This window comes from Hemiscyllium ocellatum, chromosome 23 (assembly GCF_020745735.1).
Source record: "Hemiscyllium ocellatum isolate sHemOce1 chromosome 23, sHemOce1.pat.X.cur, whole genome shotgun sequence".
Taxonomy (NCBI): Eukaryota; Metazoa; Chordata; class Chondrichthyes; order Orectolobiformes; family Hemiscylliidae; genus Hemiscyllium; species Hemiscyllium ocellatum.
Window position 1 is genome coordinate 61,941,878 of NC_083423.1, and position 144,179 is coordinate 62,086,056.

Sequence of the window (144,179 nt, forward strand, 5' to 3'; positions counted from 1 at the left end):
CTGCCTTGAATTCAATACCAGCACAAAATGGAATGAAAGAACTTGCTTTTCGGAGACAAAGGCTATTCGAATATGGGGAAAGGCCAGGGAAGTATTTAACATATCTGACTCGGAAAAAGCGTGCTCTCCAATCCATTACTACAATCAGAGACAGCGCCGGGGTCCTTACGTATGATGCAAAAAAAGTTTAATGGGGCTTTTCAGTGCTTTCACTTTGAATGTATCGGTCTGAAGGTTGCGAGGACAGGATGGGTAAAATGGAGACCTTTTTTAAGAACCTTGTCCTCCCAGGGGTAACCTTGGAACAGGCCGCTCTCCTAATGGCCCCTTGACAGTTCGGGAAATGTAGGAGGCAGCAAGGCAACTTCAGAGTGTGAAAGTGCCTGGCCTTGATGGTCTTCCGGTGAGCTTTATTCGGAGTTTATAGGGATTCTGTCAGGGCCGATGTTAGAGATGTCCAATCACCCCTATATGCATGAATGCTCATCACCATTTTTGAGAGAAGCTAATATTTCCTTAATTCTTAAGACGGGGAAGGTTCCTGAGGATTGTGCCTCATACAGGCCCATCTCCCTATTAAATTCAGATTGTGAGATTTTGTCCATGAGCCTGGCGCTGAGATTGGAAATAGTGTTGCCTCATATTATTAAAAAGGACCAAACAGGCTTTGTAAAGTGCCGTAGGTTCTTTCATAATATTAGTTTCAGGGGTTGGTGATTTCCCTAGGTGGAGAGAAAGCATTCGATTGGGTGGAATGGACGTATTTTTTTATGTCTTAGAACAGTTTGGGTTGGGTGAAGTCTTAACGAGGTGGATGGAGGTTTTATATCACCAAAGGGGTGAAGTCTGGGAATTTTACGATTGGTCAGGTTAGTTGGCAAGGCTGCCCCCACTCACCATTGTTGTTGACGTTGGTGATAGAGCCGCTGGCAGAGGTCATTCGTCAGAACGTCCACATAACCGCTCCGGAAGTGGGATCGAGGGCGCACAAGATTACACTATAGGTGGATGATGTCTTTCTGTTTTATCGAACCCGATGACCTTCGTACCTCATTCGATACAATGTATCAATTCATTTGGGGCTATTTCAGGATATAAGATTGACTTTGCAAAATCGGAGGATATGCCTTGAGGAACCTTAAGGATGTGCCAGAAGTTGAAGGTAGTTCCCTTCAAGTAGTCACGGGCAGAGTTCCGGTACCTAGGCATTTTTATTACCCCCAAGTTTGATCTGTTGTTCCAGACTAAATTGGTTCACTTGCTCGACAATATCAGGCGAGATCTTCAGAGATTTGAGGCTCTTCCAATTTCATGGCCGAGCCGAATATCTCTCATTAAGATGAATGTTCTTCCTCGTTTGCTTTATATAATGTGTATGCTCCCTATATTTTTCCCAGGTCAATGATGTGGAAACTTATGGGGCGGTTTGGTTCCTCTGTCCGGTATCATGGGCGGCCCTTCATCAAACTTACTAACTTGCAGTTGCCACGTGGAGGGGGAGGAGATGATTCCCAGACATCAGAAGGTATCAATGAAGGTCCCTGCTGTCCTGCGTCTGCGAATGGATAGGTAACGATCCAAACTCAATCTGGCTGGATATTGAGGCCTCCGAAGCAAAGTGCCCGCTTATTTATTTGTTCATCATGGATAAGATGGGGACAGTTTTGGAGAACTTCTGGAACACCATTGTCATTATTACAGCCAGGGCTTGGAGGGCAATGCATCAGAATGATCTATGACTTCGCCATTTACACCTATTGCTAATAAAATTGCTAATAAATATATTTACCAAAATAAAGGGAAGATCTTGCCGGAGTTATGCTGAAAGATATTTGAATTTTGGAGAGACTAGAATATGTCACTTGCCAGTGATATTAGGAGCAGAAAGGTAGTACAGAAAAAATCAACCTGGCCAAACATCTGTTTGGGGAGACAGCACATCTGATATGTGGATCATTGGGATTCCCGGGTGAGTAGGACTTACACATGGAGGACAGGATGGACCTGAACTGGCAGCAATCTCCGACATGTGGATCATTGGAATTCCCGAGTCGGTAGGATATACACAAGAAAGATGGATAGACCTGAACTGGCAGCAATCTCCAATATGTGGATCATTGGGATTCCCGGGTCGGTAGGATATACACAAGATTCTAGATTAGAGTGGTGCTGGAAAAGCACAGCAGTTCAGGCAGCATCCGACGAGCAGAAAAATCTACGTTTCAGGCAAAAGCCCTTCATCAGGAATAGAGGCAGAGTGCCTGCGGGGTAGAGAGATAAATGAGAGGAGGGTGCGGTTGGGGGGAAAGAATCAGAGAGTACAATAGTTGAATGGGGGTGATAAAACAGAGAGGAGGGTGGGGGAAGGTGGCAAAGCGTACAATAGGTGAATGGGAATTGGGATGGAGGTGATAGGTCAAAGAGGAGGGTGGGGCAAGGTAGAAAAGAGTACAATGGGTGAATGGGGTGGGGATGAAGGTCAAAGAGGAAGGTGGAATGGATAGGTGGAAAGAAAGCTAGGCAGATAGAACAAGTCATGGGGACAGTGCTGAGCTGGAAGTTTGGATCTGTGGTGAGGTGGGGGAAAGGGAAATGAGGAAACTGTTGAAGTCCACACTGAAGCCCTGGGATTGAAGTGTTCCGAGGTGGAAGATGAGGCATTCTTCTTCCAGGCGTCAGGTGGTGAGGGAGCGGCGGTGAAGGAGGCCGAGGACCTCCATGTCTTCAGCTGAGTGGGAGGGGGAGTTGAAATGTTTGGCCACAGGGTGGTGTGGTTGATTGATGTGGGTGTCCCAAAGATGCTCCCTGAAGTGTTCTGCGAGGAGGGGTCCAGTCTTCCCAAAGTAGAGGAAACCGCATCAGGAGCAACAGATACAATAAATTATATTGGTGGATGTGCAGGTAAAACTGTGATGGATGTGGAAAGCTCCTTTGGGGACTTGGATGGAGGTGAGGGCGCAGGTGTGGGCGCAGGTTTTGCAATTCTTGCGGTGGCAGGGGAAGGTGCCAGGGTTGTTGGGGGGGTGTGGACATGACCACGTAGTCAAGGAGGGAATGGTCTTTGCGAAAGATGGAAAGGGGTGGGAAGAGAAATATATCCCTGGTGGTGGGGTCCGTTTGTAGGTGGTGGAAATGTCGTCGAATGATTCGGTTTATGTGAAGGTTAGTAGGGTGGAAGGTGAGCACCAGGGTTCTGTCCTTTTTACAGTTGGAGGGGTGGGGTCTCAGGGCAGAGGTGTGGGATGTGGACGAGATGCATTGGAGGGCATTTTAACCACGTGGGAAGGGAAATTGCAGTCTCTAAAGAAGGAGGCCATTTGGTGTGTTCTGTGGTGGAACTAGTCCTGCTAGGAGCTGATGCGGCAGAGGCGGAGGAACTGGGAATACGGGATGGCATTTTTGCAGGAAGTAGGGTGGGAAGAGGTGTAATCCAGGTAGCTGTGGGAGTCGGTTTGTTTGCACCACTCTAATCTAGAATCTGTTTTCCAGCATCTGCAGTCCTTGTATTTACCTCGGATCTACACAAGAAGAATGGGATGGGCCTGAACTGGCAGCAATTTCCTGGCAGGCAGGTTTGCTATTGTAACTCAGGAGGTTTTAAATTAGTGTGGTTTGGGGGAGGGGGAAGAAGGGGGAAGGGAGAGAAGACCAGAACAGATGTTCGACAATACAGTGACTAAGGAGGATTTAGAGGCTAAAACCAGTGCAGCTGAGACCAGCAACACAGAAGCAGAGGGCACTGAACACAATGGACTTGCAACCTGAAGTGTGATTAGTTTCATATGAGGAATCTAGCAGGTCAGAAATTGGAGCTTGGGTGAGTACATATAATGACCATGTCCATATTACAGAGATTTCTTGAGCGAGGGACAAGAGAGCAATAATTCCGGTGGGTCCAGAAATAGTTGTTGAATATGCAGTGAGTGGCTGGAGACAGTTGTTTAAAGTTTCTTCATGACCAACAAATGAAGCACAAGTTGCAGAGAGGAGACAATCTAAAAATAGACCAGAGGCATTTTTTTCCAACCCACGCCAAACTGTGTGTGACAATTGAGAGGGACAGAAGAAGATCCTGTATTAATGTGGATCCGGTATTTCCAGCAAGTGGCCTCCATCTACTCCTGTGCAGGAGCTGTGAGAGGTTGATTGGAATATAGGAAACCGGACTGAGGAGCAGGTGTGGGCCATGAGGCAGTTTGTCTTGGCTCTGCCTCGCACTAACATCGTAACTGATCTGATTGTGGTCTCAGCAGTACTTCTTCTGTACGTGCACCATTTTTCTACATTCACTTCTCTCTCAAATATTCAGCAGCCACAACTTTGAACAAATGTAAGTATCCAGGCACCACAAACTTCTCGGGAAAGGAATTCCAACTTGAACAGCCCTTTTAGATTCTGTAATTCGCGCTCCAATCAATGTTGCAGGGTCAGTGTTTCCTTTTACAGTCACACTGCTCCACTGTTTTACAACAACTTTCAAAGTTTAGTGATATGGCTAATGTTAGCCTGGCTCATCTTCTACAAAAATGTGAAACACACACACACGCACACATGCACATCCACATACACACACACACACCCACACACCCCCTCACACACACACACATCATAAGAGAGAACAGAAAAATAAAAGCTTTCCAGAGATTCATAATAGTTGAACTCGTAACAAGTGAATAGATGATAGACTGTCCCAAATGTTATTCTGTCCTTTGAAGTTATTAGATTAGATTCCCTATAGTGTGGAAATAGGCCCTTCGGCCCAATACGTCCATACCGATGCTTCAAAGATGAGCCCACCCAGTGCCATTTCCCTCTGGCTAGTGCACCGAAAACGATGGGCAATTTAGCCTGGCTAATTCACCTAACCTGCACATTTTTGGACCTGTGGGAGGAAACCGGAGCTCCCAAAGGAAACCCACCCATACCCGGGGAGAATATTCAGACTCCACACAGATAGTCGCCTGAGGCTGGAATCAAACCTGGGACTTTGGTGCAGCAGTGCTAACCACTGAGCCGCTGTGTCACCCATTCTGCTCAGAGAAGTTACTTGTGATGTGATTCCTCCCCAGAATAGTTGGAGTTAGCTGAATGCCCTTTGCTTCAGATGGTAGGGAGATTCCAATGAATCTCTCATCAGAGGTTCTCCACGACTCAGCAGGTAGAAGCGAGTCAGAGATTTACTGTTGTCAGGTGGAACAAAAGAGGATAGAGGGATGAATCGGCTGCTGCTTCTCAGGCAGGGAGCATCGTTCTCCATCTCTGTGTTGAAACAAGCAATCATGTCAACTGAACACCAAACTGGACCGTGTGCGCTCGTCATGAACATTCTCTGAAATGGATAATAATGGACGATATGCAAGTGCATCATTGCTGTTGTTATACACAGTGCCTTTCATTAGCAAAAGAGAAAATTCTTCCTTTATAATTTGATGATATGTTAGTACGCATAATATCTGTGCTAAAATCAATACATTTTATTCTTAAAATTTAGTCCATAGTTTTTGTCTCACTGAGCAGCGAAAATATGCATCCAGCTGATTGTGTATGCTTCAAAAGGATTTCTCATCTAAGACCAAAACTGATAATGTTTCAAAACAAAAGGCCTTCATTCCAGGAAAGTGTGAACAAATCATTGTTGATTAGCTTCTGAAGCTTTTCTTTAAGGTTAAGGGATCAAAACTGCATATAATGTGGTCATAGCAACACCCTGTACAGATGTAGACTCGAAAAATGTGATGCTGGAAAAGCACAACAGGTCAGGCAGCACCCAACGAACAGGAAACTCGATGTTTCGGGCATATTCCTGATGAAGGATTTATACCCGTGACGCCAATTCTCCTGCTCCTCGGATGCTGCCTGATTGGCTGTGCTTTTCCAGCCTCACACTGTTCGACTCTGATCTCCAGCATCTGCACTCCTCACTTTTACCGGTACAGATGTAATAAAACATTCCTGATTAAACCTGGTACCCTTTGCCAGAAACACAATCATTCCACTTATCTTCCATATCACTTACGGCAAGTGCAGACTAGCTACATATGATTTGTGTAGCAGGGTCATGAATACCATCTGTATCTCAGAGTTCTGCAATCTCTCTCCACTTAAATTGTTTACCATTGTTTTTTCGTTCCAACCAAAATAGACAACTCACATTATGCTATATCTGGTGAAGGTTTGCTCACTAACCTCCCTTTGCCTATATCACATTGATGACACACGACCTCCATTTGATGACATACTGGATGACCAGCTTGATGTTTGAGCTAATTGGGCATTGGCATATTCAACCCATTCCTCCAGATCTTTGATACAGATGTTGATCGTTGATTATCCCATAGTGATCTCTGAGGCACTCCACCAGTTACAGCTTTGTAATGTGAAAATAAGCATTTACCTCTACTCTCTATTTCCTGTTAACAACAGCTTCCTGTGTAGCAGCTCAGATGTTTACATGGCGTCCTGTGCAGTAAAATGTACTCAATGAGCTAAAATGATTTTTTTCTATTTTCCTCGTTAAATAGGCAGAATGGTCTTCTCCGGACTCATGGTAATGATAATGACTGGCTGAAAGAGGTGGACCTTTGTCACAGTTTCGAGGGGTGAATGGATGGCACAATACATGGGGTAGTGGCAGCAGTATATCACTGTAACAGAATCGAGGGTGGTTTGAGGGAACAACACATGGTGTAGGGACAGCAGCATGTCTCTGTAACAGACACGAGGGTGGATTGAGGGAACAACAAATGGGGTAGGGGCAGTAGTTTGTCATTCGGCGCCACCAGTCAGAATTCTCATGACTGATCCGATTGTGTTTGACAATCCGTCTCCTGTCTGTTCCCAATGAATATTGACTCTCCTATCCAGCAACGATCAGTCGAGCTCAGCCTTGAATATCTTCAAAAACCGAGTCTTCACTGATCCCTGAGCATGAGGACCCTACAGATAGTACAACACTAAAGTGTAGTAGGGTGACCTTATTTCAGTGTGGGACCCGTTATTTTAAACTGTGTTAACCTAACATGAAATCGTCATCTCTTTTGAAACACAAGGACAGAATAATTAGGCATAGACATAAACCATTCAGCCCTCTGAACCTGTCCAATAGGACCACTGACTCTTTTCAATCAAATATGTATTAAGCTGATTCCGTGCTCCTGTCCCATGAAGAGAATAACTGATAGCATGACACCACACGAGCAGTAACAATACAAAATTAGGATTTTTGGCTCATCGACTCCGAATGCCATTTAATACTGGCTTAGAGATTTCTCAACATCATTCTCCTGACTACTCTCTGTTACTGTTGACATGCTTATTCATCAAAAACCTACCTATGCCTGTTTTATAAGCACTAGCATCTGTGTCTCTGTGCGTCCGTATGTGCACTTGTGTGTGTGTGTGTTCATGTGTCTGTGTATTTGTGTATTTATGTGCTGACATTGGTTCATCTGTGTATTAGCCTGTACGTTTTATGTTTGCTTGCATCTATTTGTGTGCGACTGTCTATGTTTTCGTATACCACTACTTGTTTGCGGTTCTGTCTCTGTGTATACACTGTTCGTGTCAGTATATTAGCGTGTTTACATATGTCTCTGAATATTTTTGTGTCTGTATTTCTCTGCAATGAGATATTTGTTGTTTTGGGAGGGAGAAAATTGTGAGAACAGACAGAGTGGTTAAAGTGCGAATGATCCTTCACTGAACATTGTTTTTTACTCAGTTGGAGGGACATGGATGTCACAGAATCTCCATAGGACACATCCTGGTCCTCTCCTGCTCATACCAGATTCCTGCCCACATGGCGAGGCGGGACGGGGGGGGGGGGGGGGGGTTGGTGTAGGAGGTAGGTGGGTGGAGGAGGGTTCAGATATGGTGTGCTCCATATCTGGCTTGGCCCTTTCTCTCCCATTACAGACTGTTTCTCCCAGAATGGGAGAAAAGGAGGAGGGAATGATGGTGGGAGTGTATGGCCCTGCTGTTAGTGCTGGTGTAGGTTGAGAGGGAGGGGGAATGGTGAAGTTTCCAGAGGGAGTCAGTCCACAGCGTTTTATCCATACAGTGTTATTAATGTTAGGAGTATAGTGGAGGGAGAGAGAGCGCGCGGGTTGGGGATGGGGTGGGAAAGGTGCTGAAGTCAATAGTGAGAGTGTGAGTGCGTGAGCCTTATTTGGAGATAGAGTGTGAGCCTTGTTAGGGGGTAGATGCTATAACAGGTAGTGAGTATGAGGGAGCAGAGAGAGTACGGTGACAGCTAACCTGACAGAGTGGGGAGCATATTGATGCTTGTCCTGTGATGCTGGTCATTTCTTCAGATCATGTCAGCGTCGTGGTGACCCTCCCCGAATGTCTTGTCCAAGTCTATCACTAATAACGCCACTGACCCTGTCCCTCAGATTCCACAGAATCCGTTTGGGTGGATCTTACAAATAGGAAGGAGAAGCAAGCATTGGCGTATTATGTATTTAAACTAATGTTCTTGTGCAAATTCTGTGCATTGTATGTTCTGGAAATTAGAGATGCAAATATTGTGGGTGCTGCTGTATTACTGCATGATCTCAAATTGCATCTAAACTGCGTTAACTAAGTAACTGCTAATGTTGTGAAAAATAAATTCCATAAGAGTATAACAGGTTTTTTGAAGAGCATGTTGCGACTCAAACAAGAGAGCAGGTTATTTTAGATTTGGTGTTGTGTAGTCAGAAAGACCCATTAATAACCTTGCTCTGAGGACTAGAGACGCTAAAATGTCGTTTTTTACACGGCGCCTGCATACAACATAGAATGTTTGAACATGAAGTGGTAGACACGCAATGGCTGTTAGCGTCATAGAATCATGGAGCCCTGCAGCTTGGACACAGGCCCTTGTCCATCCTACTAATTCCATTTCCCTGCCCTTGCCCCTTATTCTTCTAAATCTTTCCTATCCGCATATTTGTCTAAAAGCCTTTTGAACGTTGTTAATGTATCTGCCTCAACCAAACCGCTGTCTGCTAATTCCATATGTGTACCAACCTCTGCAGAAAAATGTTGGCGCTCAGGATCCTTTTTATTCTTTCACCTCTAACCTCATGTCCTCTAGACCATGATTCCCAAAACTGACAAAAAGGAGTGTATTCACCTTATCCATGCATCTCATGATTTTATACTTTTCTATACAATTTCCCCTCAGTTTCTTACACTCAAAGGAAAATATTCTGGCCTGTCCAAACTCTCCCTACAACTCAGACTGTCGAATAAATTTCTTCTCTCCTCTTTCCAGTTTAATCACATCCTTCCTATGGCAAAGTAAACAAAACCGAACACAATACTCCAAGTGCATGCCTCACCAGCGTCCTGTCCAACTGCAATATGACTCGCCAACTTCTGTACTCAATGTCTTGACTGATGAAGGCCAGCGTGCCAAAAACCTTTTTAACTACCGTGTCAACGTGCAACTACTTTCAGAGAACCACGAACCTGAGCTCCAAGGTCCTTCTGTTCCCATACACTCCTTCGGGGTCTAACATTCACCACGAAACTCCAACCTGGATTCGACTTTCCAAAACGAAACATCCCACATTTATCTATATTAATCTCTATTTCCCCAATTGATACAGGTTCTACTGCAATTTCTGATAACCTTTCTCACTCTTCACAGTACTGTCTATTTTATTGTCATCATTCTAATTACTAATCATGCTTTGCACATTCTCATCCAAAATCATTGATGCAGATAACAAACAGTAATATGCCCATCACCGACCCCTGAGACACTCCACTAGTCACAGGCCTCAAATCCAACAAGCATCCTTCCAGTATTAGTCTCTGCTTTCTCCCATCAAGCCAGTTGAGTATCCAATTTGCCAGATCCCTCTGAATTCCATGCCATCGAAACTTTCAGAGCACTCTATTATGTGAAATCTTACCAAAGACCTTTCTGAACTCTAGATAGACTACGTCTACCACCCTACCACCTTTTAAGATCCCTTCATCAAAAGAACGCTAATGAATTGTGAGCCATGATATCCTATGCACAAAGCAGTGCTGACTGCTCCTTATGAAACCGTGTCTTTTCAAATGCATGCATATGTTATCTCTCAGAACCTTCTCAAGCAAATTACATGTCACAGTTGTTAAGCTAACTGGTCTATAGTTCACAGGTTCTTCTTCGCAGCCCTCCTTGAACAAGGGCACAACGTTCACGACCCTCTAGTATTCTGGCACCTCCCCCGTGGACAGCGGTGATGCAAAAAGGTCAGCAAGGGCCCCCGCGAAATCTTCTCTCGCATCTTGCTGTGTTCTTGGATACACCTGTTCAGGACCAGGACACCTAGAGAAAACCTGCAATGTCTGGAAAATATGTCTATTTCTTTAAGGTAGAATCACCAAAGAAAGGGCAAGTGACTTCATAAATTTAACATAGTAAATTAAAGATTATATTAATCATAGGAAGTGAGCTCAGAAGAACTTTAGACATTGTGGCAACCAGAGAATTCTCAGAAATTTGTTTGTGTGGAGATCGCATATTCTCCCCGTTTCTGCGTGGGTTTCCTCTGGGTGCTCCGGTTTCGTCCCACAGTCCAAAGAATTAGAGGTTAGATGAATTGGCCATGCTTATTTGTGCAAAGTGTTCAGGGATGTGTAGATTAGGTGCATCAGTCGTAAAATGTAGAATTGGATGGAAATGAATCTGGGTGGTTATTCTTCGGAGCGGCAGGGTGGACTTCCTGAACCAAAAGGCCTTTTCCGCACTGTGGGCTTTTAATGATTCTGTGAAAAAAAGAACACAAAGACTACATAAATCTACAATCTGTATTGCAAAGAAAACAAAATAAAAGCAGGGTCAAATGTGGAATTTTGTAACCAGGAGAGGAGAGGTTATTGAGGAGAACAGGGAAATGGCCAAGAAGATAACCAGTTCCTTTGCATCTGTCATCAAGGAGCAAGATCCATAAAATTGCTGAGTAACACCAAATGATCACATGGAACTTGTGGAACTAAAGACAGAAAGTCAATTCATATCAGTAACAAGGTAATAGTTGAAGGCTAGCATAGTAGTATTGTAGCTGGGTTGAGCATTGCTAAATCTGATGAGCCAGCTGTACTTCATATCAAAATATTAGAACTAAATCAGCAATAGACACATTACTTGTGCTGTCGATGACTGTTTTATTTTCCTGTACATTCTGCAGAGGCTGGAACTTAGTAAATGTGTTCCAAGCACTGGAGATAAATGGAAGGGATTCAAGCATCTGCAAAGAGAAGAAGAGATAATGTGGAGAACTGCAGACCAATTAACTTGACATCTGTAGGTAAACTGATGGAACCTATTATGTAGGATCTGATATTGGATATTTAGAAATTAACAGCAACATTGGAGAGAATCAGTATGCACTGACAGAGTCTGGCAGAGTCTTCATCTTTGACAAACTTCAGAATGACTTGAACTTGTTTATTGGAAAATAGAAATGGCGTATTTTGATTTTCAGAAGGCTTTTTGTATAAGAACTCATGCAGTGAATTCATAAATAATGTGAATGGTAATTGTAGGAATATATAAAAGTGAAAAGTTAATGTCAGGTTCGCCTTCATTTAAGAGAATCAGAACATAGTCGGAAGGTCATGCTGAAGCAGTTTCACAGCTTGCTAATGAACCTGTACATAGAGTATTGAATCCCGTGTTGGTGACCCAATCTGAGAAAGGATATAATGGCCACGGAGGATGTGCAATGGACATTCTCCAGATTAATCCCTCAGATGGTGAGATTGCCTGGTGTGGAAACTCGGCCTGTGTTCTTTGCAGTTTCAAAGAATGAGAGATGATCATAGTGAAATTTAGAGAAGTCACTCAACATATGACAAGTTGGAAATAAACAGGATTTTTCTCTGGCTGTCTACTCTACATTTAAGGCAAATTATTTCAGGTAAAGGATAGACCATTTCAGACTGCAATTAGAAGGCAATTCTTCATTTGAAGGAGACTGACGAACACAGTTTCATGGAAACCTGCTGGCAGGAAAGATTAGGGAGAATCCCCAGATATTCTACAGGTACGTCAAGTGGAGCAGAATAACCAAGGAACAGGTAGGACTCATTAGTAATTTGCCAAGTTGTATCTAAATCAACTTAGTTGTAGGAGACAGAAGGTCTGCTGGTAGAAATCTGTTTGTTTGACTGGAGACCAGTATCCAATCGTGTACCACAGGGATCAGTGCTGTGTCCCATATTGTTTGTGATTCGGAGATGCCAGTGTTGGACTGGCTTGGGCAAAGTTAAAAAATTACAGAACACTAGATGATAGTCCAGCTGTTTAGTTAAGCGCGACATTTCGAAGAGCATAATCACGTGATGAAGAAACAGCGCTGCGAAAGCTCATGCCTGCAGATAAAACTGTTGGATTATAACCTGGTGTTGTGTGATTTTTAAACTTATTATTTGTAGTATTCATAAATGATGCAGCTGTGAATTTGGAGGGGGTTAGAGTGAGTGTGATAAATAAGTTTGCGTTTGACACAAAGTTTGGCTGGTTAGTTGGCAGTGAGGAGGATGGTCTCATATTACAGAAAGATACAGATGCAATGATGAAACGGGTGGATCAATGGCCGATGGAATGTAGCTCTGATAAATATGAGGTGATGTACTTTGAAAGAAGCAACCAGACAGTGGAGGACTCAATGAAGCTCAGAGAGTGCTTCTCCACATATTCCTGAATATGATTAAACAGGTTAATGCAGAAGTTGACAAAGCATAGCGACCATTAACATAGCCTTTATTCATGGAGGCACAGATTATAAGGGCTATGTGGAAATTTGGTTAGGCCAAATGGAATATTATGTGCAGGTCTGGGAGCCACACTACAGGAAGTATGTGATTGCACTGGAGAGGGTGCAGTAGAGATTCACCAGGATGTTCCCTTGGATGGAGTACTTCAGCTCGGGTGGTTTACTTTGAAGCATTGAAGGCTGAGAGGGATGTGTTTCAGAAGGAGAAGATTACCGGGGGTGCGGACAGCATGGATAGACAGCAGCTGTTCTTTTCAGTCAAAGGACGAAGAACAAGGGAGTACCATTTTAAAGTGAAGGGTTTGATGTTTATTCAGGATTTAAGGATTGGTTTTCATCCAGAGGCTGTTGGGGTCAGGAATGCACTTCCTGAGAGGGCAGTTGGCACAGGTAACCTCACAACCATTAACAAATACATGGTCGTGCCCTTGAAGTGCCATGTATTGGCCTCATATCGGAAAGTGGGACTAATGTAGATCGTGCTGTATTTATGACACTACAGAGCCAGTGCTTCTGTGATTGTATGGGTTGGACGGTCAATCATTGAGCAGCATAAGACAGGAATTGATCAGTTTCAGAAGAATGTATTAACGAGGGTTATAAAAGTGAACTTGTCTCCATGAGCTAGAACGGGGAAAGCTAAAAGTGTCTAATGTCCTGCTCCCTTCCTGATGTTTCTGTGCAGTGTGCGGGAAAGCTCTGTCATTGTTGTCACAAGCTCATAAACATTCGGAAGGCAGCATCTGTCTGGATGAAAGCTCATTGCTGGTGTTCTGTCTGGTTTTATCCTTTAAGAACTCAGAGCAATTTGATACAATTGAGTATTTTGCTTGGCCGTTTCAGAGACCATTGTAGAGTTTATCACATGTCTGTGTGTCTGGAGACAGATGTAGGCCAGACCAGGAATCACGGGAGATTCACTTCCTCAAAGTACATTGGGGAAGGAACAGATGTTTACAATGGACATTAGATTCAAGGGCAATATTAATGGCACCCGATTTTATGAATCGATATTTTGAGAATTAGATTAGATTAGATTACTTACAGTGTGGAAACAGGCCCTTCGGCCCAACACGTCCACACCCACCCGCCGAAGCGCAACCCACCCAAACCCCTACATTTACCCCTTACCTAACACTACGGGCAATTTAGCATGGCCAATTCACCTGACCCGCACATCTTTGGACTGTTGGAGGAAACCGGAGCACCCGGAGGAAACCCACGCAGACTCATGCAAATACTACAACCTTGTCTTGTACACTGATGTGCAGGGCTAGGGATATTTGTGCAGTCCTCTCCTCCTGTAAGTTGTTTAATAGTCCATCGACTTTGATGACTGGATGTGGCTTGACTGTAGAGTTTCGACCATATCAGTTTGTTTTGGGATAATTTCATTCTCTCCATCACATGGTAGTTCTGCTGTTTGTAATGTAACCAGTCAAGTGCGGTAGCTTTAGTGGGTTGTCATCAGGTTTCGATACACATGGTTCTGACTCTGGCATGTTTGGCACTGAACCATCACTCGGCTTGATGATAATGGTAGAGTGATGGATTATCCTGGGGGAAAGGTTATGGATTGTGATTGAATGCAATTCTGCTGCGGCTGCTGCTGAGACCTACAGCATCACATGACAGCCCAGTATGAGCTGCAATATCTGCAAATCAATTCTACTGACTTCTCCCCAGTTCACACCGAGACCCATTCACCCATCAGCCCTGTACTCAGTAACCTAACCTGGTTTCTGATGTGAGAGCACATCCAGTTTCATAATCTCATTCTGCTGAGGGTCTCACCCTGATGTCACACCTCCAATTTGTTACATTACTCAGATACTTTAACATATTAATCTGAATCATTTTCTTTCCAGTCATACCATCTTCCACATTTGAAGTGAATGTTTTTCCTCTGTTTTTCTCCCTGACTATTATTAAGACCTCTGTCGTGTCAGTGATGCCAGCCTTATGTCGTTTCAGAGCCAATGAAACTGTGCATTTCGCGTTTTTGTTCCCTTCCCAATGTACAGCACTTTGTGTTGGACAGGGCCTTTGAGCAGATTTAACACACATCTTTGGATAATGTTGAAAAACACAAATTGCTGAAGAAACTGAGCAGGTCCAGTGGACACTTCTTCAGAACTGAAAAGGATTAGAAACTGGGCATTTTAGTTCCTTGCTAGAGGTGGGGGGTAGGTGACAGGGAACTGAGGGTGTGACAACAGATGAACCGTGTCTCCCCGTGTCTGCGTGGGTTTCCTCCGGGTGCTCCGGTTTCCTCCCACAGTCCAAAGATGTGCGGGTCAGGTGATTTGGCCATGCTAAATTGCCCGTAGTGCTAGGTAAGGGGTAATGTAAGGGTATGGGTGGGTTGCTCTTCGGCGGGTCGGTGTGGACTTGTTGGGCCGAAGGGCCTGTTTCCACACTGTAAGTAATCTAATCTAATCTAAAAGAACAGGCTTTTAGCTGTGGTGAACGAGAACATGACATAAAATGAGTTTAAATTAAGATGAGAATGAGGATAGGGGTTCTCTCTATTGAGTGCAAGATAAAGAAAACACAACCACATAAAGCCATATGGAGGCCAGGAGGGAGAATGTTGAAGATGTAGAATTACATAGATCTGGCCTGAGATACATTTTCACTGTAGAAATCATCACAGGAATCAGACAAAGGAATTCAGGTGCTTGCCGGCTTATTGGCACTAGTAAGATTTTCATGCTGCCTTAGTATTGTAACATAAAGAAGAAAGCAAATGACAGTACGAAGTTTGGGCCCAGGGCTGTTTACCCGTCACTTTTAACATTGTTTCAAATTTACAGTGCTTAACTTGCAATGCTTGTTCTTGAAGTTAGTATCAGATGGAGAGTAGGAGGTTGAGGGGTGACATTATAGAAATTTACAAAATCAGGGGAGGAATGGTCAGGGTGAAAAGCCAAGATCTTTTCCACAGGATAGGAAAATTAAATCATTGAGCCATTGGTTTATGCTGGAAGAGGGAAGATTTAAAAGGGAGGAAGAGGGAACTTCTTTTTTTTACACAGAGGGTGATGTGTTTAAGGAATGAGCTGCCAGAGGAAGACTGCCAGATGCAGGTACAGCTCCAACATTTAAAAGACATTTGGACAAACATATAAATGCGAACCGTTTAGAGGCATGTGGGCCAATTGCAAGCTGATGGGAATAGTTTCGTTGGGAAAACCTGGCCTTAATGGACAAGTTGGAACAAAAATGTGCTTGTATGCGATAGGATTATATGAATATAGAAAGCGAAGAAATGGGAAGAAAAGATGTGATGTAAGCAAATTAGCAAGAAATATAAAAACCAGCAGCACGAGCTTTTCCATGTATGCAAGAAGAGTTCAAGAAGTGTGTGTGATCTTTGGTATAAAGGAAGTCAGGAAAGTATATTGAGGATATTTGGAGGGTGTGACTGGGGAACTGGATACAGGGAACATACAGATAATTTGCACCACTATTTTACATCGTTCCTCACAGGGGAAGGTGCTGTAAATATTTCAATGGTGTAATCAAAACGGCAATAGGAGGGAAGATATTGAGCTGTCTCTAATAAAAGGAACAAGACAATTCTCAAACAGATAAGACCAAGGGTAAACAGGTCATCAAAATTCATAACTGGTTTTAAAAGAAGTGGTCACAGAGTGGCTGGTGGCACTGTGTGAAATATTCCATAACTCTCTCGATTAAAGGAGTGTTCCAGTGAAACTGGAGACCCTCCAATGTGGCGCCTGTCTTCAAGAAACGAGCGAGACTGAAAGAAGGAACTACTTAGCCTAACCATTATTGCTGGGAATCTGTGAGAGTCTGTTATGAAGTAAGGGACATGCAGAGCATTTAGAAAAGCTTCACACAGAGTCAGCATGGTCTTGTTAAAGGCGAACTACATTTTGCCTGTAAAATCATGCAAAGGTTTTCTGGAAATCCATGAGAATGTAACAAGTGGCCTTGATAAAGGGGGACTGGCAGACATGAGGCTTTCCAGAGATTTTCCACAAGATATCATTCAATAAAGGTTCTTCGCAAGACAGAAGCTCATAATATGGTGGATAATGCATTAGCATGGGATGACACTTGGTAAACACTTAGAAATCGGAGAGTCACGCCTCATCGAACTTTATGAAAAAAAAGTATCTACTGGAGTACCACAAATATCAGTCCGATGGCAAGAGCTGCTTGCAAGAGCTGCAATCAACTCCTGGCTGCGGGAGCTGAGTGCAATATACATTTGAATTTGAGGATGACACTGACAACCATAAAGCAGGCTGTTATTAAATGGAGAGAACTCCCAAAAAAGGAGCAGTACAACGGAGTGGTGTGTTTCTGTGTATGAAACAAAACGTCAGCATGTTGATGCGGAAATATTGGTTCATTAGACTGGTCTCTGGGATGAAAGGATTGAACTATTGACTACATCAAAAATGCTGAGGCAATTATTCATTGTGGTTTAAATGAATAAGGGTGTCATTACTGAAACGGATAAGATACAGAGGGGGCTTCACAAGATCGGTATTGAGAATGTGATTCCACACCAGGGCAGAGTCTCGAAGTCAGGGATGTAGATACAGAATAAGGAATATCGATTTCAAACTGAAATGTTACGAAATGTTTTCTTCATTGGCTGGATTGGCTGGAATTTCCTAACCCCGAGAGTTGTGGAGGTTGGGTCACTGATTGTATTTACAGATGGGTGGATTGGTTTGTGACATTTCAGCGAGTTGAGGGATGCAAGGGGTTAGCAGGAAAATGGAGTTGAGCACTGGAGTAAATCCACCATGTTCTTATTGAATGACAGTGCAGGTTCCTATTTCTTACGTTCTTATTTAAGTTTTTGGAAAATAATTGATTATTTTTCCTGGAAGTCGTGATTTAAAATGTTGCATTCAGAGACAGCACAGGATTTGTCTGAGTTGACCTTGTGTGGGGAATGGGGGCTGTATTCAATGCGAATCTGGGCCTGTAACATGATCTACATCAGGAGCAGAAGTTACAGAGAGGAGAAGCCTGAAAAGAGGGATTGGGGGAGGGAGGTCACTGCCTGACCAAGCCTGGATTTTCCAATACATTTACCAAACTACACCAAACCATCGGAGTGGCCTCAATCTGCTCCTGCACAGCAGGACCAAAGGGCTGAATTGAACATCAGAACATAGGGCTGATGGACACATCTGGGCCATTCGACACTTAGACACTATTCCACCAGTGAATAAGGTCATGGTTCATCTCATTGTGTTCCCAGCTGCACTTTTCTCTGATCTCACAATGATCCCTGATTCACCTGTCTATGGAAAATCAGACAAAGTCAGCATCGATATAATATGAAGATTCAGCACTCACAATCATCTGGGTGAGAGAATTCCCACTTGAATGAATTCCCACTTCATGAATTTCTCCTCGTTCGGGTTCTGACTGAGCTTGGAGGGTGTTACTGTTTTCATTTCTAGTCCCATTCCTCCACTGCTCACCAGAAAGTTTGAACGTAACCAGGTTGGCAATATGACCGATGATAAAGGTCTAAGACTGGGTCAGGTTCAGTTATCAGAACAAGCCAATTGGATTTCCTCAGTCACCTACAAGTAATTAACAGAATTAACTGAGGAGTATGATGGATATGTAGTTAGCACTGTCGCCGCTCATCACCAAGTAGCTGGGTTCAATTCCAGCCTCAGGTGAGTTTGAACATTCTTCACGTATTTGTGTGGATTCCCTCCTAATGCTCCAGTTTGCTCCCAGAGTACAGAGATGTGCAGTTTAGAGTGGATTGGGCATGCTAGACTGCCCTTTGTTGAGAGACCATCCCCTTCATGGCAACCACAGTCAGTGTGGGGGAGTTGAACCTGCGCTGCTGGCCTCCCACTGCATCATAAACCAGCCGTCCAGCCAACTGAGTGGGAGACAGTGTAACTGTTACAGACATAAACAGGCACAGGCAAAGGGCAAGAGAAACTTTCATAACAAGGAAAATGGTACAATTCAGATAACGGTCAAGATAACAGCTGAGGATAAAAAGTTCTCTGCTCAAAATTGTATTTCATAACGGGACAAGTGTTTAGAAGTAGTGTTTGGCTGAATACAATAAAGTGAGTCAAAGTGAAATAGCCAGAATTACTAATTGTGATTGGATATAAAATAAGTGCATATTTTTGCAGGAACCCAGGAGGTTGAATGGCTGAAAGTTCCTGTACCTGAAAATGGGAATTCTTTGGAACACTACCTGGAATTCATATTAAAGTGTGTGCGTGTGTGTGAGGGAGAGAGAGAGACCGCAGGTACTGCACTGAGCTGGTTGGTGAGCTCAGACCATGCTCGGGCCTCCTCTGGGAAGAGTATGGACTCCCCATACTAGCCCATCCACTAGGACCTCTGTGCCCCTGTTGAAAATTCGTGGTGTTAGTTCCCCTTATCTGCCATGCTCGGGGTCAACTGTGCAGAGTGGCTCCAAACTGAGGAAGTACAACAGTGTGCCCATTGGCCTTTGAAAGATGGCACAAGTGTCAGTGATTATAGAATAGCCAGAGGTATCAGTGCGATGGTGAGTCCCTCCAGCCATGTTGGGTTGGAGAATTGGGGTGGCATTGAATGCGAGGAACACTATGAGATTGAGTGGGTAGTTAATGAGCTGAGTTTGATAAGATAGCATCATGAAACTAATTCAGCCTGGTACAGACAATCCCTTTGTCACACTCAATAAAAATGTCACTGAGACAAACTATTGTTAGATTCAGCCCAATGAGTCGAAGACTCTGATGAACCCACACCCAGTTACAAAGTTGCAGAACAAATGTTCATCTAAAACTCTCCCTCATCTTTATTGACGCCAATATTCCCTTCACCTATCATTCCTAGGAATACTGGCTCATGTTGCAGGATGCTGTCGAAATGTCTTCATTTCAGCATACTGAAACCTGCGATCTTACATGAAATTGTCTCTCAATCTCTCTTTTGCTTTTTTCCCCAAAATCCATTTGATTGTTGGTAGTTAAACTGATTTCCCCGCCATCTCTCTCTGGCAGTAACTAAGGAATACGGACTAGGCAATAAGGACTCTGTATCAGAGTGATCATGTAACTAGATGGTAATTCAGAGTCACGGGCTGTGACTCCAAGGCAGTATTTGAAATCCTACCACAGCCGATGACAGAGCTTAAATTCGAATGAAATTGGAATGAAACCTGATTACACTCATGGAAACCAGAAACCGTTAAGATTTATTTTCATTATTTCCCTGATAGTCTTTGCAAAAGAAACTTAACATTATTACCCAGTCTGAACTCGGTGTGACTTCAGACCCACAACAACATTGCTGGCTTCATTTTGTCTTGACAAATGGCGCGTAGTCACAGACAATTAGTGATGGACAACAAATGCTGCCCTTGCCCGTGATGCTGGCATCCCGAGAAACAACAGCATGAAAGGTGAAATAAACCAAGGAACGGTGGGTTCTAGAGAACGAAAATAAAATTCTCCAGCGTCTGAAAGTGTTGGAGAATCTCAGAAGGTATGGCAGCCTCTGTCAGGAGAAATGCAGATAACCGTTTGATTCCAGTGACCCTGTTTCACAACTGAAACTAAACTGGGAAATAATATTATTTATCCTGGTATCATGGATGATTAGGTTGGAGAGAGAGTTGGGGGCCAGGTTTAAATTGAATGGATGGAAAAATGGCCAGAAAAAGAGAGGAAAAGAAATAAAAAGTGAGCAAAGGGATTGCTGATGATGAACTGAAAAGAAAACAAAATGGCAAGTTATTCTCACATTTCCCCGTTTTCTCATATTCCTGAATAGTGCATCCATTTAGATTTGTCCCTGTTTAAAGTGAGTTAGGTTCCCTGTATCTCTCTTCTCTGAGTGTGATGATCAAATCCATTAGCAATACTAGTGCTGCCCTTGTAGTTGTTGAGATATAGAGGAAGGTAATGTTACATTGTCAACTGATTCCTTGGAGAGAGAAACTGTTAGTGTGGGAGTGTGCAGCGATGCAATGCTTTCTCAGCCAGGAAGAAAAACTCAGGAGTGGAAATAATTTTCAACACTGAGCGCGTGCACATTCCGTGTGGGGAATTGGCTTGTTCCTGTCATTGGAAAATCAGTGGGGTTTCTGTGGATGCTTATCTCGGATTTGTGTTGTCAGCTGCTGGGTCTGGTGACCCCACTCTGTACACTGCATTTACAGTGTGTCTGGGTCCATGGTAAACAAATGGAGATGAGGCTCCACAGAAGGGAAGCTCTATGAATAGGGAGGTGCAGGATAGTGCATTATTTTTCCTTCGATTTCTCGGGACATTTGTTTAAGTTGGACCAGGTGTCAGGTATGAAACCAAAATTGAGGTGGTCACTGAGGTGTGTCCCCTCCTTCAGTCTACTGTGTAGCCTCACATCAGTAACAGGACTGTGCTGATGCTCACCATTAATTAAACTGGATTAATTCTGGAACTTTCCAGGCAGGAGTGAATAACATATCCATCATCACTGGAGTGCAGTCCTCCGATATATTCACTGGCTGACAGAACCCATCTGTCCGCTGAGAGCAATATATTGTATCCATCTCCCTGAGGAAGATACAGAAAGAAACTTCCAGAAATACAGGCGAACAGAGTGACTGGTGAAAATGGGGAACAGCAGGAAATTAGAATTAATAAAAGGTACGTCTTTCAAAACCTCACTGAATTTAAGTTTGGTATATTACTGCATCTGATGAGCTACATCCCAGAGTATTGCGGAAGTGGCAGTAGAGATAGTGAAAGAATTACTGATTATTCTTCAAAGCTGGTTAGATTCTGGAGAGGATCCTCCAGACTGGAAAGCAGCGACTGTAAACCTAAATATTTCAAACAGGACGGAGAGAGCAAACAACAAACTAAACAGTGGACAGCTTGATGTAAGCTGTAAGAAAAAACATTGGAACCTTTTGTAAGGAATGTGACAACTAGACACTTGGAAAATAATGCCATGATTCCGAAGAGTCAATCTAGATTCAGGAAGGGGAAATGATCTTGATCTTTGATAAACCTGCTGGATATTGTGGAGGTTGTCCGTTGTGACATCGACAATTGAGAACCAGTGGAAATTAAGTATTTGAATTTTCAAAAGACGGTTGACATGGTTGATTAGAGGTGAGTAGAGAATGTTAGAGTCCATGGGTAGGTAGGGGTGGAATACACCGAATGTATTAAAAGTTGGATAATCGAGGGAATGGAGAGAATAGTATAATTATCTGGAGTGAAGGCTTTGGGGTATCAGAAGGATCAGTGTTTGAACAATAGCTCTTTGCAAGATATTTCAGATATGAACAACAAGTATCATCATTCACGTTTATGTTCATTAAATAGTGAGAGGTTGGGAAATGCTGTTGTTGAAACAAACCCGGATGTGCTTTTCATAAGTCACAAACATATTTTTTACACAGCAGCAAGTAAATGATATGTGGCTGGTCATGCAAAATGATTAAAGTACCAGAGTAAATATATCTTTCTCAATGATAGTGTTTTGTTGAGAGACTGTTAGATATATTGTGTACAGGTTTAATCAGCAAATGGGTTTCACCAGACTAAACTCTGGCATGATGTTACCATGAGGAGAATGGGAAGAAAATTGTGCTTAATAAAGTGTGTTAAGGTGTTTGTGAGTTTATATTTAAGAAAGTGCTGAAGAACATTGCATGTTGAAGATACAAAATTGCCTTATTAGACCAATTAAAGGAATGCCCAGGCAAATTCACATTTCCTATGTATTGGAGTGCAAATATGTCCACTGTAAACATATTGGCTGGTGCCTGTTCTAATCGAGGAGAGATCTGCACGCTACAGCATGTAGATTGTGGTTTTGAGGGTGGTGGTGGTGCGAGGTTCAGCCGGTTACAGTATTGCAAATAGACAACACAGCAGAATCATCTAGCCTGCGATAAGAAAACGTGCATCATTCTCCCTCACTACTAACTTCACGAGAGCAATGGGTGATGGGAAATGTGATCAAAAGCCAACGGTGCAAACATTCAATCCAGTCCAGTAGTTTTTGGGAACTGAAGGAACCATACTGAATGGGGTTAAATGGAGCTGTTTGTTCAGTGACTGTGAGTGATGCCAGTCTCCATGGATCCTAGCTATGTCACTGGATGTTTTCCATCTCCTATTAGTAAGGGGTCTCTTGCAATGGTTTATGCCATTGTAGCAGCAAATGCATCAACTCCAATGCTCAAAGGGATCAGCAGCTGCAGAGACAGAAAAAGAAGATTTGAACATCGGAGAATAGTCTGGAATGATCCATTCATGGATCAGAATCTGAGAACATTAGACTGGAATGCTGCAACAACGGACAGGAGTTTATCCTCGGGTCTTTACTATTTTTCCAGGTCTCGGTCAACATTACCAGATCGGATATGGGGGGCACTGGTGATTATCCAGGCGGGTTACTATCCTATCCTCGCTATTGTTGGTGTTCCTGGTAAGTTTCTTCATCTCTATCCATTTATTAATCTCTTCAACCATGACGAACTTCGTTACTATTTCTGTTATCTATATTTGACAAAGACGGAAACTATTGTCTTCAGTTTCAAACGCAAATTCCATTGATTACCCGCAAATTTCAGAACCGCCCACACCCCCGCCCTCACAAACATCTGAGAACGAGTCTGTTCACAATACCGAATTTAAATAAATAAAATTCATTTGTGTCTCGGTATTCTGTCCATCACAAAACCTATCCACTACCAGCTCGATTATATGCCCAGTCACCATCTTGGCTTCAACGCTGACGCTTTATAAACCATTATCTATGCTTTGGTAAAATTCAGACATTATGGTTACACCTCTCCTTTAAGCACTCTTTCAGTTGCAAATATTTTGATCGCAACTTTGTTCTTGTCTCTAAAATAACTTAAGGACAGAAACACTCTCAGCGCAGTAATGTCAGAAGAAATGTAATTCAGATGCACAGGCTTTTACACAGAAAGATACTATTACACATCCTACCAAAGACGATGTCAGAAAGTAAATACAAAAGAAAGGAATTGGAAATAACAACCATAATATTTCCAGCATTTTGTTCATACTTTTATCTATTTCACTGATGTCCTTTGGTAAATAGAACGTATGTTATTATCTGGTCTGGCTTAAGATTTATGTGAGTCCCACAGAAATGTGCTTGGTTCTGTACTGCCTGAAAGAATGACCTCACAGTAAATGACATTTGGTTAGGTCAAAAAATGCTGCCACTGTCAGTGATGCAGTCATTCCAAGTAATAACAAAATTAAAGGTTAAATAAATCAAAGAATGATGCAACAGATCAGAAACAATAAAGAACGAGAAAGTGCCAGACAAACTGAGCAGATTTTGCAGCCCCCTAGGGTCGAGAGAAAAATAGAATTGGCAATTCGATTCTAATGACCATACATCAGAACTGAATACAGTTGGGAAATAGCATGATCGATGTTGGTGACACCGACATCTGTTATGAAGGGGAGAAGGACTGAATTGAATAGATGGAGAAAGAGAGAGATAGAGAGAAAGAAGCAGAGATTGTTGATGATCAGCTGGGATGGAAATAGAAAAATGAAATTAAACCTTACTTATGTTTCTCCTATTCCCATATTAATGACCATGTAAGGTATATGTCACAGTTCCTGTTTAAATATTTTATGTCTGTTTTTCTCTCTTCCCTGAGTGTGATTATCTTCCTTTATTCATTAATAGGATGCTGGGCCAATATTTAATTCACTTTCTTGATTGTCCTTGAGAAGGTGTTGGTGAGCTGCCTTCCTGACCCACTGCAGTCAGTAGTCAGTGCTGAGGTCCATGCGGTTTCATTTCTTTTGAGGTTTTGTAGTGACTGATATAACTGAGTGGCTGGTTTGGCCATTTCAAACTGCAACTGAGAGTTAATCGCATTGCTGTGGCGTTACATGTAAGCAAGACCAGCTGAGGATGGTAGATTTCGTTTCCTGAAGGGTATGAGGGTGCCAGGTAGGATGATCGACAATGGTTGCATTGTTTCATTTGATTCTTAATTGCTGATATTTTATTGAATTCAATTTCCAACATTAGCCGTTGTGGGATTCGGATCCGGTGTCTGGGTCATTACCTGATTCCCTGGAATCATACTCAGAGATAATACAGCTGGATCATCGCCTCCTCAGTATCTCCAATCAACTCCAATGGCAATGGTGATGTTGTTGTTAGCGTGACTTTGCTTCATAAGCCAAGTAAATGATTGACAAAAAAATGCCATCCATCTCATTTTGTATTTATGAGAAGGTGAGTTGATGGGAAGTGCTCTTGGTGAAAAGGAGCTGGATGTCCTTGATCATGGGGCACTAACAGAATCCCTACAGAGCAGTCGGGTACTGGCAGGTGGGACTAGATTGGGTTGGGATATCTGGGTCTGCATGGACGGGTCGGTCCGAAGGATCTGTTTCCATGTTGTGCATCTCTATGACTCTATGACTCAGCAAGTAATCAGCCCAATAATGAGTAGTATCGTTCATTACAAAATGATTAAAGTATCAGAGTGAAGACACCGTCCTGCAATTGTAGAGTATACTTGAGACAGTATTTTCATTTATTTATAATCAATGGTCTCCTTGCTACAGAGAGACGGTGTAATGGAGTTTCACCAGACAATTCCCTGCAGTGATGGTACCATGGGGAGAGTGTGAAGGAAATAAATGTTTAATCTGTAACACTACAAAAAGAATAAAAACGTGATTGCATTAACACTGAAGTGTTATCAATCAACACTCATTATTTTCAAAACAAAATACGTATAGCATTAGATATACCATGTTTTCCATGATATGTGTCTTCACATTTGGCCAAATATACAGAGAGAAAAGGTTTAGAAGGATATGGACCAAGCGCAGGGACATGGGGTTAGCATGGATGGACATTTTGATCAGCATGAACCAGTTTGTGCTAATGGGCCTGTCTCTGTGCTATAGGATTCTATGACTCGATGATAATTTTCAGAGCTCTATGGAGCCCCCATGTTGGTTGAGAGAGAGAGCTCCAGGTTCTGAATGAACTCTCACCGTCTGGATGTACAGTTGGTGTGTGACCTTGCATTGAACGTCATGTTGTTCACAAATCTGTCATCAGCCACACTCTGACAGTATTAGCCATTCCCACCAGCTTCGACCTCCATACAGAACACTAGCCTGTCTTCTCTGTCACAAACCAATCCTTTTTTACTTAAAGCTGTTCCTTGGCTCAAGTAGACTCTGTCCTTTATGTTTTTCAGAACATCAATAAAACGGGGCCAGGCTATGGTAGAGACATGAAAGGGATTTTCAGAGGCCTTTTCTGTAAACAGATGAAACGACAGGCCAAAGTGGTCATGCTTGCGAAGTGACTTGCATAATGAACGGGGAGTTGTCAGCTCTTTTAGCTGAGCTAGCTGAGTTGAGCTGAGCTGAGCAGTTTTCTGTTGAGTCTTGAACTGGGGATTTCAACTGGGAGCTGTGTGGAAACTCTCTCTCTCTTCTGCCATTTAGCTTCACACTGGAAACATGCATTCCATTATGACGTTATTGCAAGTGAGTTTGATTATTGGGACTATTGTGTGTATTTGGAACAGCATAATTAAGTCTAGATGGATAGGTTGAATTCTGTAGGGGTTCTTTATTCTGTTCATTGTGTTTCATTGTGTAATTTTGTGAATAACGTTTTTCTCTGATTTAAAATCTAGTAGTCACCCTAGCTAAATTACTCCGGGTAATTTTCATTGGATAATTACCAAAACAAACTGCAAAGTTATGCTCTGGGCTGCTTGCTTAAGAATGATTTGAGTGGTCTAGCCTCGTCCATAACAGACTGGGGCTCATTGCTGGATTTTCAACGGCGAGTTGGTGGTGCTAGTGTCTTTAGTTCGGGTATTCATTTGACTGGGTTGACAAAGCTTCGAATAGTAATGACTATTTCAGTCACCAAACGTTTCCTAGGTGTGCATGCAGTGACTTTGGATATTTTACGAAAAGTGAATAAGACCAATTTGCAAGAATTAGCAGAGAAGCTGGAATGGAACTGACTGCTTGTGAGGAAAGGAGAGGTAATTACAGCAGTAGCTCGTCAATTAAACTTGCTGGAGAAACCATCAGAATCTATAGAGATTGGAAGAATTCAGTTACAAATGAAACATCTTGAGTTAGCGGCGAGACGTAAGGAAAGGACAGCATAAATGAAACATTTGACTTTCAATAAAATGCAGAAGAAGGGGGAAAAGAGAGAGCAGCAGAACAGAGAGTAAAACGAAAGAATGGCAAAAGAGAAAATAGCAGGGGAGAGGGAAAGAGAGAGCTTTTGAATAGCAAAAACTGACACTTAAAAAGGGAAGTCAGTGTTAAACACTGGAGAAAGCGACTGAGGGTGGGTTTAGTAAGGAAGAGAGTGCTGATGAGCAACCCCTGGTAGTCAGAAGCCTAGTGAGAATTGGTTTGCTTATGTTCAAGCATTGCCTCAACTTGATGAGAAGAATGTGATGACCTTTTCGTCTCATTTGACAAGTTGGCTCAACAAATGCAGTGGCCAGAGGCAATGTGGGCTTTGTTGATCCAAACGAAACTTGTAGGTAGGACTGGTGAGGTATTCACATCCCTATCAGAGGAGATATCTGGGGAGTCTGAAGAGATTAAAAAAAAATTGAGTCAACACAGGCAACCTTTCAGGAATCTAATGAGGATCCTGGTCAAACCTACACTGAGTTTGTAAGGATCAAACAGACTAATTTCAATAGTTGGATAAGAGCTTTAGAATTCAGGCAAAGCTATAATGTCCTTAGAGTGGTTAGTATTTGGAGGAATTCAAAAATTCACTACCTGAAATAGTACAAACTCAGGTGGAAGAGCAGAGAGTGCAAACAGCAAGGTTAGCTGCTGAAATGGCTGATGATTATGAACTGGTCCATAAACTTGATTTGCTTTCCAGAACCAGTTCTGGTCTCTGAGGGACAGAAATTGGATCAAAGAGATATCTTCACGTGCAAAGGGAAAGGTAGATCACAGTGTAGAATGTAAGGATAATTTACCACTGTAATAAAGAAAACCTTGAGGGGGACAAAGAAGTTTAAATACTATGGTGTTTTCATTGTAATAAAGTAGGCCACACAAATTCACAGTGTTGTTGAGCTGGGAGAAAACCAGCTGTAGGATAACAAGACAAGCCTGGAAGTTTCGTTGAATTAGTAACAAAAAGCATAGGGGGAGTTAGGCAACTGCCTCAGAGTGTACAATATGATCAGTGGACATGCTAAATCTCCGTAAAAAAATCGACATGGAAGGGTAAAGTTTATTCACATAGGCTAGGAGTAATTGGTAAGGAGGTTCCAATATTAATTGACACAGGATATTTTTAGTCTGTAATGCTGAGAGGTGAGGCTTTATGAACTCTTGAGAGACTATTGCCAGAAAATGTGCTGGGAACAGGAATTCATAGTGAGGCAAAAAGTGCTCAGTTATGTAAAGTAAGGAGTCCAGAGAAGAGTGGAAAATGTGTGGTAGATGTATTGGACCCCTAACCCTCAGCTCCAGGAATAAAAATTGTCCTTGCAAATAATATAGCTGATTCACTGGTAGGCATGCTGCCTACTCTAGTTGAAAAGTCAGTGGAGATGCAGGCAACTGAAGACCTAGAGAATGCTTAAGCAGGAATTTTCCCTGATTACGTCATCAGAAGATCACAAATGCACAGGTTGAAGCAGGATAAAGGCAGAGATAAGGACGCTGACGTAGAGATATCTGAAAGTTTCTTTTTGACCAGGTAAGTGGAACAGAAGGAGCAAGTATGAAAACATGAAAGCACTTTAGCTCTGCTAAGGTGATTGAATTAAGCAGAAGATGAGGAGTTACAAAAGTTATATCAAAAAACATTTAGCAAGAAAGAGGATGAATGCATTCCTGTCGTTATTACTTAACAAATGATGTCTTACTGTGGAAATAAGACCAGCGCACATTGAAGTAGATCAGGCGTGGACAGAAATTCTTCAAATTGTTATTCCTGTTGGGTATAGAAAGGAGGCCCTGCGAGTGGCACATGAGCTAAAACTTGGAGATCATTTCGGGTTTTAGGACATTACAGGCTGGAATACAAAGATATTTTCACTGGCCTGGACAACACAAAGATGTAGTTGAATTTTGCCAGATGTCTCAAACATGTCACACAGACAGTAATAAACCTGCAACTTTAATACCTATTCCAACATTTGAGGAACCTTTTGCAAGAGTCTTGATAGATTGTGTAGGACCCTACCTCAAACAAAAAGTGGAAATAAGTATTTATTAACAATAATAAATGCATCGAATAGATTTCCAGGGGCAGACCCATTATGCAGCATCACAGCTAAAAGAGTTGTACAAAAATGCTTATTTTTTACTAGGTACGGACTACCAATAGAGATCCAGTCAGATCAAATCTCACATCCGAACAATTCAAGGAGATGATGGATAACTTGGGAATAAAGCAATTCAAATTTACTGCGTACTATTTGGAATCACAGGGAGCATGAGAGAGATGGCATCAAACACTGAAGACCATGTTGAGGTTTTATGGTCAGTATTATCCAGATGATTGCAATAAGGAAATTCCTTTTGAACTATTTGTGATCACAGATGCACAGAATAAATCGACCGAATTCAGTCTATTTAAATTAATTTGTGGGCATAATGTAAAAGGACCATTAACATTGCTTAGGGAGAAATTAATAAGTCAGAATTCAGAGACCATCCATTTGGATGATGTGCCAAATTTTAGGGAATGATGAAATAGAGCTGGAGAGTTGGGTAGACAACATTTAAAAGTATTGCAGCATACAATGAACAGGAAGTGGATCAGAAATCATAAATTGGCAATTGAACAATTGGGAGTAAAGTATTGGTGTTACTTCCAGTAACAGTTGAACCTTGTAAAGCAAGTTTTGGCTTACCTTATCAAATTGGGAAGAAATTGAATGAGGTGAACTATTTGATATGGACTCCAGACAGGATGAGATCTCACGGAGTATGTCATGTGAATATTCTCAAAAGGTATTTTGATAGGGAAGGAAAGCAAGAGGAGAAGGTGTTAATGATTACAGCACAGAAGGAAGAACCAAATTCAGAGGATTATGAATTGGACATTCCTCAAATCAAATTGGAGAATGAGGAAGGTGTCAAAAATTGGGATAAATTATTGAGTTACCTTACACAAGAAAAGAAAAGTGACCTGAAAGAGTTTTTACTATCTTGTGGAGAGATATGCGGCAATAAACTGGGAAGTACGAACATAATTGTGCATGATGTAGACACAGGAGATGCTGTTCTGGTTAAGCAACATCCTTATGGGCATGACTCACCAAAATTGGCACAGGTTCAGAAGGAGATAGAGCGCACACTCCAATAGGTCACAATCGAAGTGAGTTACAGTGACTGGAGTACACATATAGTCATGGTACCAAAGCCAGATGGTATCCAACGGTCATGTGTGGACTATCACAAAGTCAATGCCGTTACAAAGACTGATGCAGATCCAATTCCATGTTTGGAGAACTGAGTCGAAAAAGTGGGAGAAGCTACTTACATTTCTAAGTTGGATTTGCTCAGAGGCTACTAGCACGGACCTCTGTCAGAGAAAGCAAAGGCAATTTCAACTTTTATAACGCCAAATGGACAGTTCAAATTGTGGCATTTTGTATGAAAAGCGATCCAGCCACATTTCAGAGACTGATATTAAGGTCATTGCCTGATTACCCAACTGTGTGGTCGACGTCGATGACCAGATGGTTTTTAGTCACTCATGGAAGGAACATTTACAGCATTTATCGGACTTGTGCGATCAACTTCAGAAGGCAGGCTTGGTGGTAAACTTAGCTAAAAGTGAATTTGAGAAAGCCCAATTCACGTTCCTGGGTCACGTTATTGGACATGGACAAAAGGGCCTATGAGATACGAAAACGAAAGTAGTTGGGGAATGTTTCACACCGTCGTCAAAAAGAAATATGCAGTACTACGGTTCATGGGATTGACTGGATTTTACCGAAAGTTTGTGCCAAACTTTAAGCAGTGCGGCGGCTCCACTCACCAAATTGTCAAGGGCAAGAACTCTCAGTGGACAGTGGACTGTCAAAAGGTATTTTACAATCTAAAGACGGAGTTAACACTGCTCCCAGAAGAGCTATACTAGATTAGGCGAAGCCTTTCAAGGTGTCTATCGTTGCCAGTGGTGTGGGTATTGGCCCCGTGTTCCTAAAGGAGGATGATGAGGGAATAGAAAGACCCATCGGGTATTATTCTGGGAAGTCGAACGTTCATCAACAGAAATGTTCAACGGTGGAGAAAAAGACTTTAAAGTTAGTGTTGGCATTACACCATAACTGTGTTTATATTACCAGCAATGCATCTGAGACAATCGTATACACTGATCACAACACATTTGTGGGAAAAACTAAGGACAAAAATGCCAGATTGTTTAGATGGAGCTTCTTGTTGCAGCCATTAAATCTGACAATTGTGCATGTGGAAGGTCGTGACAGAGTGAAAGCTGATGGGTTATTGAGACTCGAATGAGATACGGAGGTGTTCGGTGGTGGGTGTACCGCGGCCTGAATTTGAAAGGGTTTGTGCATGTTTGAATGTTTACAGTTAGCATAGTGTATCTGTCTGTTTTGAGACTACTAACTGGGTTTGAAGGGTTAAAAATGCAGCCATCTTTTAGCATTAATGGTTCTTTTTAGTGGGGGGTGACATGTCACAAAGCAAGTCCCTTATTTGTCAAAAAGCTGTTCCTTGGCTCAAGGTGACTCTATCCTTGGTTTCTTTCGCAGGGACAATAAAACGGGGCCAAGCTCCTATCAGTCTGGTTTGGTACAGAAATGAAAAGGACTTTTAGAGGCCTTTTGTTTATATGGAAACAGATGAGACTTCAGGCCAAAGTGGTCATGCTTTATAAGTGACCAGTATAATGAACAGAGAGTGGTGAGCTATTTTAGCTGAACTAGCTGAGCTGAATTGAGCTGAGCAGTCTTCAGTTGAGTTTTGAACTGGGAAGTTCATCTGGGAGCTGTGTGGAAACTCTCTCTCTTTTCTGACCTTCAATTTCAACCTGGAAGTATATGTTCCGTTTGTACTGGTTTTAATTGGGAGTTTGATTATTGGGACAGTTGTGTATGCTCGGAACAGCATAATTAAGTCTAGTTGAATAGGTTGAATTCTGTCGTGATTCTTTATTCTGTTCTTTGTGTTTCATTGTGTAATTTTATGAATAAAGTTTTTGTCTGTTTTGAAATGTGGTAGTCATCCTAGCTAAATTACTCCTATTTCAATTCTCTTTCTCAGTCCTTTTCCAACATGGCCATCCTTGGCGTCCTCCGTTGCCACAACGAACCAAACCATGATTTGGAAGAACAAGATCTCATCTGTCTCCTGTGTAGCCTACACCCCGAGGACTCAACATTGAATTCTCCAATTGCAAATAACCCCCCTTCCAATCCCCTGACTCCCTTCCCAGACCGTCCCCTCCCTTCCATTCCTCTGAGCAAGGTTTTGTCCAGCTACCTACCAACTGGACTCAGCCATCCCATCACCAACCCGCTGATACCCTTGATCTGTGTTCACTTAGCCCCACCTCGCCACTCTGCCTCCTCCTCCCTCACCTGCACTTTATCTATAGACTCCCTTACTCCCATCCTGAGTCCTGACGAATGGTTATATCCAAGGCGTTCACTTCTCAAAGTCTTGATGCTACCTTGCTTATTCTGTTCTTCCAGCCTCCTGCGTGTGTATTTTGGATTCCAACATCTACTGTTTTTTTTTAAATTGTCTTCTTGTGTAACAGGCAGGAGTGAGTGAACGCATTGCGCCTCTTGTTATCCAACAGATCAGATGGGTGGAATGGCTTTCTTATATTACTGTGAAACCAGCTAGAGTTGCTGAAGGAGTTCCTCTTTCTTTTAACAGTGGAAATGTTTAGTGCCTAGCAGTGCTTTTGATTCACGTTACCTTTACATTAGCAGCACAAACTTGAATGTTGTCCAGATTTGATACCTGAGTATCTTAGGAGGTGAGTCATTGTTCTGAACATTGTATAATCTTCACAGAACATCCCCACCTCTGATCGTATGACAGAGGGAAAGACATTGATGACGCAGCTGAAGATGTTTATGCCGAAGACGCTCCCCTGAGGATTGCCCACGGGGATATCCAGGGACTGGGAGGATTGATGTCCACCAGCCTCATTGTGTTCTGAATGATGCAACCAGTGGGGAGTTTACAACTGATTCCCATCAAGTTCAATTTTGTTCAGTCTCCTTGATATCTCACTGAATCAAGTACTGCCATGATATCAGGGCCAGTCACTTTACGCTGTGTTCATATCTTCTATCCATGTCAACAGGCCAAGGTATATGTGTGGGGAGTGTTTCCTTCTCTCAGGGGGTAGTGACGGTTGGGACCAGACAGTTGTGGAGGCCAAATCACTGAAATGTTTGGGGGGTGCGAGTGGGTGTCAATGGATTTTGACCCGTCAGAGACTCGAGGGCTACAAAGAATTGGACATAAAAGAGAAATTGCGGCCGAGTGAAGATCAGCCCTGACTTAGTGAATGGAAGGGCAGGTCTGAGGGGCTATGTAGCCTGGTTTTATTCCAGTCTACCCCATAGCCCAGTCACTTTGCGGCCTCTTCCATTTCCTGTGTTACTGACTTCAAGTAACTGAATAGACTGATCCTGTTGCTGTGTAACTGGATACTGGGTCTGCATGATCTGGTTACAGTTTTATAGGCCCGAGGGCTTTATTGGCCTCCTCCTGTAAATGTATATCAGGCTCCAGGGGTTGAAAGGCCTCATTCTGTTCTGGTGTAATTGAAATCCGTATTGACTAAATCTTGGAGAAAGTTAGTTCTGCAGATGCTGGAGATTAGTGTTGAAACGTATGGCACTGGAAAAACACGGTGGGTCAGGCAGCATCAGAAGAACAGGAGAATCGACATATTGGACGTTCCTGATGAAGGGCTTATGTCCGAAACATAGATTCTCCTGCCCCTCGAATGCTGCCTGACCTGCTGTGCTTTTCCAACATCACATGTTTCGACGTCTACTGACCCAAGTCAATCTTCCTGGTCACTTCATCCAATTACATTAAGAAAATTGTCAAGCACAAACTTCCTCGCACAAAGCCACACTTACGATTCCTAATCAAAGCCTGTCTTTCTAAATGCATGTACATCTTATCCCTCAGAACCTTCTCAAGTAACTTACCTACCACGGATGGTAAACCTACTGATCTGTAGTTCCAAGGCTTTTTTGTGCAGTTATCCTTGAATAAGGGCATGGCATTTGCTACCCTCCAGTCTTCCGGGACATCCATTGTGGTCAGTGATGATCAACATTATAGTCCAGGGTCGCCGAAAATTCTTCTGGAGCCACTTGAGGTGTTCTTCGATATATCGGGTAAGGACCATGAGATTTATTCACTTTCAAACATTCTAGTACGTCCAAATTTCCTCTACTATGATATGGATTGGCCCTAAGATATCACCACTAACTTCCTCAAGTTCTCAAGTCATCAGGTCTTTCTTCACGGTAAACATAGAGTAGAAATATTCGTTGAGGATTTCACCCATCTCCTATAGTTCCACACATACTTGCCCACATTGGTCTTCGATGGGTCCTATTTTCTCTCCAGTTATTGCTTTTTCTTTTAATATATTTAAGTACCTTTTTGGATTCATCCTAATCTTCTCAGCCAAGGCTCTTTCTTGCCCCCTTTTCACCCGACTGATTTCTTTCTTCAGTGACTTCCTGTATCTCTTATATATCTCCAGGGATTCCCTTGATCCCAGTGGCCTAGAACTGAGCCAAGCCCGAAGTTCGAACATGAACCTGTTGACCAGTTTTGTCCCTCTCCATAACTATATGAAAACTAATAGCACAATGTTTACTGGTCCCAAAGTGCTCCTCCACTATTAGTTCAGTCACCTGTCCAGCCCTATTTCCTAAGAAAAGTTCGAGTTTTGCCCTTCCCGAGTAGGACACTCTATATTGAGAAAACTTTCCTGACACATTTGACTGATTCTATCTCATTAGATCCCTTAATGCTCTGGCCGTTCCAGTCTGTATTAGAAAAATTAAAATCCCCTAGTATGATAACCCTATTGCTCCTGCAGGTCTCCCCTCTCTCCCTGCATATTTGTTACTCTCATTCCTGTTGACTTTTTGGGGCCCTATATTACAACCCCAACACCTCACCATTCCATTCCTATTTCTTAACTCCACCCACAAAGCCTCATTGTGTGATTCATCAGTTATTTTATCTCTGATTGCTGATGTGGTACTCCCCTTAATCTGAAATGCAACTCCCCCTCCCCTCTTTCCACCATCTCTGTCTCACCTAAAGCACCTGTTCCCTAGCTCATTAAGCTGTCAGTCCTTTCCATCACTTAGCCATATTTCTGTAATGGCTATAATATCCCAATCCCACCTACACATCCACACCCTGAGTTCACCGGCCTTACCTGTCAGCCCTCGTGCATTGAAACAGATGCAATTTAATCCAAAATGCATTACTTTCTCTCTACCGTTTTCCAGCCTAACCTTACTATTTCTGATTACTGTATCTCCTTCCACGTGCCTCCTGCTCTTGAGGATATGACCACTTGCCAATCTAATTTAAACCCTCCCTTGTAACCCGAGCAAAACTGGCCGCAAGAGATATTGGAATCCGCTTCAGTGCAAGTCTCTGACGTTAATCTCCCTCTCAGGAGATTATCACTCTCAAGATATTTTTAAAAATGATTCTCCTAGCTCTCTGTAATTACGCTACAGGACCTCACCCCTATTTCTACGGATATCATCTGTGCCAACGTGCATAATGATTTCTTCTGCTCACCCTCTCACTTGAGAATGTTCTGCAGCCACTTGGAGACATGCTGGACCTTAGTACCTAGGAGGTAACGCACCATCTTGGATTCCCGTTGGCGACCACAGAATCTTTCATCTGTCCCATTAACAATCGACCGTCTTAACTTTAACGCCCTTTCCCGCTGTGCCCAAGAGCCTGTGGGAATACCACTAACCTGGCTGTTGCTTTCCCCTGAACGGACATCGCCCCCAACAATTCAAAATGGTCTACTTGTTTTCGAGGGTAATAGCCACAGAGGATTCCTGCAATCCCTGCCTACTCCCTTTGCCATTCATGGTGGTCGCTGATCTACTCTCTGCCTGGAACATGACAGGAAGCAAGGAACGCCTGTTGGATTAAATTGTGTTCATTTAAATACAACAGGACTGACATATAAGGCTAATGAGCTCAGGACGATGAATGTTGGACTGGAATATTACAGTCATTAAAGAAACATAACTAGGGCGCGTCCATGAATTTGTCAGTATTTCGGATGACATTGATTGCATCCTAGATTAGATTACCTACAGTGTGTAAACAGGCCCTTTTGCCAAACAAGTTCACACCGACCCATCGAAGAGCAGTCCACCCAGACCCACCCCCCTACACGCAACACTACAGGTAATTAAGCATGACCAATTCACCTAACCTGCACATCTTTGGACTGTGGGAGGAAACCGCAGAACCCAGAGGAAACCAATGCAGACACGGGGAGAATGTGCAAACTCCACACAGACAGTTGCCCGAGACAGGATTTGAACCCTGATCACTGGTGGTCTGAGGTAGCTGTGCTTACCACCTTGCCGCCCAGCGTCGCTCCCTAACACGGTCACAGGAGCTGAAGCTGGGTGCAATTCCCACACGTGTAGCCATCAAGGACGGTAGAATTCTCCCTGAGCTACCACATCTCACAAGATGGAGCGTGCAACGTTCCTAAATGCCATCTCGACTGCTGTAACAATAAAGTTAAAAAGGACTTTATCTCAGTTTCCCTGTACATTTTGCTGAGCTGAGCTGTCCGAAGCCTCTCATGTCAAAGCCTTCCTGCTTACTCTGCTACCAGCGGCATGTCTCCCTACCCCTTCATATTTAATCTTGGTCAGGGAAGGAAGGAGACACGACAGTGATGTAGTGTTTAGGCCTTCAGCACTCCTTGACACCTGTCCCCAGACTACCTGCTCGCCAGTGCAGGTCTGCTCTTGGCCTTGGAGGGTGTCTTGCTGAGGTCTTTCTTTCTGGTAGTGGTGATTGTGTCGATGCAAATCCTCACCCTAACAGGCAATCCGTGTTATTGCAGTCCTCTCGTACTTTCTGTCCATTTGTATTGCGTTTATGAATTCCTTGAATCCCTCGATTGCATTCCAAACTGTGTCTCACTCCATAGTTAGAGCGGCTGATGTTCTTGTGAATACAGGGTTATTGGAAAAGAATACCATTAGACATAGGTCAACAATATGTCTATCCTCTCACTGAGTCTGTTTTTCCTTCGATTAGGTTATATTATTTTGTTAATCGCCCATTCCACTTTCCTGTGATTTCCCCGTAACGCTTGTCTCAGCCTTGAAGATATTTAATTATCCAGCCTCAACAGCCCTCCAAATTTTCTACAATTGTTTCACTCTCACTGATGTGAGACTTGGTGGTCTTTAATCTGGTCATTTACCCACTCCATCTTGCATAAAATTCCCAATTCTTCCTCAGCTCCCGTATCAATTTGCTCAAGGGTCAAACGGTCACTCTCCCTAAATCCAGGAACTGCTTCTCCAAACTGAAGACCGATTCGTAGGATGTGTTTAACATATTATCTGGCTCTGTGAACAGGCTGTCCCCTTAGTCTCTCGTAGTCCCATTCTTTCCCGCGTTATCCTCTTTCCCTTAATAAATGAAAAAAAAGACTGTGGATTCTTGCTAATCTTACCCGTTAATGTTTTATCAACCCTCCTTCTGCTCTTCCACTGATTTTTTTAAAAGTTTAGCCCTCCACTTGCTATATTCTTGTCGGACCTTTATTGACCTGCTCACTTGGTACCAGATTTAAGCTTCTCTTTCCCTTTTCATCCTGTTCGGAATTTGTGTCGACATCTGAGTTTCACTGGGTTTGTTTTCCTAAATTTTATCTTCGGGGTAACATGCTGGGCCGACACTGTCATCAATTCAATTTCAATCAAATGATTCACCCAACCCCCGCCCCACCTTGTTCTACTACAGTTTCAACCAGAAGCAACTGCACTTTGGTCAGATCCTGCCACTTGTTTCCAAAAAATCTGTCTCCCCAATGCAAAAAAGGTCTTATTTTTCTAATATTTTGGGGGTCTTTTCCTTCGCAAAGTCAAAATGTGTGATATCGCATTCACTGGTCCTATAATGCTCTCCCACTTCTGCCTGGAACAGCTGACTGGCTTCATTCCCCACAGTGAGGCCCAGCACTGCACTGCCATTTGTTGTATCTGCTCTGTGTTGATATAAGAATCTCTCTAGAATAAATTTCAAAACACCTGCCCCTCTTAAAAATTTATCACTGACCGAATAAATGTTTGGAATTGAAATGCTTGAATATAACTAGCCTATTATTGTTTTACACACCTCAATAACTTGGTAATATAACCTGCAGCCGTGCTTTCCTTTATCTGGGGGTCTATAATATATCCCTAGCAGTGTTTCTGTCATGTTTTTGATCCTGAGCTCTAACCACCAAGCCTCTTTAGAAGATCCTTTCACGATATCGTCCCTTCTCCCGCCAGTAACTAACTCCATAATTAATAAGGCAACCACCTCCTCTTTTACCCTCTCTTCTGTCCTGACTCTTGTTCTGGTACTACAGAATATTGAGTTGTTAGCCCCGACCTTCCTCAAACACATCTCTGTAATGGCAAAAATGTCACACTTCTACACGTAACTGTTATGCAAAGGTTAGAACAAACAGCCCTACCACAAATTCAACCCAAACTCTGGGTCAGATATGTCGATGACACATTCGTAATCATCAAAAACACGGAAATAGAAAAAACACACCGGATCATCAACGCCACACTCACAGGCATCCGATTCACGGGAGAAGTAGAAAAGGACAGCCAACTCCCATTCCTAGACGTGATAGTACAGAGAACACCGAACGGAGAATTCACCACAAGGGTACACAGGAAAACAACACACACAGACCAAGTCCTAAACTATGAAAGTAACCACCCCAACACACACAAACGAAGCTGCATCAGGACACTATTCAAAAGAGCTACAACACACTGCAGTACACCAGAAGTGCGAAAAGAGGAAGAGGAACACCTATACAAGGTATTCGCCAAAAACGGATACCCGCGCAACTTTATCAATAGATGCCTAAGAGATAGACCACGGAACGAGGACATGCCACAACCAAAAGGACTAGCCACACTACCATACATCAGGAGCGTTTCAGAACTGACAGCCAGACTACTGCGACCCCTAGGACTCATAACGGCACACAAACCAACAGCCACGCTCAGACAACAACTTACCAGAACAAAGGAGCCAATACCCAACATGAGCAAAACTAATGTAGTTTATAAAATACCATGCAAGGACTGCACAAAACACTATATAGGACAAACAGGAAGACAGCTAACAATCTGCATACATGAACACCAACTAGCCACGAAACGACACGACCAGCTATCCCTAGTAGCCACACACTCAGACAACAAACAACATGAATTCGACTGGGAAAACACTACTATCATAGGGCAAGCCAGACAGAGAACAGCCAGACAATTCCTAGAGGCATGGCATTCATCCACAAATTCCATCAACAGACACATCGACCTGGACCCAATATACCAATCACTACAGCGGACAGCTGAAACTGACAGCCGGAAGCGGCAAGGACAGACCACTATAAATGCCGGAAGAAACATCAAAGAAGCGCTTCGCAGGAGGCTCCACAGCACTGATGATGTCTCCTAGCCAGGGGACGAAACGTTTGCAACAAAACCTTCCAGCTCGACGAACAGAACCACTACAACAAGCACCCGAGCTACAAATCTTCGCACCAATTTTGAGTAAATGGCAAGTATTCAGTGTGTAACTAGGTGAGCAGTGGGGTTCCGTAAGGATCGGTTCTAGGACCTCTGCTGTTTGTGATTTTGATAAATGACTTCGATGACGAAGTGGAAGGGGAGGTTCATAAGTTTGATGATGTAACACAGATTGGTGGAACTGTGGATAGAGTAGAGAGCTGTTGTAGTTTGCAACAGGAACATTGACAGGATGCAGTACCCAGCTGCGAAGTGACAGATGGTGTTCAATATGGAAAATGGGATACGATTCATTATGGAAAATCAAACTTGAATGCAGAATACAGGGTTAAAGGCAGGATTCTTCCATTGTGGAGGAACAGAGGGATCATATGGTTCATGATATCGCTCCCAAAAAGTTGCTACCCAGGTTTATAAGGTTGGTAAGGATGTGTTTGATGTTGTCATTAGCCGAGGGATTGAGTTTAACAGCTGCGAGCTTATGTTGCAACTCTTTGGAGCCCTGGTGAGACCACACTTAGAATATTGTGATCAGCTCTGGTTGCCTTGTTATACGAAAGATGTCGAAGCTTTGGTGAGGTTGCTGAGGAGATTTATCAAGATGCTGCCTGGACTGGAGGGCATGTCATACAAAGAAAATTTGAGTGAGCTAGTGTTTTCCTCATTGGAATGAAGAAGAATGGAAAGTGAATTGACAGGGGTGTTCAAGATAATGAGACACATAGATATAGTGGATAGCCATTTACTTTCTCCCAGGGTGGAAATGACTCTCGACGGGGTATGATTTTAAGGTCATTGAAGGAAGGTTTAGGGGTAATGTCAGAGGTAGGTTCTTTCTCAGAGGGGTGGTAGTGTACAATGAACAGCCAGCAGTTTTAGTAAAGTCAACTATATTGGGTATATATAATTGGATAGGCACATGAATGATAGTATAATGAAAGGTATGTGGGTTAGTTTGATCTTAGAGTAGGATCAAAGGTCAAAAGAACGTCAAAGATCGATGGGCTTACAGTACTGCACTGTTCTGCACTCTTCTGCACTGTTCTGTGTTTCCAGTTTCACCCAGCTTTTGGATTGTCATCAATTGTTGAATGTGTGAGGGAGTGATGTGTGTGACATCAAGAAGCTTTGGAGCGGTGTAAGGCCAAATCCTCCAGTTATGGTGTACATTGTTACAGTCACCTGAAAGCCAGTATAATATGTATGTTTACTTAGACCAGACAGAATCCGTCAAGTTCAGTTATTAACGTGATTTTTGGATTGCCGTTTGCTGTTGGTTACTTCACATACATTCTACTGTGAGACCCATGTAGTAATCTCTGACCATTCACAGAGATGTACAAATTTATTTTGATACTGGAGAATGCGAAGGTGCCATTTAATAGATATGGATGTAGAGGGTTTCTTTGTGAGGCACAAGGCACTGCAATAGATTGTCAACTTGTTAACGTCTTCACCCGGGGTGCAGGTGTATGGAATCTTGGAGGCAGGTCAGATTTCATCAAAATAGGTAACTTGTATGATGTGATTCTGGCTCTCCATGCCAACACGTCTGCTCTCTGGGCCAAGATCTGGCTGAAGATGAATTTTAAAACTTGATTGCTGGTCAGCCATTAGTAGTGTAGGACAACATTTGTACCTACACTGAGACCAGTGATAGTCTGTTGGCGGGTTCTTCCCCTGCCCCAGGTGGATTCCAAATTATTTGTTTTGAAGTAATGTTTGACTGACTGCCCCGAACCAGGTTAGAAACTCAATGTACAGATTTTGGAAAAGACAACTAAGTCTCTGTGTATCTCAGGCAGCTATGAGGTCCAATAACAGTGTAAATGATTTCAGATCTATTGGAAGCAATTTTCAGCAGAGCTGATTGCAAGGTGGGGAGTTTACTGAGCCGAACGATAGTCGGATGTTTGCTATAGTCCATGAATTGGGCAAAATTAAGATGTGAACGATAATCATTCAACTGAACTAGAATCTCTTCAATCAATTCTGTTGATTCTATATTGATGGAACTAAAATATAAACTCTTGTCAAGATTTTCCATCACAGAAATAAAGTATGTACATTTTATTTTATCATAGAAAGAACATAACGCTTGTGATCAGACTTAGATATTCAATGTCAGGATTCAAAGCGATGTTTTGCCACTCCAATATTTTTAAAATGGTTGGCTTCTGAATGATTACATGTTCAGAGTGAGCAAACGATTGAACATACAAATAGAATTAGCGTTCTCATACTGTTATATATAAATAATCAGTTTAATTTCTCACTGAAATGTACGACCTTCAGCTATTTGCCAGCAATTTAAAAATTGCAATAATTCACCATGGACTGTGAACATTAAACTAAATAAATTACTTGCGTTATCAAATTTTAGTGAATAATAATTGAAAACTTCCAATTTTGAGAATGAATGATGTTTAATATGAAACATGGAGAGTGAAAAAGAAACAACGGACATAATATCGTGTCAGTGAAAAGTCAAAGCTTTCCAAAGAGTTTTGTGACAAAGCAGTTATACATTTGTTTTAGTAATTGGAATACAACATGTAAAATATTCATGTTCTGAGTAATAATTAGACTTCATAATGAAGCTGACCTTGCAGTACTTGCGTTTTAAATGCTTATGCTGCACCAAATAATCAGATATTTGCGACCATTTACACAGTGAAATAATTGGATACTGACTGTTATTCACAGCTGACACATGATAGAGTACAAAACTTTAAAGTACAGGAGGAAGCCATTGGCCATTATGTATGCATCAGTTCCAAAAATGTCTCCCAAGCACCTCCGATTTGCCAGCCCTCTCTCTGTTGCCCGTTAAATTCATTATTTCGAAATATATATCCAGTTCTCTTTTGAATCTTCATCCACAACTTTCCCAGCCGGTCAATTCCATTTCGTAACAACTCTCTAAATAAAGACTTTTTTCCTTATTTCACTTCTAGCACTTTTACTGACAACCTTGAAATTAGAATTCCTTGATGCTATAATGCCAGCTAACAGAGTATTCTTTTACTACTCTGCAACATTTTTCATACTTCTGAGCACCGCAATAAATTTACATCTTTGTCAGTTCTGCTCCAGGAACAATAAGCCTTGCAAGAACTTTTACAAACACGACAACGGAAAAACAAACAGAAAACTAGTCTCCAGGATATATAAGAATTCCTGGAAACATGGCATTCCAACCGGAACTACATCAACAATCACATTAATTTTACTCCATCTACCATCCTCTGAGAAAAAGGGCAGGAAATGACATCATCGACACAGGAAATTATATTACCAACTCAAGGAAACCGAAACATTTAAATAGAAAGTGGGAGATAATACCAGCACTTCACTGGAGGCTCACTTACTGAGTACAGTCAATGGAACAAACTAGAACTGCCATTAGCTATTGCTTCAGAATATATCTGAATGTTCGTGGCTGCCACCACATAGAATCATTGAACGAAAATGCGAGCCTGCACGACCAAGTGCAAATCCAAAGGCTTTTTTAAAAGTTTGTGAGATTACCTGATCAATCACCCGCCTAGGAAATGAATTCCAGACACATGTTATTAGGGGCAGAAATGCGGCTCAGTGGTTAGCACGCCTGCCTTAGAGCGCTGGGGACCCAGGTTTGATTCCAGCTTTGGGTGACTGCCTGTATGGATTTTGCACATTCCCCCCATATCCGCGTGGGTTTCCTGTAGGTACTCCGATTTCCTCCCACAATCCAACGATGTGCAGGATAAGTGAATTGGCCATGCTAAATTGCCCAATGTGTTCAGAGACATGCAGGTTAGGTACATTAGTCAGGGGTAAATATAGGAGGAATGTGTTTGGGTGGGTTACTCTTTGGAGGGTCAGTGTGGATATTTTGGGCCGAAGGGCCTGTTTCCACACATAGGAACTTTATATTCTATGTCTGTGCCACCCTCTCAGTTCAATACAGACTCCAGAAATCCCCTCTCAATCCCCTGCCTTTCACTTTAAGTATGTTTCCTTTTGTTTTTGACCTTGAGAGGAAAGGAAACAGCTGCTGTCTGTTCATTCTCTCCATACCCTTTATGCTCTTGTATACCTGTACAAGGTTCCCTCCTCAACCTTCCCTGCTGCAAAGAAAAAAGGAGCACGTTTAGCCATCGCCCTTCAAAGTTTGAGGACTTACTTGTCTTGTTAATTCAGATGTGCATCATCTCACATTTATCAGTGTTAAACTTTATCGGCCATTAATCTGGATATAGAAATCATCTGTTTATATCGGCCTTAGCCTAACCCTGTCCTCCTGACTGTGAAGCACCCAGCTAATCTTTGTGTCATCCCCAACATTAGTTATCATTCCACTTCCATCCATCTTCCACATTCTCACCATCATCATTTATGAATATCACAAACAAACCTTGATTTCCTTCCTGTTCTCCACATGTTATTTACAAAGGAATAATTAAGAATTCCAGTCTCTTGTTGTTCTTATTTTGGGGAATTTACAGAGTGATGTAGTTAACACCTATTATGAGGGTGCTGCAAATACCATTTTCGACACAAAGTTAAATTCACCTTTTACACTCTGTCCCTCAGCATGCCTTATTCATAAAGGTTGTAACTAATTTAGGGAGAACTTCGGTTTGGCACCTTGCACTGGAACATTAGCCTGTTGTGTGGCACTGTCTTTTGTAACAATATTGAAAACTGAAGAAAGTTTTCATCTGCAGGATGGACACTGATTCATTTCTTGAATCAGCTAATGTGATGAGGAAAAATATTCAATTAAATTCCATGTTATGGACAAACTGCAGGAGATCAAATCATATTCTCATGTCTACCTTGGATTGGAAGCAAATACATACTGTTAAAAAAAATCAAAAATGTTGAGACACAACACCTGGGGAGGGGTGGGGGGAAACACGTCACCTGTATTTGATGGAGATACAAAACTACAGAGTGAATGTACAATCTGATAAAGAATCAAGTGATAGAGAAAGAAGTGCATCAAATTTTAATTTTCAATGGAATCCGATCCCAATTTTCCTGAACAGTGGTGGTTTTCACCCAACCTCACTTTTCCAAAAACAAGCTTTACCCAGTCACTAAAACTTCATTAGCCATTCTTCCTCCCCTTCCGACTCTTTTTTTACACTCCTACTTCCCTTGCCCGACCCCTTCTGCTGCCACATACTCTTCCACTGATGATATCTCTTCACACCCTTCTTCTGCCACTCCCACTGTAAGTTACACCAGTTCCCTAGTTACTCCCACTTCCACTGGCCATCTCTTACCCATTTTTGCTTTTCAACTGGGGTGATGGCAGCTCCTGGCTTCTGTGCTGCTATTGGTCATCAGTGAATGATGAGATTGAGATGATCAATGCCCAATGTTTAATCGTGTATGTCTGTCATTGTCCAATGCACCGTGAATAGGGTGAGATATTTCCCTATACAGAGTGGAACGTTTTTTTTCTGTCTCTGTGTCACAGCGCTGAAGCAAACAGCCTCATCCCAAATAGGAAACAACTCTCCTCAGACTCAGAAGTCCATGCATCTGTTTGTCCTGAAACGTTGCGAGGATAGTGACCACATTATTAAATAAGCCGTGTTCTAGCCTTTTTCTCTTTAGTATTTTAACTGATTTTCCAATGTCAGTTGAGGTGAGATCAGATTAACTTCCCTTGCCATCATAGTAGCATTTGATTCATGTAGCACCATTCACCCTCAGCAAACTGTGGTTAATGGAAATCAGAGGATATTCTGTGCTGGTAATTTCCTCAATGAACAATGACACCTTACCCAGAGCTATTGGGAATGACAAATAAACTCTGCCCTTGCTAGTGCCTTACAAAACCATGGATGGATTTGTTTTATTAATAACAACAAGATACATCAGTTTTCACAGTTTGGTCTAAAGTCTCAGAAAAGTAAAACCTTGCTGGTTGAGTCTCACCCCAATGAAATCAGAGCATTACAATAAGGTAACGATTCAGATTATCTTTAATCATTTACTTTCTGAGGACTGGTCGTGCGGTGTCGTTGCCACTGAGATCAACATTTTCTCTGCCTAACAGCATCACATCGCATTGGCTCAAAGCTGCACCATTCCCCAATTCTACTTCATTCTCCAGCTCATTTGCCATGCTCACCAGATATACGAGGCACACAAGATGGAATAACTTAGAGATGCCTATGGGCCTCTGGAACTGCCGCACCACCATGCCCTGTGCTCTGACTCCATCCCCTCCCACAAGCCCACCTCCTGTGGTGTACTCGCCATCCTTCCTAACCTTCCACGCTCTAATGCTGAATGTTCTGTACTCAGCAAATGTCTCAGTTTTATCCCTCTGTGCCCCCACTTTAATGAATTTCAGGCACGACATAATGTTGAACTCCTCTTCCACCATCTTCTCCTCGGTGTCCATTTCTTTGGACAAGAGTCCACTCCCCATCCCATAGACCCTTCGCCCTGCTCCAACACTCTCCCTCCACCTGGCTCCATTCCTCTGGCATTTACTTGAACTCAATATGCTCATTGAGAACTTTCCATGTGAGTTTAGTTGTCTTAAATTCTCTGTATTCCCCCTCTCCCTATCCAACCAATCACCCTCTGATCAGACTGTACGCTGTATGCTTCAATCAACCCTGACTATGTTATTCAGCCTGTGCCGATAAGGGAGGTGCTCCTGCAGTCTGGTGGACCCACCTCTACATTTCAGAGGCTGAGTGCCAGCTCTCAGATACCTCCACATCTCACCTGCTGGTCCATAACTCTACCATGGCACATCAGGCTATTTCATTTACTAAATCTGACCACATTTCACCTGGAGATTCCCACTCACTGGCCCACACCTCCCCCCTCCCACTCACCCCCACCTAACTGTCCCGAAGTTGGTGGCCCTCTGATAGCAGAGTTCGCTTTTATCTCCTCCTGAAAATCCACAAACAGAACTGCCCATGCAGACCCATTGCTTCAGCCTGCTCCTCCCATACAGAGGGGTTGCATGGATACATACGTGGTCCCAAGTTATACCTGTTTCTTCATGGGGTACGTAGGTCATTCCATTTCCAGTTCTATTCCAGCCCCCATCCATAACTCTTTCTCCAATATGTATATATTATCACCGCTGCTGCTCCTCTTTCTTGTCCAGAATTGGAAAAGTTCGTTGTTTCCAATTTGCACCTCTCCCTCACATTCACCTCTCTACCTCTGACTCCTCCCTTCCTTTATTCGATATCTCTGCTTCTATTTCTGAGGATAGACCGGTCACTGATATCCAGTAATAACCGACCAACTCCCACAGCTACCTGGAGTATGCATCCTCACACCCTGTTTCCTGCAAAGGCTCCATTCCATTCTCTCAGCTCCTCCGTCTCCACCGCATTGCTTCTGATGATGTCAACTTCAAACATGTGGCCTCTGATATGTCCACCTTCTTCCTCAACCGAGAACTCCCCAGCACTGTTATTGACAGGGACCTCAACCAGTTCCGACCCACCTCCTGCACTTCTACCCTCAGCATCTTTCTTCCCTGCTGCAACAGCGTTGGAGTTTCCCTTATCCTTACCTACCATCCCACCAGCATTCACATGCAGAAGATCATCAGTCTGCATTCCCCCACCTCCAGCGAGATGCCACCAGCAGACACATATTTGCCTCCTCTCCCCTTTCCGCCTTCTGAAGTGACCATTTCCTCCAGGACACCCTGGTCCACTCGTTATTCACTGCCCACACCTCCCCAACCCCCACACACACCACCTCCCCAGCCCCCACCACAGGTACACTTCACTTTCCCCGGCCGAAGCTGTACACTTTCCCATTTACCTCCTCCCTCGTCGTTATCTAAGGTCCAAACTTACCTTCCAGATGAAGCAGCATCCTACCAATATTTCCCACAATCCGGTCTACTACATTCGCTGCTCACATTGTGATCTGCTCTACATTGGGGAAACTAAAGGTAGACTGGGTGACCACTTCACTGAATATCCAAGCTGTACCTCTGCAAAAGACCCTGAGTTTCCAGTTGCCTGCCAGTTTAATACCCCATCCTGTTCCCTGGCTAGTATCTCTGTGTCAGGCTTGCTGCAGTGTTCCAGGACATTTCAACGCAAGCTGGAAGAACAACACCTCATTTTCCGCGGGTGGACCCTGCAGCCATTCAGACTCAAAATAATGATCAATAATGTTAGGGACTGAACTCCTCAATGCCCCCTACCCAGACACCAGGCCTAGTTCTCACGTGGCCTTCCATTACTCACCCCCTATTTTTGGCTACTAACAGTTTTCATGAACATTTTATCAGCTTCTGCTGTATATTAATCAACATTTTCAGGGCTACCATCCGTTCTGAGGAAGGGCCACTGAATTAGAAACATTAATTCTGATTTCTCTGCACAGATGTTGCAGACCTTTTGCAGGAACTTCGGTTTTTGTTTCAACAATGTCTCACAATGTTTTTGTATCACAGTGCAATACATCATGGACATTTGGAGCTCTGTCAAACATAGGAACATTGTAATTTCTCATTTAATGTCCATAAACTAATATTCGAGATTAAACTGAGATAGCAACTTTACTTATATCGTTCAGACCAGTCAATTTGTCACAGTTCAGAAAGAAAAATAAATCGATAGAGGGAAACTCAGCAGGTCTGGCACCCTCTGAGAAGGGATACACAGAATTAACATTTGATTTCAATATGACTTTTTCAGAACAGTGTCACATCATATTCGATATGCTAACTCTGTTTCTCTCTGCAGACACTTCCTCATCTGTTGCACTTCTACCATCATTTTCTGTTTGTATTTCATGTTTCCGTACCACTATATTTCATGTTTCTTGACAGGGCTACATGCTGAATGTGGTTACATCTGGACAATGTAGTCCTTTCCTGTGCCTGTTATAGTTGGTGTGTCTGGGACACCTGTGCTACGGCCGAAATCTGTTTCTTCTTTAAGATTCAAAGGAAAAAAGAATATTTTTTTTGATGTAAATCTCAGGAACTCCACTTTGTTTAAAAAGACATTTTAGAGGCAGCTGAAATTTCATGAGATAATAGGAATAGATTATTTATGGTGGAGCACTCTGTGACCATGTTGTGCAAACTTGTCTACCCTGTCTCCAAAGGTTTTGATTTCATATCACAGAATTATTTACAGCAAAAGTGGGGAGAACTCAACCCATTGTCTCTTCCAGCTTGGAATGACTATCTCTACTGTTAGTCTCCTGTATTGTCCCCATTGCCCTTCACATTTTGTTACGAGTGTCTGCTTTTTATTGTAAGTATCCTGCCAGATATGAACTATATGATAAATCTCAAACAAAAAGAAAATCAGAACTTAGAGGGCAAGCTCAGCAGGTCTGGCAGTATCTGTGAAGAGAAATCAAAGTTAATGTTTCAGGCCCGGTGACCCTACTCGATCTGTATTCCCAATGATTAAATGGTGTGTATATAGAATATAGTTCACTTTATCACATTTAATATTATTCTTTTAGAACACAATGTCATTCAGCATTGCATCACCCAAATGTTGGCTGTTTCCTTGTTATGCATTAGATTTAATTCTGTCTGTCAGAAAGAGGGATGATGACTGGGGAATATCATTGTACTGCCCAAGAAGTCTCCACAGGCACTGCTCCCATTCCGCCCTATCTCCGACCCAATATCATGTTCACTCGAACCTGACTCATTAATTCATAAGTCTAAATGAATACTTTAATTGTAATTATCCCTTTTAGTTTTGGACAGATGCCAAAATGCGTTAAAAAATACGGTTTAGCTCAAATAAAACTGCATTTAGAAGTCTGTCAATTTATATAAATTAATTACTGAAGCATATTCCCTATGGAAGTTCAAAAGTTGCCTTATTACAGCAGTGAGAGGAATATTCGGAGAAGTCCACACTTCCTGTCTATGTTCAGGGCGGCTGTGCCCAGTAAAAGTCTGTTCGCTGGCGTTTGTTCCCGTGGAGGAGAGATCAGCACAGTCACAACATCCTGATTGTGATTGTTTTTGTGGGGGGTGGGGAGTGGGTGGAAGGATTTTTGGAGAGATGGTTACAAAATAGTAAACGGACAACAGAGCAGAATCATGTAGCCTACGAAAAGAAAATATTCTTATTCTCCCTCACAACTGACTTCACTAGAGCAATGGATGATGGGAGATGTGACCAATAGCCAACAATGTCAACATGTAGTCCAGTCCAGATATATTGTGAACTGACTGTGCTGTATTGAAAGCTGGGACTGTTTGCTCTGACCATGATTGCTGTCAGTCTCGGTGCAATGTAACTGTGTCACTGGAGGGTTTCTCTCTCCCATTAGTAAAAGCTTCATTCAGTGCGCTAATCCACTATAGTAACAGATGCATCAGCTCCAACAGTAACAGAGATCAACAGCTGCATAGATCTGAATCTGAGAATAGCGGACTGGAACATTACAACAATGGAGAGGAGGTTTTCCTTGAGTCTTTTCAAGTTTTCCCCCTCTTGGGGATTTCTACCATATCGGATATCAGCAGTGCTGATGGCTATTCTGGGCGGGGTGGAGTGTGTGCTACTAACCTATTCTCGCTATTGTTGGCGTTCTCTACCTCTGTCCATTCATTTGTCCCATAAACAAGTTTGAACTTCATTGCAATTTCTGTTATCTATATTTGTCAGAGAAAGAAACTATTGCCTTCAGTTTCAAGTCAGTCTCCATTCATTATCCATGAATTGAAGACCCCTCCCTCACAAACATCTGCGAACAAAACTGTGCACAACCTCGAGATCCCTTTTTGCCCTGAACTGACTTATGTCTCGTGTTCTCTCTGTCACCAAACTTGTCCACTCCCAGCTCCTCATATCCACAATCTTCATCTCTGGGTCAGTGCTGTTGCTGAGCAAACCATTGGCTGCACGTTGGGAAAATTCAGATTAAAGATTTCAAGCTCTCTTCTGACCACTTTTCCAATTACAAATATCTCAATCACAAACTTGGTCTTGTCGCGTTACTTCATGATTAGGACAATGCATGAATGTAGGAATGTCGCTGGACGTAATTCAGAGCAAAATTTATTGAACGAAAGATAATGTTTAGATGATTTGTTTCAAGTCCACTACAGCTGATGACAGAACTGAAATAAAAATGATAAGAATGGGAATAAAAGTGAATTTCACGAAAAACAAACATAAAAGCAGCATTTTGCCTGAAAACCTTCATCTTTCACTGGTCACCTTCGGTAAAGAAATCTAGTGTTATTACCCGGTCTGGGTTGATTGTGACTTGAGACCCATGGCAATCTGCTTAACTTTATATTGGCTTATGGAATGGCCTCATAATCAGGGCAACTAGTGATGGTCACCAAATGCTGCCCTTGGCAGAGATGACAACGTCCCACGACTTAATAAAATTGAAGGTGAAATCAAATAAAGGAAGTAGCTGAAAATCGGAAGTTATAGAAAGAAATGCAAAGAAACGAACAGAAAGTGCTGGGGAACGTTCCTGAACTGAAAGCAGCTGGAAAGAAGTGTGATTAATACCGTTGACAGGGAAGTCTGCTTTGAAGGGAAGGAGGGATCAATAGAGAAAGAGAGATATAGAAGAAAAACAGCAAACAAAGAGAGTGATGATCAGCTGGGCTGGAGATTTAATGTGAGATTCACCTTATTTATTTTTCGGCTTTCCCATCTTCCTGAATATCATGCCCTTGTAAATACAGGTATCCCCGCTTTTCGAAAGTTCGCTTTTCGCCACTTCCCTTTCCGACTGACTTACATTATGACATTGTTTCGCTAACCAAAATAAATCCGAACAGGATTTTCACTTTTACGAAGAAAGCCGAAATTTTTCCCAGATAAATTAGTGCTACTGCACTTTACACCATATCAGCTTGAAATCGGTTTCGTAGGAACACTCTACTTACAAATACTGAGGGAAACCTGTATATATCTAAGATCATGTTTAAAGCGATTTGATTCCCTCTGCCTGTCTTCCCTAAGTGTGGTCATCTTCGTATATTCATTAATTAGATATGGGCATCTCTGACTGGGGCAGCGTGAGTTCATTTTTCCAGTTGCCCTTGAGAAGACATTGAGCCACTGCAGTCCACGTGTTTTGATCAGATTTGGTTTCGTTTATTTTCGTCAAATGTACAATGGAAAGGTTTGTTTTTATTGTAATGCAGGCACATGACTCTAAACAAGAAAACAGAGATCACAGGGTCCTTGGACAGAGTAGGGCATACAATGGTTACAGCTTCACAGGAGGTATGCAAAGTAGGATCGACATTAGCAAGATTAATATTGTTTGAAAAGTGAGAGATGTCAATTTGTCAGTCTAATAATGGTAGGGAAGGAAGTATTCTTGAGCATGCTGGTCCATGTTTTCAAGCCTCTGTGTCTCCTCCCTGTTGGAAGAGTTTGTAGGATATCATTACTGTTTTGGGAGAGATCTTTGATGTTGCCAGCCTTTCTGCCAAAATGACAAGTACAAATGGGCGAAAGGTTGTCTTCCGTGATGGTTTGGACTGTGCACAAAGCCGTCTGTAGTTTCTTATGGTCCTAGGCAGAGCAGTTACCATGTCAGGTCATTATGCACCTGAATAGAATGCTTTTAGTTGCCAGTATGCAGAGCAGTGGGAGACGGGCGCTTTCAAAATAGTTAGATGTAATAATTGGCTGTTAAATGGATACCCACGTTCTGGTTGCTGTTTTGACAACAATTGAAATTTAACTGATAATTTTAAATTATGTCCTCCATACCAAAACCTTGTTGAATGCATTGTATTTCCAACATCGAACCAATGAGCCATTCACCTGCTTCAAACGAATAGAGAAGCCATCACCATCACAACGAAGGACAAAGAAACAGAAACAAAGGGAAGGAGGGAGAACACAGCGAGCGAAACAGATGGACAGTCAGTCAAAGAGAGAAAGGAAACAAAACAAGGAAACAAACAGTTGCATGTGCAGGGAGAAGGAAAGATAATACGTTCAGGGAAAGAAACAGAAGACAGGGAAAAGGAAAACACAGGGAAATAGGCAGTGTGAGAGAAACAGTGAGAGACAAAGTTCACAGGGAGCTGGGGATAGGGTCAAGGGGAGCTGGGGGTAATGGGAGGAGCTGGAGGTGATGACCAGAGAGACCTGGGCATGAGTACTGGAGGGAGCTGGGGATGGGGAGGTGAGGATTTATTTTGTCCTGTGCCAAGATGTCCAGGGAGATCATGTTAAGACTGGATGTACTGAACGATGGCTGTAAAACATGTCTGAGAGGCATATAGGTTACGCTGCACAAGGTGTGCCCTAGGCGAGATCAATATGAACAAAATCAGCATTATCTGAGATTAGAGACCCCATTCATCAGGCTAATAACAGCTAGGAAGAAGCTGTTCCTGAACTTGCTGCTCTGTGTGTTCAAGCGTCTGTATTTTTTAGCCTGATGGAAGAGGTTGTGGGAAATCTTTACAGGCATATGATGGTCCTTGGTAATGTTAGAACAAAGAACATTCCAGTACAGGAACAGGCCATTCGGCGGTCCAAGCCTGCGACGATCCAAATCCTCCATCTCAACCTAAAGATCTGTATCCCTATGCTCCCTGCCCATTCATGTATATTTCCCGAAACATCTTAAATGGAACACCACTGGTCACAGTTCTCCATTTTGAGAAACTCCCTTCCCCAATTACGCTCTGTCCCCTGTTGCCAATTAAGTTCTTTATCCATGTAGCTAGCACACCCTGGACACCATGTGACTTCACTTTCTCCATGACCCGACCATGGGAAATCTTATCAAACGTCTTTCTGACGTCCATGTACATGACATTCACAGCCCCTCTCTCATCAATCAACTTTGTCACTTCCTCAAATAATTCTATTAAGTTGTTAAGAAATTACCTTCCCTGCACTAAATCATGTTGCCTCTCATTGATAATACCATTTTCATCCAAATGAGAATTGATCCTGTCCCTCAGTATCTTCTCTTGCAGCTTCCCTACCCCAGACGTCAGCTCACCGGTCTATTATTAACTGGATTATTCATGCTACCCTTCTTAAACAAGGGGATTAGAAACTTTCCAGTCCTCTGGGATCTCAGTTGTGTTCAAGGATGTTACAAAGATATCTGTTAAGGCCCTAGTTATTTCCTCTCTCCCTTCCCTCAGTAATCTTGGATAGATGTTGGCAGTCTTTCTGCGGCAACGAGCCGTGTAAATAGAGTCAATGTTTGGGAGATTGGAGTCCGTCATAGTCTGGGCTGTGAACACAATCTTCTGTAATTTCTGATGGACTTTGGCAGAGTGTTGCCGTACCAGGCCATTGCGCACCCGGACAGTACGTTCACAATAGTACATCTGTAGAAGTACTGCATGCTAAATATCCTGAGCCAAGTGAGGAAGGAGAAACGTTTGTGAACCATCTTGTCTGTCACACCTATGTGAGAAGTCCCGGGTAGGTTGCCAGTTATCATCACTCCGAGGGACTTGACGCTCTGCACTGTCTCGACCGTTGATGTAGATAGTGGCTTGTTCCCCTCCTTTCATTCTAAAGTCAATGATCAGTTCTTTACGTTTGTCGTATTTGAGAGGGAGGTTATTATCATTCCACCATGCCACCAAACCCACTGTCTCCTTTCTGTGTTCAGACTCATCGTTGTTTGATATCTCTCCTGCTTTGGTGATGTCATCAGCAAACTTACAGTTGGCAGTGCTTGGAGTTTGGCAACACCGCCACGTGTGTACCGGAGTACAGTAGGGGTCTGAGGACACAGCCGTGTGTGGATAGGGAGTACAGTAGGGGGCTGAGGACACAGACGTGTGTGTACAGGGAGTACCATAGCGAGCTGAGGGACACAGCCGTGTGTGTACAGGGAGTACAGTCGGGGGCTGAGAGCACAGCCGTGTGTGTACAGGAGTACAGTAGGGGGCTGAGAGCACAGCCGTGTGCGTGCAGGGATACCTTAGGGAGCGGAGGACGCAGCCGTGTGTATCCAGGGAGTACAGTAGGGGGCTGAGGACATAGCTGTGTGTGTACAAGGAGTACAGTAGGGGGCTGAGGACACAGCCGTGTGTGTACAGGGAGTATCGTAGCGAGCTGAGGGACACAGCCATATGTGTACAAGGAATACGGTAGGGGGCTGAGGCCACAGCCGTGTGTGTACAGGGAGTACAGTAGGGTGCGGAGGGACACAGCCGTGTGTGTACAGGGAGTACAGTTGGGGGCTGAGGGCACAGCCGTGTGTGTACAGGGAGTACAGTAGGGGGTTGAGGGACACAGCTGTGTGTGTGCAGGGAGTAAAGTAGGGGGCTGAAGGACACAGCCGTGTGTGTACAGGGAGTACAGTAGGGGGCTGAGGGACACAGCCGTGTGTGTACAGGGAGTACAGTAGGGGGCTGAGGAGACATCCTCCAGGAGCTCCAGTGTTGAGTGTTATTGTGGCGGCGTTGCAGATACCTGTCTTCACTAATTGTAGTCTGTGGGTCAGAAACTGGGGGATCCAGTTGCAGAGGGTGGAGCCGCGACTAAGGTCACAGAATTTTGAGATCAGTCTGAAGGGGATAATGACGTTTAAGTTGCAGCTGTACTCAATGAGCAGGAGTCCGGTGTAGGTGTCTTTGTTGTCCAGATGTCCTAGGGATGAGTGCATGGCTCAGGATGCGGCATCTGTTGTGGATCCGTTACATCAGTCGGCATATTATAGGGGTCCAAGTAAGGCTGGGAGATTGGTGGTGATGTGGGCCATAACCAGCCTTTTAAATCACTCCATGTTTATTGAGGTTAGAGCCATTTGGCGGTAATCATTAAGTCATTAAAGCATGAGCTTTCTCATTTACAAGGTTTATGTTATGATTTGGAGATGCCGGTGTTGGACTGGGGTGTACAAAGTTAAAAATCACACAACACCAGGTTATAGTCCAACAGTTTTAATTGGAAGCACAATGATGAAGGTTGATGTTGGTCTTTTTGAAGCAGGTTGGGATTTCAGCTTATGGGAGGGAAAGGTTGAAATTGTATGTGAATACCTCTGTCAGTTGGTCCTCACAGGATCTGAGTGGTCAGCCAGGAACACTATCCATGGCTGTCGCTTTCCTTGATTTGACCAACAGGAAGACTGATCATACCTGCAGCGTTGACAGCGGGCACAGGTACATCCGAGGCTGTCGGGGCAGGTTTCAGCCTGGCAGTCACACAATTATTCATCATAGACATCCACTCGCCGACCGACCTCCATCGTCTTCAATACACAGTGACATGGTTGATGAGAGCACCAATGAGTTAGTATTGAGACGGAGTGACATCAATAGACTAGGATTGTGCTCCATAATGAAGTAAACTCACAACAAAAGGGGGTAGGGTGTGCTTCTACTGAGAGTCAGTGTTGCAGGGAGTGAAGACTTTACAGGTGTAATTCAAGTCAAGCCACTGCTTCAACCTGAATGGAGTCAAGCATCTTGACTGTTGTGCCTTGGAGATGGTGGACGGTCCTTAGGGAGCCAGGAAATGTATTATATATGAACAATCTGAACAAAGGACTTGAAGGCAGTTTTGCTCAGTATGCAGGTGATATTGAGGAAGTGGGAACAGTTCAGGACTGTGGGTAAACACGTGGCTGATGGAACACAGTATGGGAACGTGTGAGCATATGCACTTTGGTAGGCGGAATAGAGGAGACACCATGTTCTAATAGGATCCATTAAATCTGAAGCACAAAATGATTTTGAAGCACTAGTCCTCTCTTTCAGTTAATGTGCATGTTCAGTTGGCAGTTAGGAAAGCAAAAGCAATGTTCGCATTCATTTCAAAAGAGCAAGAACGCAAGACGGGAGACATACTGCTGAGAATGTAATGGGCTATGGACAGACAGCATTTGGCCAATTGTGAGCTGTTTTGGACACTATCTCTGGAGAAAGATCTGCTGATGTTGGAGGTGATCCATCCTGGAGATGATGGCTTGTCATATGAGCGGCAGTGTGTGTACACGATGGAATTTAGAAGAATTGTGGGGGGTGGGGGAGGGGGTTCAGTTTGAAACTAATGGATTACTGAAAAGGTTGATATAGTCAGTATGTAGAAGATATTTCCACTTTTCATAGAGACAATGACAAAAAGGCACAGTATCAGAGAGAAGGAATGGGCTGAATGGCCGAAGTCTATTGCTATATCTCATGTTGTTTAGGTCATAGGGTCTATTATTCAGTATAGACTTGTAAGTCTCTGACCTGCTCTTGTAACCCTTGTATTTGTATGTTGATTTGACTTCACATTCCCTGTGATATAGACGGCGGGAGGATTCAGTGTCAGCCAGTATTCCATTAATATTTGGAATATAAGCTGCTATCAGTGAGTCTTATCTGGTGGGAGTACATTCTCTCCACGACGATTGCCATTTTCCGTCTGGTATTTTCAAAGGATTGATCCTGTTACACCAGTATTGTTGATTTAAACAGACCAGATGCAATTTATCACAGCATTCAGCAACAATATGTCATCGAATACTGAACACCCTTTAATAACAGAAAAGTCTAAAATGTTCAATATTAGAAACACTGCTTTCCTGTTCGTGTTCAAATCAGATAACCTGTCCCATCGAGATGCTCAACTTGGAACTATTTTTAAAAAAGATTTTTTTGGATGTGGGCATTGCTGGATGTGCCCAGTATTTCTTCCCCTTACTCAGTTGCTCTTGAGACGGTGTTGGTGAATTGCTTTCTCGAACTGCTGCAACCTACCTGCTGTGCGGTGACCCACTAGTGACTAAAGAGGGAATTCCAGGATTTTCACGCAGCAACAGTGAAGGAACGGCAATACATATCCAAATGAGGATGTTGACTCGTTTGGAGGGGAATTTGAAAGTGGTGGTGTTCCCAAAAGTCTACTGCCCTTGTCATTCCAGATGGAAGTGTTTGTGAGATTGGAAAGAGCTATCTGAGGATCTTTGGGGAATTTCTCCATTGTCTCTTGTAGATAGTGCACACTGCTGCTCCTGAGTGACCGTGGTGAAGGGAGTGAATGCTTGTGGATGTGGTGCAAATCAAATGGGCTGTTTTGTCCTGGATTGTGTCAAGCTTCTTTAGTGTTGTTGGGGATGTACCCATTCAGGCAACTGAGGATATTCCATCTCATTCCTGACTTTGCCTTGTGGATGATGGACAGGCTTTGGGTAGTCAGGAGGTGAGTCACTCGTGCAGTATTCCTAGCCTCTGATCTGCTCTTAGATTCATGTGGCGAGTCCAGTTGATGTTCTGGTCAATGAACACCCCCCCCCCCCCACCTCCCACCCCCCCAACATCACTACCACCAGAATATTGATAGTGGGGGAGTTTAGTGATGATAATGCTGCTGAATACAAAGTGGTTATATTGTTTCTTACTGATGACAGTCATTGTCTGAATTTATGTGGCGCAAATGTTACTTGCCACTTGCCAGCCCAAGCCTGGATATTGCTTTGGGAATGGACTGCTTCCATATCTGAACATTTGTGAATCGAGATAAACATTGTGCAATCATCATCGAATATCCCCAATTCTACCTTATGATGGAAGGAAGGTCATTGTTCAAGCGGCTGAAGATGTTTGGATTATCCTAAGGGACTACAGCAGAGATGTTCTGGAGCTGAGATGACTGACCTCCAACAACAATGACCATCTTCCTATCTGTCAGGTATGACTCCAATAATGGAGTGTTGGCCCGCGATACCGTTTTTGCTTGGGGTCCTTGATGTCACATTTGGCAGAATGCAGCCTTGGTGTCAAGGGCTGGAATTCAGTTCCTTTTTCTATGTTTGAACCAAGGCTGTGAAGAGGTCAGGAACTGAGTGTCTCTGGCAAAACCCAAACTGGGCGTCACTGAGCAGGTTATTTTTGAGCAGGTGCGGTTTGATAGCACTGTTGATGACACCTTCCATCATTTTACTGATGATAGAGAGTAGACTGATAAGGCTGTATTTGGACGGGTCGAATTTGTTCTGCGTTTTATGTACAGAACATACTTGAGCAGTTTTTCCCCATTGTCGGTTTGTCAACATACTGGAACAGCTTGGCTAGGGGAGCGGGATGTTCTGGATCACAAGTCTTCAGGACTATTGCCAGCATGTTATCAGGGCCTATAGCCTTTGTAGTATCCAGTGCCTTCAACCGTTTCTTGATATCACTTAATCGAATTTGCTGAAGACTGCTATCTGTAATGATGGGGACCACCGGAGGAGGCTGAAATGAATCATCCACTCAAAACTTCTGACTGAAGATTGCAACGAAAGCTTCAGCCTTATATTTTGCACTGTTGTGCGGGGCTCTTCCATCTTTGACGTTGGGGCTATTTGTGGAGACTCCTACTCTGGTGAGTTGTTTAATCGTCAGCCACCCTTCAGGATCAGATTAGCAGGACTGCAGAGATTAATTCTGATGCATTGGTTCTGTGATCGCTAAGCTCTACCTGTCCCTTGCTGTTTATGCTATCTGGCACGCAAGTATTACTGTTTGGAAGCTTCAGCTGATGAACATTTTATCTTTATATATACCTGGTTCTGCTCCTGGCATGCCCTCCTGCATTTTCCATTGAAGCAGGTTTAATCCTCTGAATTGATCGTAATGATTGAGTGGGGGACATGCTGGGCCGTGATGTTACAGATTGGGCTGGAGTATAGTTCTGCTGCGATTGATGGTCCACAGTGTCTTATGGACGGTTAGTCTTGAGTTGCTTGATCTGCTGAAAGTCTGTGTCATTTAGCATGGTGATAGTACCACACAACACAGTAGAGTTTATGGAGACCATAGACTTTGTCTCCACAAGGACAGTGTGGTGGTCACTTTTACCGATACTGTCATGGACATATACCTCTGCAGTTGGTAGATTGGCAAGGATGAGGTCAGGTATGTTTTTTACCCTCTCGTTCATTGCCTCAACACCTTCTGCAGACCTAATCTAGTAGCTATGTCCTTAGGATCCGACCAGCGTGATCAGTCGTACTGCTGTAAAACCACTCTTGACAGTCGACTTTGAAATCCCCCAGCCAAAATACACTTTGTGCCCTTGCCACAGTCAATGTTTTCGCCAAGTGTTGTTTAACATGGAGAAGGACTGATTCAGCTGAGGAACGACGTTACGTGGTAATCAGTGAGAGTCTTTTTGTACATATTTAATTTCTGTTGTTTCTGGAAGGTATGATTCCGTGAGTATGGCTATGTCAGGCTGTTGCTTAACTAGTCTGTAAGGCAGTTGTTCCAATGTTGGCACTTGACTTCAGACGTCAGTAAGGAAGACTTTTCAGGTTCTACAGTGATGTTTCTAATGTTGACTTTTCCGGTGCCCATTTCAATGACAGGTGGTCCATCCGGTTTCATTTATTTGAAACTTTGTAGCGATTGGAATAACTGAATGACTCATTAGACCGTTTCAGGGGGCGATTGAGAGTCAATGACATTGCTTTGGGTCTGGAGTTGCATGTCAGATTAGTTCATTGCAGGATATTAGTGAACCAGATGGATTCTTCTGACAATCGACAATGATTTCATTCTCATCAGTAGATTCTTAATTCCAGGGATATTTTTACATTAGTGAATTGAATTTCCACCATCTGCAGTGGCGGGATTCAACCGGATCCACAGAACAGGAGCTGATTTTTCCGGATTGATAATCTATCGGTAATACCATAAGATCTACTTGGAACCACATGTTTTACTCAGCTGCCATTTCTTGTGCTGCCCTGTTTTTCATTCATTGCTTATGTTATTCTGGAATCTCATCCTTCATTAAATCCTGATTGAAATACACAGTCATGAACACCTTCTCGACTTCTCGAATTTCATTCAGTCTGTTTTGTTTGAACAGACATTTCAAGGCAGCTGTACACCAAAGAGCAGGAAAAGATAATAGGTGATAGTGCACTGTACCTCTCACCGGACCAGCATGCCTGTCCAGGAAGTATTTATTGTGGGTCAGAGAACCTCAATTATTATGGAGTGGATGGAGGCTAATCAGCCCATTTGGAGTCACAAGCTCTCCAACTGCACAATTGGAGATCGAGAGAGTGTGTGAACAGAGATTGTGTGTGAGAGAAATAAACAGAGAGAAAGCAAGTGAAGGGAGATAAACTGAGAGAGGATTGAAAGGGGAGCGACTGACTGAGTGCGAGAGGAAGAGGTGTTAGATGAGGGTGAAGTCAGATAGATCAGAAGACTGCATTACGGTAGATAAATATGGACAGACAGAAGTTAGAAGCTTTATTTAGAAATTTCTCTGGACGGCAAGCCTTTTGTCTGGGTGCCGTACACTGTGAACACTGTGCTGATACTGGCTGTCATCACAACTAATTTATTTCCAACAATATCACAGAGCTGGGTTACTGACAGCTAAACAGAACCCATTCGGCCAATAGATTGGTTCCATAGAGAAAGCATAGTTTTTATATAGACTGTGCCAAGAGCAGCAGGAAATGATAACCACCACCCTGCCTCCAAACCCCACCCCACCCCCCCCCCCCCGCCCACACCGATACTGTATGAGAGACTATGCCAGAGAATCTCTGTGAGTGTACTCACTGACAGAGTTGAAATCACAATCTTAGTTGTGGTTCAAATAATGATTGATAAAGTTTGCATACCACTTTCCTAGTTATGTAATTTACATTTCACTTTATATAGCTCAATATCAGGAGTGTATTTTAACAACCTTATCTCTTTGTACTTTGGTGTGTGCAGAAAATCATTTTGTGTCTGTATTTTATATTGCATAAACGCATTTCATTAATATTATCTCTGCTCATTCCTCATTGTAGGTGTACTCTTGAATCTGTTCTTCATATGAGTTATAAAGAGTTACATTGCAATTCTGGTAACTGGGGAACATCACTGTCCCTCCGCCCAATCTAAAAAGCCATGTCCCCCAGCCCTCTCCATCTTCTGTTTTTCCCCAGTATCATAATCACAATGTAATTGAAGTCCACTAAATGACACTTCATGACAGTTCCTTAACATCGATAACATCAACAGCATGACCCACACCTGCGATCTCTGATCCTGGAATAACAATCTGAACTGTGTTTGTCATGTGCAATTCACTGTACACGTATTCATGCTGTTTGTTGTAACCCACGATGTTTTTGGCACATTTTGCTATCAGATCATGGATGATAGTTGTTTTCTCAATGTTCTACAGATATTGCAATGACTGATCAGTAGCTACGGGATTTATTTCTGTATTTATGAACAGAGAAGCATGTTTATGTTCCGTTAAACTTCTGGCCTTACTTCCATATCCAAGGCTGACTGAATGATTACACACAATCAATCTGCCATCTTCAACATTCCTTCCTTCAGTCATACTCACATATCACACCCAGAATGCATAAATGTTCAACGTTATTTTGAACTTTAATAAAGTAGCATTCAAAGGGGTTAACTGGAGCTATTTGTTCAGCCATTGTAATGATGTCAGTCTCCATGGATCGTATGCGTCCCGAGAGAGTTTCTCTCTTCTATCAATAAGGGAATGCTTTCAGTGTTTTATACCATGGTGTGAGCGGGAGCATGTCCAACAGCAATAAGAGGGATTAGCAGCTTCAGAGAGAAGGGCAGGAGAGCTGAAAATCTGGGAACATTAGACTGGAATGTTCCAACAATGGATCAGACTCGGGGAACATTAGACTGGAATGTTCCAACAATGGACAGGGGTTTATCCGAAGGTCTTTACTGGCTTTCACAGCCTTGGATATTATTAGCATATCGGATTGAAGATGTGCTGATGGTTATTCAAGCTGGTTACTATCCTATCCTTGCTATAGTTGGTGTTCCTGGTAAGTCACTCTGTCTGTTTATTGAAATGGTCTGAACTGAATCGATGCTGTTGATATGCAGATTTTGGAAAGGTGCAAGCCAACGTTTTCAGCTCCAATCAAATTTCCATTCCTTAGAAACTAAAACTAGCAAATTATTATTTACAAATTACTCACCAATACGCGAGGGTAAAACACACTGTTCTGAACCTCTTTGATTCATTTCCTCCTGCAAAGTGTACATCTTCATCTCCTCCCCACATACCAGTTCCGTCCATTACCACCGTTAAGAAGTCCCAGTCTCCTACTCAGCCTCAGTTCAATTCCTGAATAAACCATCATTTGTGCCTTTCTTAATTCCAGATACATTTGTTTCATGTCCCTTCTCACTATGTGTCTATTGGAAAATAATTGCACTTGAGATGTTTAACTTGTTCTCTGCACAAAATCTGAAATATGGGCAGACAGTGTACGGTGGGTCACGTCATTGGCTCGTATTCCAGAACCACAGAATAATAATCTGTTGATATTGACTTGCTTTATGCCCATTAGAGAAGGCAGGAAGTCATCCTTCTCTGGTCAAGTTTCTGTTTAACTGCAAACCCATGGCAATTTGCTTTACTATTTATTATCCTGTGGACCCGCTGAAACAGCCACTCAGTTCAAGATCGGCATAACATCCTGGCCTGACCATGGCTACACACATTCCGTGAGGGCAGATCAAAAGGAATAGTAGCTCCCTTCCTCTGCCTGCATCCCATATTCCAACGGCTCATTTCCATTAATGTAGGTAGCCATTCACTATTTTAGATGTATCCTTTGTGATTGAGTCTCTTCTAAGAGTGATGTCCATCTCCATGGTCACCTCGGGTGCTGGTTCTTTATTAATGCTGACCTCCAGATGTAAGGATGTTTTTAAATTCTACATCAGTGGCAGTGCATTGTAAATGATTTGTTTCCTGTGTCACACAAAAGAATTGGAGCCAAGTAAGTGAGGGAAAGGAATTATTGTGATCAAACCTGTTGTTGAGGCAGTATTTGGGGTATTGTGGACAGATTTTCTTTCCTTTATATGGAGTGATCTCCTTATCACAGAGAGAGTGAAGAGGAGTTCCACCAGATTAATCCCTGGGATGATGGCACCATGAGGAGTGACTGAAGGTTGATCTGTAGCGCTTTGAGAGAATAAGAGGTGATTGCATTGAATCCTGAGAGGGATGGACAATGACTCCTTATATTCTAAACAGACAATGAGAAGGTGATAAATTCCATGCCTGCTATTTCACTCAGGATGCATGATTCGGAATATTTTAAGTGTCTGGGCGGATGTTACACCCACCCACCCCAACCCCTACTCCCCATTGAGAGAGATGGAGAGGTCCAAGTTTTGAATAAACTCTCCCCACATTAATACAGTGCAGTTGGTATGTGATCCTGCACTGCATGTTATATTATCCACCACCCTGACAGCAGCCACATTACCTTCATTCTAAAACAGTTGACTATTTCCAACAGTTTCTGACCTTCATGAAGAACATGAATGTATCTTCTCAGAGATGCAATGTACTTCCTTCTGGTTTAGACCAGAAGACTATAAGACATTGGAGCATAAATTAGGACAGTTAGCCCATCGAGTCTGCTCCGTCATTTAATCATCGCTGATAGATTTCTCAAACCCATTCTCCGACCTTCTCTCCATAATCTTTGATCTCCTGGATTATCAGAAACTATCGATCTCCGTCTCAAATATACTCAAGGACCTGCCCCCACAGCCTTCTGTGCCAATAAGTTTCAAAGATTCGCCATTCTATGGTTAAATAACTTTCTCCTTATCACTGTTCTAAAAGGTGTTCCCTTTCATCTCAGGCTGTGCCCTCTGATTCTAATCCAATAGAAACATCTTATCAACACCCACGCTCTCCAGGTCATTCAGTATCCTGTCTATTTCACATTCCCTCTCATCCTTTCAAACTTTATCAAGTATAGACCCGGAGTACTCAAACATTCCTCATGCAATCAGCTTTTCATTCCTATGACCATTCTCGTGAAAATCTTCTGAACACGCTCCAGGACCAGTACATCCTTCCTGAGGTATGGAGCTCAAAAATGAGCACAATACTCCAAATGTGGTCTGACCAGAGCAGGATATATTCAGTTCTTATATTCAATTTTTTTCGTAGTAAATGCTCCCAATCATAATTGCAAATGCTCTCCTAAATGCTGCCTCAACCTGCAAGCTGACCTTGAGAGAACCCTGCACTAGAACTCCCAAGTCCCTTTAAACTTCAGATTTCTGAGTTTTCTCTCCATTTGGAAAATAGTCTATGCCTCTATTCTTCGTGCTAAAGTGCATGGCCTCACACTTTCCAACGTTGGAATACATCGGACGCTCTCTTTATCTGAATGAACACTTGTTCAGCCTCTCCGCTTCCTCAATATGACCTGTCCATGTGCCTATCTTTGTATCGTCTGCAAACCTAAGGAGAGTGCCCTCAATTCCTTCATCTAGATTGTTAATGTAACAAGTAAAAAGTTATTATTCCAACACTGAGCATTCTGGATCACCACTTGTCACTGGCTGCCATCCTGAGAAGTACACTTTTATCCCCACTCTCTGCTTCCTGCCAGACAGACAAGCTTCTATCCATGCCACGACCTTGCCTCTAACACCACGGACCCTTATCATACTCAGTAATCTCGTGTGTGACACCTTGTCAAGGGCCTTCTTGAATTCCAGGTGGATACCATCCATTGGCTGTGCTTGATCGAGCTGCTCATTTCCTCTTCAAAGAATTCCAATAGATTTGTCAGGCATGAACTTCCCTTGATGAAATAATGCCAACTTTGCACTATTTTACCAAACACTTACAAGTATTCAGAAATCTCATCCTTCACAATGGATTCCAGGATCTTACCCACGACAGAGGTTAAACTATTCATGGTGGGGTTTTTTTTGTCTTTTTCCTTACTCCCTTGTTAAAATGTGGTGTCACGTGAGTGGGTTTCAAGTGCTCTGGGATCGTTCCTTACTCTAGTGATTGCTGAAAGATAACCACGATTGCCTCCACTCCCTCTTCAGCTATCTCCCTTATAATAGTGGGATGTAGTCCATCTGGTCAAGATTATTTAACTACCTTCGGGCCATTACATTTTTTTCTAGCATGTTCTACATGGTGGGGGCAATCATACTCAGCTCTGGTCCCTCAATCCCTTGAATGTTTCAGGTATTACTCGTGCCTTCCGCCATGAAAGCTGATGCAAAGTAATTATTGAGTTCATTGGCATTTTTTCGTTCTCCACTGATATCTCTCCAATATCATTTTCCAGCAGTCCAATGTTCACTTTTGCCGCTCTTTTGTACGTTATATATCGAAAGAAACTGTTACAGTCTTCCTTTATATTATTGGCTATCTTAACCACTTATTTAATAATTTTTCTTCTTATTTTATTTTGTGTGCCCTTTGTTTTATCTTTGTAAGCTTTCTCATCCTCAGGTTTCCCACGGCACTTTGCCACATTATATCTTTTTTTTGCTTTATGCTGTTCCTGATTCCCCTAGCCAGCTATGGTTGTCCCATCCTCCCTATACAAGCCTCTTTTTCCTCAGGATAAATCTCTGCTGTATCCTGAATTACTCCAAAAATCTCCTGCCATTGCTGTTGCACTGTCTTTCCTGCTGTGGCCATCTCCCAGTCAATTCTACCCAGCTCCTCACTCATGTCTGTGTAATTGCCTTTATTCAGCTGTAATACCGTTACTTCTGATTCTAACTTCTCCACCTGAAACTGCAGAGTAAATTCAATTATATTATGATCACTGTCACCTTAAGCTCCCCCCATCTAGTCTGCCTGCACAAGCTGATCCAAAAAGCCATCTCGTAGACATTCCACAAATTGCTTTATCTGCCAACCTCTATCAATCTGAATTCCCAGTCCATCTGTAAAATAAAATCCCACATGATCACTGTAACTTTGCCTTTCCTGCAGATCTTTCTAGCTCCAGGTGTATCTTACACCCCAGCTCCCTGTATATAACTCCAACTGCATCTTTTCACCTTTTTGATTCCGCAATTTTACCGACACAGATTCTACACCATCTGACCTTATTACATTTCTTATTATTGATCATTGATTCGATTCCATTCTTAATACTGAGACAACTCTATCTCTCTGCCCACTTACCTATCTTTTCGACAGGATGAATATCCTTGAATATTCTGCTCCCAATCCTGATGCTCTTGCAGCGATATCACTGTAATGCCCATTATGTCGTACCTGCCAATTTATGGATGAGTCACAAGCTCATTTACCTTATTCCTTATACTGCATGCATTCCGATATAATAGTTCAGTCCTGTATTACCCGTCGCTCTTCTCATTGTCATTTGTGTGTCCGGCCGTTGGTACCTACACGGTCCCTGACCACTGGATCATTCCCATCCCGCTCCAAGTTCTGCAACCCAGATGATATATCCCAAGCCCTAGCACCATGTAGGCAACACAACCTTCAGGACTCTTAATCCCGATCACAGAGAACAGTATCTATGCTTTTAAATACACTATCCCCAATTATCCATCATTGGGCAGCATGGTGACACAGCAATGCTGCCTCTCAGTGCTGGGGACTTGGGTTTATTTCTAATCTCTGGACCCTGTCTGTGTGGACATTGTACATTCTTCCCGTGTCTGCCGTGTCTGCATTGGGAGCGTTAACTCTTTCTCTCTGCACAGTACGTCTCTGTGTTTGCTTTATATTTCTACCATCCACAGTATTTTTGCTTTTGTTCGATGGAGAAATGCAGCAAATGTGTCAGGTTTTTGTAAAAGCAGCCGTGGTTCGCCGTTTCCTCTGGGTGTTAAGGAATCGTGCCCGGTCACATGCCTGAGTGCAGTGTCCCTGGATGCCCAGTCCATCTCTCTCAGTTCCCTCAGTAGATCGGCACTACATGCAGCATTTCCTTATGCCACCCCTGGGACTCCCCACACCCCATTGCCTGGCACTTGATATTCCCTTCGCAGGACTGTGCACACAACGACACTGGGAACTTTCTGACCCGCTGGAGATGCTGGGTAAAGACCCTATCATTGAAAAGAACAGAATAACTAGAATTCAACTGAATAGCAAAGCTGAGTAAACAGGCTGAATTACATCCATCTGCTCTGACATTTTCTAACCTTCTGTTTATCCTCGTCCATCTGCAAATAGATGGTCTGTATGTATGCCTTGGTGGCGGGGATAGATCTCAGATCCGGTGGTCATTGGACTGTTTCAGTGGTCTCACTTTTCTGACATCACACTTAGGTTTTTTATTATCAAGTCTATCCAGTTTAAAGAAAAGGCCTTGCTGGAGTTGTGCTGAAAGGATATTTGAATGTTGGAGTAATTAGAATATGTCACGTGAGAGTGAGGATGGGAATAGTAAGGTAGCACAGTTAAATACACGGCCAAAGTACTGCTCAGGGAGGCAGCACTTCCAATATGTGGATCTTTGGAATTCCAGGGTCGGTCGGATATACACAAAAAGAATAGTACGAACCTAAACCGGCAGCAATTTACGATATGTGGATTATTGGGTTTCACGAGTCAGTAGGATACACATAAAAAGGATGGGATGCACATGAACTGACAATAATCTCCGATATGTGGATCATTGGGATGCTCAGGTTGGTAGGATATAAACACGAATGATGGGATGGACCTGAACTGGCAGGAATCTCTTGGCAGGCAGGTTTGCTATCCTCCTTTATGAAGGTTTAAACTAGTGTTTGGCGGTGGTGGGGAGGGGTATGTGGAACCACAGTAATAGGTCCACAGGTACAGTGACTGAGGAGGAGTTGGAGACTAATCCCAGTACAGCAAAGATCAACAGAACAAAACAGAGGGTATTGAACACAATGGCCTGGCAGTCTGATTTTGATATAAGGGATTGGTTTGTTTGAACAGATATTTCGATATCGCTGCATGTCACAAAATAGGAAGAGATAATGGTTAATTGCCAATGTGTCCTTCACTGGACCAGCTTGTCTCTCCAGGCACCAAAACTTGTTACTGTGGGTCAGATAACTTCAGAATTAATACAACACAGAAGGAGGCCATTCAGTCCATCATGTGTACATGAGCTCTCCAACTTGACAACTTGAAAATAGAGTGAATAACAGGAGATAGACTGAGAGGGAGAGAGAGAGAAATAAACAGAGAGAAAGACGGTGAAGGGAGATAAACAGAGTGAAAAAAAAGGAGTGACAGAGTGAGTAAGAGCAAGGGGTGTCAAACGAATGTGAAGTTAGATCAGGAGACAGCATGAGGAGAAATACACAGAAACCTTTTTTAGAAACTCTCACAGACTGTAAGCCCTTTGTCTGGTGCCATACCCTGTGAGCACCATGCTGATACTGGCTGTCATCCCAGATCATTTATCACCAATAACATCCCAGAGCTGAGTTGCTGACAGCTAAACACAATCCAATAGATCAATAGATTGGTTCCAGGGAGAAGGTGGATTAATTTAAATACTCTGGGCCAAAAGGAACTTGTAGCCCCTCTAGAGACTGCGTGAGAGGCAGGGTGGAACCTCAGTGAAGGAACTCACTGGCAGAGGGGAAATCAGGATCTCAGCTGTGGGTCAAATAATGATTGATAAATTTTGAACAGCATTTCCATGGTTTGGTAATTCACATTACAATTTATATAGCTCCACATAGTAAGTGTATTTTAACAATATTGCCTTTTTGTAGTTTTCACATTTTGGTATGTACAGAAAAGCGTTTTTATCCTTGTATTTTGTGTTGAATAAACACATTTTATAACTGAGGAAGAAAGGACCTGCTCTGAAGGGACAGTCGTCATCTGAACTGTGCTGGGACCAGAATCCAAGTGAATCCTAACCAGGGCTGAGACAGAGCTTTAAACTGATTAGGAGTGTGTGTGTGCGGGGTGGGGATGCAGTTATAGGGTTTAATTAGAAAAGCCGAATTAAACGAGGAGGTAAGAGTACAAAACTCAGGAGAGGTTATTAAAATCTCCAGCACAGACACAAATAGGATAGAGCATCTGGAAATGTTTAACATATCAAACTTCAAGCGCACTGAATGAATGACAATGAGAAGAGGAACTGAAGGGGTTACAATTGAACGCATGCTGTATAAGGAAGAAGGTAAATGAGCTTGTGGCGCAGAAGTAAATTGACAGGTATGAAACGATGGGCATCACGGAGATGTGGCTGCAAGGGGATCTGAATATTAAAGGATATTTATCCTATCGAAAAGATAGGCAGATGGGCAGAGCGAGTGGATTATTAGTAAGAAATGAAATTAAATCAATAGTAAGAAAGGAAGTAAGGTGAGATGGTGTAGAATCTGCGTGGGTAGAATTGAGGAACCACAAAGGTAAGACAACCACAGTTGAAGTCTTGTACAGGGCTCCAAAGAGTAGTCAGGAGCTGGGGCACAAGATACACCAGGAGATAGAACAGATGTTTAGGAAAGGCAAAGTTCAGTAATCATGGGTGATTTCAGTATGCAGGGGAACTGGGAACATCAGATTGGCAGTGGTTCGCAAGAAAGGGAATTTTAGGAATGTTTATGAGATGCCTTTTTGAGCCCACGCGGGAACAGACGATACTGGATTTAATGACGCAGGATTCGTAAGGGAGATTAGAGTGCAGGTAAACTTCGGAAGCAATGATCAGAACATGGTTGAATTTATTCAGCAAATTGAGAGAGAGGATATAATCAGAGGTAACAGTATTTCAGCTAAATAAAGGCAACTACAGAACAGAAAGGGGGAGCTGGGTAGAATTGACTGGGAGAGGGGTCAAGTATGAAAGAGAGGGGAACAGCAATGACAGCAGATTCCAAGATTAATTAAGGAGACACAGCAGAGTTTTTTTTTGCCGAGGAATAGAGGCATGGGGCAGGGAGGCTGAGACAGCTAGGGCTGACGAGGGAAGTCAAGGATTGCATACAAGCAAAAGAGGAAGTGTATAATGTGGTGAGGGGCAGTGGGAAACTAGAGAATTGGGAAACTTACAAAGACTTACAGGGCAAAAATAGGACAGAGAAGATTAGATATGGAGGTAAGCTAACCAGTAATAGAAAGGAGACTGTAAGAGGTTCATCAGGTATAAAAAGTGCAAAAGAGATGCAAAAGTGAATATGGACCAATGGAAAATGATGCTGGAGAGACAGTAGTGGGAAACAAAGAAATGAATGAGGAACTTTGCATCAATGTTCATGGTGGAAGACACGAGTAATTCCTCAAAAATTGAAGAGAGTGAGAGGCCAGAGGTGAGTATGCTGGTCATCACCAAGAAGAACATGCTGGAAAACTGAATGGCTGAATTTGGATAAATCACCTGAACCATATAGACTACACTCCAGCAGTGTAAGGGAGAGAGCTGAAGAGGTAGTGAAAGTGAAATTGGTAATCTTTCAGGAATGACTAAAAACAGGAAAGGCTGGAAAATTGCTAATGTGACACTCCATTTAATAAGGGAGTTAGGCAGAAGATGGAAAATTACAGACTGCTTAGCCTAACCTTGGTTGTGAGTAATATCCTGGAATCCATCGTGAAGGGTGGGATTTCTGAATACTTGGAAGTATTTAGCAAAATAGTGCAAAGTCAGCATTCTTTCATCAATGGGAGGTCATGCCTGGCAAACCTGCTGGAATGCTTTGAGGAAGTAAGGAGCAGATTTAACCAAGGCGAACCAGCAGATGTTATGCACCTGCTTCCCTAAAATTCTGTGATAAGATGCCACGCAGGAGGCTATTGAGAAAGAGTAGGGCCCCTGGTGTTACAGGCAAGGTGCGAGTTTGGATAGATGCATGGCTGTCTGACACAAAGCAGAGAGTGGGGATAAAAGTGTCCTTCTCAGGATGGCATCCAGTGACAAGTGGTTTTCCTCAAGACACAGTGTTGGGAACACAAAATTCGCTTTGTGCATTAATGGTCTACATGAAGGAACTGAGGACATTCTGGCTAAATTTTCAAACAGTGCAAAGATGGAATAGAAGGATATGTAGCATGGAAGTGGTTGTTCAGCTGGAGGAGGGTGCAGTAGCACTGTCCAGCACTCCTCTGATGCTCGCCTTCCAGACCAGCAACCTCAGGATACAACGCATCATCCTCCGCCATTTCTGCCACCACCAGTAAGACCACACCACCAGAGATATACTTCCCTCCCCACCACTATCAGCAGTCTGCAGAGACCATTCCCTTTACAACTCCCTCGTTATGTTCACACGACCCCCTTCCACAACCCAACAAGCCACCTTCCACACCCGGCACCTTCCCTTGCCATTGCAAGAGGTATGAAACCTGTGCCAACAAATTCCTCCTCACCTCCATTCAAGACCCCAAAGGATCCTTCCACATCAGGTAGACAATATCCGGTGTATCCAAACACCTCATCTACTCTGTCCATTGCTCCTGGTCTCATCTACACTGGGGAGACAGGACGTCAACTTGCAGAACGGTTCAGGGAACACTCTCCGTCACTCACCCAACAACCCCTCTTCCCTGTGACTGAATACTTCGCCTCCCCCTACCACTCCTCCAAGGACATGCAAGTTATTGGCCTCCTCCACGGCCACATTCAAGACACGAGACGTCTGGAGGAAGAGCGCATCGTCATCCATCTTGGGACCCTTCCACCACACGGTATCCAGCGCAATGTCACCAGTTTGCACATCTCCCCTCCCTCCACCTTATCCCAGACCTAACCCTCCAGCTCAGCACCGCCTGTTAAACGGTTCTCCCTGTCTATCTTCCTTCCGATCTCTCCACTCCACCTTCCACTCTAACCACTCACCTTCATTTAGCTATCGCCTTCCAAGCTACCTTCCTCCCAGTCCCTTCCATTCATCTCTCAAACCCTTTCCGCCCACCCACTTCATTCCTGATGAAGGCTTTATGACTGAAACGACGAATATCATGTTCCTCAGAGTCTGCCTGACTGGCTGTGCTTTTCTAGCACCACATTTGTTGACTCTGATCTCCAGCATCTGCGGTCCTCGCTTTCTCCTGCTGAAGGGTTTGCACAGATTAGGGGAGTGAGCAAAGAAGTGGCAGGTGGAGTATAACGCGGGGAAGTGTGAGGTCATGCAGTGTGCCAGCAAAAATAAAGGCATAGATTATTTTCTAAATAGCGAGCAAGTTCAGAAGACTTGGGGGGCCGTGGTGGGAGGGTTCTAGTCCAAGGATCTTGAAAGGTAAACCTGCAGGTTGTCAGCAGTTGGGAAGGCAAATAAAATGATTCCATTTATTTCAAGAGGGCTTGAATATAAATGTAGGGATGTACTTCTGACGCTCTATAGGATTTTGGTCAAGCTACATTTGGATTATGCTGCACAGTTTTGGGTCCCATGTCTTAGGAAGGATGCATTGGCCCTGGAGCATTTTCCGAAGAGATTCACGAAAGTGGTCCCAGGAATGAAAAGCTTAACATATGAAGAACATCTGAGGGCTCTGGGTCTATATTTGAGAGAGTTCAGAAGGATGTTAGGAGGTCTAATTGAAACTTACAGAAAATTGAATGACTTGAACAGGGTGGATTTTGGGAAGATAATTCCAATGGAGGGGAGACTAGGACCCCGAGGAGACAGAGTAAAGAGATGACCTTTTCAAACACAGATAAAGACGAACCTCTTCAGCCAGAGAGTGCTAAATCTAGGGAATTCACTGCTACAGAAGGCTGTCGAGGACAGATAATTGAGTATAATTAAGAGTAAGACAGATGGGTTCTTGATTGTAAAATGGATGAAAGGTTACAGGTAGAAAGCGAAAGAATGGGGTTGAGAAGCTTAACAGCCATCATTGAATGGCGCAGCAGACTCAATGTGCTGAAAGGCCAAATTTCTGTTCCAATGTCTTCTGGTCGTACGATTAATATTGGTTCTCCTCATTCCTCATTGAAGATGTATCCTGGAATTTGATTTTCTTATGTTTTATAAAGAGTAAAAACCCAATACTGATGACTGGGAAATATCATGTTCCCTCCCTCCAGTCTCTGCAGCCATGTCCCCAATATTTTAATCACACTGAAATTGAAAACCAGTGCATGGTACTTAATCACAGTTGATTGACATCGACAACATTAACAGCATGACCCTCACCTGCCCTCTCTGGTGCTCGACGAACCATCGGAATTGTGTGTCACATCATATTCTCTGTTAACATATCCATGCCATTTGTCTGTTATAACTCATGTTGTCGTAGGCACATTTGCCTGACAGATTATGGACCAGAAAAGTTCTCTCCATATTTTACTGACACTATAATCACTGATCAGTATTTGCAGACTGTATGTTTCCATTTATAAACGGAGAAACTTGCTAATGTTCTGATAATCCTTTGACATTACTCCCATATCCAAGGCAGATTGAATGATTACACGCAATCAATCTACCATCTCCAATATTCCTACCCTCAGCCACCCCCACATATACCAAGCTAAATGAGTAAATTTTAAACATTCTTTTGAATTTGAATAAAATCAATATTGAACTCAAAGAGGTTAAATTGAGCTATTTGTTCAATGACTGTGATTAATGTAAATCTCCGTGGATCCTAATTATCCCAGTGGAAAGTTTCCAACGTTGAAAGATAAATGGGCTCTATTCAATGTGCTATCCCATAGTGTGAGTAGGAACATCAATTAGAGCACGAACAGGGATCAGCAGCTCGAGAGAGAGGGGAATGAGAAATCAAAATCTGAGAACATTAGACAGGAACGTTAAAATAATGCTTCATAATCTGAGAACATTAGACTTGAATATTCCAACAATGGACAGGAGTTTATTCTTGGGACTTTACTGGCTTTCTCAGCCTTGGATATCATTAGCATATCGGATCCAGGATATCCTTTGGATTATTCAAGGTGGTTACTATCCCATCCTCGCGATAGTTGGTGTTCCTGGTAAGTCATTATATTTGTCTACTCAACTGGGTTGAACTGAATGTCAGCTCATGATATGTACATTTTGGAAAGTGCAAGTCAATATCTTCAGTTCCAAACAAAAATTCATTTCCTTACATATTATAACTATAAAACTACGATTTATAAATTACTCACTGATATGCGAGAAGGAACAAGACTCTTCTCAAACTCCTTAATCCATTTTGACCTTCACAGATTTAAATCTCCATGTCCTCCCCACTCACCAATCCTGTCCAATACCACCATCATGGTATCCCAGTCTCGTCCTCTGTCTCAGTGCAATATCTGAATAAACCATTTGTGCCTTTGTTCAATCCGGATGCAACAGTTTCACGTTCCTTGTAATCACATGTCCGTCACTAAATAATTGCTATTGAGAATGTTTAACTTGTTTTCTGCACATACGGGAAGACAGTTTATGGTGGTCAAGCCATTGACTCATAATCTAGAGTCACAGAATCATGGCCTGTTGATATCTCATGAAGGAAATTGGGGAGTTTAAAAGCAACCATTATCATTTGTTATAAAAACCAATCTGCTTGCCTCAAGACCTTTAGGGAAGTCAATGTGCCATGCTTCCCTCCTCAGGTTTCCGTGTGATTTTTGTGATGAACACGTGGGTGTACTGTACCTTTGAGAGAATTAAAAGCCAACAATAACGACCTGACAGCACAAAGAGTTCTGAAAAATAGATATAATGTAACTTTTGGTCGAACAACCCGATTAGCTCATTGTCTCGAAACAAATTCAGCAAAACATTTTAAATTATACCCCAAAATACCCACCTCCAACCAAGTTTCAATTTATTATATTGACAATCTTAACAGCCAGTGATACCATCCAATAGTTTGGCGATACAAGACCATGGAAAATAGAACAATTGAGAGAAGAACTTCCAAGCTACCAGCATGCAAAGACTGCCTGAAAAAATAGCTCTCTTATAGGTACATTTATAGATCAATAACTGGTGAAGCAGAGTCCCCGAGAAGAGAAGAAGACAGGAATATGGAAAAGAACCAAAAGCTTCCTGGTTTTGAGATAAGCAGTTATATTTTGTAAATCTTAATTAGGAGTCTTATCGGACTAGTATTGTGGAGGAGGAAGGTAAAAGACAGGTTAGAGTTGGAAGTTGTAAATAGTCGTTCGTTTATTATTCTCTGTTATACTTTAAGAAATAAAGTTGTTAATTTTTACTTTAAATAGATTTGGACTCTAGCATTATCACAGTTTACTGCATGGGATAAATCTTTTCTCTGTTGCTGGTTTTAATTAAGCAGGAAGATTTATCCTGTGTTGTAACACTACAAACCCAAAGCTATGCGTTTTACTCTTTACTGTACTGTGGAACAGTTGAACCAGCCACTCAGTTCAAGATCTGCATAACATGCTGCCCTGACCAGGGCTTCATACATCCTGTGAGAGAAGAATAAAGGTAAAGATAGCTCCCTTTACCTGCTTGTTTTCTGTATTGCTACATCTCATTTCCATTCAGGTACATGATCATCCCTTATTATAGCTGTATTCAATCTCATTGAAATTGTCTCTGAAAGTGATGCACATCTTCATAAGCATCTCTGGTTTTGGCTTTATTGATGCTGATGTACAGATGTAAGGGATTTATAAATTACATGTCAGTCGTAGTGCATAGAGAAGGAATGGCTTTTTGTGGCACATGAAATAAATGGCGATGTCTAAATGAGAGAAAATATGTTTTTTGACAATCCCTGAGAGTGTTGTTGAGGCAGTATTTGGGGTACTGTGGATAGACTTTCTCTCAAATTTCACCAGCCTAATCCCTGGGATGTTGGCACCATGAGCAGTAATTGAAGCTCAGTGAGAGAATAAGAGGTGATTGCATTGAACTTTTAGGGGGATGGAAATCACTCATGATGTTCTAAACAGACACTTATACGGTGATAAGTTTCATGGCTTTTTTCCCACTCAGATTACATGATTCTCGATAGTTTAAGAGCATCGGAGAACGTTCCACCCAACCTGAGAAGATAGATAGATAGAGAGAGAGAGAGAGAGAGAGAGAGAGAGAGAGGGGGGGGGGGGGAGAGAGAGAGAGGGAAAGAAAGAGACAGAGGTTCAGACTTCTGAATAAACTCTCCCAACATTAATACAGTTCAACTGGTGCGCAATTCTGCCATGGAGTTATGTTATCCATAATCCCGACAGCAGCAACAGTACCTTCATTATAAATATGTTAACTCTTTCCAGCATTATAGAGAGAAGGAAAGTCTTTTTACGCCACAGGGAAGAAACAGAGATGACTAAGAGGAAAAAAGAGTTATTGTGTTCATCGCTGAGTGCTGTTGAGGCATTATTTGGGATATTGTGGACAGACTTTCTCTCCTTTATAAGGAAAGATCGCCTTGCCGCAGAGAGGGTGCAATGGAGTTTCACCAGACTAATCCCTGGGATTATGGTACCACGAGGAGACAGTGAAGATTAATCTCTGGCGTTGTGAGAGAATGAGAGGCGATTGCATTGAAACTTGAGGGGGAGGGACAGTCACTCACGATGTTCTAAATAGACACTGATACGGTGAAAAATTCCATGGCTTCTGTTTTACTCAGGTTTTCTGATTGTCGATAGTTTGAGAGTCTCTGAGAATATTCCCCTCACTCCACACCTAAATCCCATGTCGCATGAGAGAGACCGAGGGCCAGTGTGTGAATAATCTTTCCCCACATTAATATGGTGCATTTGGTGTAAGGCCCTGCACTGGAAGTATCGTTATCTGCAATCCCTACAGCAGCCACATTACCCTCACGCTAAAACAGTTAACTATTCCCACCAGATTCTGACATCCATGGAGAACATGGGTGTGTCTTCTCAGCGACGGAAAATGCCTCCTTGAGACTTGGCACAAATCATTTGGCTTCCCTCTCATTGCCAGCAAACAATGTTAAAGCAGCACACGCTCTACAGACAATGGAATCATGATTAACATCATGGAGTCCTCTATTAGTGCAGTCTCGGTTTCATTGGTTTGTCATCTTAGACTATCAATGACCCCCTCTTGTTCCTGTATAGCTGTCGCGTGGGGATGAATAGCCTCCTCCTGGTCTCGTGGAACAGGTTTAAGGGTCTGATGGGGCTCTGCCTGCTCCCGTTTAACAGCTCGATGTACTGACCAGACCACTCTTCTGTGTAACAGGCAGAAGTATTGAATCTGCTGTCACTCTTCCTCTTCCTGAATGCTATCTCATACCCGTGTGCAACCAGCTGGAGATGCTGAATGAGCTCTTCTTTTAACTGTGAAAATGTGCAGTGTCTGGCCGTGCTGTTACATAAATGTTACCGACAGTTTAACAGCACAAACCGGAATGCTGTCCGGGTCTTGCTGCACATGGACACAGAATGGTTCAGGAGCTGATGGGGGACAAAATGTTCTGAACATTCTGTGATCTTCAGTCATCATACCTACTTCAGATCTTATGATGGGAAAATACATTGATGGAGCAGCTGAAGATATTTGTGCTGAGGGGGCTAACCTGAGGATCTCCTGCAGAGTTGTCCTGGGACTGAGAAGATTGTTGGCAACTGACCCCAAACCTCTTTATTTGTGTTCTGAAAGACCCCGTCCAGTGGGAACGTTACAGCTGATCCACATTCAGATCAAATAAGTAGGTGGTCCCGATGCCATCCTCAGTCAAATACTGCCTTGGTATCAAAACCATTCGCTCTTTCCTGAGCCCCTGTGTTCGCCTCTTGTTCATATCAATAGGTGTTGGTGCATGTGTACGGAGTGCTTTCCTCTCACAGAAGGTAATCACTGTCAGGAATGACCTGGGCTAGGGAGCTAGGGGAGCTATGTGACTGAATGCATTTAAGGAGGAGATAGATGGATTTTTGACCTGTTAGAGAGCTAAGGGGTGAAGAATTGGGCATTAAAGAAGAGTTACTGTCAACAGTAGATCAAGCATGATGTTATGCAATGGCTTGATCATCCGAATTACATGATCCTGTTCCTTTTGTCCTCATATTCAGTAACTGCAAAGTTAATGGCTTTGATTTTCCTAAACGTTGCAATCAGAGAGAGTAAAGTATTTTGTAAGTCATCTCTAGTTGAGGTATGGGGACTGTATTCACAGTGAATCTGGTTCTATAATATCACCAACAAATGAACCACAAGTTGCAGAGAGGAACGACTATGTAAAGAGACTAGATATGTCTTTCGAGACAAATAACATTTTCCAACGGACACCAAATCATGTGCCACACTCTTGAGGGACTGAATGAGATTTTGTGTTACTGTTGACCAGGTATTTGGAGCAAGTGGCTTCTAACTGTTCCTTGCCTGAGCTGTGAGGGGTTGTATAGAACATAGCAACACAGGACTGAGCAGCAGGAGTGGGCCATTAAATACTTTATCACCACTTCATGTGCTTTTGGTCTCAGCAGCACGTTTCTGTCTGTATACCATTTTACTACGTACAAAAACTACTTTGAATAAATGCAAACATCTAGGCACCACAATCCTCTGGGGAAGGGAACTTCCACTTGAACAGCCTTTTGAGAATTTCTCATTTGTGTTTCAACAAATGTTGGAGGGTCACTATGTCCTTTTTCATTCCCACTCCTCCACTGGTTACACCCATCTTAAATGCAGCCAGTTTAGTGAGGTGGCCAATGACTTAGGTCTCAGAGTAGGTCATGTTCGAGAAAAATGTGAGACACAGAACGTTGAACTCATAACAAGTGGTAAAATGATCGAGGGCCCCAAATGTTATTCTGCCTTTAAAGTTATTCTGCTCGCACAAGTTACTGGTCGTGGGATTTCTTTCTGGAATAGTGGGATTTGGCTGAATTCCCTTCGTTTCAGGCAGTGGAGAGATTCCAATGAATCCTCACCAGGAATCCTTCACAAGTGGTAAAGATGACTCAGGGATTTTATAATCTCACACTTGGCTATCGGGCGGAACAAAGTAAGAGAGAGGGAGCAATCGGCTGCCGCTTCTCAGACGGGGGACATTTTTCTCCCTCTCTGTGTTGGAACATACAATTTTGTCAACTGAACACCAAACTGAACCATGTGCGATCTTCTGGAACATTCTCTGGAAAACCTGTTTGTGGATTATATGCAGGTGCGTCATTGCTCTTGTACACAATTCCTTCCAATCGCAAAAAAATGTCCCCACTTTATAATTTGAAGATATGCTCACATGTGTCTGTGTAATTTGTAAATATTATTAGGTGTCTTCATAGTATGTGTGTTAATATCAATGCATCTTTTTCTTAAAGTTCATTCTCTAGCTTTAGTCTCCCTGACAGGAGATAATATGCATCCAGCTGATACACGTTTCAGAAAGTCATGGATGGTTCAATTCTATTTCTCATATAAGATCAAAACTGATGATCCCCCATAGTAAAGGGCCGGCATTCCAGGAATGAGTAAAGGGAAACCTTTTTGAAAATCTTCAAAAATAATTATATCTTTTTATTTTAGAGTTAGGGTATCAATCCTGCACAAAGTGCATCAGGTGTGGTCTCAGCCATGCCCTGTACAGATGCAGTAAAACATTTCTATAATTACATCTGATACCTTTTGCCAAAAACAGCATCAATCCACTTACCTTCCAAATCACTTGCTGCATCTGACTTCATATGATTCATGTTGCATGAACATGTAAACCTCCTGTATCACAGAGTTCTGCAATCTCGCTCCATTTAAATTGTTTACCATTGTTTCATCTTTCATGCCAAATTAGACAACTTACCTTATGTTATTTCTGCTGAAGATTTGCTCACTAACCTTGCCTGCCTGTATCACATTGCAGACTTACTACCTCCATTTGACGACACGTTGAATGACCATCTTGGTGTACGCGCTAATTGAGCTCCAAGCCATTCCATCCCCTTCCTCCAGATCTTTGATACAGATCATTGATCATTGATGACCCTACAGTGATCTCTGAGGCACTCCATCAGTTACAGCTTTGCAGCCTGAAAATAAACATTTATCTCTAGTCTCTTTTTCTTGTTAGCGAAAGCTTCCCTGTTCCTGTATAGCAAGTCAGGTGGGTTGAATCGGCTCCTCCTGGACTGTGCAGTGTACTGAACGAGCTGAATTACTTCATTCCATATTCCCGTGTAATTCCTTAGAGAGGCGGAATGGTCTCCTCCTGTCTCATTGTAACGATTCACTCTGACAGTATAGAGTGGTCCCCAACCCTGTAAAGGTATCGAAAGGTGGATTGAGGGAACAACACATCGGGTAGGGGCAACGGTTGCCCATTCGGCTGCACCATTCAGAATGTTCATGGCTGATCCGAGTGTGTCTGACCATCCATTTCCTGTCTGTTCCCAATAAACACTGACCCTTCTGTCCGGTAAAGATCAGTCGAGCTCAGCCTTGAATATCTTCAATAACCGAGTCTTCACTGCTCCCTGAGGATGAGGACACCACAGGTAGCACAACACTAACGGGAAAGGGACGTCCTCATTTCATTGTGGGGCTGTTATTTTAAAATGTGTTAACTGAACATCAAATCACCACCTCTTTTCAGACATAAGGACAGAAGAATTAGGTATGCTTATGAATATAATCCATTCCGGACTCCAAACCTATCCCACATTCCCACTGACCCTCTCCAATCGAATATGTATCGCACCCAGCCTCTGCTGCTGTTTCAGGAAGAGAATGCCTGATAGCATAATACCGCAGGAGCATTAAAGAAATGAGCAGATTGAGACCATTCAGCCTATCGAGTCGGAAATCCCACTCAATAGCCTCTTATATCAACCTCGACCTCAATCTTCTGCCGTCTCCCTAAAATCCTTGATCCCCTTACAAATCAAAAACATATCGATTTGTGTCTTAATGACACTAGCGTCTGTGCCTCTGTGTATCTATATGTAAGTGTTTGTGCGTGTGTCTGTGTGTGTGTGTGTCTGTGCCTCTGTTTGTGTGTGTCTGTCTGTGTGTGTGCGTGTGTGTGTCCATGTGTTTGTTATCTGTGTGTTTGCGTGTCAACATCAGTCTGTCTGTGCTTCAGCCTGTGTTTCGATCTGTATTTATGTCGATTTGTATGTGTCTGTATATGGATTTGTGTCGTTATACGTGTATGTATACCGATCTCCTGATAAGTATTGTGTGTATTCATCTATGAATTTCTGTATCTGTGTCTCTGTGCTGTGCGGTATCTGTGTTGTTTTTTGGAAGTATAAGGACTGTCGTTGGAACTACCAGTGGGTTTAAACTGAGAATTGTCTTATCACTGAACATTGCTCCTTAACTGGTCAGTGGATGTTTCAAATTCTCCACACGAGGCTTCCTGGTCCTCTTCAGCTCTTTAAGACTCCTCCCCACATGGCGGGAGGAGGGGAGTGAGGGAACGGTTATCGGGCACTCCACTACCCGGCTTGGCCCTTTCTATCCTATTCCAGGCTGTTTCTCCAGGAATGGGAGAAAGGGATGGAGGGAGAGTAGGAATGGGTAACCCTGCTGTTTGTCCTGCTGTAGGTGGGGGGAGTTGTGAGGTGTATGGAAGGAGTCAGTCGACAGTTTTGAATCCATATAGTATTATTAGTTGCTGAATTCATTAGTGAAAGTGGTAGTGCCTGAGCCTTATTTGGATACAGAGCGTGAACCTTGTCTGGTGTCGGTGCTATAACAGATATACAGTGAGTGTGAGGGAGCAGAGAGTATATGGTAATTCTTATCCTAACAGAGTGAGGAGGATGTAGTTGCCTGTCCAGTTTTGTGGGACGTTCTTTTCAGATCATCTCAGCGTCGAGGTGAGCCTCCCTGTATGTCTTGTCCAGATCGATCACTAATGATGACACAGAACTGTCCCTCAGATTCCACAGAATCAGTTTAGGTAGAGTTTAAAGATAGCAAGGAGAAGCAAATATTGGTGTGTTATATATCAAAACCAAAACGGTAGCCGAAAATCTGATCATCATATGCTCTGGAAATAAGATAGGCAAGTATTGTGGATACTGCAGTCTTATTAGATGATCTCAAGTTGTATCTAAACTGTGTTAACTAAATGACAGCTGATGCTGTGAATAATAATTTCCATAAGTGTATATGAGGTATGTTGAAGAGTATGTTGTGAAGCAAACTAGAGAGCAGGTTATTTCGGATTTGATGTTGTGTGGTCAGAAGGAGGAATTATTAACCTTAGTCTGAAGCAGCTTTTAAGGAATAATGGCATTTATAATGTGCATTTTACAAGGTGTCTGTATACAATATAGAATGCTTGAATATTCTAGTCAAACATCATGGAAGACTGGAGGCTAGAGTGTCAAGATATCTTCAGTGAATTTGGAAAGTACAATATAACATTCAGTGGGAGGCAAGCAAGTTAGAGTCATAGAGTCCGACAGCACGGAGACAGGCCCGTCAGCCCAAACTGGTCCATTCCGACCAAAATGCCCATCCTCGCTAAACCCACTTGCCTGCCATTGTCCCGTATCTTTCTAATCCTTTACTATCCATGTATTTGCTCAAATGCCTTTTAAATGTTGTTAATGTATCTGCCTCAATCACTTCTCATTCCATATTCGTAACAGCCAGTTAAAAGGTTGTTCCTCCCCTCTGATCTTAAACTGATGCTCTCTAGTCTGTGATTACCCAACCCTGGGAAAAAAAAGACTGAGTGCATTCACTCTATTCATTCCTGACATGAACTTATAAACTTCAATATGATCCTCCCTCAGTCTCATGCACACAAAAGTAAAAGGTCCGAGCTTGTCCAACCTCTTTCTATAACTCAGACGATTGAGACCATGGCAATATCCTTGTATTTTTTTCAGCACTCTTTCCAGTTTAATAACATCCTTCCTATAGCAAAGTGAACAAAACTGAACATAACGCTACCAATATGGCCTCACCAGCATCCTGGATAACTGCAACGTAACTCCCTAATTTCGCTACTCAGTGATATAAACCGATTAAGGCCAGTGTGCCAAAAGCTCTCTTCACTGTCTACCTCTGAATCAACTTTCAGAGAACCATGCACCTGAATTCCAAAGTCCCTCTGTCCCACTACACTCTTTAGGACCCAACTATTCACCATGAAACTCCAAACTTGATTTGACTTTCTAAAATGCAAGAACTTGCACTGGTCTATATTGAAATCCATTTGCCATTTCTCAGCCACTTCTCCAGCTCATAAAGATACTGATGTAATTTCTGAAATTTCTGAAAACCATCCTCACTCTCCATGATGCCGCTTGTTTAATTGCTATCTTCAAACTTACAAATCATGCCTGCACATTCTCATGTAAATCATAGATATATGCAAAATGTAGTGGTCCCAGCATCAATCCCTGAGGCATTCCACGATTCACAGGCCTCCAGTCTGACCAGCATGTTTCCAGTATTAATCTCTGCTTCCTGCCATCAAGGCAATTTTGTACCTAATTTGCCAGCTCCCCCTCAATTCCATGTGATCTAAACTTCCAGAGCGGTGTACCTTGTGCAACCTTAGAACGCCTTTCTGGAATCCATCTAGACTACGTATTCCACCCGGACCTCCTCAACGTTGCTGGTCACTTTAGCAAAGAACTCCTAAATAATTGTGAGCCATGATCTCCTTTGCATAAACTCCCGTGCTGAATTTGATGAAGGGCTTTTGCCCGAAACATCGATTTGCCTGTTCCTCGGATGCTGCCTGATCTGCTCTGCTTTTCCAGCACCATTCTAATCTTACTCCGAACCTCACCCTGTCTTTCCAAATGCATGTATATCCAATCTCTCCGAATCTTCTCAAGTAACCTACCCACTAGCTTTTAGGATTACTGGTCTTTAGTCCACAGATTTATATTTGTAGCATTTCTTGAATACGGGCTCAGCATTCGCGACATTCCAATTATCCAGGACCTCACTCGTTGGCCAGCGATGATAGAGAAAAGGCAAGCAGTGCTCCCGCAATTTCTACTCTATCCTCCTATCCTCCTGCGGTGTTCCTGAATATAACTGGTCAGCACAAGGAGTTTTTAGATATACTGAAAAGTCTGAAACATCCATCTATTTATTTCAGGTGCAAACACCAAAGAGTGCGAAAGTGACTCAATGATGGTTAACATAACAAATTAGAAAATATGTTAATCAGAGGAAGTGACTTCAGAAGAATGCCGGCTATTGTGGAAACCTGAGAATTCTCAAAAATTAACGATCCAAAAAAGGAAGGCCATGAACTGAAAAGGAAACCACAAAGAGAACATACATGCTAACAAACTGCAACACAAAGACTGCATCAATCTGCGATCTATATTTCAAAGGAAACAAATTAAAAGCAAGGTCAAATGTGGAAACTTGTAATCGGGAGAGGAGAGGTCATTGTGGAGAACAGGGAAATGGCCAAGAAAACAACCAGTTACATTGCATCTGTCTACATGGAGGAAGATCCAGAAATTCACCCAGTAATACCAAGTGATCATATTGGACTCGTGGAGCAAAAGACATAACGTCATTTTATATCATTAACAAGGTAGTACTTGAACTTTGAGCTGAATTGAGCATTGCTAAGACGAAACAGATGTACTTCCTATCAAAATATCGGGAATAAATCACCAATAGTATGACTAATTGCACTGTCGATGACTCTGTGTTCTATTTTCCTGTACATTCTGCAGAGACCAGAAACTACTGTGGATAAATGTCAAACAAGAACTATAGATGAATGGAAGGGATCCAAACAGCTACAAAGGTAAAAAAAAGACATAGTGTGGGGAACTGCAGACCAGTTACCTTGAGAGTTGTAGTGAAACCGTTGGAATCTATTACACAGGATGACATTTTTGCTATTTAGAAATTAACAGCAACAATGGAGGAAATTAGCATGCATTTCTGATAGAGAAATCATACTTGATAAACTTCGGAATTGTTTGAAGTTGTTTCTTACAACATAGATAACGGGGAATCAGTAGAAGTGGCATATATTGGATTTTCGGAAAGGTTTCTATAAGATCTCAGTGAGTTCGTAAATGCAATTAATGTGAAGAGTATTTGGAGGGATATATGCAAGTAGAAAGTCAAAGTTTGATTCGCCAACATTTAAGAGAGTCAGAACATTGATGTAAAGACATGTTGAAGCAGTTTCACAGCGTGTTGGTGGGACTGTACCTGGAGTATTGTGTACAGTTTTGGGAACCGAATCTCAGAAAGAATATACTGACCACAGAGGAAGTGCAATGGACATTCTCCAGATTAATCCCTCAGATTGTGAGATTGCCTGATGAGGAAACTCGGCCTGTGTTCTCTAGAGATTTAAACAATGAGAGGTGGGTCACAGTGACATTTAGAAAATTCACAAAACATATGACAAGTTGGAAATTAACAGAACGCTTCCCTCGTGTCTATTCCACATTCAAGGCAAAAAATGTCAGGATCTGGGACAGGCCAGTTAAGACTGCAGTAAGGTGGAAATTCTTCACTTGGAGGGGACTAACTAACACAGGGGCATGGAAACCTACTGACAGGCAAGATTAGTGAGAATCTCCAGATAGTCTACAAGTGAGTCCAGCGGAACAGAATAACCAGGGAACAGGTAGGATTCATTAGTGACTTGCCAAGATGCATCCAAATCATCTTTAGTGGTAGGAGACAGACGGTAGTGGTAGAAGGCTGTTTGAGCAATTGTAGGCTCGTGTCCAATGGTGTACCTCGGGGATCAGTGCTGTGTTTCTTAATATTTGTGATCGGAGGTGTTGACATTGGACTGGGGTGGGCAAAGCTAAAATTTGCATAACACCAGGTTATAGTCCAAAAGATTTATTCGGTGGCACTAGCTTTCGAAGTGCTTCATCAAAGTGCACAACTACTTTATGAAGACGCAGTGCTTCGAAAGATCGTGCCTTCAAATAAACCTGTTGGTGTATAAGCTGACGTTTCCTGATTTTAATCCTTACCATAAAGGATGTAGATGTGAATATCGATGAGGGTTGGGGTGGGGGGGTCTCATAAGTAGGTTTGTGTTTGTTACAAAGATTGGCCGGGTAATTGGCAGTGAGGAGGAAGGCCTTACGTTACAACAAGATACAGATGGAATGGTCAGATGGTCACATCAATGGCAGGTGGAATGTAACCCTGATAAATATGAGGTCATCCACTTTGGAAGAAGGAACCTGGCAGGGGAGGACTCAATGAATGGCAGTACAATAGGAAGCTCAGAGGGTGCTTCTCCACATATCCCTGAATGTGGCTGGACAGGGTAACACATAATTTGAGAAAGCATATGGGAGCATAAACACAGCCTTCACATATCGAAGCATAGATAAAAAGAGCTATGCGGAACTTTGTTAGCCGAGATGGAATGCTGTGCGTAGTTCTGGGAGCTACATTACAGTAAGGATGTGATTGCACTGGACGGGGAAAAGAGGATATTCACCAGGATGTTCCCTTGGATGGAGCAAATCAACTCTGAAGGGAGGCTGGAAAAGCTCGGGTTGGTTAGTTTGGAGCAGAGAAGGCTAAGGGGGACGTGAATTAGGAGGATAAGATTACGATGGAAATGGACGGGGTGCATAGACAACAGCTGGTCCTTTTAATCAAAGGGACACACTTTTAAAGTGAAGGATTTGAGGTTTAGTGAGGATTTGAGGGCTGTTTTTCACCCAAAGTGTATTGGGGTCTTGGATGCACTTCGTGAGAGGGGAATTGTCATGGTAACCGCAAAACCATTAAAAAATACATGTTTGTGCACTTGAAATGCCATAAGATTGAGAGCGACGGGTTTTGTGTTGGAAAGTGGGGCTAATGTAGACTGTGCTGTATTTCTGACAGTACAGAGGTCTGTGATTCTGTGACTGTATGGCTGTGGAAGGTCAATCATTCAGTAACTTAATATAGGAATTGATGGATTTCTGTAGAATATCTTATCAAAGTGTATATGAGTGAACTTGTCATATCTTCTTAAAAATGTCAATGGCAAAATTAAGAGAAAAAGGTGCAGCTTCCTTACAGTCTGATACCAGATAATTGAAGGAAGGGGAATAGCAGATAAGTGGAGCAAGTACTTCAGTTATGCCTTCACAGATGAAAAAAAAACAAAAATAAAATTTCCTCGTAATGCTAGGGAACTTTAGTCTGGTGAGAAAAATGAAATTAACAACTAAAAGGTTTTAGAGAAAATATTGGAGTGAAATTATTGGGCATAGACAAAGCCAACAGAGGTTTATGAAATGGGAATCATATTTGCGAAAGTGGCTTTTAGCAAAATTATGGAGAAGGTATCAACGCAATACGATTGGAATCTCAGAAAGATTTTTGATAAAGCCCCAAGTATTTTGTGCAAATTCGAATCCTATGGGACTGGGGCTAATATATGTTCATGGTTTTAGAATGGGAGAGCTGGCAGGAAACATTGAGTAGGAATAAAACCATGTTTTTTGAATGGAAGGCTTGGAGGATATAGCAAGGATCGAGATTTGTCATCCAGCTATTGCCATACACATCATATCTTTGGTTGAGAGGCTCAATTGCAATATTCCAAAGTCTGCTGACAGCACTAAACGATGTCAACTTGTGAGTGGATGAGGAGGATGGGAAAAAGGCTCCAAAGTGATTGAGACAAGTGGAGTGACTGGGCAAATACCTGGCAGATGGAGAGCAATGGCAGAGATGAGAGATGTACTTTGATGGGATCAATTGAATTTCAGCCTATCATTTGAAAAGGGATTGGTTGAAAAGCATTGATCTATAAATTAACTTAAACTGCATTTTTGTTTATTTCTGCGCAGCCCTCCGAGTCCATGTAGGGCAGTGAGTTCTGAATACGGAAGTCAATATTGGGAATGGCATTGTCACGCTGGATACAGTCTACACAGACCTAGCAAGTGGGAGCTGTAACATAGAACAGAATCTGGATCTCCCGGTACACCAGTCACTGAAAGCAATATTGCAGGAGCTGAAAGCAGGTAGGACGATAAATGGTTTATTCACCTTCATTTCAGGAGAATTTGAGTCCAGAAATAAGGGTTTCTTACTGCAGATGTACAGGGCCTTGTTGGGACCCCATCTCGAACATTGCGCAGTATTGTGTGCAGTTTTGGTCTCCGTTTCCAATAAAGGGCAAACCTGACATTGAGGAAGTGCAGTGAAGGATGACGAGACTGATCTCTGGGATGACAGGGTAATTGTGGGAGCAATGTTTGGGGTGACTGGGCCTGCATTCCATGGGCTTTAGGAAAATGAGTGAAGATCTCAGTGAGATATATAAAGCTCTGACAAGGTGTGACAGATTGGAAGCAGGGAGGATAGTTCATTTCGTCGAAACCGGTTCACGAATCGCATTGCTGTCACATCGTACTTAATAAACAAGCATTATCAGAGAACTCTCTATATATTGATGGGCCGAAGGCGCTATATTTTATAATGTTTAAACATATTTTGGGATATGAACATTCTGTGGGGAAAACTGCATTGAGGAGATGTTAGGCCATGAAATAGCATGGGGAAAGCTCAATGTGCTGAATGACCTTCTCCTCTCCCGATGTTTCTGTGCAGTCTGTGGGAAAGGTCTGTAAATGTCGTCACAAGCTCTCAGATGTTAGGAAGGATGTCTATTCAGGGTCAACAGGACTGTGTTTCCCATTCCCGTTTCTGATAACGAGATTGATGCCGGATGTTTAGATTAGATTAGATTACTTACAGTGTGGAAACAGGCCCTTCGGCCCAACAAGTCCACACCGACCCGCCGAAGCGCAACCCACCCATACCCCTACATATACCCCTTACCTAACACTACGGGCAATTTAGCATGGCCAATTCACCTGACCCGCACATCTTTGTGACTGTGGGAGGAAACCGGAGCACCCGGAGGAAACCCACGCAGACACGGGGAGAACGTGCAAACTCCACACAGTCAGTCACCTGAGGCGGGAATTGAGCCCAGGTCCCTGGCGCTGTGAGGCAGCAGTGCTAACCACTGTGCCACCGTGCCGTGTTCTGTCAGGTTTTATCATTTATCACCTCAGAGTAGTTTGATACAACTGAGTGTCTCACTTGGCCGATTCAGAGACCATGTCTGTGTGTCTGGAGTCACTTTTAGGCCAGACCAAGAAAGCACAGGAGATTCATTTCCTGAAAATATATTGGTGAAGGAGATCGACGTTTACAATCAACATTGGACACAAGATCACTATTACTGACACCAGATTTTAAGTCTCGATATCTTATGAATTATTTTTAACTTCCACCAGCTGACAGAGCATTGGCCTGGTCGGGATTCGTAATCCAATGATATGTCCACTACAGCACCATCTCCACATGGGGACCTATAGGAAACCACACTGACCTGATTACTTCGGTGCTACTTGACAACTCTGTCAAAACGAATTCCCACCAAATTGACTGTCATGATGGGACTGAGGGTGTGGTAATTGGTCAGATTGTAATTATTCTCCTATTCAGGTATGGGACATAGCTGAGTAATTTTCCACATTACCAGGGAAATATCAGAATTGGAGCTGGAATGAAACGGCTTCCCCAGGGACATGGCTTGCTGTGCAGCACAAGTCTTCAGTCCTATTGCAGGAATGGTGTCACGGCCTATTTCCTTTGTCGTATCTATTGTGTTCAGCTGTTTTTCATGGATCAGTGGTGCTGGAAGAGCACAGCAGTTCAGGCAGCATCCAACGAGCAGCGAAATCGACGTTTCGGGCAAAAGCCCTTCATCAGGAATAAAGGCAGAGAGACTGAAGCGTGGAGAGATAAGCTTGGGGAGGTTGAGGGTGGGGAGAGCGTAGCATAGAGAACAATGGGTGAGTGGGGGAGGAGATGAAGGTGATAGGTCAGGGAGTAAAGCGCGGAGAGGATAGGTGGAAAAGGAGCTAGGCAGGTCGGACAAGTCCTGACAAGTCATGGTGATAGTGCTGAGCTGGAAGTTTGAAACTAGGATGAGGTGGGGGAAGGGGTCCACGTTGATGCCCTGGGGTTGAAGTGTTCCGAGGCGGAAGGTGAGGCATTCTTCCTCCAGGCGTCTGGTGGTGAGGGAGCGGCGGTGAAGGAGGCCCAGGACCTCCATGCCCTCGGCAGAGTGGGAGGGCGAGTTGAAATGTTGGGCCACGGGGCGATGTGGTTGTTTGATACGGGTGTCTCGGAGATGTTCCCTAAAGCGCTCTGCTAGGAGGCATCCACTCTCCCCAATGTAGGGAAGTCCACATCGGGAGCAACGGATACAATAAATGATGTTAGTGGATGTGCAGGTGGATGGATGTGGTAGGCTGCTTTGGAGCCTTGGATACAGGTGAGGGAGGAGGTGTGGGCACAGGTTTTACAGTTCCTGCGGTGTCAGGGGAATGTGCAAGAATGGGAGGGTGGGTCGTAGGGGGGCGTGGACTTGACCAGTTAGTCAGGGAGGGAACGGTCTTTGCGGAAGGCGGAAAGGGGTGGGGAGGAAAATATATCCCTGGTAGTGGGGTCTTTTTGGAGGTGGCGGAAATGTCGGCGGATGATTTGGTTTATGCGAAAGTTTGTAGGGTGGAAGGTGAGCACCAGGGGCGTTCTGTCCTTGTTACAGTTGGAGGGGTGCGGTCTGAGGGCGGAGGTGCGGGATGTGGACGAGATGCTTTGGAGGGCATCTTTAACCACGTGGGAAGGGAAATTGCGGTCTCTAAAGAAGGAGGCCATCTGGTCTGTTATAGAACTGATCTGATCTGTTAGTCTTGAAATCATTTCCTCTCAAAATCAGCCATTGGTTCTGCTGGTCGGAATTTAACCAGTTAATTTCAGTAGCTTTAATGGCTTGTCAACAGGTTTAGGTCCACGTGATTCCGACACTGCATGTTCACCCACACTCATCACTGAACCATGGATTGGCTTGATGGTAATGTTAGACTGATGAATTATCGTCGGGAAAATGTTACAGATTGTCTTTGAATACAATTGTGTTTCTGCTGCTGCTGAGGTCTACAGCATCAAGTGATAACCCAGTTTGAGTTGCAATATCTACAATTCAATTCTACTCACTGTCCCACAGTTCACACCGAGATCCATTCACCCATCAGCCCTGTATTCTCTACCTAACCTGGTTTCTGATGCAGTAACACTTGCATTTTCATATTCTCATTCTGCTGAGGGCGTCCCCCTGGTGTCACGCCTCTAATTTGTTACTTTAACTCACTCCATTTAAAGTAATGATCAAAATCGTTTCTCTTTCACAACGTCAACTTCTGTATTTGAAGTGAATGTATTTCCCTCTGTTTTGTTCCCTGACGATTATTAAGAGCTCTGTAGTGTCAGTAATGCCAGACTTACGTAGTTGCAGAGTCAAGGAACTTGTGCACCATGCATTATTGTTCAGTTCCCAGTGAATGGCTCTCCATGTTGGACAGGATGTTTGAGCATCTTTGACATACTTCTTCGGAAATTGTCCAAAACAGAAGTTGCTGAAGAAATTGCTGAAGATGTTGTAGCATCTTCTGGAATGAATGCAGGGTTAAACTTTCAGGTCCAGTGACCCTCTACAAAGCTCTCAGTTTCTCAACCAATTTTGGTATTTTTATTACCAGTATCCATAGTTATTTGTTTTGTGAAAATTTGTTCTGTGCCTATTCATTTCTGGAGAAACTCAGCAGGTCTGTCAGTATCTGCGGAGACAGAGATACAGCGTTAGCATTTCAAGCCCAGTGTGACACTTCTTCTGAACTGAAAAGGATCAGAAACTGGGCTTTATAACACCTTGCCAGAGGTGGGAGATTGGTGACAGGGAAAAGAGGGCGTGGCAAAGATAAACCGGCTTTTAGCAGCGGTGAACGAGAAGATGATATAAAATGGGTTTAAATTAATGTGTGAATGGGGTTCTCTCTATCGAGTGCAAGATAAAGAAGACACAATCACACAAGGTCATAGGAGGCCAGGAGAGAGAATGTTGACTATGTGGAACGATAAAGTTCTGGCCATAAATACGTTTTCACTGTCGAGATCATCACCTCCGTTCGACAACGGTTATCAGGTGCTTGACTTCTTATTGGCACTGGTAAACCTTTCATGCTGCCTTATTTTTGTAATAAGGAGAAAAAAACAAATCACAGTACGAAGTTTAGCTCAGTATTGTTTACCTGTCATGTTTACTATAGCTTAAAATTTGCAGTATTCCTCTTTAAATACTTGTTATTGAAGTTAGTATTGGATGGAGTGTAGAAGGTTGAGGGGTGACATCATAGAAGTTTCTAATATAATGAGAGGTATGGACAGAGTGAATAGCCAAGATCTTTTCCACAGGATGGGGGAGTTCAGCCATAGAAGGCATAGGTTTAAGGTGAAAGAGGGAAAATTTAGAAGGGAGTCAGGGGCAGTGTTTTTACACAGCGGGTGACGTGGGTATGGTATGAGCTGCCAGAGGAAGAGTGGTAGATACGTGTAGAACTACAACATTTAAAACTCATTTGGACAAACATATGAATGGGAAACATTTCGAGGCATATGGTCCAAATGAAAGCAGATGGGACGAGCTTAATTTTGAAATCCTGGCCAGCATGGACATTTAGAAAAGCTTCACGCAGAATCAGTGTGGTTTTGTGAAAGGGAAATTATACTTTGCCCTGTACAATCATGCAAAGTATTTCTGGAGAGGCATGAGAATGTAACAAGCGGACTTGATAAAGGGGATCTGGTAGACGCCAGGCTTTCCAGAGTTTTTCCACAAGGTATTTGAAAATAAAAGTTCTTACACAAGACAGAAGCTCGTCGGATGATGGAAAATGTATTAACATGGGATGATGATTGCTTAACATATAGAAAGTGGAGAGTCAGGATTAATGGATCTTCAAGATAAAGGTATATCTGCTGGAGGGCACAGCTATTAGTCTGATGGCATCAGTTATTTACAATCTATATTGATAGTCTGAAGGAGGGAGTTGAGTGCAATTTACATCCGAGTTTGTGGATGACACTGAGAATCAAAAGGCAGGCTGTTATTTAATGGAGAGGACTTCCCGAAAAGGGATTGGAGTGTTCCTGTTATGAAACATAAATTCAGCATGCTGATGCAGCAATAACTAGGTTTTTTCATTAGCCGGCTTCCAGGAATGAAAGGCTTGTGTAATTGAGAATCTCTAAAATGCGGGGCGATTATTCATTGGGGTTAAAATGAATGAGGAGAGATACTGCTGAAAATTACAAGACACAGAAGGGACTTGAGAAGGTAGATGTTGAGAAGTTGTTGCCATTCCTGAGTGGAGTCTCGAACTCGAGGACACAGATACCGAATATGGAACAGCGATTTCTATCTGAGATGCAAAGTAATGTCTTCTCTCAGAAGGTAGTTAATGTCTGGAATTATCTAACCTAGATAGGTGTGGAGGGATACAAGGAGTAGGCAAGAAAGTGGAGTTTGACTTGGAACAGATCAGCCATGTTCGTATTAAAGGACAGGGCTCGCTTGAGGAGCCTCATAGTCTACTATTGTTCCAATTTATTAATTTCACATGTTATGCATTTCAAAGTAACTGGTTATTTTCCCGGAAGTTGTGTTGTGTAATGCTACATTCGGGTGAGCAGAGGATTTGTTTGAGTTAACGCTGGGTGAGGTATGGGGACTGTATTCACAGTAAATCTGGGTCTGTAACACAATCCACATCTGGAGCAGACGTTGCAGAAAGGGGAAGCCTGGAAACAGGGATTGGGGTGAGTGTCACTTCCTGATCCAGCCTGGATTTTCCAAGTACATTTCCAAAACTGCACCCAACCATTAGAGTGGCCTTGATCTGCCCCGTCTTGCAGGCCCGAAGGGCTGAATGAAACATCAGAACATAGGGCTGAGGGACACAAGTGGGCCATTCGGCCCTTTGACGCTACTCCACCAGTAAATATAGTCGTGACTAATCTCATTGTGGTCCCAGCTGCACTTTTCTCTCCATGCATCATTATCCCTGATTCACCTGTCTATGGAAAATCAGACAAAGCCACGATATAATATAAAGATTCAGCCATCCCAAACTACTGGGAAAGAGAATTCCCCCTTTAATGAATTCCCACTTTGTGATTTTCTTTCTCACTCCAGTTGTGACTGAGGATGGAGGGTGTCGCTCTTTCCTTTTCTAGTCCCACTCTTCCACTGCTCACAACAAATGTTAAATGTAACCAGGTTGGTGATATGGCCGATGGTAAAGGTCTCAGACTGGGTCAGGTTCAGTGATAAGAAAACGTCAGGCAGATTTATTTAGACAAGTACAAATTACTTACAGAACTAACGGTGGAGTATGTTGGGTTTGTGGATAGCACTGCTGCCTCACATTACCAAGGAGCTGGTTTCAATTCCAACCTCGGGCGAACCTCTATGTGGAGTTTGAACATTCTCCCCACGCCCCTGTGGGTTTCGTCCCAGTGCTCCAGTTTCCTGCCACAGTCCAAATATGTACAGTTTAACGTGGATTGCGCATAGTGCCCAGGGATGCGTAAGTTAGCTGGTTGGTTATGGGAAATGCGAGGTTACATGGCTATGATTGGGGGGCACGTCCAGGTGGGGATGCTGCTTGGTGAGTAAATGTGTACTTAATGGATGGAATGCCCTGCCTCCACACTGTAGAGGTTCTATGACAATGACAACAGATTTGGACTATACAAACACCCAGTGGGTACACACCTAATCCACTCTTATCAAGGTCTCTTAAGTGTCATTCTCATTCCAAGAGTAATCTGTTAAAGCTTTTATAATATAATCCTTTCACCCCAGGAATACGTGAAATGAAGTATCTCCGAACTGCTTCCAATGTAATTATATCCTTTCTAAGATAAGGAGACACGAAAAACTAATCTCACACTCAGATCATAATGTTTATAATTGTTTTCTCAAAGTGCTGTGAGTCTTTGGAAGACGCTTCCCACAGAGCATTGAAGGCAGAGATATTGGATATTTTTGACTCACAGATGGAAGGTTCATAAATAACAACAGAGTCAAGGATTATCGAGGGATGGGCAGCAATGTGCAGTGTGAGGGGAAATGTAGACAGTGGTATCAAATAACACGGCTTCAGAACCTGCAGGAATATAATGCAAAATGAAATAATAATATCGATAAAATGTTAAGGGAGAATACAAGATAGCGGCGATCCAGAAGGTCTGATTGCTGGGCTCTGCATCAACACACGGGCAAAGTGCTTCTCTAACCCACCCCATCCCAAACATTTACTTAAAATTCAGCACTAAAAGAGCGACAGAATCTTTACTAATCCCGATTTGTAAAACGGAAATGACAAAACATGGGGAAAGGATTGAGTAAGTCCCAACAAGTGGTGCATCCGTCAGAAGCATCGAGCATACCTGAGGCTGTAGCTGCAACCCACTCTGCTCGTTCCATCGACCCAATTATCTCACCAGGCCTTAGTCACTGAGTTCACCAAATTACGTGAAATGATTGAAGCCATGATTGATGAACAGTTCAGCCGTGGATAGAGCCGCTCTCAGCCGTGCTCCAAAAACATGAGCAGCAACTTCACAGCCTTGGAAACAGAACAGACGATGCCAAGGGCCAAACTGCAGCGACAGAGACCGTGATCGATGCCTCTCGGGAGAGGATCCTCGCCCTTGAAAAACAGGTCTGCACCTTAACTGAACAAGATGACGACCACGGGAACAGGGGTAAGATGACGAATATTCACATCAATGGTTTGCTGGAGCTGACAGAAGGTGATCAGCCGGTGAGTTTGTTCAAGAACTGGCTGCAGTGATTCCTTCACTTCGAAACTGAGGAGGGACGGGTGAAGACTGAGACAGTTCATCAGATTACGGCGCGGAAGTCAGACTCAGACCAACGCCTTCATCCTGTCCTTGTTTGATTACATAGTTATGGGGACAAACAAAGACTGGTGGAAGCTTTCAGAACCCAGAGGAAAGATCCGATGGGTTTAATTCACCAGAGCTCTGGGATTATGTCGTTTCAGGACATTTCAGCGGCGGTGATTCAGGAAAGTAAATCTTTTGATGAGATTAAGAGAAGAGCAAGGGAACTCGGGGTTCAGTACCCAGCGGTGCTCTGTATTGCTTTCAATGGATCCACAAACTCGTCTGACACTCCAGAGAAAGCAAAAACGTTGTGGACATTTTAAAGTAAGCTGGATATTTAGATAATCATGTTTCTCCTAAAGAAATTTTGTTGGATTTTTCTAGTATTAACCAGTATTAAATTATAGCTGGGACTGGGTTGAGTACTCATTTTTAACTTCTTCATTAGTATTAGTACTCTTTTTCTCTTTCTTTGTTCGTGTCTGGGGGAAGCTGAAGCTGGAGGGTGTTACAAAGGTAGTTGTGATGACTAAGTGCCGACCGAAGGGCAGTTCAAGCTGATCTTTGGTGTTAATTGCTCTGGATTCCATATTGGTAGCGGGCAGAAGACAAAATTTTAAGATATGTAAGCGTCCCCAGTTGGCGGGGGAGGTAAATTCCCCTTTCAAGTGTCATTGGAACTTTGGATTTTGTTTTGTTCTTTGGTTTTTTATGTATTTAGCTTTGGAAAGTTTTGAGAGCTTGTTAGTTGTACTTTTTTTAGTTTGTACAGTTTTTAGGCTCTATGAGTCTTCTTCATTAATGATCAACGATGTGTAATTCGCTGTGAAACTCTAGAGTTGAAATGTTGCTACAATGTGTTATGGATAATGATGTGCTTAAATGGTGTACCTGGAACATTAAGGGGAGCCATCTGCCAGTCAAGAGGAAAAATGTACTTTCTAGTCTTAAAACAGAGAGGGTGAATGTTGTCCTATTTCAGGAGATGCAACTTGATGACAAGGAACATTTCACATTACAGCAGGGCGGGTTTGATCGGGTTTATTTCTCGTCTTTTAATACTAGGAGTAGGGGAGAAACCATGCTAGTTAGAAGAAATCTTCCATGACCTATGGGAAATAATACTGTATTTTGAACGATTCTTGCCCAAACTCCCCAGACACTAAATGCCCGTCGCACACTCTTAAAATCCTGGTAGATGCATTTTCCAAAGTAAGTTATCTTGCATCGTAGCACATATTGGAGAAGGAGATTTCAACTGTCTTATGGCCCCACGGTGGACAGAGTGTCCAAAGGTCCCCCAATACCCTCGTTATAATGTAAGCAATTAGTGGGTCTGTGTGCAGAACTAGAGCTGGTGGATATCTGGAGGCAGATCTACCTCACAAGTAGCAATTTTAGTTTCTTCTTTAACCCGCACAAATGCCACACGAGGGATGATCTCTTCCCCATCCCTGAAACAATCTTAGACACGGTGGCATCCTGCTACAATTGGGAATATTACCCCAACATACCTGCCCCAGAGGTGGGATAGAAGTCACATAAGATTATGTTGTATGCAGATGAGGGTTTTATGTTTTTGTCAAATCCCACGGTTTCGGCAGCTCACGTGATGTAATTCATTAATTCACTTGTCACCTTTTCGGGTGATAAGATTAATTTTACAAAGTTTGTGGCCATGCTTATGGGAGGTCTCAGGGAAATATCTGATATTGAAGGCAAATCCTGGTTTCCTTGTAAATGGTTACGGGAGTGGGGGTTTTCTCTATTTCAGTATATTGATTACATCCGTTTTTGAAAATTTATTTAACGTGAACTATGTCCATTTGTTTGTCAAAATTATACAAGAACTTCAAAGTTGGGAGGCACTTCCAACATCCTGGCTAGGTCGGATAGCTGTTCTTAAAATGAATGTCCTTCCTTATTTACTATACCCCGTGTGCATGCTTCCTTTGATGTTTCCCAGGCAGATATTAGGAGACTTAATGGCTGGTTTGGCTCTTTTATTTGGCATCATAAGCGACTCTTTATCAAGCTAAACAAATTGCAACTACCCCACAGAGTGTGGGGAGTAGATGTCCCAGATTAGAACCTATCAATTAAGCTTTTTATTATCCTATGTTAGTGTCTGGGCCGCTGAGGACCCGGCGTCAATACGGTTAGATATTGAACCCTCTCAGACAAAGTGAACCCTTATTAGTCTGTTGTTCTTAGTTACGGAATATTGTCATAACCCAGTAATTATCAATAAAGTTAAAGCATGAATGACAATGCATCAGTTCGAGGACAATACAGCCAAAACCATATTTCTTACTCCTATGATGGTATACCAGTTGTCAATTGGGGATAATGGATTCCAGTTTTAAACTGTGGGCAGCCAAGAGCATGCCTTGCTTGAGTGATTTAGAATTAGTATAATCCCTACAGTGTGGATACAAGCTCTTGGGCCCAGCAAGTCTACTTCGACCCTTTGAAGAGTAGCCCACCCAGACCCATTCCCCTACCATTCTATAATTACCCTGACTAATGCCCCAAACTTCACATCCCTGAACACTATGGGTGATTTATCAATAGCCAATTCATCTAACCTGCACATCTTTGGATCCTGGTGCTGTGAGGCCGCAGTGCTATCTATTGAGCCACCACGGTTTATTTGCGGGAGAAAGAATGATATTATTTGATCAAATAACTCGTAAGTATGGACTACCTAGTAAAGTCCTCTTCTGTATTTTGTTCCAGATCAGAGAATTGGTTTTTAAAACACACACACACACTTTTGACAGACTCTTACAGATCCTATAGAGAGAAGAGGGTGCCTATTGCTTAGAATAAACTCCCTGCCAGTACCCTTTATCATTGTTTAGAGAGTGTCCCCTCAGACGACACTGTACAGATTTGTGATGTCTGCGAAAGAGAGAGTTGTGGGTTCAGAACACTTCGGAGACATGGGAGGATATTTGTAAACATGCTGGAAGGATTTTGATCTCTAATAGAACCCATTCCATGCAGTTGAAAATTCTTCATAGGGTCTATCTGACTCCAGATTGTCTCTCAAAATGCATAGTGGGATTATCTTCATCATGTCCTAAATGCAGAATGACTACAGGCACTCTTACTCATTGCTTGTGGTCCTGTTGCAGGCTTCATCTATGTTGGAGCACTGTGTCAGGTGTGATAGAATGGGTCTTGGGGACTGAATTGGAGATGGACCTGGTTTCTCCTTTCCTGGGCCTGCCCAGGGTACTTTACACAGATGCACATGTGAAATAAATCATATCCTTACTTTCCGTGCTAGGAAAAATATGTGTTGTGTTGGATGTCTGAACCCCACCGGTCCACCCGCGCCCCCACCCCCACCCCTCACCCCCAACCGTGCTTGTTGGTTCGTCGTAAACTTTTCATGGAGAATATCCCTTTGGACTTTGTCACCAGTATGGTGTACCAATAAACATAGCTTTATATAAGACATGGCAGCCCTTTTCCGGTTACTGCGATACAGGTTTATCTGCCACTCTAAGAATAGCTTTTATATAGCCATGATGATGTTGTCCAATGAATCTAATGTCCAGAGACGAAGAACTATGAACATAAAATTATGTATCAGTTACTGCTCTTGAAGAACGAGAGCTATCGTTATGTTATGCTGAGCTGTATTATTTATTCATTATTTATTGTTTAGTTTTGTTTTTTCTTCTGTCTGTGTAGTGTTTTAACTTGTTTTGTATGTACATGCAATTGGACTTTTTTTTTCAATTATTTGAGTTGTGTTGTTATTGGTTTATTATAATATTAAAAATTTCTTTATCAATAAAAATATTTTAATTTAAAATGCTAACATTGATAGAATAGTGTCCCAAAGGAAGCTCATTAGAGAGACCACTCATGGTTGTTTATCCTGAGGGTCACCACACCTCGGGTGATGGAGTGAGGGTGAGAGAGCGTCCCGTTCATGGTAAACTCTGTCAGTGTGAGGAACTGAACCTGTGCTGTTGGCCTCCCTCTGCATCACAAACCAGCCGTCCAGCCAACTAAGTGGGAAAACTATGTAGCTGTTACAGACAGAAACAGTCACAGACAAAGGGTAAGAGAAACATTCATAACAAGACAGGTTGTACAATTCAGATAACGGTCAAGATAAAGGCTGAGGGTAAAAACGATCTCTGCTCGAAATTGTGTTTTATAACAAGACGTCTTTACAAGCTCTTTTTGGTGTAATATCCTTAAGGTGAGTCAAGTGAAATAACCAGAATTAATAAGTGTGATTGGATACCTATAACCATAAAATAAGTGTATATTTTTGTTTGGTCTGGGTAAAGCATGCTGATCGTTGCATGAAAGTATAAAGATGATGGAATATATTGTGAGCAGTGTCTCTCCACATGGGAAATGCCCTCAAACAGGTGCTTGAAAAAACCCGGGATAAAAATGCATGAGTGCTGTCTGGCCATGGACAGGACCCAGGGGGTTGAATGACTGAAAGTTCCTGTAACATGGAGCTGAGAAGACCATCAGATAAGCGGGGACCTTATTAAATGCTAAACCACGTTTGAAGGGCTGAATGGCCTCAGCATGGTTTGAATTGTGTGTGATTTGAAAAACGTACTTCTCTACTCCTTCCCCTTATGTGTTACACACTGGGACACTGCCATTTTCCTGAAACTGGGAATTATTTGGAACATTATCTGGAACAATCCACAATCGGCACTCTCCAGAATATTCTATAACTGTGTGGGATGTTTTGCAAAGGCGAGAGATAGATGGAGAGAGAGAGAGAGAAAGAGAAAGAGAGAGAGAGAGATTAAGCATTGCATGCAGGAGTGAGAATGGGGGACCATGAGCCTTTTTCGGGGGTAGGTGCGATCGCAGATATACAGTGAGTGTGAGGGAGCAGAGAGAATACGGTGACACTCATCCTGAAAGAGCAGGTTATTGATGTTTGTCCTGTATTACTGGACATTTCTTCAGACCTCAGATACTGCACTGAGCTGGGCAGTGAACTCAGAACATTCTCGGTGGGTCTAGTGGTGTGGCTCCTTCTGGGAAGAGAATGTTCTCCCTCTGTACTCGCCCATCTAATACACCCGTCAACAAACCATGCTGTAATTGTCCCTTATCTGCCAATCTGCCCTTTCCCTGCCTTTGCTCTGTATCCATCTAATCCTTTCCTATCTGTGTATTTGTCCAAATGTTTTTTCAATGTTGATATTGTACCCACTTCAATCACTTCCTCTGGCAGTTCAGTCCATATGCGTACCACACTCTGTGTAAAAAAGATGACCCTCAGGTTCCTGTTTATTTAGTTTCCTCTCCAAACATGACCGGATGTCCTCTAGTCTTCGATTCCCCAACCTTGCAAAAAAATTGAAGTATTCACTCCATGCATGCATCTCATGATTTGATACAATCTATACTTCCATAAGAACCACCCCAGTTTCCTACTCTGTAAAGAAATAAGTTCTAACCTGTCCAAATTTTCCCTATAACTTAACCCTTTAGCCCAGGAAACATCTTTGTAAATTCCTTCTACATTATTTTTGTTCAATAATATCCTTTCTAGAGCAAGGTGAACAAAACTGAACGCAATACTCCAACTGCAGCCTTACCAATATTCTGGACAACTGCAAGATAACGTTCCAACTTCTATACTCAATGCCCTGATGTAGGCCAGTGTGCCAACAGCCTTCCTCATGGTCCTGTGTACCTGTGACCCAAATTTCAGATAACCGTGCACCTGATCTCCAACGCCGTTTTGTTCCATTACACTCCTTAAGTCCCTCTTATTCATCCTTAAACTCCTACCTGGATTTGACTTTCCAAAATGCAAAACGTCACACTTATCTATATTAAACTCCATTTGCTAATTCTCAGCCCACTTTCCCAGCTGGTCAAGGTATTGCTGCAATTTCTGATAATGTTCCTCTCTCTGAACGATGCCTCTAATTTTAGTGTCATCTGCAAACTTACTAACCTTGCGTTGTGCACTCTGATCCAAATCATTGATATAGATAACAAACAGCAATGGGCCCAGGACCGACCGCTGAGGCACGCTAATTGTCACAGGCTTCCAGTCCGACAAGCATACCTCCACCATAGCCGTTTACTTCATAAGTTAAGCCAATTGTGTCGCCAATTTGCCAGTTCACCTTAGATTCTATGTGATATAATCTTCTAGAGCGGCCTACTATGTGGATCCTTATCAAAGGTCTTACTGAAATCGAAATAGAAGATGTCTACCACTGTGCCCTCGTCAACGTTCCTGGTCACTTCCTCAAAAATCTCTAACAAACTTTGTAAGGCATGATCCGCCACGCACAAAACAAAGCTGACTTCTTCAAATCAAACTCTGTATTTCCAAATGCATGCACATTTTATCTTTCAGAAGCTTCTCAAGTGGTTTAGCGAAAACAGGTGAGAAGCTTACTGGTCTATATTTCCTGGGCTTTTCTTTGCAGCCATTCTTGAATATGGGCACAACTTTTGCGACCGCCCAGTCTTCCGGGATCTTGGCGCTTAAGCTTGATCTCTCGCTTCTTGCAGTGGTTTTGGATGTATCTGGTCAGGACCAAGAGATTTGTCTGACTTTGTGCATTATAATATATCCAACAGCAATTCTACTGTGATATGGACAGTACCAAGATTTGACAACAAACCTCCTAAATGTCACAGGTCTTCATGACTTTCTTCATGGTAAACACAGAGGGGAAATTGAGGAATTCACCAATCTCTTGAGGTTTTACACATGCATGCCTATTTTGGATTTTAAAGCATCCTATTCTTTCCCTAGTTTTTCATTATCTTGACTATACTGAATTTGGATTCTCTCTAAATTTCTCAGCCAAGACTATCCCATACATCCTCTTCCCCTTGCAGATTTCCTTCTTTAGTAAACTCCTCGATCACCTGTGTACCTCCAGGGACTCCCTTGGTCCCAGTTGCCTGTACCTGAGCCACGAGTCTCGAGCAGTTGAGTGACTGCCTCATGTTCCTGAATCCCAATCTCGAGCAGTTGAGTGACTCCCTCCTGTTCCTGTGTCCCACTCTCGAGCTGTTGAGTGACTGACTCCTGTTCCTGTGCTCCAGTCTTGAGCAGCTGAGTGACTCTCTCCTATTCCTGTGTCCCAGGTTTGAGCAGTTGAATGACTGCCTACTGTTACTGTGTCCCAGTTTTGAGCAGTTGATTGGTGCCTCTTGTTCCTGTGTCCCATCTACAGCAGTTGAGTGACTGCCTCCTGTTCCTGTGTCCCAGTTTTGAGCAGTTGAGTGGCTGCCTCCTGTTCCTGTGTACCAGTCTCGAGCAGTTGAGTGACTGCCTCCTGTTCCTGTGTCCCAGTCTCGACCTGTTGAGTGACTGGATCCTGTTCCGTTGTCCCAGTCTCACGGAGTTGAATAAATACTTCCTGTTCCTGGGTCCCAGTCTCGCGCAGTTGAATGACTGCCTACTGTTCCTGTGTCCCAGTCTTGATCAGTTGAGTGACTGCCTCCTGTTCCTGTGTCCCAGTCTCGAGCAGTTGAGTGATTGCCTCCTGTTCCTGTGTCCCAGTCTCGAGCGGTTGAGTGACTCTCTCCTCTTCCTGTGTCCCAGTCGCGAGCAGTTGAGTGACTCTCTCCTCTTCCTGTGTCCCAGTTTTGAGTAGCTGAGTGACTCCCTGCTGTTGCTGTGTCCTAGTCTCGACCTGTTGAGTGACTGCCTCCTGTTCCTGTGTCCCAGTCTTGAGCAGTTGATTGACTGCGTCCTATTCCTGTGACACAGTTTTGAGCAGCTGAGTGACTGCCTCCTATTCCTGTGACCCAGTCTCGAGCAGTTGAGTGACTCCCTCTTATTCCTGTGTCCCAGTCCGAGCAGTTGAATGACTGCCTCCTGTTCCTGTGTCCCAGTCTCAAGCAGTTGAGTGACTGCCTCCTGTTCCTGTGTTCCAGTCTCGAGTAGTTGAGTAACTCTCTCCTCTTCCTGTGTCCAAGTCTCGAGCAGTTGAGTGACTCCCTCCTGTTCCTGTGTCCCAGGTTTGAGCAGCTGAGTGACTCCCTCCTGTTCCTGTTTGCCAGTTTTGAGCAGCTGAGTGACTGCCTCCTGTTCCTGTGTCCAGTCTCGAACAGTTCAATGACTGCCTCCTGTTCCTGTGACCCAGTCTCGAGCAGTTGAGTGACTGCGTCCTGTTCCTGTGACCCTCTCTCGAGTCAGTTGAAAGACTCCCTCCTGTTCCTGTGTCCCACTCTCGAGCAGTTGAGTGATGCCCTCCTATCCCTGTGTCCCAGTCTCGAGCAGTTGAGTGGCTGCCTCCTCTTCCTGTGTCCCAGTTTTGAGTAGCTGAGTGACTCCCTGCTGTTGCTGTGTCCTAGTCTCGACCTGTTGAGTGACTGCCTCCTGTTCCTGTGTCCCAGTCTTGAGCAGTTGATTGACTGCGTCCTATTCCTGTGACACAGTTTTGAGCAGCTGAGTGACTGCCTCCTATTCCTGTGACCCAGTCTCGAGCAGTTGAGTGACTCCCTCTTATTCCTGTGTCCCAGTCCGAGCAGTTGAATGACTGCCTCCTGTTCCTGTGTCCCAGTCTCAAGCAGTTGAGTGACTGCCTCCTGTTCCTGTGTTCCAGTCTCGAGTAGTTGAGTAACTCTCTCCTCTTCCTGTGTCCAAGTCTCGAGCAGTTGAGTGACTCCCTCCTGTTCCTGTGTCCCAGGTTTGAGCAGCTGAGTGACTCCCTCCTGTTCCTGTTTGCCAGTTTTGAGCAGCTGAGTGACTGCCTCCTGTTCCTGTGTCCAGTCTCGAACAGTTCAATGACTGCCTCCTGTTCCTGTGACCCAGTCTCGAGCAGTTGAGTGACTGCGTCCTGTTCCTGTGACCCTCTCTCGAGTCAGTTGAAAGACTCCCTCCTGTTCCTGTGTCCCACTCTCGAGCAGTTGAGTGATGCCCTCCTATCCCTGTGTCCCAGTCTCGAGCAGTTGAGTGGCTGCCTCCTCTTCCTGTGTCCCAGCCTCGAGCAGTTGAGTGACTCCCTCCTGTTCCTGTGTCCCAGTCTCGAGACGTTGAGTGACTCTCTCCTCTTCCTGTGTCCCAGTCTCGAGCAGTTGAGTGGCTGTCTCCTGTTCCTGTGTCCCAGTCTCGAGAAGTTGAGTGACTCTCTCCTCTTCCTGTGTCCCAATCTTGAGCAGTTGAGTGACTCCCGCCTGTTCCTGTGACACAGTTTTGAGCAGCTGAGTGACTGCCTCCTATTCTTATGACCCAGTCTCGAGCAGTTGAGTGACTCCCTGTTATTCTTGTGTCCCAGTCTCGAGCAGTTGAATGACTGCCTCCTGTTCCTGTGTCCCAGTCTCGAGCAGTTGAGTGACTGCCTCCTGTTCCTGTGTTCCAGGTTTGAGCTGTTGAGTGACTGGCTCCTGTTCCTGTGTCCCAGGTTTGAGCAGTTGAGTGACTGGCTCCTGTTCCTGTGTCCCAGTTTTGAGCAGTTGATTGACTGCCTCTTGTTCCTGTGTCCCAAGTTTTAGCAGTTGAGTTACTGCCTCCTGGTCCTGTGTCCCAGTCTCGAGCAGTTGAGTGACTGCCTCCTGTTCCTTTGTCCCAGTCTCATGGAGTTGAATAACTACTTCCTGTTCCTGTGTCCCGGAGTCGCGCTGTTTAGTGACTGCCTCCTGTCCCTGTGTCCCTGTCTTGATCAGTTGAATAACTGCCTCCTGTTCCTGTGTGCCAGTCTCGAGCAGTTGAGTGACTGCCTCCTGTTCCTGCGTCCCAGTTTTGAGCAGTTGAGCGGCTGCCTCCTGTTCCTGTGTCCCAGTCTCGAGCAGTTTAGTGACTCTCTCCTCTTCCTGTGTTCCAGTCTCGAGCGGTTGAGTGACTCCCTCCTGTTCCTGTGTCCCAGTTTTGAGTAGCTGAGTGACTCACTGCTGTTCCTGTGTCCCAGACTCGACCTGTTGAGTGACTGCCTCCTATTCCTGTGTCCCAGTCTTGAGCAGTTGAGTGACTCCCGCCTGTTCCTGTGACACAGTTTTGAGCAGGTGAGTGACTGCCTCCTATTCCTGTGACCCAGTCTCGAGCAGTTGAGTGACTCACTCCTCTCCCTGTGTCCCAGTCTCGAGCAGTTGAATGACTGCTTCCTGTCCCTGTGTCCCAGTCTCAAGCAGTTGAGTGACTGCCTCCTGTTCCTGTGTCCCAGTTTTGAGTAGTTGATTGACTGCCTCCTGTTCCTGTGTTCCAGTCTCGAGTAGTTGAGTAACTCTCTCCTGTTGCTGTGTCCCAGGTTTGAGCAGTTGAGTGACTGCCTCCTGTTACTTTGTCCCAGTTTTGAGCAGGTGATTGGCTGCCTCTTGTTCCTGTGTCACATCTTCAGCAGTTGAGTGACTGGCTCCTGTTCCTGTGTCCCAGTTTTGAGCAGTTGAGTGACTGCCTCCTGGTCCTGTGTCCCAGTCTCGAGCAGTTGAGTGACTGCCTCTTGTTCCTGTGATCCAGTCTCGACCTTTTGAGTGACTGCCTCCTGTTTATGTGTCCCAGTCTCGAGCAGTTGTGTGACTGTCTCATGTTCCTGTGACACAGTCTCGAGCAGTTGAATAACTGCCTCCTGTTCCTGTGTGCCAGTCTTGAGCAGTTGAGTGACTGCGTCCTGTTCCTGTGTCCCAGTTTTGAGCAGTTGATTGACTGCCTCCTGTTCCTGTGTCTCAGTCTCGAGCAGTTGAGTGACTCCCTCCTGTTCCTGTGTCCCAGTTTTGATCAGTTGAGTGGCTGCCTCCTGGTTCAGTGTCCCAGTCTCGAGCAGTTGAGTGACTCTCTCCTCTTCCTGTGTACCAGTCGCGAGCAGTTGAGTGACTCCCTCCTGTTCCTGTGTCCCAGTTTTGAGTAGCTGAGTGACTGTCTCCTGTTCCGTTGTCACAGTCTCACGGAGTTGAATAAATACTTCCTGTTCCCGTGTCCCAGTCTCGCGCAGTTTAGTGACTGCCTCCTGTTCCTGTGTACCAGTCTCGAGCAGTTGAGTGACTCCCTCCTGTTCCTGTATCCCAGTCTCGAGCAGTTGATTGATTGCCTCCTGTTCCTGTGATCCAGTCTCGACCTGTTGAGTGACTGCCTCCTGTTCCTGTGTCCCAGTCTCGAGCAGTTGAGTGACTCCATCCTGTTCCTGTGACACAGTCTCGACCTGTTGAGAGACTCCCTCCTGTTCCTGTTTGCCAGTTTTGATCAGCTGAGTGACTTCCTCCTGTTCCTGTGTCTCAGTCTCGAACAGTTGAATGACTGCCTCCTGTTCCTGTGTCCCAGTCTCGAGCAGTTGAGTGAATCTCTCCTGTCCCTGTGTCCCAGGTTTGAGCAGCTGAGTGACTGCCTCCTGTTACTGTGTCCCAGTTTTGAGCAGTTGATTGGCTACCGCTTGTTCCTGTGTCCCATCTTCAGCAGTTGAGTGACTGCCTCCTGTTCCTGTGTCCCAGTTTTGAGCAGTTGAGTGGCTGCCTCCTGTTCCTGTGTCCCAGTCTCGAACAGTTGAGTGACTGCCTCCTGTTCCTGTGTCCCAGTCTCAAGCAGTTGAGTGACTGCCTCCTGTTCCTGTGTCCCAGTTTTGAGCAGTTGATTGACTGCCTCCTGTTCCTGTGTTCCAGTCTCGAGCAGTTGAGTGACTCTCTCCTGTTCCTGTGTCCCAGGTTTGAGCAGTTGAGTGACTGGCTCCGGTTCCTGTGTCCCAGTTTTGAGCAGTTGATTGACTGCCTCTTGTTCCTGTGTCCCAGTTTTGAGCAGTTGAGTTACTGCCTCCTGGTCCTGTGTCCCAGTCTCGAGCAGTTGAGTTACTGCCTCCTGGTCCTGTGGCCCAGTCTCGAGCAGTTGAGTGACTCTCTCCTCCTCCTGTGTCCCAGTCGCGAGCAGTTGAGTGACTCTCTCCTCTTCCTGTGTCCCAGTTTTGAGTAGCTGAGGGACTCCCTGCTGTTGCTGTGTCCTAGTCTCGACCTGTTGAGTGACTGCCTCCTGTTCCTGTGTCCCAGTCTTGAGCAGTTGAGTGACTGCGTCCTATTCCTGTGACACAGTTTTGAGCAGCTGAGTGACTGCCTCCTATTCCTGTGACCCAGTCTCGAGCAGTTGAGTGACTCCCTCTTATTCCTGTGTCCCAGTCCGAGCAGTTGAATGACTGCCTCCTGTTCCTGTGTCCCAGTCTCAAGCAGTTGAGTGACTGCCTCCTGTTCCTGTGTCCAAGTTTTGAGTAGTTGATTGACTGCCTCCTGTTCCTGTGTTCCAGTCTCGAGTAGTTGAGTGACTCTCTCCTCTTCCTGTGTCCCAGTCTCGAGCAGTTGAGTGACTCCCTCCTGTTCCTGTTTGCCAGTTTTGAGCAGCTGAGTGACTCCCTCCTGTTCCTGTGTCCAGTCTCGAACAGTTCAATGACTGCTTCCTGTTCCTGTGACCCAGTCTCGAGCAGTTGAGTGACTGCGTCCTGTTCCTGTGACCCTCTCTCGAGCAGTTGAAAGACTCCCTCCTGTTCCTGTGTCCCAGTCTCGAGCAGTTGAGTTACTGTATCCTGTTCCTGTGTCCCACTCTCGAGCAGTTGAGTGATGCCCTCCTGTCCCTGTGTCCCAGTCTCGAGCAGTTGAGTGGCTGCCTCCTATTCCTGTGTCCCAGCCTCGAGCAGTTGAGTTACTGTATCCTGTTCCTGTGTCCCAGTTTTGAGCAGTTGAGTGGCTGCCTCCTATTCCTGTGTCCCAGCCTCGAGCAGTTGAGTTACTGTATCCTGTTCCTGTGTCCCAGTTTTGAGCAGCTGAGTGACTCCCTCCTGTTCCTGTGTCCAGTCTCGAACAGTTCAATGACTGCCTCCTCTTCCTGTGACCCAGTCTCGAGCAGTTGAGTGACTGCGTCCTGTTCCTGTGACCCTCTCTCGAGCAGTTGAAAGACTCTCTCCTCTTCCTGTGTCCCAGTCTCGAGCAGTTGAGTGGCTGTCTCCTGTTCCTGTGTCCCAGTCTCGAGAAGTTGAGTGACTCTCTCCTCTTCCTGTGTCCCAGTCTTGAGCAGTTGAGTGACTCCCGCCTGTTCCTGTGACACAGTTTTGAGCAGCTGAGTGACTGCCTCCTATTCCTATGACCCAGTCTCGAGCAGTTGAGTGACTCCCTCTTATTCTTGTGTCCCAGTCTCGAGCAGTTGAATGACTGCCTCCTGTTCCTGTGTCCCAGTCTCGAGCAGTTGAGTGACTGCCTCCTGTTCCTGTGTTCCAGGTTTGAGCAGTTGAGTGACTGGCTCCTGTTCCTGTGTCCCAGGTTTGAGCAGTTGAGTGACTGGCTCCTGTTCCTGTGTCCCAGTTTTGAGCAGTTGATTGACTGCCTCTTGTTCCTGTGTCCCAAGTTTTAGCAGTTGAGTTACTGCCTCCTGGTCCTGTGTCCAAGTCTCGAGCAGTTGAGTGACTGCCTCCTGTTCCTTTGTCCCAGTCTCATGGAGTTGAATAACTACTTCCTGTTCCTGTGTCCCGGAGTCGCGCTGTTTAGTGACTGCCTCCTGTCCCTGTGTCCCTGTCTTGATCAGTTGAATAACTGCCTCCTGTTCCTGTGTGCCAGTCTCGAGCAGTTGAGTGACTGCCTCCTGTTCCTGCGTCCCAGTTTTGAGCAGTTGAGCGGCTGCCTCCTGTTCCTGTGTCCCAGTCTCGAGCAGTTTAGTGACTCTCTCCTCTTCCTGTGTTCCAGTCTCGAGCGGTTGAGTGACTCCCTCCTGTTCCTGTGTCCCAGTTTTGAGTAGCTGAGTGACTCACTGCTGTTCCTGTGTCCCAGACTCGACCTGTTGAGTGACTGCCTCCTGTTCCTGTGTCCCAGTCTTGAGCAGTTGAGTGACTCCCGCCTGTTCCTGTGACACAGTTTTGAGCAGGTGAGTGACTGCCTCCTATTCCTGTGACCCAGTTTCGAGCAGTTGAGTGACTCACTCCTCTCCCTGTGTCCCAGTCTCGAGCAGTTGAATGACTGCTTCCTGTCCCTGTGTCCCAGTCTCAAGCAGTTGAGTGACTGCCTCCTGTTCCTGTGTCCCAGTTTTGAGTAGTTGATTGACTGCCTCCTGTTCCTGTGTTCCAGTCTCGAGTAGTTGAGTAACTCTCTCCTGTTGCTGTGTCCCAGGTTTGAGCAGTTGAGTGACTGCCTCCTGTTACTTTGTCCCAGTTTTGAGCAGGTGATTGGCTGCCTCTTGTTCCTGTGTCACATCTTCAGCAGTTGAGTGACTGGCTCCTGTTCCTGTGTCCCAGTTTTGAGCAGTTGAGTGACTGCCTCCTGGTCCTGTGTCCCAGTCTCGAGCAGTTGAGTGACTGCCTCTTGTTCCTGTGATCCAGTCTCGACCTTTTGAGTGACTGCCTCCTGTTCCTGTGTCCCAGTCTCGAGCAGTTGTGTGACTGTCTCATGTTCCTGTGACACAGTCTCGAGCAGTTGAATAACTGCCTCCTGTTCCTGTGTGCCAGTCTTGAGCAGTTGAGTGACTGCGTCCTGTTCCTGTGTCCCAGTTTTGAGCAGTTGATTGACTGCCTCCTGTTCCTGTGTCTCAGTCTCGAGCAGTTGAGTGACTCCCTCCTGTTCCTGTGTCCCAGTTTTGATCAGTTGAGTGGCTGCCTCCTGGTTCAGTGTCCCAGTCTCGAGCAGTTGAGTGACTCTCTCCTCTTCCTGTGTACCAGTCGCGAGCAGTTGAGTGACTCCCTCCTGTTCCTGTGTCCCAGTTTTGAGTAGCTGAGTGACTGTCTCCTGTTCCGTTGTCACAGTCTCACGGAGTTGAATAAATACTTCCTGTTCCCGTGTCCCAGTCTCGCGCAGTTTAGTGACTGCCTCCTGTTCCTGTGTACCAGTCTCGAGCAGTTGAGTGACTCCCTCCTGTTCCTGTATCCCAGTCTCGAGCAGTTGATTGATTGCCTCCTGTTCCTGTGATCCAGTCTCGACCTGTTGAGTGACTGCCTCCTGTTCCTGTGTCCCAGTCTCGAGCAGTTGAGTGACTCCATCCTGTTCCTGTGACACAGTCTCGACCTGTTGAGAGACTCCCTCCTGTTCTTGTTTGCCAGTTTTGATCAGCTGAGTGACTTCCTCCTGTTCCTGTGTCTCAGTCTCGAACAGTTGAATGACTGCCTCCTGTTCCTGTGTCCCAGTCTCGAGCAGTTGAGTGAATCTCTCCTGTCCCTGTGTCCCAGGTTTGAGCAGCTGAGTGACTGCCTCCTGTTACTGTGTCCCAGTTTTGAGCAGTTGATTGGCTACCGCTTGTTCCTGTGTCCCATCTTCAGCAGTTGAGTGACTGCCTCCTGTTCCTGTGTCCCAGTTTTGAGCAGTTGAGTGGCTGCCTCCTGTTCCTGTGTCCCAGTCTCGAACAGTTGAGTGACTGCCTCCTGTTCCTGTGTCCCAGTCTCAAGCAGTTGAGTGACTGCCTCCTGTTCCTGTGTCCCAGTTTTGAGCAGTTGATTGACTGCCTCCTGTTCCTGTGTTCCAGTCTCGAGCAGTTGAGTGACTCTCTCCTGTTCCTGTGTCCCAGGTTTGAGCAGTTGAGTGACTGGCTCCGGTTCCTGTGTCCCAGTTTTGAGCAGTTGATTGACTGCCTCCTATTCCTGTGTCCCAGCCTCGAGCAGTTGAGTTACTGTATCCTGTTCCTGTGTCCCAGTTTTGAGCAGTTGAGTGGCTGCCTCCTATTCCTGTGTCCCAGCCTCGAGCAGTTGAGTTACTGTATCCTGTTCCTGTGTCCCAGTTTTGAGCAGCTGAGTGACTCCCTCCTGTTCCTGTGTCCAGTCTCGAACAGTTCAATGACTGCCTCCTGTTCCTGTGACCCAGTCTCGAGCAGTTGAGTGACTGCGTCCTGTTCCTGTGACCCTCTCTCGAGCAGTTGAAAGACTCCCTCCTGTTCCTGTGTCCCAGTCTCGAGCAGTTGAGTTACTGTATCCTGTTCCTGTGTCCCACTGTCGAGCAGTTGAGTGATGCCCTCCTGTCCCTGTGTCCCAGTCTCGAGCAGTTGAGTGGTGCCTCCTATTCCTGTGTCCCAGCCTCGAGCAGTTGAGTTACTGTATCCTGTTCCTGTGTCCCAGTTTTGAGCAGTTGAGTGACTGCCTCCTGTTCCTGTGTCCCAGTCTCGAGCAGTTGAGTGGCTGTCTCCTGTTCCTGTGTCCCAGTCTCGAGAAGTTGAGTGACTCTCTCCTGTTCCTGTGTCCCAGTCTCGAGCAGTTGAGTGACTCCATCCTGTTCCTGTGACCCGGTTTTGAGTAGCTGAGTGACTCACTACTGTTCCTATGTCCCAGTCTCGAGCAGTTGAGTGACTCCCTCTTATTCTTGTGTCCCAGTCTCGAGCAGTTGAATGACTGCCTCCTGTTCCTGTGTCCCAGTCTCAAGCAGTTGAGTGACTGCCTCCTGTTCCTGTGTTCCAGGTTTGAGCAGTTGAGTGACTGGCTCCTGTTCCTGTGTCCCAGGTTTGAGCAGTTGAGTGACTGGCTCCTGTTCCTGTGTCCCAGTTTTGAGCAGTTGATTGACTGCCTCTTGTTCCTGTGTCCCAGGTTTTAGCAGTTGAGTTACTGCCTCCTGGTCCTGTGTCCCAGTCTCGAGCAGTTGAGTGACTGCCTCCTGTTCCTTTGTCCCAGTCTCATGGAGTTGAATAACTACTTCCTGTTCCTGTGTCCCGGAGTCGCGCTGTTTAGTGACTGCCTCCTGTCCCTGTGTCCCTGTCTTGATCAGTTGAATAACTGCCTCCTGTTCCTGTGTGCCAGTCTCGAGCAGTTGAGTGACTGCCTCCTGTTCCTGCGTCCCAGTTTTGAGCAGTTGAGCGGCTGCCTCCTGTTCCTGTGTCCCAGTCTCGAGCAGTTGAGTGACTCTCTCCTCTTCCTGTGTCCCAGTCGCGAGCAGTTGAGTGACTCCCTCCTGTTCCTGTGTCCCAGTTTTGAGTAGCTGAGTGACTCCCTGCTGTTGCTGTGTCCTAGTCTCGACCTTTTTGAGTGACTGCCTCCTGTTCCTGTGTCCCAGTCTTGAGCAGTTGAGTGAATCCCGCCTGTTCCTGTGACACAGTTTTGAGCAGCTGAGTGACTGCCTCCTATTCCTGTGACCCAGTCTCGAGCAGTTGAGTGACTCCCTCTTATTCCTGAGTCCCAGTTTTGAGTAGTTGATTGACTGCCTCCTGTTCCTGTGTTCCAGTGTCGAGTAGTTGAGTAACTCTCTCCTGTTCCTGTGTCCCAGGTTTGAGCAGTTGAGTGACTGGCTCCTGTTCCTGTGTCCCAGTTTTGAGCAGTTGATTGACTGCCTCTTGTTCCTGTGTCCCATCTTCATCAGTTGAGTTACTGCCTCCTGTTCCTGTGTCCCAGTCTCGAGCAGTTGAGTTACTGCCTCCTGGTCCTGTGTCCCAGTCTCGAGCAGTTGAGTGACTGCCTCCTGTTCCCGTGTCCCAGTCTCGAGCTGTTGAGTGACTGCCTCCTGCTCATGTGTCCAAGTCTCGAGCAGTTGAGTGACTGTCTCCTGTTCCTTTGTCCCAGTCTCACGGAGTTGAATAACTACTTCCTGTTCCTGTGTCCCAGTCTCGCGCTGTTTAGTGACTGCCTCCTGTTCCTGTGTCCCAGTCTTGATCAGTTGAATAACTGCCTCCTGTTCCTGTGTGCCAGTCTTGAGCAGTTGAGTAACTGCGTCCTGTTCCTGCGTCCCAGTTTTGAGCAATTGATTGACTGCCTCCTGTTCCTGTGTCTCAGTCTCGAGCAATTGAGTGACTCCCTCCTGTTCCTGTGTCCCAGTTTTGATCAGTTGAGTGGCTGCCTCCTGGTTCAGTGTCCCAGTCTCGAGCAGTTGAGTGACTCTCTCCTCTTCCTGTGTACCAGTCGCGAGCAGTTGAGTGACTCACTCCTGTTACTGTGTCCCAGTTTTGAGTAGCTGAGTGACTGTCTCCTGTTCCGTTGTCACAGTCTCACGGAGTTGAATAAATACTTCCTGTTCCTGTGTCCCAGTCTCGAGCAGTTGAGTGACTCCCTCCTGTTCCTGTATCCCAGTCTCGAGCAGTTGAGTGATTGCCTCCTGTTCCTGTGATCCAGTCTCGACCTGTTGAGTGACTGCCTCATGTTCCTGTTTGCCAGTTTTGATCAGCTGAGTGACTTCCTCCTGTTCCTGTGTCTCAGTCTCGAGCAGTTGAATGACTGCCTCCTGTTCCTGTGTCCCAGTCTCGAGCAGTTGAGTGACTCCCTCCTGTTCCTGTGTCCCAGGTTTGAGCAGCTGAGTGACTGCCTCCTGTTACTGTGTCCCAGTTTTGAGCAGTTGATTGGCTACCTCTTGTTCCTGTGTCCCATCTTCAGCAGTTGAGTGATTGCCTCCTGTTCCTGTGTCCCAGTTTTGTGCAGTTGAGTGGCTGCCTCCTGTTCCTGTGTCCCAGTCTCGAGCAGTTGTGTGACTGCCTCCTGTTCCTGTGTCCCAGTCTCAAGCAGTTGAGTGACTGCCTCATGTTCCTGTTTGCCAGTTTTGATCAGCTGAGTGACTTCCTCCTGTTCCTGTGTCTCAGTCTCGAGCAGTTGAATGACTGCCTCCTGTTCCTGTGTCCCAGTCTCGAGCAGTTGAGTGACTCCCTCCTGTTCCTGTGTCCCAGGTTTGAGCAGCTGAGTGACTGCCTCCTGTTACTGTGTCCCAGTTTTGAGCAGTTGATTGGCTACCTCTTGTTCCTGTGTCCCATCTTCAGCAGTTGAGTGATTGCCTCCTGTTCCTGTGTCCCAGTTTTGTGCAGTTGAGTGGCTGCCTCCTGTTCCTGTGTCCCAGTCTCGAGCAGTTGTGTGACTGCCTCCTGTTCCTGTGTCCCAGTCTGAAGCAGTTGAGTGTCTGCCTCCTGTTCCTGTGTCCCAGTTTTGAGCAGTTGATTGACTGCCTCCTGTTCCTGTGTTCCAGTCTCGAGCAGTTGAGTGACTCTCTCCTGTTCCTGTGTCCCAGGTTTGAGCAGTTGAGTGACTGGCTCCGGTTCCTGTGTCCCAGTTTTGAGCAGTTGATTGACTGCCTCTTGTTCCTGTGTCCCAGTTTTGAGCAGTTGAGTTACTGCCTCCTGGTCCTGTGTCCCAGTCTCGAGCAGTTGAGTTACTGCCTCCTGGTCCTGTGGCCCAGTCTCGAGCAGTTGAGTGACTCTCTCCTCTTCCTGTGTCCCAGTCGCGAGCAGTTGAGTGACTCTCTCCTCTTCCTGTGTCCCAGTTTTGAGTAGCTGAGTGATTCCCTGCTGTTGCTGTGTCCTAGTCTCGACCTGTTGAGTGACTGCCTCCTGTTCCTGTGTCCCAGTCTTGAGCAGTTGAGTGACTGCGTCCTATTCCTGTGACACAGTTTTGAGCAGCTGAGTGACTGCCTCCTATTCCTGTGACCCAGTCTCGAGCAGTTGAGTGACTCCCTCTTATTCCTGTGTCCCAGTCCGAGCAGTTGAATAACTGCCTCCTGTTCCTGTGTCCCAGTCTCAAGCAGTTGAGTGACTGCCTCCTGTTCCTCTGTTCCAGTTTCGAGTAGTTGAGTAACTCTCTCCTCTTCCTGTGTCCAAGTCTCGAGCAGTTGAGTGACTCCCTCCTGTTCCTGTGTCCCAGGTTTGAGCAGCTGAGTGACTCCCTCCTGTTCCTGTTTGCCAGTTTTGAGCAGCTGAGTGACTGCCTCCTGTTCCTGTGTCCAGTCTCGAACAGTTCAATGACTGCCTCCTGTTCCTGTGACCCAGTCTCGAGCAGTTGAGTGACTGCGTCCTGTTCCTGTGACCCTCTCTCGAGTCAGTTGAAAGACTCCCTCCTGTTCCTGTGTCCCAGTCTCGAGCAGTTGAGTTACTGTACCCTGTTCCTGTGTCCCACTCTCGAGCAGTTGAGTGATGCCCTCCTGTCCCTGTGTCCCAGTCTCGAGCAGTTGAGTGGCTGCCTCCTCTTCCTGTGTCCCAGCCTCGAGCAGTTGAGTGACTCCCTCCTGTTCCTGTGTCCCAGTCTCGAGAAGTTGAGTGACTCTCTCCTCTTCCTGTGTCCCAGTCTCGAGCAGTTGAGTGGCTGTCTCCTGTTCCTGTGTCCCAGTCTCGAGAAGTTGAGTGACTCTCTCCTCTTCCTGTGTCCCAGTCTTGAGCAGTTGAGTGACTCCCGCCTGTTCCTGTGACACAGTTTTGAGCAGCTGAGTGACTGCCTCCTATTCCTATGACCCAGTCTCGAGCAGTTGAGTGACTCCCTCTTATTCTTGTGTCCCAGTCTCGAGCAGTTGAATGACTGCCTCCTGTTCCTGTGTCCCAGTCTCAAGCAGTTGAGTGACTGCCTCCTGTTCCTGTGTTCCAGGTTTGAGCAGTTGAGTGACTGGCTCCTGTTCCTGTGTCCCAAGTTTTAGCAGTTGAGTTACTGCCTCCTGGTCCTGTGTCCCAGTCTCGAGCAGTTGAGTGACTGTCTCCTGTTCCTTTGTCCCAGTCTCATGGAGTTGAATAACTACTTCCTGTTCCTGTGTCCCGGAGTCGCGCTGTTTAGTGACTGCCTCCTGTCCCTGTGTCCCTGTCTTGATCAGTTGAATAACTGCCTCCTGTTCCTGTGTGCCAGTCTCGAGCAGTTGAGTGACTGCCTCCTGTTCCTGCGTCCCAGTTTTGAGCAGTTGAGCGGCTGCCTCCTGTTCCTGTGTCCCAGTCTCGAGCAGTTTAGTGACTCTCTCCTCTTCCTGTGTTCCAGTCTCGAGCAGTTGAGTGACTCCCTCCTGTTCCTGTGTCCCAGTTTTGAGTAGCTGAGTGACTCACTGCTGTTCCTGTGTCCCAGACTCGACCTGTTGAGTGACTGCCTCCTGTTCCTGTGTCCCAGTCTTGAGCAGTTGAGTGACTCCCGCCTGTTCCTGTGACACAGTTTTGAGCAGGTGAGTGACTGCCTCCTATTCCTGTGACCCAGTCTCGAGCAGTTGAGTGACTCACTCCTCTCCCTGTGTCCCAGTCTCGAGCAGTTGAATGACTGCTTCCTGTCCCTGTGTCCCAGTCTCAAGCAGTTGAGTGACTGCCTCCTGTTCCTGTGTCCCAGTTTTGAGTAGTTGATTGACTGCCTCCTGTTCCTGTGTTCCAGTCTCGAGTAGTTGAGTAACTCTCTCCTGTTGCTGTGTCCCAGGTTTGAGCAGTTGAGTGACTGCCTCCTGTTACTTTGTCCCAGTTTTGAGCAGGTGATTGGCTGCCTCTTGTTCCTGTGTCCCATCTTCAGCAGTTGAGTGACTGGCTCCTGTTCCTGTGTCCCAGTTTTGAGCAGTTGAGTGACTGCCTCCTGGTCCTGTGTCCCAGTCTCGAGCAGTTGAGTGACTGCTTCTTGTTCCTGTGATCCAGTCTCGACCTGTTGAGTGACTGCCTCCTGTTCCTGTGTCCCAGTCTCGAGCAGTTGTGTGACTGTCTCATGTTCCTGTGACACAGTCTCGAGCAGTTGAATGACTGCCTCCTGTTCCTGTGTCCCAGTCTCGACCTGTTGAGTGACTGCCTCTTGTTCCTGTGTCTCAGTCTCGAGCAGTTGATTGTCTTCCTCCTGTTCCTGTGTTGCAGTCTCGAACAGTTGAGTGACTCCCTCCAGTTCCTGTTTGCCAGTTATGATCAGCTGAGTGACTTCCTACTGTTCCTGTGTCTAAATCTCGAGCTGTTGAATGACTGCCTCCTGTTCCTGTGCCCCAGTCTCGAGCAGTTGAGTGATTGCCTCATGTTCCTGTGTCCCAGTCTCGACCTCTTGAGTGACTGCCTCCTGTTCCTGTGATCCAGTCTCGACCTGTTGAGTGACTGCCTCATGTTCCTGTTTGCCAGTTTTGATCAGCTGAGTGACTTCCTCCTGTTCCTGTGTCTCAGTCTCGAGCAGTTGAATGACTGCCTCCTGTTCCTGTGTCCCAGTCTCGAGCAGTTGAGTGACTCCCTCCTGTTCCTGTGTCCCAGGTTTGAGCAGCTGAGTGACTGCCTCCTGTTACTGTGTCCCAGTTTTGAGCAGTTGATTGGCTACCTCTTGTTCCTGTGTCCCATCTTCAGCAGTTGAGTGATTGCCTCCTGTTCCTGTGTCCCAGTTTTGTGCAGTTGAGTGGCTGCCTCCTGTTCCTGTGTCCCAGTCTCGAGCAGTTGTGTGACTGCCTCCTGTTCCTGTGTCCCAGTCTCAAGCAGTTGAGTGACTGCCTCATGTTCCTGTTTGCCAGTTTTGATCAGCTGAGTGACTTCCTCCTGTTCCTGTGTCTCAGTCTCGAGCAGTTGAATGACTGCCTCCTGTTCCTGTGTCCCAGTCTCGAGCAGTTGAGTGACTCCCTCCTGTTCCTGTGTCCCAGGTTTTAGCAGCTGAGTGACTGCCTCCTGTTACTGTGTCCCAGTTTTGAGCAGTTGATTGGCTACCTCTTGTTCCTGTGTCCCATCTTCAGCAGTTGAGTGATTGCCTCCTGTTCCTGTGTCCCAGTTTTGTGCAGTTGAGTGGCTGCCTCCTGTTCCTGTGTCCCAGTCTCGAGCAGTTGTGTGACTGCCTCCTGTTCCTGTGTCCCAGTCTGAAGCAGTTGAGTGTCTGCCTCCTGTTCCTGTGTCCCAGTTTTGAGCAGTTGATTGACTGCCTCCTGTTCCTGTGTTCCAGTCTCGAGCAGTTGAGTGACTCTCTCCTGTTCCTGTGTCCCAGGTTTGAGCAGTTGAGTGACTGGCTCCGGTTCCTGTGTCCCAGTTTTGAGCAGTTGATTGACTGCCTCTTGTTCCTGTGTCCCAGTTTTGAGCAGTTGAGTTACTGCCTCCTGGTCCTGTGTCCCAGTCTCGAGCAGTTGAGTTACTGCCTCCTGGTCCTGTGGCCCAGTCTCGAGCAGTTGAGTGACTCTCTCCTCTTCCTGTGTCCCAGTCGCGAGCAGTTGAGTGACTCTCTCCTCTTCCTGTGTCCCAGTTTTGAGTAGCTGAGTGACTCCCTGCTGTTGCTGTGTCCTAGTCTCGACCTGTTGAGTGACTGCCTCCTGTTCCTGTGTCCCAGTCTTGAGCAGTTGAGTGACTGCGTCCTATTCCTGTGACACAGTTTTGAGCAGCTGAGTGACTGCCTCCTATTCCTGTGACCCAGTCTCGAGCAGTTGAGTGACTCCCTCTTATTCCTGTGTCCCAGTCCGAGCAGTTGAATAACTGCCTCCTGTTCCTGTGTCCCAGTCTCAAGCAGTTGAGTGACTGCCTCCTGTTCCTCTGTTCCAGTCTCGAGTAGTTGAGTAACTCTCTCCTCTTCCTGTGTCCAAGTCTCGAGCAGTTGAGTGACTCCCTCCTGTTCCTGTGTCCCAGGTTTGAGCAGCTGAGTGACTCCCTCCTGTTCCTGTTTGCCAGTTTTGAGCAGCTGAGTGACTGCCTCCTGTTCCTGTGTCCAGTCTCGAACAGTTCAATGACTGCCTCCTGTTCCTGTGACCCAGTCTCGAGCAGTTGAGTGACTGCGTCCTGTTCCTGTGACCCTCTCTCGAGTCAGTTGAAAGACTCCCTCCTGTTCCTGTGTCCCAGTCTCGAGCAGTTGAGTTACTGTATCCTGTTCCTGTGTCCCACTCTCGAGCAGTTGAGTGATGCCCTCCTGTCCCTGTGTCCCAGTCTCGAGCAGTTGAGTGGCTGCCTCCTCTTCCTGTGTCCCAGCCTCGAGCAGTTGAGTGACTCCCTCCTGTTCCTGTGTCCCAGTCTCGAGAAGTTGAGTGACTCTCTCCTCTTCCTGTGTCCCAGTCTCGAGCAGTTGAGTGGCTGTCTCCTGTTCCTGTGTCCCAGTCTCGAGAAGTTGAGTGACTCTCTCCTCTTCCTGTGTCCCAGTCTTGAGCAGTTGAGTGACTCCCGCCTGTTCCTGTGACACAGTTTTGAGCAGCTGAGTGACTGCCTCCTATTCCTATGACCCAGTCTCGAGCAGCTGAGTGACTCCCTCTTATTCTTGTGTCCCAGTCTCGAGCAGTTGAATGACTGCCTCCTGTTCCTGTGTCCCAGTCTCAAGCAGTTGAGTGACTGCCTCCTGTTCCTGTGTTCCAGGTTTGAGCAGTTGAGTGACTGGCTCCTGTTCCTGTGTCCCAGGTTTGAGCAGTTGAGTGACTGGCTCCTGTTCCTGTGTCCCAGTTTTGAGCAGTTGATTGACTCCCTCCTGTTCCTGTGTCCAAGTCTCGTTCATGTCAATCACTGCCTCCTGGTCCTGTGTCCCAGTCTCGAGCAGCTGAGTTACTCCCTCTGTTCCTGTGTCCAAGTCTCGAGCAGTTCAATGACTGCCTCCTGTTCCTGTGTACCAGTCTTGAGCAGATGAGTGACACTCTCCTATTCCTGTGTCCCAGTCTCGAGCAGATGAGTGACTCCCTCCTGTTCCTGATTCCCAGGTTTGAGCAGCTAAGTGACTCACTCCTGTTCCTGTGCCCCAGTCTCGAGCAGTTGATTGACTGCCTCCTGTTCCTGTGTCCCATCTTCAGCAGTTGAGTGACTGTCTCCTGTTCCTGAGTCCCAGTTTTGAGCAGCTGAGTGATTCCCTCCTGTTCCTGTGTCCCAGTCTCGTTCATGTCAATCACTGCCTCCTGTTCCTATGTCCCAGACTTGAGCAGTTGAGTGACTCCCGCCTGTTCCTTTGACACAGTTTTGAGCACGTGAGTGACTGCCTCCTGTTCCTGTGACCCAGTCTCGAGCAGTTGAGTGACTCCCTCTTATTCCTGTGTCCCAGTGTCGAGCAGTTGAATGACTGCCTCCTGTTCCTGTGTCCCAGTCTCGAGCAGTTGAGTGACTGCCTCATTTTCTTGTGTCCCAGTTTTGAGCAATTGATTGACTGCCTCCTGTTCCTGTGTCCCAGTCTCGAGCAGTTGAGTGACTCCCTCCTATTCCTGTGTCTCAGTCTCGAGCAGTTGAATGACTGCCTCCTGTTCCTGTGTCCAAGTCTCGACCTGTTGAGTGAGTCCCTCCTGTTCCTCTGTCCCAGTCTCGAGCAGTTCAATGACTGCCTCTTGTTCCTGTGACACAGTTTTGAGCAGTTGAGTTACATTATCCTGTCCCTGTGTTTTACTCTCGAGCAGTTGAGTGACGCCCTTCTCTTCTTGTGTCCAAGACTCGAGCAGCTGTGTGACTCCCTCCTGTCCCTGTCTCCCTGTCTCGAGAAGCTGAGTGTCTAACTCCTGTTCCTGTGTCCCAGTCTCGAGCAGTTGAGTGACTCACTCCTCTCCCTGTGTTCCAGTCTCGAGCAGATTAGTGACTGCTACCTGTTCCTGTGTCCCAGTCTCGAGCAGTTGAGTGACTCTCTCCTTTTCCTGTGTCCCAGTCTCGAGCAGTTGAGTGACTCCCTCCTTTTCCTGTGTACCAGTCTCGAGCAGTTGAGTGACTCCCTCTGTTCCTGTGTCCCATTCTCGAGCAGTTGAGTGATTGCCTCATGTTCCTGTGACCCAGTCTCGAGCAGTTGAATGACTGCCTCCTGTTCCTTTGTCCCAGTCTCAACCTGTTGAGTGACTGCCTCCTGTTCCAGTGTCCCAGTCTCGAGCAGTTGTGTGACAGCATCCTGTTCCTATGTCCCAGTCACGAGCAGTTGAGTGACTCCCTTCTGTTCCTGTGTCCCAGTATCGAGCAGTAGAGTAATGCCCTCCTGTCCCTGTGTCCCAGTCTCGAGCAGTTGAGTGGCTGCCTCCTCTTCCTGTGTCCCAGTCTCGAACAGTTGAGTGACTCCCTCCTATTCCTGTGTCCCAGTTTCGAGCAGTTGAGTGATGCCCTCCTGTCCCTGTGTCCCAGTCTCGAGCAGTTGAGTGGCTGCCTCCTCTTCCTGTGTCCCAGTCTCGAGCAGTTGAGAGACTCCCTCCTGTTCCTGTGTCCCAGTTTTGAGCAGCTGAGTGGCTCCCTCCTGTTCCTGTGTACCAGTCTCGAGCAGTTGAGTGACTGCCTACTGTTCCTGTGTCCCAGTCTCGAGCAGATGAGAAACTCCCTCCTGTTCCTGTTTCCCAGGTTTGAGCAGCTGAGTGACTCCCTCCTGTTCATGTGTCCCAGTCTCGAGCAGTCCAATGACTGCCTCCTGTTCCTGTGACGCAGTTTTGAGCAGTTGAGTGACTGCGTCCTGTTCCTGTGACCCAGTCTCGACCTGTTGAGTGACTCCCTCCTATTCCTGTGTCTCAGTCTCGAGCAGTTGAATGACTGCCTCCTGTTCCTGTGTCCAAGTCTCGACCTGTTGAGTGAGTCCCTTCTGTTCCTCTGTCCCAGTCTCGAGCAGTTCAATGACTGCCTCTTGTTCCTGTGACACAGTTTTGAGCAGTTGAGTTACATTATCCTGTCCCTGTGTTTTACTCTCGAGCAGTTTAGTGACGCCCTTCTCTTCCTGTGTCCAAGTCTCGAGCAGTTGTGTGACTCCCTCCTGTCCCTGTCTCCCTGTCTCGAGAAGCTGAGTGTCTAACTCCTGTTCCTGTGTCCCAGTCTCGAGCAGTTGAGTGACTCACTCCTCTCCCTGTGTCCCAGTCTCAAGCAGATTAGTGACTGCTTCCTGTTCCTGTGTCCCAGTCTCGAGCAGTTGAGTGACTCTCTCCTTTTCCTGTGTCCCAGTTTTGAGTAGTTGATTGACTGCCTCCTGTTCCTGTGTTCCAGTCTCGAGTAGTTGAGTAATTCTCTCCTGTTGCTGTGTGCCAGGTTTGAGCAGTTGAGTGACTGCCTCCTGTTACTTTGTCCCAGTTTTGAGCAGGTGATTGGCTGCCTCTTGTTCCTGTGTCCCATCTTCAGCAGTTGAGTGACTGGCTCCTGTTCCTGTGTCCCAGTTTTGAGCAGTTGAGTGACTGCCTCCTGGTCCTGTGTCCGAGTCTCGAGCAGTTGAGTGACTGCCTCCTGTTCCTGTGATCCAGTCTCGACCTGTTGAGTGACTGCCTCCTGTTCCTGTGTCTCAGTCTCGAGCAGTTGAATGACTGCCTCCTGTCCCTGTGTCCCAGTCTCGAGCAGTTGAGTGACACACTCCTCTTCCAGTGTCCCAGTCCTGAGCAGTTGAGTGACTCCCTCCTGTTCCTGTTTCCCAGTATTGAGCAGCTGAGTGACTCCCTCCTGTTCATGTGTCCCAGTCTCGAGCAGTCCAATGACTGCCTCCTGTTCCTGTGACGCAGGTTTGAGCAGTTGAGTGACTGCGTCCTGTTCCTGTGACCCAGTCTCGAACTGTTGAGTGACTCCCTCCTATTCCTGTGTCTCAGTCTCGAGCAGTTGAATGACTGCCTCCTGTTCCTGTGTCCAAGTCTCGACCTGTTGAGTGAGTCCCTTCTGTTCCTCTGTCCCAGTCTCGAGCAGTTCAATGACTGCCTCTTGTTCCTGTGACACAGTTTTGAGCAGTTGAGTTACATTATCCTGTCCCTGTGTTTTACTCTCGAGCAGTTTAGTGACGCCCTTCTCTTCCTGTGTCCAAGTCTCGAGCAGTTGTGTGACTCCCTCCTGTCCCTGTCTCCCTGTCTCGAGAAGCTGAGTGTCTAACTCCTGTTCCTGTGTCCCAGTCTCGAGCAGTTGAGTGACTCACTCCTCTCCCTGTGTCCCAGTCTCAAGCAGATTAGTGACTGCTTCCTGTTCCTGTGTCCCAGTCTCGAGCAGTTGAGTGACTCTCTCCTTTTCCTGTGTCCCAGTTTTGAGTAGTTGATTGACTGCCTCCTGTTCCTGTGTTCCAGTCTCGAGTAGTTGAGTAATTCTCTCCTGTTGCTGTGTGCCAGGTTTGAGCAGTTGAGTGACTGCCTCCTGTTACTTTGTCCCAGTTTTGAGCAGGTGATTGGCTGCCTCTTGTTCCTGTGTCCCATCTTCAGCAGTTGAGTGACTGGCTCCTGTTCCTGTGTCCCAGTTTTGAGCAGTTGAGTGACTGCCTCCTGGTCCTGTGTCCGAGTCTCGAGCAGTTGAGTGACTGCCTCCTGTTCCTGTGATCCAGTCTCGACCTGTTGAGTGACTGCCTCCTGTTCCTGTGTCTCAGTCTCGAGCAGTTGAATGACTGCCTCCTGTCCCTGTGTCCCAGTCTCGAGCAGTTGAGTGACACACTCCTCTTCCAGTGTCCCAGTCCTGAGCAGTTGAGTGACTCCCTCCTGTTCCTGTTTCCCAGTATTGAGCAGCTGAGTGACTCCCTCCTGTTCATGTGTCCCAGTCTCGAGCAGTCCAATGACTGCCTCCTGTTCCTGTGACGCAGTTTTGAGCAGTTGAGTGACTGCGTCCTGTTCCTGTGACCCAGTCTCGACCTGTTGAGTGACTCCCTCCTATTCCTGTGTCTCAGTCTCGAGCAGTTGAATGACTGCCTCCTGTTCCTGTGTCCAAGTCTCGACCTGTTGAGTGACTCCCTACTGTTCCTGTGTCCCAGTCTCGAGCAGTTCAATGACTGCCTCTTGTTCCTGTGACACAGTTTCGAGCAGTTGAGTTACATTATCCTGTCCCTGTGTTTTACTCTCGAGCCGTTGAGTGACGCCCTTCTCTTCCTGTGTCCAAGTCTCGAGCAGTTGTGTGACTCCCTCCTGTCCCTGTCTCCCTGTCTCGAGAAGCTGAGTGTCTAACTCCTGTTCCTTTGTCCCAGTCTCGAGCAGTTGAGTGACTCACTCCTCTCCCTGTGTTCCAGTCTCGAGCAGTTGAGTGACTGCTTCCTGTTCCTGTGTCCCAGTCTCGAGCAGTTGAGTGACTCTCTCCTTTTCCTGTGTCCCAGTCTCGAGCAGTTGAGTGACTCCCTCCTGTTCCTGTGCCCCAGTCTCGAGCAGTTGAGTGATTGCCTCATGTTCCTGTGTCCCAGTCTCGACCTCTTGAGTGACTGCCTCCTGTTCCTTTGTCCCAGTCTACAGCAGTTGAATGACTGCCTCCTGTTCTTTGTCCCAGTCTCAACCTGTTGAGTGACTGCCTCCTGTTCCAGTGTCCCAGTCTCGAGCAGTTGAGTGGCTGCCTCCGGTTCCTGTGTCCCAGTCTCGAACAGTTGAGTGACTCCCTCCTATTCCTGTGTCCCAGATTCGAGCAGTTGAGTGATGCCCTCCTGTCCCTGTGTACCAGTCTCGAGCATTTGAGTGGCTGCCTCCTCTTCCTGTGTCCCAGTCTCGAGCAGTTGAGTGACTCCCTCCTGTTCCTGTGTCCCAGTTTGAGCAGCTGAGTGACTCCCTCCGGTTCCTGTGGACCAGTCTCGAGCAGTTGATTGACTTCCTCCTGTTCCTGTGTTGCAGTCTCGAACAGTTGAGTGACTCCCTCCAGTTCCTGTTTGCCAGTTTTGATCAGCTGAGTGACTTCCTACTGTTCCTGTGTCTCAGTCTCGAGCAGTTGAATGACTGCCTCCTGTTCCTTTGTCCCAGTCTCGAGCAGTTGAGTGACACACTCCTCTTCCTGTGTCCCTGTCCTGATCAGTTGAGTGACTCCCTCCTGTTCCTGTTTCCCAGTATTGAGCAGCTGAGTGACTCCCTCCTGTTCATGTGTCCCAGTCTCGAGCAGTCCAATGACTGCCTCCTGTTCCTGTGACGCAGTTTTGAGCAGTTGAGTGACTGCGTCCTGTTCCTGTGACCCAGTCTCGACCTGTTGAGTGACTCCCTCCTATTCCTGTGTCTCAGTCTCGAGCAGTTGAATTACTGCCTCCTGTTCCTGTGTCCAAGTCTCGACCTGTTGAGTGACTCCCTCCTGTTCCTGTGTCCCAGTCTCGAGCAGTTCAATGACTGCCTCTTGTTCCTGTGTCCCAGTTTTGAGCAGCTGAGTGACTCCCTCCTTTTCCTGTGTACCAGTCTCGAGCAGTTGAGTGACTGCCTCCTGTTCCTGTGTCCCAGTCTTGAGCAGTTGAGTGACTCCCTCCTGTTCCTGTGTCACAGTCTCGAACAGTTCAATGACTGCCTCCTGTTCCTGTGACCCAGTCTCGAGCAGTTGAGTGACTTCGTCCTGTTCCTGTGACCCTGTCTCGAGCAGTTGAAAGACTCCCTCCTGTTCCTGTGTCCCAGTCTCGAGCAGTTGAGTTACTGTATCCTGTTCCTGTGTCCCACTCTCGAGCAGTTGAGTGACTCCCATCTGTTCCTGTGTCCCAGTCTCGAGCAGCTGAGTTACTCCCTCTGTTCCTGTGTCCAAGTCTCGAGCAGTTCAATGACTGCCTCCTGTTCCTGTGTACCAGTCTTGAGCAGTTGAGTGACACTCTCCTATTCCTGTGTCCCTGTCTCGAGCAGATGAGTGACTCCCTCCTGTTCCTGTTTCCCAGGTTTGAGCAGCTGAGTGACTCACTCCTGTTCCTGTGCCCCAGTCTCGAGCAGTTGATTGACTGCCTCCTGTTCCTGTGTCCCATCTCCAGCAGTTGAGTGACTGTCTCCTGTTCCTGAGTCCCAGTTTTGAGCAGCTGAGTGATTCCCTCCTGTTCCTGTGTCACAGTCTCGTTCAGTTCAATGACTACCTCCTGTTCCTATGTCCCAGACTTGAGCAGTTGAGTGACTCCCGCCTGTTCCTTTGACACAGTTTTGAGCACGTGAGTGACTGCCTCCTGTTCCTGTGACCCAGTCTCGAGCAGTTGAGTGACTCCCTCTTATTCCTGTGTCCCAGTGTCGAGCAGTTGAATGACTGCCTCCTGTTCCTGTGTCCCAGTCTCGAGCAGTTGAGTGACTGCCTCATTTTCTTGTGTCCCAGTTTTGAGCAATTGATTGACTGCCTCCTGTTCCTGTGTCCCAGTCTCGAGCAGTTGAGTGACTCCCTCCTATTCCTGTGTCTCAGTCTCGAGCAGTTGAATGACTGCCTCCTGTTCCTGTGTCCAAGTCTCGACCTGTTGAGTGAGTCCCTCCTGTTCCTCTGTCCCAGTCTCGAGCAGTTCAATGACTGCCTCTTGTTCCTGTGACACAGTTTTGAGCAGTTGAGTTACATTATCCTGTCCCTGTGTTTTACTCTCGAGCAGTTGAGTGACGTCCTTCTCTTCCTGTGTCCAAGACTCGAGCAGCTGTGTGACTCCCTCCTGTCCCTGTCTCCCTGTCTCGAGAAGCTGAGTGTCTAACTCCTGTTCCTGTGTCCCAGTCTCGAGCAGTTGAGTGACTCACTCCTCTCCCTGTGTTCCAGTCTCGAGCAGATTAGTGACTGCTTCCTGTTCCTGTGTCCCAGTCTCGAGCAGTTGAGTGACTCTCTCCTTTTCCTGTGTCCCAGTCTCGAGCAGTTGAGTGACTCCCTCCTGTTCCTGTGTACCAGTCTCGAGCAGTTGAGTGACTCCCTCTGTTCCTGTGTCCCATTCTCGAGCAGTTGAGTGATTGCCTCATGTTCCTGTGACCCAGTCTCGAGCAGTTGAATGACTGCCTCCTGTTCCTTTGTCCCAGTCTCAACCTGTTGAGTGACTGCCTCCTGTTCCAGTGTCCCAGTCTCGAGCAGTTGTGTGACTGCATCCTGTTCCTATGTCCCAGTCACGAGCAGTTGAGTGACTCCCTTCTGTTCCTGTGTCCCAGTCTCGAGCAGTAGAGTAATGCCCTCCTGTCCCTGTGTCCCAGCCTCGAGCAGTTGAGTGGCTGCCTCCGGTTCCTGTGTCCCAGTCTCGAACAGTTGAGTGACTCCCTCCTATTCCTGTGTCCCAGTTTCGAGCAGTTGTGTGATGCCCTCCTGTCCCTGTGTCCCAGTCTCGAGCAGTTGAGTGGCTGCCTCCTCTTCCTGTGTCCCAGTCTCGAGCAGTTGAGTGACTCCCTCCTGTTCCTGTGTCCCCGTTTTGAGCAGCTGAGTGGCTCCCTCCTGTTCCTGTGTACCAGTCTCGAGCAGTTGAGTGACTGCCTCCTGTTCCTGTGTCCCAGTCTTGAGCAGTTGAGTGACACTGTCCTGTTCCTGTGTCCCAGTCTCGAGCAGATGAGAAAGTTTTGAGCAGTTGAGTGACTCCCTCTTATTCCTGTGTCCCAGTGTCGAGCAGTTGAATGACTGCCTCCTTTTCCTGTGTCCAAGTCTCGAGCATTTGAGTGACTCTCACCTTTTCCTGTGTCCCAGTTTTGAGTAGTTGATTGACTCCCTCCTGTTCTTGTGTCCCAGTCTCGAACAGTTGAGTGACTCCCTCCTATTCCTGTGTCCCAGTATCGAGCAGTTGAGTGATGCCCTCCTGTCCCTGTGTCCCAGTCTCGAGCAGTTGAGTGGCTGCCTCCTCTTCCTGTGTCCCAGTCTCGAGCAGTTGAGTGACTCCCTTCTGTTCCTGTGTCCCAGTTTTGAGCAGCTGAGTGACTCCCTCCTGTTCCTGTGTCACAGTCTCGAGCAGTTGAGTGACTCCCTCCTGTTCCTGTTTCCCAGGTTTGAGCAGCTGAGTGACTCCCTCCTGTTCATGTGTCCCAGTCTCGAGCAGTCCAATGACTGCCTCCTGTTCCTGTGACGCAGTTTTGAGCAGTTGAGTGACTGCGTCCTGTTCCTGTGACCCAGTCTCGACCTGTTGAGTGACTCCCTCCTATTCCTGTGTCTCAGTCTCGAGCAGTTGAATGACTGCCTCCTGTTCCTGTGTCCAAGTCTCGACCTGTTGAGTGACTCCCTCCTGTTCCTGTGTCCCAGTCTCGAGCAGTTCAATGACTGCCTCTTGTTCCTGTGACACAGTTTCGAGCAGTTGAGTTACATTATCCTGTCCCTGTGTTTTACTCTCGAGCAGTTTAGTGACGGCCTTCTCTTCCTGTGTCCAAGTCTCGAGCAGTTGTGTGACTCCCTCCTGTCCCTGTCTCCCTTTCTCGAGAAGCTGAGTGTCTAACTCCTGTTCCTGTGTCCCAGTCTCGAGCAGTTGAGTGACTCACTCCTCTCCCTGTGTCCCAGTCTCGAGCAGATTAGTGACTGCTTCCTGTTCCTGTGTCCCAGTCTCGAGCAGTTGAGTGACTCTCACCTTTTCCTGTGTCCCAGTTTTGAGTAGTTGATTGACTGCCTCCTGTTCCTGTGACCCAGTCTCGAGCAGTTGAGTGTCTCCCTCTTATTCCTGTGTCACAGTGTCGAGCAGTTGAATGACTGCCTCCTCTTCCTGCGTCCAAGTCTCGAGCAGTTGAGTGACTCTCACCTTTTCCTGTGTCCCAGTTTTGAGTAGTTGATTGACTGCCTCCTGTTCTTGTGTCCCAGTCTCGAACAGTTGAGTGACTCCCTCCTATTCCTGTGTCCCAGTATCGAGCAGTTGAGTGATGCCCTCCTGTCCCTGTGTCCCAGTCTCGAGCAGTTGAGTGGCTGCCTCCTCTTCCTGTGTCCCAGTCTCGAGCAGTTGAGTGACTCCCTCCTGTTCCTGTGTCCCAGTTTTGAGCAGCTGAGTGACTCCCTCCTGTTCCTGTGTCACAGTCTCGAGCAGTTGAGTGACTGCCTCCTGTTCCTGTGTCCCAGTCTTGAGCAGTTGAGTGACTCCCTCCTGTTCCTGTTCCCAAGTTTTGAGCAGCTGAGTGACTCCCTCCTGTTCCTGTGTCACAGTCTCGAACAGTTCAATGACTGCCTCCTCTTCCTGTGACCCAGTCTCGAGCAGTTGAGTGACTGCGTCCTGTTCCTGTGACCCTGTCTCGAGCAGTTGAAAGACTCCCTCCTGTTCCTGTGTCCCAGTCTCGAGCAGTTGAGTTACTGTATCCTGTTCCTGTGCCCCACTCTCGAGCAGTTGAGAGACTCCCATCTGTTCCTGTGTACCAGTCTCGAGCAGCTGAGTTACTCCCTCTGTTCCTGTGTCCAAGTCTCGAGCAGTTCAATGACTGCCTCCTGTTCCTGTGTACCAGTCTTGAGCAGTTGAGTGACACTCTCCTATTCCTGTGTCCCAGTCTCGAGCAGATGAGTGACTCCCTCCTGTTCCTGTTTCCCAGATTTGAGCAGCTGAGTGACTCACTCCTGTTCCTGTGCCCCAGTCTCGAGCAGTTGATTGACTGCCTCCTGTTCCTGTGTCCCATCTTCAGCAGTTGAGTGACTGTCTCCTGTTCCTGAGTCCCAGTTTTGAGCAGCTGAGTGATTCCCTCCTGTTCCTGTGTCCCAGTCTCGTTCAGTTCAATGACTGCCTCCTGTTCCTATGTCCCAGACTTGAGCAGTTGAGTGACTCCCGCCTGTTCCTTTGACACAGTTTTGAGCAGTTGAGTGACTGCCTCCTGTTCCTGTGTCCCAGTCTCGAGCAGTTGAGTGACTCCCTCCTATTCCTGTGTCTCAGTCTCGAGCTGTTGAATGACTGCCTCCTGTTCCTGTGTCCAAGTCTCGACCTGTTGAGTGAGTCCCTCCTGTTCCTCTGTCCCAGTCTCGAGCAGTTCAATGACTGCCTCTTGTTCCTGTGACACAGTTTTGAGCAGTTGAGTTACATTATCCTGTCCCTGTGTTTTACTCTCGAGCAGTTGAGTGACGCCCTTCTCTTCCTGTGTCCAAGACTCGAGCAGCTGTGTGACTCCCTCCTGTCCCTGTCTCCCTGTCTCGAGAAGCTGAGTGTCTAACTCCTGTTCCTGTGTCCCAGTCTCGAGCAGTTGATGACTCACTCCTCTCCCTGTGTTCCAGTCTCGAGCAGATTAGTGACTGCTTCCTGTTCCTGTGTCCCAGTCTCGAGCAGTTGGGTGACTCTCTCTTTTTCCTGTGTCCCAGTCTCGAGCAGTTGAGTGACTCCCTCCTGTTCCTGTGTCCCAGTCTCGAGCAGTTGAGTGGCTGCCTCCGGTTCCTGTGTCCCAGTCTCGAACAGTTGAGTGACTCCCTCCTATTCCTGTGTCCCAGTTTCGAGCAGTTGAGTGATGCCCTCCTGTCCCTGTGTCCCAGTCTCGAGCAGTTGAGTGGCTGCCTCCTCTTCCTGTGTCCCAGTCTCGAGCAGTTGAGTGACTCCCTCCTGTTCCTGTGTCCCAGTTTTGAGCAGCTGAGTGACTCCCTCCTGTTCCTGTGTACCAGTCTCGAGCAGTTGAGTGACTGCCTCCTGTTCCTGTGTCCCAGTCTTGAGCAGTTGAGTGACACTCTCCTGTTCCTGTGTCCCAGTCTCGAGCAGATGAGAAACTCCCTCCTGTTCCTGTTTCCCAGGTTTGAGCAGCTGAGTGACTCCCTCCTGTTCATGTGTCCCAGTCTCGAGCAGTCCAATGACTGCCTCCTGTTCCTGTGACGCAGTTTTGAGCAGTTGAGTGACTGCGTCCTGTTCCTGTGACCCAGTCTCGACCTGTTGAGTGACTCCCTCCTATTCCTGTGTCTCAGTCTCGAGCAGTTGAATGACTGCCTCCTGTTCCTGTGTCCAAGTCTCGACCTGTTGAGTGACTCCCTCCTGTTCCTGTGTCCCAGTCTCGAGCAGTTCAATGACTGCCTCTTGTTCCTGTGACACAGTTTTGAGCAGTTGAGTTACATTATCCTGTCCCTGTGTTTTACTCTCGAGCAGTTTAGTGACGGCCTTCTCTTCCTGTGTCCAAGTCTCGAGCAGTTGTGTGACTCCCTCCTGTCCCTGTCTCCCTGTCTCGAGAAGCTGAGTGTCTAACTCCTGTTCCTGTGTCCCAGTCTCGAGCAGTTGAGTGACTCACTCCTCTCCCTGTGTCCAAGTCTCGAGCAGATTAGTGACTGCTTCCTGTTCCTGTGTCCCAGTCTCGAGCAGTTGAGTGACTCTCACCTTTTCCTGTGTCCCAGTTTTGAGCAGTTGAGTGACTGCCTCCTGTTCCTGTGTCCCAGTCTTGAGCAGTTGAGTGACTCCCTCCTGTTCCTGTTCCCAAGGTTTGTGCAGCTGAGTGACTCCCTCCTGTTCCTGTGTCACAGTCTCGAACAGTTCCATGACTGCCTCCTCTTCCTGTGACCCAGTCTCGAGCAGTCGAGTGACTGCGTCCTGTTCCTGTGTCCCAGTCTCGAACAGTTGAGTGAATCTCTCCTGTCCCTGTGTCCCAGGTTTGAGCACGTGAGTGACTGCCTCCTGTTCCTGTGACCCAGTCTCGAGCAGTTGAATGACTCCCTCTTATTCCTGTGTCCCAGTGTCGAGCAGTTGAATGACTGCCTCCTGTTCCTGTGTCCCAGTCTCGAGCAGTTGAGTGACTCCCTCTTATTCCTGTGTCCCAGTCTCGAGCAGTTGAATGACTGCCTCCTGTTCCGGTGTCCCAGTTTTGAGCAGTTGAGTTACAGCCTCCTGCTCCTGTGTCCAAGTCTCCAGTAGTTGAGTGACTGCCTCCTGTTCCTGTGTCCTAGTCTCACTGAGTTTAATAACTACTTCCCGTTCCTGTGTCCAAGTCTAGCGCAGTTGAGTGACTGCCTCCTCTTCCTGTCTCCCAGTCTCGAGCAGTTGATTGACTGCTTCCTGTTCCTGTGTCCCAGCCTCGAGCAGTTGAGTGACTCCCTCCTGTTCCTGTGTACCAGTTTTGAGCAGCTGAGTGGCTCCCTCCTGTTCCTGTGTACCAGTCTCGAGCAGTTGAGTGACTGCCTCCTGTTCCTGTGTCCCAGTCTTGAGCAGTTGAGTGACACTCTCCTGTTCCTGTGTCCCAGTCTCGAGCAGATGAGAAACTCCCTCCTGTTCCTGTTTCCCAGGTTTGTGCAGCTGAGTGACTCACTCCTGTTCCTGTGCCCCAGTCTCGAGCAGTTGATTGACTGCCTCCTGTTCCTGTGTCCCATCTTCAGCAGTTGAGTGACTGTCTCCTGTTCCTGAGTCCCAGTTTTGAGCAGCTGAGTGGCTCCCTCCTGTTCCTGTGTCCCAGTCTCGTTCAGTTCAATGACTGCCTCCTGTTCCTATGTCCCAGACTCGAGCAGTTGAGTGAATCTCTCCTGTCCCTGTGTCCCAGGTTTGAGCACGTGAGTGACTGCCTCCTGTTCCTGTGACCCAGTCTCGAGCAGTTGAGTGACTCCCTCTTATTCCTGTGTCCCAGTGTCGAGCAGTTGAATGACTGCCTCCTGTTCCTGTGTCCCAGTCTCGAGCAGTTGAGTGACTCCCTCTTATTCCAGTGTCCCAGTCTCGAGCAGTTGAATGACTGCCTCCTGTTCCGGTGTCCCAGTTTTGAGCAGTTGAGTTACAGCCTCCTGCTCCTGTGTCCAAGTCTCGAGCAGTTGAGTGACTGCCTCCTGTTCCTGTGTCCTAGTCTCACTGAGTTTAATAACTACTTCCCGTTCCTGTGTCCAAGTCTAGCGCAGTTGAGTGACTGCCTCCTGTTCCTGTCTCCCAGTCTCGAGCAGTTGATTGACTGCTTCCTGTTCCTGTGTCCCAGCCTCGAGCAGTTGAGTGACTCCCTCCTGTTCTTGTGTCCCAGTCTCGATCAGTTGGGTGATTGCCTCCTGTTCCTGTGACCCAGTCTCGACCTGTTGAGTGACTGCCTCGTGTTCCTGTGTCCCAGACTCTAGTCGTTGAGTGACTCCCTCCTGTTCCTGTGTCCCAGTCTCGAGCAGTTGAGTGACTCCCTCCTGTTCCTGTGTCCCAGTCTCGAGCAGTTGAGTGACTCCCTCCTGTTCCTGTGTCCCAGTCTCGAGCAGTTGAGTGATTGCCTCCTTTTCCTGTGTCCCAGTCTCGACCTGTAGAGTGAGTGCCTCCTGTTCCTGTTCCCAAGTTTTGAGCAGCTGAGTGACTCCCTCCTGTTCCTGTTTCACAGTATCGAACAGTTCAATGACTGCCTCCTGTTCCTGTGACCCAGTCTCGAGCAGTTGAGTGACTGCGTCCTGTTCCTGTGACCCTGTCTCGAGCAGTTGAAAGACTCCCTCCTGTTCCTGTGTCCCAGTCTCGAGCAGTTGAGTTACTGTATCCTGTTCCTGTGTCCCACTCTCGAGCAGTTGAGTGATGCCCTCCTGTCCCTGTGTCCCAGTCTCGAGCAGTTGAATGACTGCCTCCTGTTCCTGTGTCCCAGTCTCGAGCAGTTGAGTGACTCCCTCCTATTCCTGTGTCCCAGTTTTGAGCAGCTGAGTGACTCCCTCCTGTCCCTGTGTCCCAGTCTCGAGCAGTTGAGTGGCTGCTTCCTCTTCCTGTGTCCCAGTCTTGAGCAGTTGAGTGACCCCCTCCTGTTCCTGTGTCCCAGTTTTGAGCAGCTGAGTGACTCCCTCCTGTTCCTGTGTACCAGTCTCGAGCAGTTGAGTGACTGCCTCCTGTTCCTGTGTCCCAGTCTTGAGCAGTTGAGTGACTCGCTCCTGTTCCGGTTCCAAAGTTTTGAGCAGCTGAGTGACTCCCTCCTGTTCCTGTGTCACAGTCTCGAACAGTTCAATGACTGCCTCCTGTTCCTGTGACCCAGTCTCGAGCAGTTGAGTGACTGCGTCCTGTTCCTGTGACCCTGTCTCGAGCAGCTGAAAGACTCCCTCCTGTTCCTGTGTCCCAGTCTCGAGCAGTTGAGTTACTGTATCCTGTTCCTGTGTCGCACTCTCGAGCAGTTGAGTGACTCCCTTCTGTTCCTGTGTCCCAGTCTCGAGCAGCTGAGTTACTCTCTCTGTTCCTGTGTCCAAGTCTCGAGCAGTTCAATGACTGCCTCCTGTTCCTGTGTACCAGTCTTGAGCAGTTGAGTGACACTCTCCTATTCCTGTGTCCCAGTCTCGAGCAGATGAGTGACTCCCTCCTGTTCCTGTTTCCCAGGTTTGAGCAGCTGAGTGACTCACTCCTGTTCCTGTGCCCCAGTCTAGAGCAGTTGATTGACTGCCTCCTGTTCCTGTGTCCCATCTTCAGCAGTGGAGTGACTGCCTCCTGTTCCTGAGTCCCAGTTTAGATGCAGTTGAGTTACTGCCTCCTTCTCCTGTGTCCAAGTCTCGAGTAGTTGAGTGACTGCCTCCTGTTCATGTGTCCTAGTCTCACTGAGTTTAATAACTACTTCCCGTTCCTGTGTCTCAGTCTCGAGCAGTTGAGTGACTCCCTTCTGTTCCTGTGTCCCAGTCTCGAGCAGCTGAGTTACTCCCTCTGTTCCTGTGTCCAAGTCTCGAGCAGTTCAATGACTGCCTCCTGTTCCTGTGTACCAGTCTTGAGCAGTTGAGTGACACTCTCCTATACCTGTGTCCGACTCTCGAGCAGATGAGTGACTCCCTCCTGTTCCTGTTTCCCAGGTTTGAGCAGCTGAGTGACTGCCTCCTGTTCCTGTGTCACAGTCTCGAGCAGTTGATTGACTGCCTCCTGTTCCTGTGTCCCTGTCTTGAGCAGGTGAGTGACTCCCTCCTGTTCCTGTTCCCAAGTTTTGAGCAGCTGAGTGACTCCCTCCTGTTCCTGTGTCACAGTCTCGAACAGTTCAATGACTGCCTCCTGTTCCTGTGACCCAGTCTCGAGCAGTTGAGTGACTCCCTCCTGTTCCGGTTCCAAAGTTTTGAGCAGCTGAGTGACTCCCTCCTGTTCCTGTGTCACAGTCTCGAACAGTTCAATGACTGCCTCCTGTTCCTGTGACCCAGTCTCGAGCAGTTGAGTGACTGCGTCCTGTTCCTGTGACCCTGTCTCGAGCAGCTGAAAGACTCCCTCCTGTTCCTGTGTCCCAGTCTCGAGCAGTTGAGTTACTGTATCCTGTTCCTGTGTCGCACTCTCGAGCAGTTGAGTGACTCCCTCCTGTTCCTGTTTCCCAGGTTTGAGCAGCTGAGTGACTCACTCCTGTTCCTGTGCCCAAGTCTAGAGCAGTTGATTGACTGCCTCCTGTTCCTGTGTCCCATCTTCAGCAGTGGAGTGACTGCCTCCTGTTCCTGAGTACCAGTTTAGATGCAGTTGAGTTACAGCCTCCTGCTCCTGTGTCCAAGTCTCGAGTAGTTGAGTGACTGCCTCCTGTTCATGTGTCCTAGTCTCACTGAGTTTAATAACTACTTCCCGTTACTGTGTCTCAGTCTCGAGCAGTTGAGTGACTCCCTTCTGTTCCTGTGTCCCAGTCTCGAGCAGCTGAGTTACTCCCTCTGTTCCTGTGTCCAAGTCTCGAGCAGTTCAATGACTGCCTCCTGTTCCTGTGTACCAGTCTTGAGCAGTTGAGTGACACTCTCCTATACCTGTGTCCGACGCTCGAGCAGATGAGTGACTCCCTCCTGTTCCTGTTTCCCAGGTTTGAGCAGCTGAGTGACTGCCTCCTGTTCCTGTGTCCCAGTCTCGAGCAGTTGATTGACTGCTTCCTGTTCCTGTGTCCCAGCCTCGAGCAGTTGAGTTATCCCTCTGTTCCTGTGTCCAAGTCTCGAGCAGTTCAATGACTGCCTCCTGTTCCTGTGTACCAGTCTTGAGCAGTTGAGTGACACTCTCCTATTCCTGTGTCCCAGTCTCGAGCAGATGAGTGACTCCCTCCTGTTCCTGTTTCCCAGGTTTGAGCAGCTGAGTGACTGCCTCCTGTTCCTGTGTCCCAGTCTCGAGCAGTTGATTGACTGCTTCCTGTTCCTGTGTCCCAGTTTTGAGCAGCTGAGTGACTCCCTCCTGTTCCTGTGTACCAGTCTCGAGCAGTTGAGTGACTGCCTCCTGTTCCTGTGTCCCAGTCTTGAGCAGTTGAGTGACTCGCTCCTGTTCCGGTTCCAAAGTTTTGAGCAGCTGAGTGACTCCCTCCTGTTCCTGTGTCACAGTCTCGAACAGTTCAATGACTGCCTCCTGTTCCTGTGACCCAGTCTCGAGCAGTTGAGTGACTGCGTCCTGTTCCTGTGACCCTGTCTCGAGCAGCTGAAAGACTCCCTCCTGTTCCTGTGTCCCAGTCTCGAGCAGTTGAGTTACTGTATCCTGTTCCTGTGTCGCACTCTCGAGCAGTTGAGTGACTCCCTTCTGTTCCTGTGTCCCAGTCTCGAGCAGCTGAGTTACTCTCTCTGTTCCTGTGTCCAAGTCTCGAGCAGTTCAATGACTGCCTCCTGTTCCTGTGTACCAGTCTTGAGCAGTTGAGTGACACTCTCCTATTCCTGTGTCGCAGTCTCGAGCAGATGAGTGACTCCCTCCTGTTCCTGTTTCCCAGGTTTGAGCAGCTGAGTGACTCACTCCTGTTCCTGTGCCCCAGTCTAGAGCAGTTGATTGACTGCCTCCTGTTCCTGTGTCCCATCTTCAGCAGTGGAGTGACTGCCTCCTGTTCCTGAGTCCCAGTTTAGATGCAGTTGAGTTACTGCCTCCTTCTCCTGTGTCCAAGTCTCGAGTAGTTGAGTGACTGCCTCCTGTTCATGTGTCCTAGTCTCACTGAGTTTAATAACTACTTCCCGTTCCTGTGTCTCAGTCTCGAGCAGTTGAGTGACTCCCTTCTGTTCCTGTGTCCCAGTCTCGAGCAGCTGAGTTACTCCCTCTGTTCCTGTGTCCAAGTCTCGAGCAGTTCAATGACTGCCTCCTGTTCCTGTGTACCAGTCTTGAGCAGTTGAGTGACACTCTCCTATACCTGTGTCCGACTCTCGAGCAGATGAGTGACTCCCTCCTGTTCCTGTTTCCCAGGTTTGAGCAGCTGAGTGACTGCCTCCTGTTCCTGTGTCACAGTCTCGAGCAGTTGATTGACTGCCTCCTGTTCCTGTGTCCCTGTCTTGAGCAGGTGAGTGACTCCCTCCTGTTCCTGTTCCCAAGTTTTGAGCAGCTGAGTGACTCCCTCCTGTTCCTGTGTCACAGTCTCGAACAGTTCAATGACTGCCTCCTGTTCCTGTGACCCAGTCTCGAGCAGTTGAGTGACTCCCTCCTGTTCCGGTTCCAAAGTTTTGAGCAGCTGAGTGACTCCCTCCTGTTCCTGTGTCACAGTCTCGAACAGTTCAATGACTGCCTCCTGTTCCTGTGACCCAGTCTCGAGCAGTTGAGTGACTGCGTCCTGTTCCTGTGACCCTGTCTCGAGCAGCTGAAAGACTCCCTCCTGTTCCTGTGTCCCAGTCTCGAGCAGTTGAGTTACTGTATCCTGTTCCTGTGTCGCACTCTCGAGCAGTTGAGTGACTCCCTCCTGTTCCTGTTTCCCAGGTTTGAGCAGCTGAGTGACTCACTCCTGTTCCTGTGCCCAAGTCTAGAGCAGTTGATTGACTGCCTCCTGTTCCTGTGTCCCATCTTCAGCAGTGGAGTGACTGCCTCCTGTTCCTGAGTACCAGTTTAGATGCAGTTGAGTTACAGCCTCCTGCTCCTGTGTCCAAGTCTCGAGTAGTTGAGTGACTGCCTCCTGTTCATGTGTCCTAGTCTCACTGAGTTTAATAACTACTTCCCGTTACTGTGTCTCAGTCTCGAGCAGTTGAGTGACTCCCTTCTGTTCCTGTGTCCCAGTCTCGAGCAGCTGAGTTACTCCCTCTGTTCCTGTGTCCAAGTCTCGAGCAGTTCAATGACTGCCTCCTGTTCCTGTGTACCAGTCTTGAGCAGTTGAGTGACACTCTCCTATACCTGTGTCCGACGCTCGAGCAGATGAGTGACTCCCTCCTGTTCCTGTTTCCCAGGTTTGAGCAGCTGAGTGACTGCCTCCTGTTCCTGTGTCCCAGTCTCGAGCAGTTGATTGACTGCTTCCTGTTCCTGTGTCCCAGCCTCGAGCAGTTGAGTTATCCCTCTGTTCCTGTGTCCAAGTCTCGAGCAGTTCAATGACTGCCTCCTGTTCCTGTGTACCAGTCTTGAGCAGTTGAGTGACACTCTCCTATTCCTGTGTCCCAGTCTCGAGCAGATGAGTGACTCCCTCCTGTTCCTGTTTCCCAGGTTTGAGCAGCTGAGTGACTGCCTCCTGTTCCTGTGTCCCAGTCTCGAGCAGTTGATTGACTGCTTCCTGTTCCTGTGTCCCAGCCTCGAGCAGTTGAGTGACTCCCTCCTGTTCTTGTGTCCCAGTCTCGAGCAGTTGGGGGATTGCCTCCTGTTCCTGTGACCCAGTCTCGACCTGTTGAGTGACTGCCTCGTGTTCCTGTGTCCCAGACTCTAGTCGTTGAGTGACTCCCTTCTGTTCCTGTGTCCCAGTCTCGAGCAGTTGAGTGACTCCCTCATGTTCCTGTGTCCCAGTCTCGAGCAGTTGAGTGTCTGCTTCCTATTCCTGTGTCCCAGTTTTGTGCAGTTGAGTTACTGCCTCCTGCTCCTGTGTCCAAGTCTCGAGCAGTTGAGTGACTGCCTCCTGTTCCTGTGTCCCAGTCTCAATGAGTTTAATAACTACTTCCTGTTCTTGTGCCCCAGTCTCGAGCAGTTGATTGACTGCCTCCTGTTCCTGTGTCCCATCTTCAGCAGTTGAGTTACTGCCTCCTGTTTTTGTGTCCCAGTCTCGATCAGTTGATTGACTGCTTCCTGTTCCTGTGTCCCAGCCTCGAGCAGTTGAGTGACTCCCTCTGTTCCTGTCTCCCAGTCTCGAGCAGTTGAGTGTCTGCTTCCTATTCCTGAGTCCCAGTTTTGAGCAGTTGCGTTACTGCCCCCTGCTCCTGTTTCCAAGTCTCGAGCAGTTGAGTGACTGCCTCCTGTTCCTGTGTCCCAGTCTCAATGAGTTTAATTACTACTTCCTGTTCTTGTGTCCCAGTGTCGCGCAGTTTAGTGACTGCCTCCTGTTCCTGTCTCCCAGTCTCGAGCAGTTGATTGACTGCTTCTTGTTCCTGTGTCCCAGTCTCGAGCTGTTGAGTGACTCCCTCCTGTTCTTGTGTCCCAGTCTCGAGCAGTTGAGTGATTGACTCCTGTTCCTGTGACCCAGTCTCGACCTGTTGAGTGACTGCCTCGTGTTCCTGTGTCCCAGACTCTAGTTGTTGAGTGACTCCCTCTGTTCCTGTGTCCCAGTCTCGAGCAGTTGAGTGGCTGCCTCCTGTTCCTGTGTCCCAGTCTCGAGAAGTTAAGTGACTCCCTCCTGTACCTGTGTACCAGTTTTTAGCAGCTGAGTGACTCCCTCTGTTCCTGTGTCCCAGTCTCGAGCAGAAGAGTGACTGCCTCCTGTTCCTGTGTCCCAGTCTCGAGCAGTTGAGTGACTCACTCCTGTTCCTGTGTCCCAGTCTCGAGCAGTTGTGTGACTCCCTCCTGTTCCTGTGTCCCAGTCGCGACCTGTTGAGTGACTCCCTCCTGTTCCTGTGTCCCAGTCTCGAGCAGTTGAGTGACTGTCTCCTGTTCCTGTGACCCAGTCTCGAGCAGTTGAATGACTGCCTCCTGTTCTTGTGTCCCAGTCTCAACCTGTTGAGTGACTCCCTCTGTTCCTGTGTCCCATCCTCGAACAGAAGAGTGACTGCCTCCTGTTCCTGTGCCCCAGTCTCGAGCAGTTGAGTGATTGCCTCATGTTCCTGTGTCCCAGTCTCGACCTGTTGAGTGACTGCCTCCTGTTCCTGTGACCCAGTCTCGAGCAGTTGAATGACTGCCTCCTGTTCCTGTTTCCCAGACTCAACCTGTTGAGTGACTGCCTCCTGTTCCTGTGTCCCAGTCTCGAGCAGTTGTGTGACTGCATCCTGTTCCTATGTCCCAGTCACGAGCAGTTGAGTGACTCCCTTCTGTTCCTGTGTCCCAGTCTCGAGAAGAAGAGTGATGGCCTCCTGTCCCTGTGTCCCAGTCTCGAGCAGTTGAGTGATGCCCTCCTGTCCCTGTGTCCCAGTCTCGAGCAGTTGAGTGGCTGCCTCCTCTTCCTGTGTCCCAGTCTCGAGCAGTTGAGTGACTGCCTCCTGTTCCTGTGTCCCAGTCTCGAACAGTTGTGTGACTGTATCCTGTTCCTGTGTCCCAGTCACGAGCAGTTGAGTGACTCCATTCTGTTCTTGTGTCCCAGTCTCGAGCAGTTGAGTAACGCCCTCCTGTCCCTGTGTCCCAGTCACGAGCAGTTGAGTGTCTCCCTCCTGTCCCTGTGTCCCAGTCACGAGCAGTTGAGTGTCTGCCTCCTGTTCCTGTGTCCCAGACTCAAGCACATGCGTGCCTGCCTCCTGTTCCTGTCTCCCAGTTTTGAGCAGCTGGGTGACTCCCTCCTGTTCCTGTGTCCCAGTCTCGAGAAGGTCAATGATTGCCTACTGTTCCTGTGTCCCAGTCTCGAGCAGTTGAGTGACTGCCTCCTGTTCCTGTGTCCCAGTCTCGAGCAGTTGAGTTACTCCCTCCTGTACCTGTTCCCGAGTTTTGAGCAGCTGAGTGACTCCTTCCTGCTCCTGTGTTCCAGTCTCGAGCAGTTCAATGACTGCCTTCTGTTCCTGTGTCCCAGTCTCCAGCAGTTGAGTGATTGCCTCCTGTTCCTGTGTCCCAGTCTCGACGTGTTGAGTGACTGCCTCCTGTTCCTGTGTCTCAGTCTCGAGCAGTTGAGTGACTGTCTCCTGTTCCTGTGACCCAGTCTCGAGCAGGTGAATGACTGCCTCCTGTTCCTGTGTCCCAGTCTCAACCTGTTGAGTGACTGCCTCCTGTTCCTGTGTCCCAGTCTCGAGAAGTTGTGTGACTGTATCCTGTTCCGGTGTCCCAGTTACGAGCAGTTGAGCCACTCCATTCTGTTCCTGTTCCCGAGTTTTGAGCAGTTGAGTGACTCCTTCCTGCTCCTGTGTTCCAGTCTCGAGCAGTTCAATGACTGCCTTCTGTTCCTGTGTCCCAGTCTCCAGCAGTTGAGTGATTGCCTCCTGTTCCTGTGTCCCAGTCGCGACCTGTTGAGTGACTCCCTCCTGTTCCTATGTCCCAGTCACGAGCAGTTGAGTGACTCCCTTCTGTTCCTGTGTCCCAGTCTCGAGAAGTAGAGTGATGCCCTCCTGTCCCTGTGTCCCAGTCTCGAGCAGTTGAGTGGCTGCCTCCTGTTCCTGTGTCCCAGTCACGAGCAGTTGAGTGATGCCCTCCTGTCCCTGTGTCCCAGTTTCGAGCAGATGAGTGATGCCCTTCTGTGCCTGTGTCCCAGTCTCGAGCAGTTGAGTGGCTGCCTCCTGTTCCTGTGTCCCAGTCTCGAGCAGTTGAGTGACTGCCTCCTGTTCCTGTGTCCCAGTCTCGAACAGTTGTGTGACTGTATCCTGTTCCTGTGTCCCAGTCACGAGCAGTTGAGTGACTCCATTCTGTTCTTGTGTCCCAGTCTCGAGCAGTTGAGTGACGCCCTCCTGTCCCTGTGTCCCAATCACGAGCAGTTGAGTGTCTCTCTCCTGTCCCTGTGTCCCAGTCACGAGCAGTTGAGTGTCTGCCTCCTGTTCCTGTGTCCCAGACTCAAGCACATGCGTGCCTGCCTCCTGTTCCTGTCTCCCAGTTTTGAGCAGCTGGGTGACTCCCTCCTGTTCCTGTGTCCCAGTCTCGAGAAGGTCAATGATTGCCTACTGTTCCTGTGTCCCAGTCTCGAGCAGTTGAGTGACTGCCTCCTGTTCCTGTGTCCCAGTCTCGAGCAGTTGAGTTACTCCCTCCTGTACCTGTTCCCGAGTTTTGAGCAGCTGAGTGACTCCTTCCTGCTCCTGTGTTCCAGTCTCGAGCAGTTCAATGACTGCCTTCTGTTCCTGTGTCCCAGTCTCCAGCAGTTGAGTGATTGCCTCCTGTTCCTGTGTCCCAGTCTCGACGTGTTGAGTGACTGCCTCCTGTTCCTGTGTCTCAGTCTCGAGCAGTTGAGTGACTGTCTCCTGTTCCTGTGACCCAGTCTCGAGCAGGTGAATGACTGCCTCCTGTTCCTGTGTCCCAGTCTCAACCTGTTGAGTGACTGCCTCCTGTTCCTGTGTCCCAGTCTCGAGAAGTTGTGTGACTGTATCCTGTTCCTGTGTCCCAGTTACGAGCAGTTGAGTCACTCCATTCTGTTCCTGTGTCGCAGTCTCGAGCAGTTGAGTGACGCCCTCCTCTCCCTGTGTCCCAGTCTCGAGCAGTTGAGTGACTCTATTCAGTCCCTGTGTCCCAGTTTTGAGCAGCTGAGTGACTCCCTCCTGTTCCTGTGTCCCAGTTTTGAGCAGTTGAGTGACTGCCTCCTGTTCCTGTGTCCCAGTCTCAACCTGTTGAGTGACTGCCTCATGTTCCTGTGTCTCAGTCTCGAGCAGTTGAGTGACTCTCTCCTTTTCCTGTGTCCCAGTCTCGAGCAGTTGAGTGACTCCCTCCTGTTCCTGTGTCCCAGTCTCGATCGGTTGAGTGACTCCCTCTGTTCCTGTGTCCCATCCTCGAACAGAAGAGTGACGGCCTCCTGTTCCTGTGCCCCAGTCTCGACCTGTTGAGTGACTGCCTCCTGTTCCTGTGACCCAGTCTCGAGCAGTTGAATGACTGCCTCCTGTTCCTTTGTCCCAGTCTCAACCTGTTGAGTGACTGCCTCCTGTTCCAGTGTCCCAGTCTCGAGCAGTTGTGTGACTGCATCCTGTTCCTATGTCCCAGTCACGAGCAGTTGAGTGACTCCCTTCTGTTCCTGTGTCCCAGTCTCGAGCAGTAGAGTGATGCCCTCCTGACCCTGTGTCCCAGTCTCGAGCAGTTGAGTGGCTGCCTCCGGTTCCTGTGTCCCAGTCTCGAACAGTTGAGTGACTCCCTCCTATTCCTGTGTCCCAGTTTCGAGCAGATGAGTGATGCCCTCCTGTCCCTGTGTCCCAGTCTCGAGCAGTTGAGTGGCTGCCTCCTCTTCCTGTGTCCCAGTCTCGAGCAGTTGAGTGACTGCCTCCTGTTCCTGTGTCCCAGTTTTGAGCAGCTGAGTGACTCCCTCCTGTTCCTGTGTACCAGTCTCGAGCAGTTGAGTGACTGCCTTCTGTTCCTGTGTCCCAGTCTTGAGCAGTTGAGTGACTCCCTCCTGTTCCTGTTCCCAAGTTTTGAGCAGCTGAGTGACTCCCTCCTGTTCCTGTGTCACAGTCTCGAACAGTTCAATGACTGCCTCCTGTTCCTGTGACCCAGTCTCGAGCAGTTGAGTGACTGCGTCCTGTTCATGTGACCCTGTCTCGAGCAGTTGAAAGACTCCCTCCTGTTCCTGTGTCCCAGTCTCGAGCAGTTGAGTTACTGTATCCTGTTTCTGTGTCGCACTCTCGAGCAGTTGAGTGACTCCCTCCTGTTCCTGTGACCCAGTCTCGACCTGTTGAGTGACTGCCTTGTGCTCCTGTGTCCCCGACTCTAGTCGTTGAGTGACTCTCTTCTGTTCCTGTGTCCCAGTCTCGAGCAGTTGAGTGACGCCCTCCTGTTCCTGTCTCCCAGTCTCGAGCAGTTGAGAGTCTGCTTCCTATTCCTGAGTCCCAGTTTTGAGCATTTGAGTTACTGCCTCCTTCTCCTGCGTCCAAGTCTCGAGCAGTTGAGTGATTGCCTCCTGTTCCTGTGTCCCAGTCTCAATGAGTTTAATAACTACTTCCTGTTCTTGTGTCCCAGTGTCGCGCAGTTTAGTGACTGCCTCCTTTTCCTGTGTCCCAGTCTCGAGCAGTTGACTGACTGCTTCTTGTTCCTGTGTAACCAGTCTCGTGCTGTTGAGTGACTCCCTCCTGTTCTTGTGTCCCAGTCTCGAGCAGTTGAGTGATTGCCTCCTGTTCCTGTGACCCAGTCTCGACCTGTTGAGTGACTGCCTCGTGTTCCTGCGTCCCAGACTCTAGTAGTTGAGTGACTCCCTCTGTCCCTGTGTCCCAGTCTCGAGCAGTTGAGTGGCTGCCTCCTGTTCCTGTGTCCCAGTCTCGAGAAGTTGAGTGACTCTCCCCTCTTCCTGGGTCCCAGACTCGAGCAGTAAAGTGACTCCCTCCTGTTCCTGGGTACCAGTTTTTAGCAGCTGAGTGACTCCCTCTGTTCCTGTGTCCCAGTCTCGAGCAGAAGAGTGACTGCCTCCTGTTCCTGTGTCCCAGTCTCGAGAAGTTAAGTGACTCCCTCCTGTTCCTGGGTACCAGTTCTTAGCAGCTGAGTTACTCCCTCTGTTCCTGTGTCCCAGTCTCGATCTGAAGAGTGACTGCCTC